A 132,024-nucleotide genomic window follows, 5' to 3' on the forward strand; every position below is an offset into this window, starting at 1 on the left:
TGTTTGCCATACCGTAAAGCACTTTGAACTTCATATTATGCATGGAAAGTGCACTTCAATTTATTTGTTTTACTTTTAATGTTTTGTTTTGTTCTTGTTCTCATTTGTAGCTTCTTTTTTCTCAATGGTGAATACATTTACACTGTTTTGGATTTTTTTTTTCACTGTCTTCCATATTCATATGAATAAAACTTTGTTACTGAAGTTTGGAAAAGTGTCTATACAAAACGTGTATTATCATATTGTCTTGTGAATACTAAAAACAATGATCTGAATGAAGTCCACCATCTTTTTGAACTTTTTGTCATAAGAAAACAAAAAGGTAAGGGAACCACAGCCATGGGCTAATTCATTAAGGCCTCAACTTTTGTTTATTATATATTCACCAATATTGTACACACATAGTTAAAAACCATTGTTTGTGACCTCCTGTCTAGTTCCACTAAACCACCTCAAAGCCATGCCTCGAGGCTACCTGTTTCATAAAATGATTAAGTAAGCAGGCCTTACTAGCTGTCCAAAGTAAGCTTTGAAAACTGGCAAACTCACAGTTAAAATAACATGAATCTTTACTTTTCATTTAACTGTCATGATAGGAGTGAAATATTATGGGCCATTTGAAATGAAAACCAATTATGCAACATGAATTATTATATTTAAATTGAAGGAATCCCAATATCCTACCAGTCACATATTTCCACAAATAGACCTGTGTGCTGTCACTCAGCAGACTAAACCAAACACAAAGCAACCTATGTAGCCACATCAAATGTCAGGTGCACTGAGTCCATATGCAAAGACGGGTTTTCACACATTGTAGCTCCAAAACCCAGTTGGGATATCACTGTGTACTCTTGAGCGAGCTACTTTACCAGTGTAAATATTTAGCCAGCTGTATAAATGGGTGTTGTATAAAACCTGCAAACTGAACTGGCACTGCAGAGGTAGAGCCAAACAGAAAAGGCTTCGCCAAACATATCGAGTAGTGAAAAATACACAGAGGATTGTTTTACCTTTAACTGAGAGCATGATGGCAAAAATGTATTCACGTATAAAGAAAGAAAAGAAACTCAATACCAGAGACCGACTGTAACCTGTGTGTTGGCTCCCTCTTATGGTGTGTAAAATAGCCCTGCTCTTTATAAAAACACACACACAGTCAACATGTTTGGAAAACAATACTGAGCCCCTCCCTGCTTCACCTTCATTACCCAATTACACTAATACACTCATCCTGCTTGTAATGAGTGTGTGGTCTGAATGATAGCCAGCCTTGTTGTGTCTTCACTTACCCCACATAAACACACACAGCCCACACAAACACACACATACATCTGTTTGTTTTCTGATGGGTGGATTTTCCTGCTTATGAATTACAAGGGGAGACGATGTCTCAGTGTTCAGCAGAAAGGGAGTAGAGAATGTCTGAGGCTGAAACATGACACTTTAATGATCTGGAGAGCATCCAAAAACAGTACAACCCCACACCTTTAAAAAAAAAAATCTATTGCGAAACTTTGTCTGCAATCAGCCCTGCAGAAAAGACTTGTTTGTGCTTCAGAACAGTAGGGACTTGGCTGGAAAACACCATCAAGCTGACAGCCAGAGGCAGTCTTAGGGGGAGGTGGAGCCCACAGTTGGTGGACACCCACATGAGACATTCCTTGGAGACGGAGAGAGCTGTAAACAAACATGTTTTGGCCCAGGGTTTCCCAAACTTCTCTATATTTTTGTATCAGTGACCTGCAAGATTAACTATAGATTCACAAAGAACAGTCAAGTGTTTCTGCTTGCAGGGGAGCTCATGGCACCTCAAGGTCACAGGGCCCCTTTGTTGGAAACTTGGGCTGATTTTACTCTGCAGGTAAAGAACAGCCCATCTTTGGATTTCCGCCCGAAGAACTGACACATATGCCTTTTCTACATTATGAATTCTGAAATATATTTTGGTTTAACACAATGTTAGTGGTATTCATAGAGTGACATAAAAGTAATACATAATTAATGTTCGGGACTCCAGAGCAATAAGCTGGAACTCAAGTGCAATTGTTCTATTTTTCTAGGACATTTCAACAGGAAAAGCAAAAGTTCCAGCTCCAGTTTCATGGTGCAGATCAATGTGGCATCAATGTCAGTCCTATAATGAGAGACAAAACTAACTCAAGTATTTAGACAAATACGTCTCAACTAAATGTCCAAATTCCGATCCTGGTCTTCCTCAAGCGATGTTGTTGCTTATTTGTCTTCTCGTATATTTGCATATTAGCATGTTGGATGTTAGGTTTTCAGTCTTCTTTATAAAGGGATAGTGTGGATGCTTTCTAGTGATGGTTGCTCGATAGCTTCTAGTTTGCAGAAACAGACTGGACTACTTGCACAGAAGATCTGAATTGATGAGGAAGTAGGACAAAGAGGATGCTGAAGATCTGGATTTGGTGTGGAAATGGGATGAAGAAGAGGTGTGATGAGGTGTGGTCTTTGGATTAGCTTGGATGATGACAGGGGGTAGATGGGGTGGAGGCGGGCCACAGCATAAACACCTGAAATCACAGCTGACTGCAGGAGAGAGGAGAACAATTTTGACTGCAGCACAATGATTGGCTGCTGGATATTGTGTTGAAATGTAATTGGTCAAGAGAGAACACCCAGGATGAGCTGATTATATGCAGCTGTGGAGTGAATTAACGTATACCCAGTCTTCCTGCTTGAACTTAAGCCGAGCTATCAGTCTAAATTTATGCTATATTTAGAAAACAGCAAACTGAAGACATTATCTATGCTTCTTCAAAAGCCACCAGGCTACATTGACAAAAACAATTATAATTTTACCAGGCAGAAAACAGAAGTTGCTGGTTCACTGCTACATGGATTTTTTGTGTGTGTTATTGTGGAACTTGATTCATTTTGGATGAATCTAAATTAAAGAGTGCATTCATGGACATGGCAGCTAACAGGAAGAAAGGGGATACAAGAAAGTGGTATAATATATAAAAGTAATATAAAAACATGTAAATAGTAAATATACGAGGGTAAATGACAAGATAGTCCAAACACTTACAGTTCATACAAAAACAAAGTCAGAGTGCCAATAAGTTTATTTCAATTCTGTCAATATTCTACCACATCATGTTGTAAAGAAATGGTCTCTGCAGAGAGAAAAACAGGTAAGGCAAAGAGGAGATGATTTGAATTAAAATCCAAGTAAGCAAGAAATTAGCTTGTTCCCTTCAAAATTCAGATGCAATGTATAAAATGTACACATTGAATTGCGAGCGACCAAAACAAATATTTACAATTCTTTTTTTAAATCAAATTTGTTTAATAACAAATGTATGAAAAAACATGGCAAATGAGAGAAAACAAAACATGTTTTTGCTTTATCTGCATTAAAGCACTTTCGGAGCTACTGTATCATAGCATACATTCACTACCACAGAGATCTACACACATGGAGAAAGGTATTTGTTTCATTGCTACACTCCTCGTTTGACTTAAATATGTTTTGTGTCGCCTTTTACTGACTGCACATTAGTGTCCTTCATTCTTTATGCTATGAAGAAGGAAACAGCAGGTGTGTGGTTTCTTTTTTAACATAGCCAGAGTCATTGCATCCACAGTGAGACCAGTATAATGTGCCCTTTTTGCTCCTCCGTGTGTAATTCAAATTACAGCTACAGTCATAACTTCTTTGCTTCGCAAGAGAATAGGAGTCAAAGAGCTTTGCTATGTCTGGACATCTACACCTTAGATATCTATAAGCTACATGTGGTTGATTATTTCTTCACCTCAGGTTAGAGTTATCTCGATTCCTGCAGCAGGTACAGGATATTCCCTCCAATTCACCAGAGCTGAGCTACAAGACTTCTGCCAATTTGAGGAAATGAAGAAATCAGAGCATGGATACCAGGTAGCTTTACCTGCAATTATCTTTGATTTATTTAAAGCCGATCAACATTAAAATAAAGCGTCTCACTTGATATGTCAACCACTCCGGTTTGGATTTGCTTCTACTTGAGTAAAAAAAAAAAACACTGAAGCTTCAACACTGTTTACAATGCTTCTTAATAAGCCAAAAGAAAGGGGAAAAAACTGCTTCTCAGTGTTCATCTTAAAGCAATCCTAGAAAGAGCTATTTCAATATTAAACAGACAACAGGAAATTAACAACAGCTTGAGACCTACTCCCTGCACCAGAGGGAAGGTCAGCTTGAAGGTCACTTATCAGGGACATGTTGATAAGCGCTGATACACAGGTCTGGCTGCTTCTCAAGTCGCCGAGCAACATTCATCAGCAGTTGAAAAACAAAAGTAAATTAAGGATGGAACAACCGTGGCCTTTTGCTGAATCAACTAAAAAGTAGGTCTTCGTAAAAATCGGAGAGGAAAAAAAAAAAGAACGGTTCATGCATTGGGCTTCGCTTTTGAGAGAAGAAAAAGAAGTCCAAAGTTTTTTCTTTCTCGTGAATGAGCACATCAGTCCCGGGGTGGAGGGGTGTGAGAGAGAAGGGGAGGTTAAGGGGTGACGGATGGATGGATGGACGCAGGAGCTTATTTGACCAGCCTCTTGGCTACGTCTCCGTAGGCTATCTCGATCTCTTTGTCGCTGGGGCAGGTGTTGGTGAACTCTTCGCATGTGTAGGCGATGTTCAGGTACTTCCAGATGCAGGTCATCTCTTTGGGGATTTCAAAGCCTCTGTACTTCTTGGCCACCACCTGAGAGGAAGATATCAGGAGTTAGAAATCCAAACACAATCCACTGGGCAACAAACTCTTCATAAACTAAAAGAACAATGCAAAGATTAACCGTCAAGAAATAACATTATTTTTTATTATTATATCTATCTATCTATATATATATATATATATAGAGAGAGAGAGAGAAATTCAATTAATGTGGCCCCATATACCAATAGTGGAGCAGTTATGGGTTACTATTTCATCATTAAATTGTGCTATGCTGCCCACAAGGTGCCACATTTGTAAAGCTGAAACTTCATGGTCATTCATCGATCAACGTAAAATTCCTCAATAATTATTTAATTAATTAGTTGATAATACTTGTTTTCAAGATGAAATTCATCATGGTTGCAGCTCAACAGAGTTGTCGCAACATCCTTGCAACAACAGAAATTCTGCCAGGTCGTAAAAGTTATTGGTTTGGAAAAAATATAAAAAACACACAACCCAATACCTCTGAAATTACAAATATGTCACCCCTCATAGAAATAAGGTCCCACATACTCATTGTTCACGCTTAGTCTGCCTAAATGAACTGCTTGTTGGGAGCATGTTATCTCGACTGGTATCTCTCCAACCCTCTCATTAGTGTTGTTAATGTTTTTGGATGTTCTCCAGATCACTGAAGTGTCACACCAACAGTTTTTGGTTCATGGAGTTCAGTGACCTCATGAATTTAAAAATGATCCATTGGCTGTCTTTATCGGGGGACTGTTTAAAATGTCATACAAACATTCTTGCAGCAGCCAATTAAAGCTCCTGCTATGAGTAGGAACCAACGTTTGTTTATTCAGAGATTGACTGAAAGGTAAACAGTTGTTGACCACACACATGGATACACACACAAAAGCTGAGGTAACGTCTCGCACCTGAAGCTTAGTGGTTGTTTGTTAATGTCATTTTCTGTACGTCGATCGGAAAGCTGATTAAAGAGTGTTCAAATGGAAACTTTCGTATCAGACTTCTTATTCATCAGACAAGATAATCAGTACATCAATTATGTCAACAAAGTACCATCTCAGTGGCTTAGCCCTCACAATACTATTTTTACTAAGTATAAGACAACTGAGAACGTAGTGTGTTAAAACTGCGTTGTATGTTCAGTTTGAGTATGTGAGAATAGCCTGGATGTATACTAAGTTATCAATAATTCCTGAGTATGCGATGTGAGCTTACTAGACATTCTTACTGGCAAACCATCATGAATTTTATGGCAATTTCAAACACATTGCTCTGGCTGACCACTGGTGAGGTTTAAGCAGGTTGAAGCTCTGTTTAGTATTACATAAGGTCACCGATCTCAATGTAGCAATAGTTTGTTCTAGCCTGGAACGGCCACACCACAACTACTATGTCTGGGTGACGTTTAAAAGTCCCCCTTGCTCACCTTGACTATATGCAGCTTTGGCAGCAGGTTGCAGTCAGCCAGGGTCATTTCATCCCCGTCCAGGAACTTGCGGCTGGAGACCTTGATGTCCTCGATGCTGTTGTGGTCGATCTCGTCGGGCAGCGGCGAGCGAAGATACTCGTCCAGCTTCTGAAGCGTCTTCAGGAGGCCGCGCTCCAGACCTGCAAAAGATATTATACAAAAAGCTAGAATATAAGTTCAACTCTTATTTAAAGTAAATAATATCGGTGTGCTACTCCCAGTGATCAACCACATGGGGGCAGCATTTCATCAGGATAGTGGGCATGAACACTACTGATGCTGGAAAGACACATCATGAACACCAGTACAATCTAAAACACTAGCATGTGATCCATTGCTGTACTGCTGTAACAAATATGTTGTATGTTTATCACCCACCACACGTTTAAATGGATCGCACATACAATTTGTCCTTACCCTGTATCCCTCTGTCTATTGATCAATCATTAACAATTCATTTTATTGCTGGAAATTATGACATGAGTATTTCAACGTTACTCGGGACCTGTTTCTTTGGAGAGCACTTATAATTGAACCATGAGATTCAGTCCCAAACTCTGTTGACACAGCGTTGGATTTCACCAACAGCTCACCATGGCTCACTATTTTCCCAGGGTGGAGAGAGAGCAGTCAACTAAAACATGATACAATATCTTGGAATTTTAAGCAGACCATAAAAACCCTTCACGGTCCACAAGTTGTTTCACCCAGGATGAACCAGATTCTATGGAAATTCACATTTGTCATAAATCCAATTATTTTATCTGGGAAGTTTGTAGGCGGTGGGGGGGGGGGTGTTCCAGTTCATTTTCAGGATAGCTGCAGTGTGGTTTTCCAGAGAGCTCCAGCAGGTGAGACGGGGAGGGTGAGGACATGAGGAACAAAAGCTCTGTGTTCCTGAGTGAGGCTGAAAACCACCAATCGGGGCAGGGCTACCACTGTCGCCTGGCAACCAGAGGGCTCTCCAAACACAACTGGACGGTTTATGATCTCTTCTTTTAACCAATCGCACGCGCGTGCGTGCGGCTGCGTGTGTGTCAAATACAGATAACTCACCCTCATTTGCATCTGGTTTGGAGTTCTTAATGAAGGCTGAAAACTTGGCGAAGATGTCCATCCCAGCTGTGTTTGACTCGGGGTGTCTGGCACCAAGCTTAATGTACCTGCACACAAGAACACACAGTCAGGTAAATACAGAACTGTATGTACATATGAGGAGGTTAAAGTGGAATTTTAACAACATTTATATTAATAAACATAAATTAATCCTATTAACAATTGTTGTTTGTAAAGACAACCACAGCATATTTCTCTGTACTGCAAACATTAAATGTCCAAAAATGACAACAACAAAAAGTCCAGCTCTTCAGGCTGATTAATCAACTTAAATATTTTTCCTTGTCATATCCAATATAGTCTTTGGACACAATCAAAATCAGAATCGGTTTTATTACCAAGTAGGTTAACACATACGAGGAATTTGCTTTGTTGTAAATAGTGCATACACAGACACAGAAAGAAAAATATGTTTATATATTATTTTATTTTTTTAAATGTCCCCTTTTAAAAAAAAAGGAGCCAAATGGGTTAGGTAAAACGTCTGTCTCACTTTAAATCTATACAGCCTTTAGCTATGAATACTTGCTAACAGAGCAATTAAAGCTGAGTGTCCTCATGACAGTGTGCAGAGATTACAGTAGGTGAGTAAAGCTTTGCCGGAGGATTGAGACATCACTCACTTGGGTGGGGAGAGGACATCCTCAAGGAACTCCTCGATCTTGTTGACGTCAGTTTTGACCTCGCCGTTGAAGGTGATGAAGGGTGGGTGTGTGCCAGGGGCCAGGTTCTGGAGGTCGGCTGGCTTCCTGGAAGAGAGATGAAGCACATTTTAGTAGATTTAAGAAAAACGGAAGAAATGCAACCGATAAATCAGATATATAAATGAATATGTGTAAATATATTCACTGTATATATTTCAAGCTAATTAAACATTGGGAGTGATGCTTGTGTTTTCCTCTGTCCCCATGAGTGTGTTTGCGTCTCCCTTTCTCTCTGTGGCCTCCAAACTAGCACATTTTGTACCAGATGTCTTTGGTAGGCTGATGACACCGACACACACGTAAATACAAATGAGCATGCGTTGAATGAGGAGTGTGAACACAACTCCCTTGTGAAACCCATAGCCCAGATGCTCAAATCCCTTCAGCTTAAAGGCAGCAAAACAAACAGCGGTGTCTTTTTGAACCTAACAGATTGGTATTAGCCAGCAGACAGCGTGAATCCTCTTTGATGTTCTGTTACTAGCAACAACATGTATCCATAAAGAATCTCATACGCTCCAGTGGTGGCTGTGTTTTGAGACAAGACATCTGAGGGCACAGAGAAATAGGAAATTACCTCAACTCTTTGGAATGCAAAGGGGAAGTGGCACCCTCACCAAATAATATCCCAGATGATCTGGTAAAAAGACTCAAATGCTTTTATCACAGAAACAAATCTTAACATGATAACCTTGACCCAAGAGAAGTCTTAAACATATGACATACATGTCCTTCTACAGGTGTAACAGCGGGCACTGCTCTCCCATATAAACACTCTAATAAAAAACAGCCATAAACATGGCAGGCACCTTCTGTTGCAATACACATGCACTTTATGTTTACTCAAGGTTACCAATAATAAAAACATTGAGTCTGGATCTCTTGTTCCCCTGGAGAGGAGTAAAAAACAAAAGTCCCTCCTGCTGAACAAAGGGGTTGTTTGACGTGTGATGGGTAAACAGACACGGCTAAGTAGGCGGACATCCTACATTGCCCTTACAGCATATCAGCCAGCTCTGTGCTGTGCTACTGGCCCTCTGCTAGGGAAAGTCAATGCAAATGAATATGTGCAGTCATCCAGATTGTGCATGCATGTGTGAAGAAACCCAGATGACTAGTCAAAGACTCAGCTTTCCTGCTCTGCTGGAAAAATATGAATCCAGTACATTTCTGTTGGGTTGTTGTGAGACGCCAGAGCTTCCAAGCGGATGAAACACATTTTGAAACATTACTGCAGAAGTCTCAAATCTCTGAGTCAATACACACATGACGCAGAAAGGCCTTATAAACCACATGATCTGACTACAGTATGTCTGAAAATAATCTTGCATTTGCCTGTCCCGCCTTAGCGAGTGGAAAAACATTTAGGGTGTATTTAGATGAATCACCAAGGAGAAAGTAAAGGGTTTGGTAGAAGTTCTGCTACATGAGTCCTTATGTGAAAGCATGTTACCAGAATTGCAGAGGATCAATGTTGTCTGATGCCTGCAGTGAAAAATAATATGTTCCAAAAGACAATCTGGACAGGAAGTTAATGGAACCTTAAAAACCTTAAATAGTCTCTCCAGAGTCCGTATGTTTATTTTCTCCGGCCTGAGAAAGGGTCATGGGAAAACCAAATAAGCAGTGGGGAAGCAGCGAGTGTGTCGGGCTGGGGCTGGATCAAAACGCTACCGAGCGGGCTAGGCCTTTGTGGAAACATCCAGAAGAGAAAAAAAGAGCGAAAGATGGGGAAAGAGAGCAAGACTCACCTCTTGAGGTCCACTGTGGTGACATTGAAGACGACTCCTTTAAGCCACAGGATCATGAAGAGCCTCTGGGAGAAGGGGCAGTTACCGATGCTCTCGCCATCACTTCCTGCCTGAAATAGACACAGATAGCAGAGTTAGAGTAGGAGTAAATTAGCTATCAGCAAAATGTTACAGATATTGTTCCTCAAGACTGAGCACACAAACGATGGCAGAGGATTCTATCATATGGAGAACATTAGAAGGAAAAGTATGGATTGTACTGCCAAGCAATGTGCTGCTCTGGGTGTTGGCAGCAGAATAATGTTAGCTACCGAAAACAAGACTCCCCTAAAATCATTCATAACACTTACTGTGTACACTTTATTCTGTATATTTCATATGCATTTCATTTTCTTGCAATCAAGTAGCCCTTTTAGACTGGGAGCTGAATCTGGTCTATACTCGCTTCAAAGCCATCGTTCTTTTTTGGCAAAAATAGCCTATTTATTAAGCTGAACTTGTTACTCTACGGCAGTTTTTTTGTGTGATGATTTAACTTTGGTGTTAAAAAGGGGTATTTCAGATAAACCAAAGTCACACAATGAGACAAACCAATTAACCCATGGCTGTAGGATAGAATTCTGCAACATACATTTTTCGATTGCGTCATAAAAGTGTACACTTTTTTGTAGGTAGCTAAAAACGTTTGCTCCTGACCCCATCTACATCAGTACATTGCTTCTGTGCCAGTAAGCCTACATACTTCTTCAAATTGGGAATGTGCAGACCGTCCTCCAATATTATGGATGAGTACCTCATTCCAACCGACTTCCAACAGTACAAACTATCCCTTTCGGGACTGGGAGGAAACATCCCAGATTGTAAATATGGCAAGCATGACATAAAGATCAAGAACGCACATGTAACAGGTTTCAGCCCCTGATAACACTTGGGCTTAATGCAGAGGTCAAAACAACCCTAACAACCTTGTTAGAGATCGCATCTCTGTTTCACAACTTTATGGCCCGGGCGTTTCACTGCACTCACCCAGAGAGGGCCCGTCTCAGACAATGACTCTTTCATACACATTACAGGCTGCCCTCGAAAAGATTTAAGTAGGAGGGAAAGAGTGGAGAGAGTCGACCCCCCTTGTCTTAAATACTTCAGCACACTTCCCCTCTATTAAAGTGCACAACAACTGTCCAAGAGTAAGAGGAAACTTCTGGAGTGATTAAGACCAGGGGCCACCTCTTGTTTCCTCTTTTGCTAGATTGCACAAACACAAGACTGAGAAGTTGCTCAGGGAAGTGTATCAATGGATGCGGCACATGTCCTTAAAATGATTGACCCCGTCTCATCGCTTAGCAGCAGACAAAAACAGGACTATATTTCTGAGAAGGCATTTCTAACACTAAAAACACAACCTGCACGTTTAAAAAATAAATAACAATACTAATAGAAAAGTCCGATAGCTTCATAGAGGACAGGAAAACGCAACATAGCAGTGATTTCTGTCTCACTATCACACACAGCAGTTAAGGCAACGGGAGGATGCTGAAAGCTGTCAGATATCTCTGCTCTTCCAAACAAATGATTAGAGACTCACGGCCATGTATGGAGAGAGAAAGCTGTAGCGCAGGACAAATATGGATTGGATTCTACATCAAAGGCAGAATAAGAGATTCTTTTGATTCACTGAGCTTTGAGCAGTGACTTAATAAAACCTGCAATGCTGACAGGGTAATGCCTGTTTCGAAATATAGATTTTTAGTTAAAAAAGATATCTAATCTTTATTTTACCTTGTTTACACACCAGCACACATATTTAACAACCGTTAGCCATAGAGTCAGGGCATTGTGGCTCTGTGAGTACCAAGCCTCTTGAGGTATGCCATTATCCAGACAAGGCAGGCCAATAGAGAATGCACCTTATTCATCTATTCACAAGGACAAGCATGGAGGTCATGTAAGCCCCTTCGTTCAGTGTAATATCGTAGCAGAGCCTTAGCCAAAACAGCTGAATATCGTTTGTCTTTAGTCTGCCTCTTGTGTCAACTCCTGCAAATGTGATATGCAAAGGGTGTCTGTACGAGTGATGCAAAAGCCTTACACAAATCACCTGGACTGAAAAAGAGCACCGAATAAAAAAGAAGATTCAAATTTAAACCACTAGCTTAACAGAGTATTTTTTTAACATCAGATTTGCATGTTCTGCAGTGTCTTTAATAGTGGACTTTGTTCTGGAGTGGTCAGGGAGTCTTGCAGTTCTTTGCTGGTGCGGACAGGCTGTCTGCTGTTGTCCTCTGTGTGATGCCCAGTGGGATGGCTCTGTTTGATCTGCCTGCTGGCTCCTATTGTACTGCGGCTGCCCCCCCCCTCCCTTCCCCTCCCTCACTCTGAATTCAATATTTGCAAAGCTTGGATTAGGTTGTTGCCTTTGTCCAGCAAATTAAGTTCCCCTTTTCACCTTACATGATTTGATTCTGATAGAAAGCGTCGGCCATGAAGTGTACCACGGTTCTTGGCCTTCACTATGCTAGCATTACCTGATCCTTAGCGGATCAGAGACACATCAATGGGATGATAACAACTCCATTTTCCCCAGAGCGCTTACACCTACAGAGCACCATTCAGTTCTGGATCAAGGGAGCACAGCAACGGTTCCCATGACAATGGCCAGGGACATTATGACATGCACACAGCATAAAAGGGATCACAAAATCACAGGTCAGCTCTTTTCTGTAGGGGTTGAAAATTCAGACGCAATGTTCTTTTTAAATTAAAAAGATGTTTTCTGTTCTAACACAATGAGATGCTTTTAAGCTCCAGTTCTGCATCTCAAGTTGCCCAGAAGAAGGCCACAGCAGCTGAGGAAGACAGTTCACACGTTCCTTAATCTTTCAGTCTGTACTCGGAGTCATGGCAATCCTCCTGCCCTCTGCAGCAGAGCAGACTGCAGCTCTGTTAAAGACCCTGCAGAGAGAGGGGTAAACAGCTAGAGAGAGATATAATAATAAATAGGGAGGGAACTAGGTGTCCCAGACATGATAAGCAATGCTTTTAGTGGGAGGAAAAGATGTCAAGCTTCAGAGGCCGTGTGCTGCTTCTCCTTCTTCTTCCTTCCCCCTTTATCCCTCTTCCCCTTATCCTGGGCCCCTCTGTCGAGTCAGAGGGGGGTTGGGCATTTAAGGAGGAGACGGAAACTATTCCAGAAATGTCCTGTTACTCCCGCCGAAGAGGGGGCTTTGTTTAGTTAAAGTGATGATGCTGGTGGGGCTGCATTTCCGCTGCCTGGGACATATAAACGGCTGGCTGTTAAGGATGGGTGTAAGGAAATATTGATATATAGCTTACATGCAAAGATTGTGCTCCAAATACAATGAAAAATGTCCTAATAGTATAATTTTATTTAATGGCAAAACATTGCCCTGATTACAGTATCGTCTACAATAAAAGAAAGCCCTACATTTGAATATGCATTCAAGTAAGGTAGGCTTTATATGTGTTATAATAATAATAATAATAATAATAATAATAATAATAATAATAATAATTAATAATAATAATAGTGCTGAATAAGATTTCAAAGTAGCACCTTAGAGAACAACCATAGAGGATAGTTTAAAATAAAAACAGTTCAATTTAATATATTTTTTAAAACAGCTTTGTGAAGATTATTATTAAATATCATTATTTTATCAGACATTGGTCCGGGGGCCTGACAGAAGGGCTACTCCCTGGTTTAGGACACCCTTCATAACCTTGTCCATGCTCCACCCTACCAACAGTTTCCAGAGTACCAGTATTATAGCTGGACATTCAGAAAAGAGGCCTTCTGGAGAACCTTCCATACAGCAGCATCACAAAGCGCTTTCTGTTTGTGGAGTTTTAGGCACGTCAGTAGTTAGAAAGTGTGTGTGCGTGTGTGTGGGGGGGGGGGGGGGGGGGGAATTGCCCTCATAAAAACACACATGCAAAGCGAGAAAGAACCTCAAGTGGGCCCTTTTATGGTTAGGAACATCAGTTTAAAAATACCCCTTTTTCCAAGAAAAGGAGATTTGATTCCAAATACAAGCAGCGCACACAGGAACACTCCGCAGCGCTCGGTGTGGAGCCTGGTATTTTCTTTCGTCCTGTGTAAAAAATGACTCACAACTAGCAGACGGTTACACCATCCTTCACAGAGATTTGTACAGAGATTTCCTCTAATAAGACGCAGCTAAAAAAACGGCTGGTGTGCAGAAGCAGCTGACTTCTTGGTAACAGACTCTGGAGCTTTATTTAGGCTCCATGGATGGACCGCGAATCAACAGATGCTTGTTTATTTAATGCCGAACACACACAGCTGCTGAGTGGAGGGTGAGTCATGCTCAAGTCGGATGTTATCAAGGAGTCTGTGTCCAGAACAGCGTGGCCCCGCAGCAGAACAATGAGGCCTCAGTCAGCAAGGGGCCAATTGTGTCTTTAAAGCCATTTTCACAGTGTGGTCATACCTCTATATCACTTCCCTTATGACTGTGCTCATGTTATGACCAACGTAACGCTTCTCAGGAAGAATGAAGCTGATGCTAGGCTTTAACAAATAAGCTCAAACATAACTCGGAGTTAAAACATTTTTCACAAGTGCATAACACATTTACTTTTGCTAGGCTAATTTTCCTGGCCCTGGCTAATACAAATAGTTTTTTATCAAAAGAACAAAAATTGAAGTTGATTGTTTTATCTCATTCAGTAAAATATATCGGATCACCGGCTACGTGTCATTGATGTCACGTAGCAAACATTCTTGCATCACAGAAATGGTATGACAATCGCCTCTCCTTCTCACTAATCATGGACTAGTTAACTGAGTGAGTGAGTTATATTACAGGCCATAGCAGATGTTTAATTCTTTTTAACCACTTGCGATTGGCCAAGTGGGGTTGCTGTATTTAGTGGCCTGACGTGGCGTTCTACTCGCCTAGGGCAATCCTTATTGTTGAGCCATGTGTCTGTCCTTGAAAGTGCACTTTCAAGAGGGACAAAAAGGGATCTCCTTCACGAGTACATTCCTATAAAATGTTACATGCAAGCCCAGAAAACCCAACCTAAACCTCCTTCATATTCCAACTTTCTCCAGTGTTACATACAGCTCTGGAACTCCACTCCAAATGTTTCTTAAATCTTTACCTCTGCATGTTTGGCAGCCATTCCAGTGTCTGTTGAATTCCAACAAAGAGACAAATTGTCAGTTTATAAAATACAATAAAAAAAGAAAAATAATGCAACTCAAAGACATGTCTATAAATAATAAAACAGGAGAAAATGATAATGCTGAAGTGGTCTCTTGATTTTTTTTGGGGCCGTATATGTCTTCTAACACATTTCTACCAATTTTCTCCAACAGTTCTAAGACTGGACTGATGATGTGAGACCTCAGTTACAGTCGCCAGCATTCAGGGACAATGGGTCCTGTTCAGGCCAGTCACAGTCCTCCCAGTCTCTGCTCACTGCCTAATTTTAGTAACATGTCTGACGTGCCTTCCCCTCCCAAAAACACTTCATGTTCTAAATTGGGTGGGCTGCTCAGCAAGTTCAAGCCACACTTTGACCGAATAAGGAACTGACGCTGTAACAAGGCCCTCCGCTCCCCTTCTCCTGCTCTGACACACAGCAGGAATGTCCGTTTGAGCGTGGGCAGCCATGAAAATGTCATGGCAATGCCTCTTCCTGTTTGCTGGACAAGTAAAATACATCTTGGATGATGCTAGATTTTTAAGATTCAAACTTCTCCTTTTTGTTAAGCATTGAGAATAGGGCTGAGACACATAGTAAATTAATCAATCAAAAATAAATCATTTAAACTATTGTGGGACTCAAAGAGTGGTGCAGGAATGAGTCCTAAGAGCCGTAAAGAGTTAGCATTTTGGCACTTCCGATCGCACGTTCAAGTCAACAACTTTTTGAATGGGTTTCTGGCTAAAACACAAAAATAAGTTAAAACAAGCCAAAACGTTTTCACAGATTGTTTGGAGACATAAAATACTTCAATAAATATGTAAATAATAATACACAATAATAGTTTTTGGGTAGGCCTAAAAATATACATACCTCCGCCTCACATCTTGATATCTTACTATCTAGGAATACAACCATATTTTTTCAACTAAACCCTATTTCTCATTTCATAAAAGCCATATTTCTCAAATATACCACCAAGCTGCCTTTCAGGAAATGTTCACTAAACAAAATAAAGTCTACAACTGCCCAAATTCCTATTTCCAGAGACCGTATGATCCAACAATAAAGTACAAACAACAAGGCCACCTTTTGGTACTCAACAGTCTTCAATAGTGCTATGGGCAGATTTGCCCCATCACCAAAAGTTATTTAGTCTCCATGTATGAATGTGGAGGTCTGGTCTGGGTGGGGCTGAGACTCTGTGTTACTGTCAATCACGCTCAGAGAGAGGAGTGTACAGAGGACTCTGATCCTGCAGGAATAGAAACACCATCACATTCTTGGTGTGGCTCTGACTCAGGCTGACATCACCCGGTGGAAACCTCGAGACTTCCAGTCAGACACAGGCCTACTGTGCTGGAGCGCAGGACAACTGTAAGAACCAACCGTTGCTGTGGAAAGTTGGATGGATGTGTCCTGCGTAACCATGCTACTGCAATGAAGTTTGCCAAGTTAATGATATTGTAACTGCTGCATTAAGCCTCAGTGAAGAACAGATAAAGACAAATAGCAGTTCAGGTTTCTAGAAGCACATGACTGGTGTTTGAGGAAGAGGATCCAAATGAGGGAAAAACAAACAGACAGCACTGTGGGAGATCAGCATGAACTAGCAATCACCCTCGCTCTGACCGCTGTTTCAAGTGTCTAATACAAACAATGAGCTGCAAGCTGAGGTCTGCTCCAACTCCACCTATTCACAGACAGTTTACAAATTCATAGACCCCAAGTTGATGACTAGGGAAGACTCACGCATTCACACTCACGTATAGAAAACTCACAGTTTTGCTTACATTTTCAAAAAGGAAATTAAATAGAAATCTAGCCTCTATCAGAAAGTTTTCAAAAACAGATTCTCCTTACAGGTTTGAATTCATTTATTTTGAACTGAGATGAATCTTAGTGATTCCTTGATTACACATATCTTGTCTAGACAGCTGTGAACCACCCATTGGCACAGATGCTGTTACCACACATGCAAGATATCCACTGCAGTAAAGCCTACCCTGCACCCTGGCCACATCCACACTGGCCTCGTCAGTGATTCTGAGCAGACAGTGTGTCTCTCTCTGGACACTCCGGGTCACATCCACTCTGACCTGCAATCGAGGTGGCTTTCAGTACCAGTCTGCTGCCTTGCTCGTTTCACATCATAGAAACCAAACATGCAAATTAAGAAACCGCTTGTGCAAAAATAAAAAAGGGAAAGACCGCTCTCTCCAAATTAAAAATTACACATGTTCCTCCACCTGTAGCGCCATTACCAATAGTTTAGGCATGAGTTGGTGTTTGTTGTAGGTAATGGCAGTAGAGATTTCTACTAAGTCTCAAATGACAGAATTATCTTTTACTTTTTTCTATTCTTATCTATGGACATGATTCTAGCCATCCTAGTATAATAAATCATCAATATTTGCCTTTACGTAGCAGCCGGGATTGGGATGTCATTATTGTTCTTCCACTTCGCAAAGGAAAAGAAAGCCTACATACGGTAGATATTTATGGCACTTTGCTTTGCACCATGATGGAATGATGATGAGTCAAGGAAGATAGCCATGTCATCCTATCCTCCACTTTCAGGTACTTCACTTCGGGTTATACACACTTCCGAAGACTCTGCTATGAGAAGGTGAAACACAAGCAGACTGGATCATGTTGAGAATGATTGAGTTACTTGTGTAGCGCGGAGGAGGGAAGATTCTCCTCATTTAAGGGGTCAGCTCTCTCCGGACAGTGTGGTTGATGTAACAGAGGCAGCGGTAGCACCTTTCCCCTCTGCATCCTGATCTGGTAGGTTATAATTGCAGCAGTAATCTGTACAGGCTATTAGTTAACAAGTAAAACACACCAACCCATAAATTACCCAAGTCTCTTTGTCTCAGATGCATGTTGTTATAGGGCACCATCACTTCCTGTACTTGGGCGGCAGTGGCTCAGTCAGGGCGGCAGTGGCTCAGTCAGTAGGGACTTGGTCTTGGGACCGAAGGGTCGCCGGTTCACGTCCCGATCGGACCAAAAAAAATATATATGGAGTGAGCTGGTAGCTGGAGAGGTGCCAGTTCTCCTAGGCCACTGCCGAGGTGCCCTTGAGCAAGGCACCTAACCTCTATCTGCTCCCTTGGCGCCGGGTACCTGGCTGCCTCTCTGCTCTGTCACCTCTCCTCTGCATGTGGTTGTGTGTGCATGTATTTCCTCTGTGTTTGTGCATGTATATCCTCTGTGTGTTTAATGTGTGTCAACACAACAGAGTAGAGAAAAGCAATTTCCCTGTAAGGGATTAATAAAAGTATGTCGTCTTCTTCTTCTTCTTGAGCTCATAGGAAAAATACTTTATTAGCGAATGGCTTCCTGGGCAGGGCAGGCAGCACAAATGAGACAAGCACTTCCTCGATTTCCTTAGAAATATTGGCACAGCAGAACACTTTAGTCACACAACCAGGAACAACAAGGCCTCTGTTTTACTGAAAACAACATGAAATGGGACTTTTGAGTATCCCATAAAAATGCAAACACTGATCTGAGAGCTCCCCTTTCAAACTGGTGTAATAACACACTGCCAGGTCGATGTTGGCCAGTGTTCAGAGTCAGTCAACCTGACAGTCACAAGGAAGAAGCAGTGACAGAGCAGGTGCTGCAAAAGCAAAAATCACAGAGCAGAAGCAACAAGCTATTAATCTTTGTCCCCTAACTCATGACGCTGACTGCAGCTTTGCTATACGCTTAGGATACTTTAACTGCTCTAATGATTTTCCCATAAAAAACACATTGCGGAAAAAAGGTCATTGTGTTTCCATAAAACAGCACATCACAAGGCATAGGTCTGATTGTCACCAGTTGCAACTGATAGCATGATATATGAGCGTGAAGCTTTTCCCTAGGCTGTTATAATACACTTTAAAGAACAGAATTTACTGTCAACCAAGAGTTCAAGGTGTAACACATGAACCCTAACACTTGTTCTCATGTGCAGGTAGGACATAAATCTTAGTTTGATGTGTTGTTGAGCGCTAATTCCTTCATGCAGACCCTAGCCATGCCAAAAAAAAAGTGCTGCTTTGTTGGGACCTTGTTGCAGGCTACCATCTCCTTGGTTCCCATGGAACTGTGCTGAAGGACACACACAAACACAGATAGCCTCTTATGCAAGCCAGACTTAAAAGCACTTCTCCAACTTGTGTACTGGCTCTGTTGTTACCGCTGGCAGCAAGACGATTGAAGTCTGGAGGCAGTGGAAGGTTTTGTAGCGTGACTTTGGCACACTTGTAGCTAGCAGATGCATACACAAGTACAGCTTGTCTGTTTCTCTTGACTCATCTATATTCTGCCCGTACTGTCAGGTCATATGCTTGCGGAAAATGACTTATTACTTTGTAAAACTGTGAGAAACTGAATGAAAACAGAAGAAAAATTGTAGTGATTTAATGATGAGAATCATGCACATTGAGGACAATGAATCGCCTTCACCATTGTGACCAAGTAACACAAGACAGTTAGGCCTACCTCAGTTATGTGAGAGGATCCCTGAATCAATCAGACTGTGCAGCAATCAATATGGATGGAACTCAGTTTATGAGAGGATAGATTTTCAATAGGGCTGAAAATAACTATCATTCATTGGCGATGAATCAGTTGTTTATTTTCTTGATTAATTGCGTTGTTATTTGGCCTATATATTGTTAGAAATACGGTGAAAAATGTCAGTGGTCGCTTCCTAAAAACCAAAATGAGGTTATCACATGTCTATTTTTTTCCCGGACTTGTGGAAAAACGTAGTTAACTGTCAATAGGATAAAGAAACAGAGTTGGAGTCGCAAGGCTTGTAAAAAAGTACTCAAACCGATAAATCTTTAATCAAAATAGTGTGCAATTACTTTAATAGTCATAAAAAAAAAAAATTATCTTCAGAATTCTTAGTTCAAATACTAAAAACAATGACTCCCTTCATGGCAGAGTAGTACATTTCCAGCCATCACAGCACTTTAGTACATCAGATTTAGGGTTTCATATTACCCCTTCAGCCATGTGATGTGTGGAAGTGAAACAGACAGGGGTGGATGCTGGGAAGTTGGAGTAGCTATTGCTCATGTGTGCAAAAACAATATCTAATCTGCTGCACCTTGATGAGGGTCAAAGGTCGATCCTCCCTCTCAAAGTCATTATATGATGCTTATTTGCAATCGAAAGCAATAAAAACTGACAGGGACAAACGTCACGCCCTCATAGATGAGCACAACGTGAAGTGTTCCCATAGCAATGTGAGAACCGTAGCTATAACCACCACAGGTAGAAAAGTTGCAAGATCATCAAAGTACTCTAAGCTGGGACAGTCAGCTACTTTTAATGAGTAAACAGTGTTGTCATTTTACAAACACAGCATCAACTCATGATCTGGAAGCACAATTAGTCAGCTTTCATATGGCAGCACCCTAACAGATCTGACACCGCAGTGTGTGGATAGCACACACAGTTCGTTATCAGCTGTTCCCAGAGGCCCTGCTCGAAGAAGTGCGTCTATGGCAACCTACATGCCTGCCATTGTCTCCCATGACTGTGTTTAACGCAGCACAGTGAGAACAACATCCTCAATAATAGATGTGGACACGCAACACAGTGCCATGCAAGGGACGAAAGAGATAGACTTTCTTACACACTATAAAAAGAAACTCCAGGCTACACAGGCCAAGGAGGGGGAAGAATTTGCCACATGTGTAAACCATTCAGGCCTGGGGATGATGTAACCTCTCCTAGGTTGAGGGGTAGTTTGGAGAAATGGTGCTGGGCCAGTTGGAGTCCATTTATTCTACAGCTTCACCAAAGGGCCTGCAAAGCTACTCAGCCTCATCAATGCCTCACTACAAAGCCTAGCATTTAAGAGGGCACTAGAAACAAAACAAGTGAGTTTTTCCTTGGATTTTTACTGACTAACAAAACTAGATGGCTTATTTAAGGCAAATGCAACCAAAGTGCAAACTTGTTACCCAGACAGTGTTTGCACCAGATAAGAAATGCCTGTTTTCATTTATTTTAAATCTGTAGATAATTATATTTTAAAATAAGGCTTCCTACTCCTCTTCTCATCTGTGGCTTCCACAAGTGTTTTAGTAATTGTCAACCGTCACCATTAAGGGTTCACGCTCTGGGTCAGTGACATCCCGCTGCAACACTCCCTCACCCTGCCAAGACCCCATGCTCCCCCTTTTTCCTTCCCTCTGCCATTTTCCCGCCCTGCAATGCTGAGCTGAAGAAAAGGAAAAACAGCCAATCACAACCCTCCACCATCCATCACCAGTAAATGCAGATGTATTAGCCATGGCAAAGGTGTGGTTAAGTTAATTAAAATTACTGATAGTTTCATACAAATTGTTTATTATGTTGTTGTGATGTTGCATGGAAAATCCCCTTTGGAGTTTTGAGGCATTTCTCATTCCCTGGCAAATTATGGAACATGTAAATGTGATACAATATTTGTAAATGAGGAAACAAATAAATCAAGTTCTATCAGAAGAAAATCCATCAAGCGTCTTAATCATATCGCAATGTAAAAGCAGCATTAACAGTTATGACATTAAATTACAACCAGATGACACATGCCTGCAACCTAGGCAACAGTGGAAATAGCATACAGTTATCTTTCATTCTGTTGCCTAAATCGTGAAAAAAACATGGATAACTTTGAATAACCAAACCAGTATATCTTACACAGCTCTTTGATGGCAGACAGAAAAAACAAATCCACATTGAAATGACCCTAGTATCCATGAATAGAACAATTTTATACAAGTCCAACACAATCCATCACTATAATATTCAACGTGTTAAGCGTGCATTTCAACTGCAGTGGGCGAGCACATGTAACAGTGTCGAAACTGCATTATGGTCCACTACTAAGGAGCTTTTGTGAACGAATTAACGCCGTGTTGTCAGCATGGCAGCATTTGTATCCCCACGATGGGAGGAAGGCTGCATCCGCCCTGCCTGTGACACCGCAGGCTCCACATGGCCACGAAGGGGTTGTGGATAAATACAAAAACTTAACGCGACGTATTCTTCTAGCGTTAGTGTCACATGTAGAACATCCAGTAAGTTAATTAGCAACGTTTAACTTGCTTAAGGTGATTTAGCTACTTAAAACCAGTGTTTTAAGAAATAGTGCGCAGAAATGCATTAGTGTTCATCACAATGCACTGATGTGTGTTTATCCAAGTCCCGCAAAAATGAAAAGCTTCTCCAAAGAAACGTTAGCCGCGGTCTTACCTTCACAAAGAGCTCGATAACGGGCTCATCGTCCGACTTTACTCCGTTCTGCGGTACCGACAGAGACATTATGGTGCTTCTTTCTGAAGTTTTCGCAAACAAAGATGAGTTTTTTCAAGCTACCACGCCCGATTTAGCTCAGTCCTGCTGTCCACCTCTCTTCTTTTTTCCCGCACTGGTGCCCAAGTATGCGCGTTTTCTCCCCCAGAAGGACCCGGTGCTGGGAACACAAACGTCTGTTTAGCCAAACGGACGTGGAGGCAGCGCAGTGGGCCAGATATACAACAGTTTTTATAATTGCTGTATGACTTTAATCACGCTGTGCTACACACACATATCGTAGAAGCGTGCAGCTCTTTATGCTGGGTTGATGGTGAAGACGGGAGGGAAGAAGCAACGGGAATATTTAAAGCCGTGATGTCATCCGAGGCTCACACTCAGAAAAGTGGGAGGGTCTGAGGAGAATTCTTGTTGGGAGGAGGGTGAGATGTAGAGCAGATATACAGCTCTGGAAAAAATTGCAAAACTTATCTGGTTTTACTATTTATAGGTATGTGTTTGGGTAAAATGATTTGTATTTTATTCTATGAACTACTTACAACATTTCTGAATTCAACAGACACTGGAATGGAATGGCTGCCATTCCACTGTATGCTGTCTTTTGTCAAGAAATAAAAACATTTTTAATTTCCCAGTAGATTTTTCATTTAAGTTACTTATTGGAATGGTTCTAATGCAAAACAAATGTGTTTATTTATTTTCCTTCCTGCTCTCCAGGGAATTCACTTTAAACTGCTGTTTGGTTATTTTAGTAGTTCAGCTGTTTTTTTCATTGTATACATTTATTTAAACATGTGTTTATGTCTATTACTTCTTTTACTACTCTTTGCATTTTTACTTGCATCCTATTCGTACCTTACTTGTTTATATATTTCCACAATGTCACAAGCTATTTGCCATTAAAATTTAACAAGTCAGATCTCAATGTTCACTGATAAGAACAAATATAAAGAAACTATTTAGGTTGGCTGTGGGATTTTCATACTTTGTATAAACTAGGGTGACACATTTTAGTTTAAATAGTCAGTCTTGGTTGGTTGGTTTTTGACTTTTGTTAATTTATCTCAATAAAAGCTGTCAGTTTTCGAAGGTTCCATCCAAAACAGAACTGACAAAAAAAATCTCAAAATTATGGAAAGCACACGTCCTATAAAAAGGTTTTAATTCTGAAAGGATGACAAGATGACAAGAGCCAGGGTACTAAATACAAATCATAGAGCAGTCCCACAGAGAGAGAGCGTGTTGGAAGGGTGTCAACATAACATTGCATATCAATTATTTTAGAAAAATTAAAGCATACTCCATGTCACATTAGATTGTTGTAGTCTTAAAACAAGACACTTTCATAGTCAGAAAAAAAAGCAGGTTAAACAATGCTAAACACTTCCTTTAAATTACTAAATGGGACAAGACATTCAGTTACGGCCTCTGATGGTTCACACAGCTGTGCAACTGTTCCACTAATAAGAGGCATTGGTAACAGCATGTTACTGTAGGTTGGTTTTTCTCTACACTCCATAAGCTCAGTGGTTCATGCACATCAGAGACGATCACTGCACATGCAATCATTTCTCATATGGAATCTATTGTGTGCTGCGGTAAACATCCTAAACCGGCAAAACCTTAAACCGTTACCCTGCTCAACAATTTAAAATTATGGACAACACAGGCTTCTTCACAGTTAAGATAATACACTAACTGACAAATCAAGCTCTTAATGAAACACACTCTTCAGAATGTACCAAACCAGTAAAAAGAAAACAAAACAAAAGAAAAGACTCGAGATTTAACAATTTGTACATTCTAAAGCTGAACCAGGTTGATGACAAACATCAAGAGTGAGTGGAAAAATTCATAAGTGGGAAAGCCAGTTGTTCTCAGGACATCTGGGATGGAGACAGCTGGGCCTTCCTCATGGATCGCAGGGCCTTCTCTCTTAGGTGCTTCTCCAGGTCGTCCAAGCTGTCCTCTACTTCACTATCTGATTCCTAAACGGAAAACAGCATGAAATACACGCAACTCCACTAGCCACTTGGACACAAATACAGGATGTTGGTCATATCTTCCCCGTTGACTAGTAGGGCCTTTTAAGCTAAAAAACAAAGAAACTAGACATCACCTTTCTTGACTCTCCATCCACCTCCGCGCCGTGGTTTTCATGTACATCTCCGGTCACAGCGCTAGCACTCTTCTCCTTCTTGTGCTTCTTGTGCTTCTTGTGTTTCTTCTCTTTCTTGTGTTTCTTTTCCTTCTTCTTTTTCTTCTTCTTTCCACTGTCATCGACATCAGAGTTCTGCAATGATTCAGATTTTTTATGAGGACAAGGTGCTACTAAAAACCCCACAAATGACAAGAAAGAGATAATGAGGGCTAATATAACCACGGTAAGACATGTTTTACTTGCTGCATGCCAATAACAAGTGTAAGGTTTCTGCATACGTAATGATAGTTCAACCTTCTCCAATAAGACCAAAAGCACATTTTACAGTTTTGTTTTTTCAAAATACAATTTTCCTTATGCAAACTCAGAAAACAATACCCATAATATTCAACACTGAAGTTCTAAATGAAAAATACATGTATATGTATAGCAGATTATAGACAACCATAAAATAAAATAAGCTAAAATATCAAACCTTGGTTGGGGATTGGCTGCCGGAACCACTGCTGGCTTTCTTGGCTGGTGGTGGAGACCCACTGGCAGAGCGGGAGGGTGAGGGGGAGGCAGATGCAGGGACAGGACGTTTCTGAGCTGCTGGTTGAGGGGAAACAGATCTGGATCTGGAAGATGCTCTCCTCATGGGCTGGGGGCTTGGAGAGGGTCTGGGGAGAAAGAAAAGGTAAGATTTAAAAGGTTGCAGGGACATGCACAATAGATGCTATATAGTACAAAGAGATAGATCAGCAGTATTAAAATAAGTTCAATTCAATGTTACCTCTTGTTGTTGCGTGGCTCTGGGGTGCGGGACACTCGGCGGATGGGTTTGCCACTGTGTGTCGGGGACTGCTGCCTCCGCGGGTTAGATGGAGATGCACTGGAGTTTTCAAAACGTCCTTGAGGACTGGTGGAACCCCTGACAGCACGGCCACGGTTTGCAGGGGACGGGGAGATGCGGCTGGCTGCTGCTACAGGGGATCGTGTGTCCCTGCTTTGTCTGGCAGAAGGCAACATGGGGCTCCTCCTGTGTCTGGGTGGAGATGAGGACACACGTCTCCTTTGAGGAGGAGAATTTCTACGCTTGGGGGACCTGGAGGGGCGTCGCTTGACCCCTGGAGAAGAGCGCTTTGGGGGAGAGCTAGAGATTTTCCGCTTCTGTGGAGGCAAAGGTGAGGGGCTGTAGCGACGCTGGATAGGTGGAGAATATCGTCTAGGTGATGGTGAACGACGGCGGGGAGGCGGGGAAGGAGACCTGGGTAGCAAAAAATCTAACTGTCAGAAAAGTATTTTTTAAATCGTCAAAGATAATTTGACAAATTAAAGCTCTAGATATGATATAATATAAAGCTGCATATACCTTCGTCTAGGAAGAGAGGGAGATATGCGGCGTCGCGGGGGAGACGGGGAGCGCCGTCTGCGTGGAGGAGATGGAGAGCGTCTTTTCCTGAAGGTGTACAAAAACAAACAAAAATGTTAAACATGTGGTCAACACAACATGGGCAACTTCAAATATTTGATTTAACCAAAAAAATGTACAAGTACGATGCTAACCTTGGAGAGGCATCTCTGTGTCGCCTCCGTGGTGACGGTGTTCGGCTGCGTCTCCTCCTCACATCCCCGTTTCTGGCACCCGGCCCTGCTGTTGGCCTCTTGGGCCCCTCGTTTTCAGAGGAGGAAGATCCTGTATCTAAAACCAAACAGAAAAAGAACATCAACAACTGTTTAATTGTAGCCTTAACTTTATGAGGTGAGGGGGAAAAAAACACCAAGGTTGGGGTTAGGGGCACAGCTTCAAAAGTCCATGAGACGATGAGTGCAAGATGACATGGACAGAGACTTTGTTAGAGAGGTGTGGGGTATGGGAGAGGAACGGGGATAAAAACGCTTTTAACCTGAAGATGTCTGTCGGTTCTGCCTGCGATACTGACGTCGCTGCTGCACCGAATCTGCTGTTGCGTCTTTGTCATTTTTATCCTCCTCTGAAATGTAGAGCATTGAGTGTCTCATCAGTGTCAGAGAACCAGTTAAAAAAACTGCCATGGAGACTTAAAATAATATAGAAAAAGATGTATATCCCTGTGGCTTGAGTTGAGGGTTTTATATGGCATAGTGCAATTTAACTATAAACTACTATTGTCCTTAATGTTTACATAAATCATAGGTTTTGTTCCCTTTGTTTGTTCATACTGTAAGTGGGATCCTAATTATCAAAGCAGCTTAATAAATGTGAACACTGTAATTAGGACCTTCCTCATCGCTGTGTGACATTGTGCCCCTTACTGCTGAAAACCGGGGGCAAGTGTACTGAGCCAAAAAAGAATGTGTCATTTTCTGACACACAAAAATGACTGAGAGCTCCAGACAAACAGTCCTCAAAAAAAGTTTTTGGCATGACGCAAAACGCTCATGCAGTCCCTTAAACAAACATCATCTAATGCTTACCTGACTCAGAGCCTTCAGAAGGTCTGGGCTTAGCGTTATCAGACGGAGAATCATTCCTCCCCCTTTGTTTTTGCTTTAAACCTAAAAAAAAAACAAGACACCAACAATTATACATGCAATTCTGATATCCATTCCTAAAGCCATGAACACTTCAAATGCACAATATTTATTTGTCTCTGTACCCTCATTTCCAAAAGTAATCTTATCATCAAAACATTTTAAATAATGAGGAAAATGTATTATTAAACAGAAATATTCAGGGAACCGAAAGAGTCATGGGGTTGGCAGTATTAGACAAAGATTTAATAATTATGGAGAGGAAAGAACCAACGGTGAAAGATCATACCAGATCTGGCTGGTGACGCAGAGCCTCGGCCTCTCCTGGCCCGAGGAGATGGCGATCGTCTGTCCTTCCCAGCGGGGCTGATGGCTTTGTCAGGATGATGGATCCCCTTTCTGGGTGGTGAGTTGGATATTCTCTTCATTGCTTTTTTAGGAGAGCGAGATTTGGAGGAGCTGCTGCCAGAAGATGAAGCAGAGCGTGAGCGCCTCCTGCAGGACACAAACATTAGCATATTGATAATGTGTTCACAACCGAGGAAGGATGATCCAACATCATCCGTATGGTCACTTGTAGCAACCAGTTTAATAATAAAAAATGTTTTCGTGAGATTATTAAGTATTTTAAAAGATGTGGCGCTGACCTGCGGAGTGGGGAGCGTCTATGTCTGTTTCGGTTGCCAGGGGGGCCACGTCTGGGGGGGCTCCTACGACGAGGAGACATCCTCCTCCTGGGACTTGGTCTTCTACGTGGGGAGTAGGATCTGCAGTTGGGTAGGGAGGAAGATAAGCTTAAAACATTTTCTATTTTAAATAACTTTTGAAAAAACAGAAAAAAATGGAGTGTCTGGAATTACCTAGAGCGGGAGCGTCGCCTGCGGTTGCGGGAATGAGAACGAGAGCGGTGGTGAGGTCTTTCCCTCCTGGTGTCCTTCTCCCTTTCCCGGGACTTGGGCCTTTCCTCTTTCTTGTGAAGCTTCTCTGGCGAAGGGTCTTTGACTTCAGTATCTGGGTCTGGTTTCACCAACTCCACAACTGTGTCACTAAAAGTCAGAGAAAAAAGTTAACCTTTTGAATGTTATCGTCCAGGTTAGCTGACCTGTTGTCAAGCTAAACTAAAATACCTGAAATAAATGCAGATACAGATCATTGCTTCAAAAAAGTATAATGAAAACAGTAGGACTTAAAACATGAAAAACAAGAAAATCAACAAAGACAATATTCAAAATGAAAGTGGATTCGAACCTAAGAACTTAATTTTCAAATTTTAAAAAAATGGTACATTTAAGCAAAGACGTTTTCTACAAACCATGTGGAAGGAGTTTCTTGGATGACTGGCTCTGGCAGGGTTCCTTCTAATGCATCCGGCTCCACAAGCTGCTCCACAGGTTTGGCTGGCAGCTGCATCAGGGGTGGAGGGGGGGAGCTGCTAGCTACTGGACTGGGTTTGCGTCTCGGCGAGCGAGAAGCACTACGTTTCCTTTCACGCTTCACTGGCGACCTTCGTCGTGGTGACGGGGACCTGGATTTCCTCCTGGACAGAGACGATGCAAATATGAATACGTTGTTTGTTCTGTGATAAATATACTAGAGCACCCACTGACCCCCATTTGAAACATTTTTGTTCTTACCTTCTTGGGCTTTTTGACTGGGCTCTCTCTCTGAGGTCCTTTTCCTTCTTATCATCATCGATCTTCTTCAGAGAAGCTAGCTTCTCTTGTTCAATCTGCCAAAAAATGTGACCATGGGGGAAACAATCGCATCAATTTCTCCAAAAGTATAAGTGTGTGTCCATCCTGCAAGTTTATAAACTGACACCAGAGAACCAAATCATTTCTTTATGTTGTCTCAGACTATGAGATATACATACGTTTTTAAAAGATATATCAATACCAATGATTATAGCATTTAACAAAAATGTTTTCGGGATATAGTTTAGGCGGTTTTTACCAATAACAAGAATTTTTTTGACCGACAAGAGATATGACCTTTTGACAGCTAACATTTAGTCAAATTTACCTCGGGGAAGCTTACCTGTCTCTGTTTAATTTCCTCCTTCTTCTGTTCCAGAAAAGCAGAGGGGATGCCAGCAATGTTCTCCTGAGCACTCAGCAGCAGGGGCCACAGGTCCCTCATGAACTCCCGGGCATTCTTCCCATTCAGAAACCCTGTCAGGTTGATCTGCATCATCTTGCTGTCCGGATTCTGTAACACACACACGAAGGGAGGAGAGAGAAAAAACATATGGCCATTTAAATAATGGAAGGCAACATATCAAGGATGGGGGTAGGATCCCACAAGGGGGAATACCTACCTACTAGTCCTCACTAAACTACTCCTGTGACTATATTATTACCATTACTGTATTGCTCAAATCATGACTATAGAAATAAATGGGACTAATTTAAATCATACTCACAAACTCATTGAACTGAGAATGTGAGCTAGCTGAGGGGAGACGTGTCTAGTGATATAGAAACGGCATGCAATGTTGCTGTTAAACCAATTCCTGATTGTTGTTACCCAGATAAACAATCAATAATACAAGAAAACATTTTGCCATTATTTGATTTCCTCAGAATTATCCCCTTTACTTTACCTTTCTGTGTCCCTACCCACCCCTTGCCCTCTGGTCTCCCCACAGTCTACACTTCAGGAGTTAAACAAATAGCCACAATACAGAGTGCATTAAAACCCAACACTGCAAGTACAGTTCCGGTGTCTTCAGTGAGTCCCGTGGGATCAGTGGGCACGGAGCTCCCATGGCTTGCTTCCGCCTCCCTACTGCTTGAGACTCAACCACCTTGAGCTTAATGTTATATCACTAAATTGCAAGAGACGAACAAGCAATAATGAGTACATTGTTACACAAAAATTGAGTTTTATTTCAACAACTGATAGAATTATTCTGAGGCCGTAATTTCAATTCAATTTCCTTGTCTTACCATTACGCAACACCCTTTACAGTTAGCTTTCAAGCCCAACCCACCCCCCAAAAGCTATGACAAGCAAAATATCAAATAAAAGGATAAAATTGTGCAGTGATGGTGTCATATATAAATAAATGTGTTTTTTTAGCATCTTGTTAGAATAAAAGTCACTAATGTGGGTTATTTGCAATTACACTTACATTTGCAATTAAGTATACTTTGAGATGAAATCCAAGTAATAGACTAATGAAACATACTTTATGTAAATTACTTGGGTTATATCCCCCCAATTAACCTGGGAAAAACTCATTACCGAGGCATCTTAAGTGGTTATTCAGTGGGCTTAACATTATGATTAAATAAAGAAAACTCTCAAAGTCTACTTTAGTAAAGTAGCAAAAGCCTACGAAATAAGGAAGAAGCACAGTTTAGTATTAAAAAACAAAATACCTAACATAAGTGGGGCTTAGCATTCCAGCTCTACTGGCAAACAAGATTGTGCTAAGGTCCAATAAATGACCATAACAGATATCTCAATAGTCTATCAGTTTAAAGAGTAACTTAATACCAAACAAAAAAAGTGTTGTTTCTTATGGTTGCAAATCTGAAGTCTTTTACACATCTGATGACACACAACCCATATGATGGGTGCTATCAGAGGTTTAACACACAAACAGATTAACATCTTGTTTTTGTTGACCTCCTGTCATTGAGGTTGTCCATCTCCTACATTGATGTAGAGATACACCTGGGGTGTGTTCAAAAATCACTGTAGGGTGTGGTTACAAGTATAATAGCAAAAAGTTTTGACCACACCCAACAGAGGTGCAACGTGAAACTTTGAGGTGGTCAGTGAGACAAATACTTTTCACCTTGGTGTCAAAGTACTCAAGTTACTCTTTAAAGAATGTAAAGGATATTACTTTCTCTATTCTGCAAAATGGTAGACCCTCCCTGAATTTAAACTTTATTTCCAGTTACATCTGGGCAATTGAATGATGCACTACAAATTCCTACGCAATATGATTATGGCATTGTTCAGGTGTTTTTTTCACTAACATAATATAGGTAATCCCTGCATATAACTCACCTCAAACCACACACTGCATCATGAAGGGAGAGTTGGGCTCAGTGACTTTGGGCTCAGGAGAGAGCTAATTAGGTGTTGGTGCTATACTTCAGATGCAAGGTATAACATCCATATTGGTTCAGGCCTTTTAAATCATAAATCACATCATCATTAGAAGACTGCTGAATGAAGGCACTTTGTCACATAACATCAAAACATAGTTATGTCATTATTAATCAGATTTACACCAATTGTAACTTTACCCATTCAATTTCAAATAGACTAAAATGTGCAATGGTTTGCTTGTATTCCTTCTTACTAACTAAACATTGCCCTCAAATTCATGACAGTTTTGAAGAAAGAAAACAAACACATTTAAGACATTACCTTCTCCTCAAGCAGGTTAAATATTAACTCTATGACGACGTCATCCTCGAATCCCAGAATTTCTGTCACTCGCTGAGTTATCCAAGGTTTGATGACTTCCAGGTTCACTTTGGTCATGTCCACCTATGGGTGAAACAAGAAACAACATTACACAATTAGTAAGACAATCAATTAATAAATGACTCAAGATTACAGTGACTATGTTTCAGTTTTATTTATCAAAAATGTATATTTTTAAACAACATTGACTGACACAAACACATTCCAACCCTAAAAATACGTTACATTTGATTAAGACAACACTTCATTTGGGAAATAAATCTGACACAAAAGTAAAATAAAAAGTGATGATGATATTTACCTTCTTGTCCAGACATTCTGCAAACTTCAGCTGCTTCAGCAGTTTCTTCTGCTTGTTGCTGAATCGGTTGTCTTGCTCCGCACTTGTACCCTAAAGAAAAATCAACAATCAAAAAGTTGGCTGGTGTACGTTGAGAATCATAATCACATCTACAGGCATGTGCTTAACACATCTTGCATTTTGTTTTAGTTCATTTTAAAAACAACTTCCGAATAATTTTGTTAGCGTAAATTAAACGTGACGGCACTTTAACAAGGTAGGGATGCTGACATCCAAACCTAAACACTGAGTTTAAGTTAAGTTAGCATACATTTGAGTACATGTGCTCACACAACACGTTATGATAGCATCCTAAATATTAATAAATATAATTTATGAAATAGTTAAAGTTATGCCGTCAAACTGAGTCGGATATGACATTGATACGATTAAGCTAACGCTAGCAAAGCTAATCGTTAGCTTGCTTAATCCTCCAAGGGAAACTGACATGGTAGTATTAGCCACTTCCTGGGGAATATTTTGGAAAACAGCGCTTATATGGAGCGAAAACCATAAGTCACATTAGTTTTGCAATTCGGGTAATATGTACGTCTATTTATTATAGCCAACATTAGTGGCCGTGACTATCCCTTAGAGACAGAAACGATGAACCGCCCGGACGCCATCTTTAGCCAAAGCTAACACATTATCATTAACTAGAAAGCTAGCAAGGCTGGATCGACTATTTCCTGCAAATGTGTAAAACTGCAAATTAAAGTCTAAAATAGGGTGTAGGTGATACACAATTACATGCTGCTTTAGGGTAACGAGCATTAATTTCCCAAATGCACGTAAACCCTGGAACTAGCCCAGTTGTAACATGGCTGTTGACGAAATCCAACATGGTTCGTTATCAGGTGATAGACGTAGCCCTGACCATAACGTTACAGTCTCACTGTATGGTCCTACGCCTATTTACAGAATATTACTCTTCTAAATAAGAAATACACTTCCATGGAACTTTGCAGTAAGACAAAAACAGGTCAGAAATCATTTTTCAAGCACTTACGCGGAAGAATCCCGCGTCCATTATCGGAGAAAATGGATATTAGCAGACGCAGTTGAGAAAGACGTGCGTGGCTCCGGTGAGATACTTTACAGGCGAGCCGGATGAAGGAGCGCCTCTACGGGAAGGAAGGAGCACTACATCTACTGAAATGACTGGCGAGGGGTAAGCTACATCCTGAGCTCTTAAGTTAAATTAACATATACAATTCTGAAAAGATCTGCACATTTGAACTTTAGTTGCATTTGAAGGCCTATCACCATTAAGTGTATACACATTAAATATGCACGTCACCTTCTGGCTTATTATGGTATCTTATCTTTATCTTTAAATTGTTTATGCATTACTTTAAATAGTCTATGCATTACTGTTTGAGCAACGTTTTTTAATGTAGCTTTTCTTATCGGAGGCCACTTTTATATATTATCATATTACATTTGTTTATCAAAGTAACTAGTATTTATGGTGAACTAAATGTAAGGGTGCGTAAAATATAAATATCTCTGAAAAGTTAAATAGCAGAGTATAAGAACACATACCTTTAAAAATGTACCTTTTTACCACCATAATCAGAACTACTGTTATCAGCGTCATCCTAAATGTCATCATGGCCCACTCAGTTATAATTACTATCTACATTTAGATATATGAAGTTCAACCATTCGCAAAAATCACAGCTGTTTGGGTAAATACAGTGGTATGCAAAAGTTTGGGCACCCCTTAGGAAAACCACTGCATCAGTTTGTCACTTGCTGAGCTTTTGAAGCAGCAACTTCATTTTAACATATGTTATACCTTATGGTAACAGAAACATCTCAGTAGTGAAATAACTTTTATTGGTCAAACAGAAACATGTTTATGTGCATTCAAACAAAAATAGGCATGTGCATAAATTTGGGCACCCCTAAGAAATAATTCCATTAATATTTAGTATTGCCTCCTTTTGCTGCAATAACGGCCTGTAGACGCCTCCTGTAGCCACAGACAAGTCCCTTAAGCCTGGCAGGTGGTATTTTGGCCCATTCTTCCACACAAAACGTCTCCAGTTCAGTCAGGTTTCTTGGCCTCCGTGCATGGACAGCCTTCTTCAAATAAATCCATACATTTTCAATGATGTTAAGGTCTGGGGACTGGGATGGCCATTCCAGAACATTGTACCTGTGCTTCTGCATGAATTCCTTGGTGGATTTTGATCGGTGCTTAGGATCATTGTCCTGCTGAAAAATCCAACCCCGGCGTAGCTTCAACTTTGTGACTGACTCTAGAACATTCTTGTCAAGAATCTCCTGGTACTGTAAGGAATTCATGTGGCCCTCAACTTTAACAAGTTTTCCAGTACCTGTGCTAGCCACACAGCCCCATAACATGATAGATCCTCCACCAAATTTTACAGTGGGCAACAAGTTCTTTTCATTGAATGCAGTGTGTTTTTTTCGCCATGCATACCTGTTCATGTTATGACCAAATAACTCAATCTTGGTCTCATCTGACCACAGTATTTTGTTCCAAAATGCTTCTGGCTTGTCCAGATGTGCTTTTGCATACCTCATGCGACTCTTCTTGTGATTAACACTCAGGAAAGGCTTTTTGCACATCACCCTTCCAATGAGCTCTTCCTGGTGCAAAGTACGCTGGATTGTGGAACGGTGAACAACTACACCATCAGCAGCCAGATGTTGTTGTAGTTCTCTGGAGGTGGTCTGTGGCTTCTCTGTGACCATTTTCACCATCCTTCGCCTGTGCCTTTCCCCTATTTTTGTCGGCCTACCACATCTTTCCTTCACACGGACTGTTCCTGTGGCCTTCCATTTCACAACTACGTTTCTGACTGTGGAGACAGACAGTTTAAACCTGTCAGATAATTTTTTGTACCCTTCTCCTAATTTATAATGTTGGATTATCTTAGCTTTCAGGTCAGTGGAGAGTTGTTTTGAGGTCCCCATCTTGCCACTCCCTAAGAAAGAACCTAGGCCAGGCACAGCCAGCTATTACCTATGTTAAATAGCCTTTTTCATGATTGGTTCCACCTGTCTTTGTAATTGAAGGTCTAATGAGCTAATCAAAGCAATTTTGTGCAGCAACCTGTCAGCTATAAATCCGTACAGGTGTTGAAATGAATGCTATTTATAAGGGTGCCCAAACTTTTGCACATCCCATTTTTTGCATTTTATTTTATTATAATAAAACTATGTAATGCTACCCTAAGAATTTTGGTCTGGAAAACACTAAAACGTCTACATCTTTGTAGGAAAACAAATGTTGTTGCTGTGATCTTCTATTATAAAGGAAAAGCAAATTGTCATGAAATCTCAGAGGGGTGCCCAAACTTTTGCATACCACTGTATCATGTTTATTATTCAAGATCTTAATTCAAAGTACATTGCTTTCCAAAGTAATCCACAGTTAACAAGGCTTCTTTTGTTATTGCTGCTCATTCATAACTAAAATCACACTGTTGGCGAAAAGGCAAAATAAAGGCTTCTTGTTAGATGCCACAGTAAGGGTAGGGGGATTGCATAGTGTGTGATGTTTATTATAAAAGATTGCATTTTAAAACAGCCAGAATTGTTCCATTACAGTCCAGAGGTGACTGAGCAAGCCATTCCAGATGATCCTGGAATCAAAGTGTACAACAGATTTGTTACTCTAAATGTGCAACTCCATATAGTATAAGACAGTTTCATAGAAATGGTAACAGACTTTTGTGTCCATTGATGTGATAAGCATGACAGTTGGACATCTCTAAAGTCTTTTTCTGTTCCGTCCGAAGTAACAAATGTAAACTGATGCTGATGCCATTATTACAATTAAAAACAACATGGATGAAAGGATGTTTGGACAGTATATTATTCCCTGAAAAAGGCTGTGTGTGTTTGAGTGTGTAACATGTGATGTCTCACTGTCCACTGTACACTGAGAGCATCTGACTGAGAGTTCAACTTTCATTTACAAAGTTCCTGGCTCATTGCTGTAATGTTCCACAGTAACAGAGGATACTGGTTGACAATTTGTGAAAAGAAAAGTCGTATATGCAGGCTGAAGAAAAGTCAAACATAAGTCATTGGTTAGCCTTTGTGTAGCATGTATCGCTAGCTGTCTGGCAAACCCTCGTTTGTCCTCTTCTCTCGAATGGATCTCAGCATGTCTGACACCAGCTCCTCAAGTGTGTAATCTGGTGCCCAGCCCCAATCTCTCCTGGCATTGGTGTCGTCAAACCTCACGGGCCAGCTGTCTGCTGCAGAGCGACAAGCAAAATACCCAATTAATAATTCCCCAAAGGTAGCAGAAAGAGACACATACATCCTTTAAAGATAACACTTCAAATAGTAGTTTGTTTGATTTAAGCTAAAAACACATTTCCTGCTCTGTGATGTGGCACATCATATAAGGCTTGTTGACTACCACCCAGGGGTGGATTGTTTTATTAGGGCGATTTGTGCGACGTGCTACCAACGGGAAAACGAGGGATTTTTTTTCCTAACACAGCAGCAGTCGTAATCAGTGTTCAAGACGTTAGATCTGTCAAAAACGTCATTGTCCAATCAGACTAAAGCCGTGCTTCACATAGTCCCGCCTGTTTAGGTGCGACTTCAGTCTGGTTGAAAATCGCCCCAGGGGTCTCTCACAGACTCTTATGTAAAATGCATTTTTTTTTTCAAATATCAGAGCTTTCAATGCAATCTTGGGTTCCGGGAGGGTTTACACTTACGCGCTTTCGTCATACGTAACTGAGAAAAAAAGCGGGCAGTTTCTTCCATCAAGTCACTTACTACTCTCACTGTGTGTTGCCATCTAGTGGACACAAGTGGGATCTCGGTCTGAGCTCATCACCTAACAACAAATTGATATGGGTTTGCTTAATGTACCTATTGAATGGGTCACCTTACTCCTAATCAGAAAAAAATGCCCCCCCCCCCCGAGATTTTTTTTTGCCACTGCTGCCACCCCTAGCCCCTCATATGGTACGTGTGTGCAGAATTGGTCAGTTCCACACTCCTTGGTAATTCTCAGTGTAATTAGACCTGCATTGCATTCTGGTAGCGGGTCACTGTAGATACAATGCATTGCAACGTGGTGCTATCCATGGAAGAGGACCTGCTGCCTTCATACTTAATCTAAAAGGCTTATTTTAACCTAACAAAAACACAATTCTTAGTTTCTCGTGATTATACACTAATTAAAACATAACTATGAATGACATGTAAGATCAGTCACTTTGCAGTTTTTGGCATTAAAGTAAATACTTGTGACATCTAATGTTCTATAATCTGCAACCACAGCTATTTTTTTTTGGCTGATTGGATCATGTTTTAACTGACTAAAAAACGATTTATAATTTGACAGAGCTTTTATGTGTAGGTATGTGTACCATGTCCTACCGATGGTCTGGCGGACAGAGTCAGGATTGTAGGTGACTTTGAGGTGAGGGAGATGTTTGCGGATCTCCTCGGCCACTTCCTCTGGAGTGAAGCTCATGGCAGCAATGTTGTAGGTACGCAGAGACAGCTGGCAATCTGGTGCCTGCATGAACTCTATTGTGGCACGGTGGCAGTCAGAGATATGCATCATGGGAAGGCGGGTGTCGGGACGCAAGTAGCACTCATGGTGCCCTGTGCTGAGAGCATCGTGGAAGATTTGAACGGCATAGTCTGTGAAGAAAGAAACCCAGAGCGCTCAGTCTACAAAATCAATCTGAATATCTGAATATCGGTGGCAGATAGAAAGTCATGCATTACCTGTAGTTCCTCCCCCGGGGGGTGTGTTGACTGATATCACACCTGGGTAACGTAGGCAGCGGAAGTCCAAACCATATTTATGATGGAGATACTAAAGAAAAACACAAATATTATTTAACTCTGATCAAAACTACAAATCTTTCCTGTTACCTGCAGTGTTAGTTATCAAGCTAGATGTTAGTGATAAATGGCGCTTCATAATAAAAAATTGTGTTTTGGGACAAACTGGTTATCTATTATTGCCACACCTCCCCCATCAGTTCTCCATGAACTTTGGACACGCCATAGATAGTTCGAGGTCTTTGGACACAGAGGTCAGGGGCAGGGTCACGTGGAGAAGAGGGGCCAAACGCTCCAATGGTGCTGGGGACAAAGAGGCGCAGGCAGTTCTCTAGTGCCAAGTCCAGCACGTTATGAAGCCCTAAATGGACAGCAGAAAGCAGAGTTTAATTATAAATAGTCTATTAATTTTTTTTAACTTTTAAATGGTCTATGTGTTCAGCTCACCTGTGATGTTGATCTTGCGTGCTAAAGCCACATTGGCTTCCCCTACAGCACTAAGCAGAGCGCTGTAGTGGACCAGCCAAGTGATGCGATTATTTACAATCAGTTCTCTGAGATGTTTGTAGTCCAAGACATCAGCGTATAAAAACGGACCTAATAGGAAAAGAGCAGGTGAATAGATCAATTAAAATATAATAACGAATGATTACAGCAACATGGAAATAAGACAACAAAGAAGGTTTTACATACCACTCTCCACAACATCAGGTTGAGGCTTCTTAATGTCTGACAGGATCACATTGTCCTTTCCGTAATGTTTTCTAGACATAATAAAGATATGATATCATTCAAATTTCAAACATTTTGGAAAGATTTCATATATCGGAAGTCCACGTATCTCACCTCAGTATCTGTGCCAGTCCCGTACCTAACTGCCCAAGACCACCTGCCCACAGAGACAACGTTTATGTTATATATTTTATTCCGAGGAAACACACACATATTTGGTGGTTACATGCTTGGTATGAAATAGCAACCAATGTTTTTTGTGAGCACCACATTTCAGCTTTTTTGTTGTTTGTATCAAAGCTTTATCCTGGGACAAAAAGTGACAGCCAGCTATTATTCACCCCACTCATTGGCTCTTTTATGTCCCCAGCGCTGTCTCTACACATGCTTTTGTTAAGAATCAAAATGAGGTCCTGCTGCCCTTGCACAGTAAAACAACAACTCGAACAGAAGAAAATAACAGCACGTGTCCAGTATTCGCCTCATGCCATTGATGCCACAGTATGAGTCATACCTGTTTTAGTTTAATGATGGTTATGTTTGATAGAATGCTCTCTTATCATCATTAATATGTACCGTTGGCCACTCAACAGGACAAAACAGTGGCTGCACAGTGACAGTGGCAGAAAACAATGGCAGCTTCAAAGGCTCAGTGTTTGTGTAGATGTGAAAAAGTCTGTCATCAGCTATCATGTGGCAGAAAATACAATTCTATTACCTGTGATGAGGATACGGGGGTTATCCTGTGAAGGTAGGGGGCTGCTGGAGTCCCGGGTGTTCCACCTGCTCATCTGCCTGTGCAAACCACTGAGGCTGAGTCTGGGCAAACTCCGTGCCCTGCTGAGACAATCTCGGCAAAACGGGCCCAGCGCAGCCGCAGTGGGCACAAAGACCCCCGGTTGCATGTCTGGCGGCAGTCCTTGGAAAAAGTTAGATTGTGATGATACAGAACATCTATAACTTAGGAATGATTATTAAGGCAAATACAAGTTGTGTTAAAATAACATTTAAACACAAATTCAACTGAATAGTACACAGAAGAGTGTATTACCTGACCAAACAGAAATCCGAGGCAGATGAATCTTGTTGCGAAGCCAGCCGATTCAACTGCGTAAAACTATTACTGTTAACTAAATTATTAGTTAAGCTGACCCTACAGTCAAAATTAAAATATAAAAATCCGATAGGTCACCGTTCCAGTTCACCAAGTAACCTGGATAAATATCCAGGTGTGGAAAGACAACAAGGCTCGTGGCTCTTTACTGTACTGGACTACAGTCTCCAGCTTGCACAGCTGCGTGTGTGAAAACATGCTGACTTGCAGTGCACAGGGATTTGTATTGTGAAGAGTGTTTAGCTGAGCTTAACAGGACTGGGAGGTGTGTCTGTTATGCAGTCTTATTCTGTTCATAATAGCTAATTGTAAATAAATGTTATAAAATCACAAAAAAAACATTTGACCAGAATTTAAAACACAATGTTAATATATAATGGGACTCAAAAAACATACACATTACATTTTCTTATACTTTTTTACTGAAAAAAGAAACAATACTGGACATTTAAAAAAGTAAGTTGTCAACATAACAAGTCAAAAGGCATTGCACATTGGTAACATGTTCTACATGTTCTGAACATCTTCACTTCTTCATGGACTGACAGGACATCAGCTGAGAGCCAGCTTCCCCCACTCAATGACCATGTTCCTGATTTCCTCTTGAGCTTCTTCTAAGTGATGAGTCTGTGGGGTCCACCTCAGAAAAAAGCCTTAGGATGAGACATAGACATAGCGTTGATAAAATCCTAGTTGAAAAGTAGTAAAGTAGTAGGGTTACGACTATAAATAATAAAAGCACAGTGGGATATTATATTCAATGAGTATCACTACTGGAACAAACCACAGGTAAAACAAATCAGATCATGTTTCAATACTTTAGGAATGCACCTTATGAACAGGGCAGATTGATTGGTGGATGAAAATGGGAATTTGGTAAAATAATGTAGTTTTCTGTAAAAAAAGAGAAACCCGCTCATTTATTGGCCATAATGGAAAGCTCAATTGCTTTCACTTCAATTGACTTTACAAGCACAGCACCTACATATCCAGTATTATATAGTGGCTGCATTCACTTTGCAGCATCCTCTTTGCAATACAACATTTTTAATTATTTAAGAAAAAGCTAAAAATACCTTAAAAAAGACAGTTTCTTTATTTTTGCTGTTAACATTAGTGATGTCACTGAGATGTGGTTACGTCAAAGCTATGGAATATTAAATTATGCATCTCTGCTCACTACAGTTTATCCTTTCTTACCCTAAATTTGCATTATGAGGATATGAAAGTCTCTTAAAAAATATTTCTTTTCAGTATCGGCAGTCAAATGTAACCATCCGTAGAATACACCAAGGCTCACCTCTCCAAAGATGCAGCGACTGAGGGTGGACTGAAGGCCAGATGGCCAGCTCGGTGTGCTCGTACAGTGGGTTAGAGTAGCAGTCCCTCTCCCCGGGCCTCAGCAGAGCCTGGAACAAACAGTGAGTGTTCTCCTTCACTCCCAGAGCACACCTGAGAGGGAGGAGTAGAGGTCACTGTCACTTTGGGTGTTAACATAGTTTGAAAGAAAGAATTTACATTTTATTCGTAAATCCCTGTTGCACTGACCTCTCCTGCTGGTTGTTACACAGGAAGGTGCCGTAGTCAGACACGTAGGCTTCGGTGGACAGCCGGAGGAGCAGCGTTTCAGAGAAGCCTAGCGCCAGGGGGAACTGCTGCCACAGCTGCCACACACAGTCCAGCAGCAGCAGGAAGACCGGGGACTCCTGCTGGAGGCGGGCGTGGGAGTAAGCCGAGTGGGCACAACGCTTCTGAAACGGGTGACCTGCCTTCAGGGAAGAACACTAATGTCCATAAATTCATACATATAGTAAAGAATATAGTCATAGAGTGTCAATTCCAACTTATTGAGGAGAGACACCTCAAGTGAATAGGGTAAAACATTAACTAATAGATATCAGCATTAAACTTATCTACTGCTAAAGTGGAGATTTCTGAGCATGTGAAATACATTTTGAATGTGGGTAAATATGTTAACTATATTGATTGATACCAACATAAAACTTCTCAAAAGTATTCAAATTATTTGTGTTACAAGTTAAAATATGCAAATGAGTCATTATCTAATGCTTGGTCTCTGTTAGCTTTGAAAAATAATCTACAGACACACTATGAAAGCTTACAACCAATTAAAATAGTTAAGTATGATGTTGAAACATTCAGAAAAAAATAGTTTCCATAAAAGGTTGATAAATGTTTCACTGGAGGTAGAATTGTTGGAAAAAAGTCCCCACGGTCAAAAGGTGAAGAGAAGCAAGTGTTTCTGCCAAATGCAGCACACTAAAAGTAATTTCCTTTTAAGGGTAGAATGTGGAGCAATTTCCTTTTTAGCAAGAGATTTAGTCATAACCACTGCTCTGCAGCAAAACTGCAAATGTGGAAAGTAAAACAATCCAATCTGCTCTTATTTTGGGTGTGACTCGCATGCTTGATTGTAGCTGTCTTGAAAATGTTAACCTGGGACTTTGCTTTATTTAAGCTGTGTTTTCTTTTTACCCAAAAATTGATTTCAGACTCAAATCCCCAAATCGGGACAAAAACCACTGAAAATGCTCACTTATTTAATATGAAGTGATCCTGTGCTATTGATGCTATGTCCACTTGCCTTTATGTTATTGAGGATTTGTGTTTTTTTCAATGACCAACAGAGTTACCTATAGTTATTCCCACCACCCTTTGCTAATGTAAATCAGTGTTTTCCAAGTCTTTTACACAAACACACACACTCACCTGTATCCACTCCCTCTCCAGCAGAGTCAGGAAGCCCTCCAGTGTGCGGCAGCCCGGGTCCATGATTAGCTGAGCCAGAGTGCTGATGAGCAAAGTGGAGTCTGTCCCCTCAGAGCCGTGCACCAGGACTGAATGACCGTCCCTGGAAAAAACATATCCATATACAGTCATGTTCCTCTGCATAGGATGTAAGTAAGTTTAAGAAAAAACACACATGCCTTTATTTACTTATTAGCAGTTAGAGAAACCCCTGTATGATGATCGTTATTATTATTATAATATTCTAGAGGTGTTTTTTTTTTAAAGGGTTCAAAGCAGTAAAGCACTGAAGGTGGGGGAGAAATTCCACCCACTACTCTAATGAACCTAAGCGACCTCAAGGTGGTGCTGTAAAAATCAAGTTTCTGCAATTATCTCAAAAAGGGATTGGATTAGAATCAGATTCCTTCATCATGTAATGTCTTAATTGATCTGCATTTCTACACCAATCTGAATTTAAAATGACACATTTTGCAACTTTTGTCTTTTATCTGATAGACAACACGCCAGAAACCAATTGTCCCGAAACGTATTTAGCTGATCTAGGATTACCAAAGACATTTCAACAGACTGTCCCTTTAAACACAAATACGATTTAAAGGTCTCTTATTATGCTCTTTTATGGCATATATTATAGGTCTCAAATATATATAAAAAAACATGTCTCTGACGTTTTTTTGCTGAAAATACCAAACAGATCATTGATTTTAGCATGTCCGCTATCATTCTGTTTCAGCCCCGTTTTCGAAAGTGATTCTGACAGTCGATTTAAATCTGTGCTGAGCTGAAGCCTGCCACGCCCCCTGGAGGGTCATGATCTCTCTGTCTGAAGAGAGAAGTTTCTAACAGAGAAACTCAGCTAAACGCTGCCGTGATTAAATGCCATATTATGTTCAAAACCACATCCAGCATTATTTCTGAAACACTTCTCAGTGTTTACCACTAGAACAGTGACATTATATGTATCACATATACAACAACTCTGAGTCCCTCCTGCACAGAGACAGAGAGGTGCTGCACAGGGGATTCAGCTTGCGACTGTATATTTCGGATGATAGGTTGAGACGTGTCACATGGGTGGGACGTTGCCAGGAGTTCAACGTTTAGCCAGCCCACATTTCCAATATGACGTCATATCGGCAAGAGATCTGGATCAGCTCGTTTGTACCCCCATGTGGGTAAGCAGGAAAAGAGAGAGGGTTGTATTTTCTGACACTTTGTGAGTCTCCTTACACACCAGGGACACATATTTATGTATAAAAGACAGCAAAAGGTGCATTTTGCAGAAAAGGGGACCTTTAAGACAAGGAAACACCTTCTGTACACGTACCACAGTCATACACCACCAATGTAGTTCCTACCTCTCCACACACTCTGCCACCAGGCCAGCCGTTGACAGAGCAGTTTGGACGTGAGACAGCCACTTTGAATTTTCAAGCTTACTGAGCCAACGGTCCATATTATTGGACTCGTCTCCGCAGGCCTCCACCAGTTTAATCAGACTCTCCTGCAGTGCTTTACCCCTGCATATGAAGACAACGAGGTGAAGGGGGTAAGTTTGAAGGGACATATAAGTGTATGACACACACACAGACACACACAGACACACACACACACACACACACACACACACACACACACACACACACACACACACACACACACACACACACACACACACACACACACACACACACACAAACCTCTCCATCTGTCTCTGCAGTCTCTTCCAGCTGCTATAACACGATTTGGACTCAAATCCTCCACCTGTCATTTGGGCCTGCAACGCCTGCTGGCTTGAGCGTGTGTCGATAATGTAACCTTTATCTGAGCCGTCAATCACAGCCAGGAGGAGCTGCTCATCTTCCCTGCAGCGCTTCCTATTGGCTCCCATTAACGGCTGACTGCTGCGCATGATTACCTAAAAAGTTGGATTACATTGTTTTGGTTGCATATATTAATTGTAGACAAGCCGTGGAACTGATGAAAGCCTCTCACCATGCCATTTTTCTTGTGGTAGTAGCAGAGCACAGGGAAGCGCCCTCCCTGTCTGAATTTTGCCACCTTCTCCAGCATGTCATCGTCTGTACTCTTAGGGACAATAACAGCTTGAGGGTAAGAGGGACACACTGAGAAGTCTCTGTTCACGGTGCTCAGTCTCCAGCGATCATGCTGCAAACAGAGGAGAGAGAAACTGTATTTGAAGTTCATTACACGTAACATGGACATCTGTAACGGCTTTTATGTAAAAGGCAGCAAATCAACTTTGTGTTTCACCTGATATTCATTTGTACATAAATGAAAGTGTAGAAGAGGCCAAGATTAAGAGCAAAACTAAATTGCTTACCCAAATTGAGAAAGTACAGCACAAAAAGAACAACAACACTTGTTATAACGCTACAATTAAATACATCTAGAGTAAGTAGGACATTTCCTTTACTTAGCATAAGGACTGGAAACAACAGAACATAGCTAACCAGGCTCTTTCAAAAAGTGAAGAAATCTGCCTGCCAGCAAAAAAAAGTAAAAACTAAAGCCTACTGTTTAATATGTGACATTGCATTTGTTTATCCACTTCAAAACTCTAAAACGCGTTGCTCCAGGCCTACAGCTAGCTTGTCACATTTAAGAAAACACACGTTTTAAAGACTTTACTTTTTGGTCTGATTAAATATCTTTAGATGCCATATAATATCATTGAAAAATAAAAGGTAAATTAACTTTGAAGGGGATGGTAAGCAGATGTTCTTTACTTATTGGACAGATTCAAGCTAGCTGTTTCCAGTGTTTATGCTCAGCTAAGCTAACCGTTTTCTGGTTGCACCTTCATGTTAAACATATGATTATGATGTTGTCAACTAACTAATGGCAAGAAAGTAATAAGCGTATTTCCCAAAATGTTGAACTATTCCTTTAAAATTACTTTTAAAAATATGTTATCCCCAAATAGTTGTATAATGTATGAATCATCTCTTTTCCTTTCTGAGATGAATGTATTTGTATGCATGATCCTTGTTGAAATAATTACATAAATGAATTATTGGTAGGAATCTGCTGTGCAGTTGGGTGTGACCATGCAAGTTCTGACCAGAAATACAGTCACCGGTCTAGCCTGATGAAAACTTAAGATATACAGCATATTTTGGGAACATTGTTTGAGTAAAACAAACGCAACAATGCTGCTCTGAGGGTCAACCCCTCACCATGGCAACATGATATTCCTAGAGGAAGACGTCCCTCTATTAAAGCACAAATTCAAGCTGAGTGCAGCACATTCTAAAGTTAAAGGAAAACAAATGAAAGCTAAGCAACGGGGATATCCTGAATCTTGACCCCTGTATTGAGATTCCCTGGCATTATCCTGTCATATGGATGTTGGATCACTGCTGGGATGAGGTGCTTACAAGTTCCTTCATTTGACTGTAGTGCCTTTCAGGGGACGAGAGACCACACTGGTCCCGCAGACTGGCATTTGAAGGTCTGTAAAAGAAAGGATACATCTCCGACACTATATCCAGACAGGACAGTGTCTGGAGAACGAGGGTTGTTGTTGTTAAAAAGGGCGTTATCAGATGTAAAGCACAGATGAGGGCTACAGCGGAAATAGTGAGTAATGCTGTATTCAAAGCAAGGATGTTAGATCCTATCATTCGACAGAAATGGCTGATATCCTAATTCATGTGTCAGGGCTTGGTATGATTATCAGATTACTGTATTTCTTATACCTCAATAGAGCGTGCAATGTTGAGACACTCCTCCATGCCTGGGATGTCAAGCTGGAACACACGAAGATCTTTACACTTGATGGTAATTGTCCCTGAAGATCCAGATAACCTTCACACAAACACACACACACACACACACACACACACACACACACACACACACACACACACACACACACACACACACACACACACACACACACACACACACACACACACACACACAACGCTATGATTATTTTGCAAAAACATTTCCCTGCGTGTGTCAACTCCCACCTGAACACCACATGTTTTGACTGTAGCAGACTTGCAGCAAGAAAAGAAAGGTGAATGAACATTGTCAGTATATATAGTCGTTATATGGCCAATAAGTGAGCAAGCCCTACCTACCAAAATATATCTAGTGGTTTCATAAAGCTGAAGAAAAACTGTTAGTAGCAAGCAACGCACGGCATGTTGTGTGTGTGTGTGTGTGTGTGTGTGTGTGTGTGTGTGTGTGTGTGTGTGTGTGTGTGTGTGTGTGTGTGTGTGTGTGTGTGTGTGTGTGTGTTTGGAAGCTGATAGAGAAAAAAGTAGAGTTGCTGTAATGCTGTTTGCAAATTTCCTCTTTAGGCACTGTGGGCAAATAAGAGCAGCAGACACATGGAAACACACATTATGCCCAACCTTTGACTGAGGCCTGCGTTAGAGAAGAGGCTGGAGTAGGTCAAAAGGTTTTCCACACTGGTTAAAAAACATTTGAGGAATAATGGAATTAGACATTAATTAGACATTTTTGGAAAGCTTTGGTGATGATTAGTTTTGTTGATCAGTTAGAGTATTTTCTTGACCAAGTTATTGCTGCAATGATCCATAAACCCTTATTATCAAAAGGAATACAACCTAAATCCATCTTTTGATTCCCTTGAAGTCTGTACCTGACCCATTGATGAGGAATAGAGACTGATTTTGTGGACTGATTAGTATAATCCATGTAAATGTTAAATATTATAGAATTTAGGCATGATAGCAGCACTATAGCATGATAGTTACATGAATTACAATATAAAAAAGCAGCTTATCAATTTTGAGCTTTAGACACAATGTCATATGATTATTAACATGTTCTGTACATGCTCCTTTATGTACCTTAAAGTTACAAATTCACATATGTCAGTTATTTTCAATAGTGTAGATAAGTAAATGCTGTCAATTCAAATGACACAGAAAATCAAACCATATATTCAGAACAGTACCCTGGCTGATTTCAGTGTTATTACAGTACATATTATCCAAATGATTGCCAATGAAGCAGTTTTATAATGTATATTTGATGACATCACATTTAGACTCGTTTCTCAATTACACAAAGTAAAGTTTCAGCCCCTCTATTTTTTTTTATTTGGGAATTGATCCTTTTCACTTTTATTGTTTAACTGTCTTAAATAGTAGTAATAACTGGTATGAGTTTGTAAATGTAAATGGGCGTTGTTCTCATTTAAGTGATGTAATTGGTATTTTCAAGCACACTAATTACATTATTAAGGCTGTTAAGTTAAAATATGTTGTCTTGATTTTGGCACTTTTTGGAAACAAATGGAACCGAATGGCTGTAGGCTATACTGCACAATAATTTCATGCTGACATTCTCGACATAACTTGCCCCCTCACCTTTTCTCTATGGCATCGATGTTTCTGAGTAACAGCAGAACCTGCCGGCAGCTCCCCTCCTCCCTGTCCGAAAACAGCAGGTGGTGTCCGGTGATGCACAGGGTGCCTCTGCCCGGTGGATGGAGAGGCTGCCGGAGCACAACATCCTCCACATTGGCGGTCTTGATGTGTTCAGAAAACTCCATCACAAAGTGAACCTCTTCGCTGCTGCTAAACTTCTGACTGCACTAGTAAATCACTTCCTCGCCTCACTGTGAGAAAATGAAAGCTCCCTCCTCTCAGCACTCAAGGGGCTGGGTAACACAGCAGTTGCTCTCTGTTTGTTCGACGATAACGGGCCTATTAATAGATGTTTGTTTTCAGAATAGCCAGGCCTTAATGTTAATACACCTCTTACACATGTGGCTGCTGAGCACGAGACTGTGTAGCTCGAGGCCACAGAAGACGGAAGTGCACGTTTCCTGAGAAACAGCAGCAAGATGTGACTGTAGGATGTGACACATGGTGCAGTAAAAGTTCTGCACATGGAAAGAAAGAAAAAGTGAAATCGTTAAATAGGCCACGTATTATATACTTTATTGCAATGTGCTATTTTTTTTTTTTACTATGACCTAACTTTAATTTAAACCACTTTTTAAAATATGTATTTGTTATATCCTTTTACAGCAACTGTTAACTTCAACTTAAGTTTGTATACATGTTTTAAAGATTATCTTTTATTTTTATTTAAGCCATCCAAAATTGAGCATTTAAACTTTAAAATAAAGTATAAAGATTCAGATATGCATGTTATATCATAAATGTCCAGTAGGTGGCATCACACTCAAACTGTTAAAGCTTACATCGCGACAGGGTGAAGAAGGCTTTGAATATTTTCATTTAGCTTAGTTTTTTAATACTACAAAAAAACAAAACTGTATATCCAATAGTGTTTGCATTGTCTGCATTATTAATTTCCGTATCAAATGCATTATTCATTTTTTTATTTTACTTATTTATCTTACTTCAATTGCAATTGTATTAGGAATTAGTGTACATAAAACGTATTATGCACTTTATTTCCCTACTGTTTTTATTTTGCTGTAATTTTAAGCACTTGATCTCTGGCTCAAGAATTTCCGGACTGAGAAAGTACAGCATCTTAATTTTTAAAGGTAAAAGACCTCATGTGCAGAATTTCCCATTTGGAAGGCATTAAACAGTATAATGGCTGTTTTATGATGTTAGAGGAGCTACATTAAACTAGTTTGCACCCTTTTGGTCATTTCATTTCGCATCAGATTTTGTAAGTTGAACAGTTGCATCTGCAAAAATACTAGAGCACCTAGATTGATGTAGCTCCTGAAAAAAACTAGTATTTAATATATCCAAGCAAAATACTTTCCTTTAAAATGTAGCAAAACAATGGTGATTGTAACATAGAACACGTACATACAAAACATGAAGTGTTGAAGTACTATACTTAATTGTTGCGATGTTGCTTTCACTTAAAGCAACTGGGAATTTTGGCACAGCAGGGGAATTAGAAATAGGCTATAAAGCACCATTAATCTGTAGTGTACTTATTCACTATACTGAACAAATGCAGGGGGGAAAGGAGGGGTAAGACTTAACTCTAAATCCCCAAGGTATTGCATTCGTTTGAAATGATAAATGAACAGTTATAACTAGCGACACTAAGGTCTTGAGGAAGTTTATGGAGATCAGTGCTCCTTACAATAATGATCCAGCCTCCCTGTCCTGTGCGGGATGGGCGGTCACTGCCTCTTATTTCCCTATAAAGGAGGTAAAGACCTGTTGCACTTTAATCGCCAAGCTGCTTACCCAGAGTGCAAACTGCACGTGAATTCCTAAAGTCTGCATTCGTCACTGAGCTGATGGATTTCAAAGAGTTTGGAGCTGAGTCGGAGGGAGACACGGAGGATCTGGACAGCGTGAAAGCACTCGCACAGAAGCTGAAGCTGCAGACCCGCAGACCGTCCTATCTTGAGTGGCAGGAGCGGGTACAGAGTGGACCGTGGAAGGAGAGTCACCCTGCAGCAGAAGGCCCGTGCTCTGGAGGAACAGAAGTCTCCGCGCCGGCAATCCTGAGGAATGAGAACTCAGAGCTGGTTGTGCGCAACATCTGTGGCTTTGACACCATTGATGATGCTTTGGAGTTTCTAAGGAAAGAGCTGGTGAGTGACTGCCTATTTTATCCAAATATATGTTGTACTGAAACTGAATCAGCTTGCCAAAGTTAGAAAGATTTTGGGGTATTTGAAATTGACTGATCAACTTATGAACAACACACGACATGTCTTAACAACCACAGTAAAATGGACAACGATTGGGATTGTAATTATTGTTATTAGCTAACTAAACTAGCTAAAACAATGTTTGTTTTGTAACATATAATGTTGCAAAGAGTTGATAACTTTGTCAAACCAAAATGAGTTTCAAAGTGACCTATGCATAAGGATTACACAGATGTCTGTCTTTCTAATTCACCTTTTAGGAACATACAATAGTAATCTGTTCATGTGTCAGAAATATGCTGCATGCAGCATGATTGCCTGACTTAACCCTTAAGCCTGTGGCTGTGTTAATGCATATCGCATAGATTTTAGTACAAGGTTTTCTTTTCTTTTTGAACATTGGAGGTTCAACCTTAGTTTCCATAATAAATAAAACAAACAGACACTAAAGGGCAAAAATGTCCCTCCAGTTAAAACCACACATTTTATGGCAATTAAAACATCGGGCTATTACATTTACAGCTGGCTTCAATATTGTCACTTCACAGCCATTTGTTTATATGCAATTTGTGAAGCACGCACAACGCTTGAATTCAGTGCTAACATGACTGACTTAATGCAGTCATCACAGCCTGAGCAAACAGTTTGTGAAGCAATACGATGTGTGTTTTCTCACAGGCTCCAGCCTGTAAACTCTACATTCCAGTGATTTACACATGTTGATATTGAGATAAATGATAAGAGCTATCCAAATCACAGCTTCCACATTCCCATACATTACTGATGATCAATTAAACCTCTCCTCCTTCCCCATTCTACCTCATCACTCAGAGGGAGATGCAGGTTCAGGACAATCTCCTGGCCCGTCAGCTGATCCGTCTGCGTGTGGAGATCCACCGACTGAAAGTGGAGCAAGTGTGCGGGCGCCATAAGGAGATGCTGGACGATGCCACGTACGAGCTGGAGGAGTGTGGCGAGGAGTCGGACCTGCTGTGTGACATCCCCATGAAGGCAGCCTTTGCCCTATCGACCCCGCTCAAACACCTTGGCCTTACCAAGATGAACATCAACTCCAGACGTTTCTCACTCTGTTAAAAACCCCCATTTGTGTTTCTGAGGATGTTCCCATGGCCTCCTCTGTGTTTGTGTTGACTAGATATTAGGCTTTTTTCCTCCTACTGGTGGGTGGGAGTGAACATGACTTTGCACCTTGGCTTGACATGAGAAAGCCTCAGTGTGGAGACCTGTAGGGGCACACCCCCTTAATACAGACACGCCTTCCTGTTGGACAGAGCTTGAGCTGCTCTACTGTTCACTATTGTTTGCACGTCATGTTAATCAGAGCAGATATAAGAAGAAGGCTTAGACTGAAATGTAAAGTTAGATATGGAATGGGAATAATTAACCCAATGATTCAGTGGTGTAAGGGCAAAACAGCTACAGGGAGAGATGCTGATAGAAGAGCAATCTCCCTTCAGAAAAGAAGCTTCATGGTCCCAGTAGACAGGGCAGATTACTTGACATCAGTGGTTCCCAACATAGGGGTCTGGCCAAAACAGGGGTACCACAATTTTGTGAGAGATTGTGAGATAATTAACTGGATCGGAAACACAAAAACCTTTTCCTCTTGTCATGTTTCATTACTGAATAATTTCACATATTGTTTCCTCTGATTTAACTGATTATATTCGTGTTTAAAAAGCTTTGAGCAAATAACCCGTTGCATAAAGTGTAGTTTTGTGGCACTATAGGCTATACTTAATGCATGGCTATTGTACGCCCATAAACAGAGGGGAAGAAGTAGAGGTTACGATCTGGTCTTGGCCTTTTAACCAATTTATTTGAGAAAAATGGGGAAAGATCAAGGTTAGCTAGTATCGCCATGTTTCAGGATGTTTGGAGATAAAGAAAATGAAGTGCAATGGTTCTAATGCACAAGGAATATCAAGATGCCAAGAGCCAAATAGCTAATAATGTAAATTTGCAGATTTTTTTTTTTCATATCTTATCAACTCTTTCATGACAAAGGCAAAAAGAAGCTCAATAGAGCCCAAAATGTTGAGAAGTCTTTGGATTACTGGTAAAAAAAAATGTGTTGAGTAGACTGAAATAAAAAAGCAATGGTAATGGTTAGCATCGCTTATATAAAAATAGTACTATAATCCAGCAATTTATTCCAGCTGGTAAAGCCTTCGTACGGCTACTGTCCTCACTATGTCCCCAAAGGAAGTTGGAGGTCACTCTTCAGCATTTTTACGCCTCTTCTTCATAATCCAAATATGTCTCCATAGCCTCACCACTGCAGTGACAGGATGCAGGAGGTTGTGCCTAAAGCATTTTGTTTTCCATTACTATATATGGCTGTTAAATGGTGCATTATAGCTTAATATTATTTGTGAGCAAGGAGGACAGCCTTTTGTTTAGTGATATTTTACATTGGTTTTAACTTTGTTGAATGTAAAAAAAAAGAAAGAAACTATGCATTATTGTAAAAACATCTACTGTAATATAAATGTATGTATGTGATAAATGAGTATAAAAAGAAATGCCTTAAAATGTAACTGTCTTGCACAAACAACGAACATTAAAAAAGACTTTAAAAAATGTCCCTTGTAGATTGGATTGTATTGGCATTAAATGTGAAAATGTGAATTATTACATGACTTTGAGCTGGTTCCGTGCATCTGCCTATGCACAATATATCCATCTTATCCAGCCTAACTGCTGCTACATCCTCCATGGGATCTATCCTTCATCCTAAAGCCATCCTGCACAAAAGTCTCTTGTTTCCTGCCATGAGACACTCATGCCCTGCTGTAATTTACAAACAGTGTGTGTGGCCCAAGAGGGATGAGCAGAAACACAGGCAGTTTTGGACATAATTAGTCGAACAAGAAACCAAATATGCTTTGCTAAAGTGTGACATGATTTCAAAGCGGCATACTTTTACCTCAGGACACGGATGACCTCCTGTTTGACAAAAGACCGCAAAAAAGTAGAAATGATGAAAGATGATTATATGAAAGATGCACAAAGGCCGAGGTTTGCCTTGAGGCTTTATTCTTTAGTGAATGCTTTATCAACAAAGCTCTGCAGAGTTGTGTTTCTCATGCCCCTCAGCTCTGCCCTGCAGATAGTTTCACTTGACCTCTTAACCGTATCATACCACATATGAACATATTTTGAAGAAGCTGGAATTAGAGACGAAACAAACTCAAGAATGTATGTTTTATGAATTGGTTAAGACTGACTGACTGAGTAGGCAGCAAAAAAGGGGGCAGCACCTGCACAGTGAAGTATGTCAGTAAGAGTGTTGGAAAAACATTTGGCATATTGATAGTATCTCAATTTGATTGCGTAACAGAATGTGATTTCCAACCACATTTAAAAGTAGCAACAGCTGTGGTCGAAGGGGAAACTAGGAATACCTTTTAAGCCTCATAAGGCCCACTAAAAACTGATCTCTAAATTTGGTGCCAGTATTCATCATAAAAGTGGTGAATTTGTGCCTGGTAAGATTCTGCATTCAGAAACAGATAATAACACTCAGCTCAGTAAAAGAATTACATTCTCACAGGTTTGTGCTTTAATGGAAAAAGAGTGAGCTCAGGTGGTTTCGTCTTAATCTATGTTGTGGCAGTCTTCTACGCAGATGCCTGTGCGCTTCCTGTAAGGTTTGGACCGACTTCCTGCCAGCGCGAGCTCTGTTGCAGCAGCAGCTCACCACAAGAGAAGAGAAGCGGCCTGCAGCAGAGAAAGATTTAGAACTTTACATGCAGGGCTGAATGTGATCATTCTCCCAGGAACATTGGTTAAATATGATGATTCGTCTTTGTTTCTTTGCCCCTCTACGAGCAAAATGTTGTTGATTATTTTCATATTTGGTTGTCATTGAAAACAAAGGTCAAAGTGTATTTTTAAAATGGTTCACTGGCCACAGTGTACACAGACACAAACCGCAAGTGTAATTGACAAAAATAGACATGTTTTCTTAACACCTAACCTGTCGTCTGATACCACAACACAGGAATGACAACTGCCCCTATCACAAAATTGGTGTTTTAGGTGTTGCATTATTTATTATGACTATTTTTAATCAATCTGATGCTGTTTGTACATTATTATATCGTGTATATTTTTAATTACAGTCTTTCATGGCTTTTGAATAACCCTGCATCCCTTCACCTTAAAGGTCACAGATCTACGGATGATACACACAAAAGTAAAATACATCATTTTCACTGAACCACTGTCTCACATAGCCTCCTTTTTTTAAACTGTGTTGGAAACATCTTTGGGAAAGCTGCTGTCCTGACCCCTTTACCATGGAGCCTTTAACTGCTCACACACAGCTGCATGTTGAAGCACCTGCTATAGAAGACGCCTGCAGAGCAACCCTCAACCTTTCAAACGACAGGAAACTCTGCTGTCGCTCTCCTCCGCTCCCCCAAATTATGTTCGCACATTTAGTTAGTGATTATAAGAGAAGCGGATGATGACATCTTCACACCTGTAGTGAAAAACTGCCTTTCTACTAAACACATTTTTAATTTTAAAAAGAGAAGTATTTAAAAGATATCTTTATGGAGGCACGTGATATCTGATATTGCACATTTGAGGAGACAATTCATATTTCAAGAGGTAAGTTTCACAGTTATGATTCTATCGTTGTCGCATAGTAAACATTATAATTTTCCTTTAGTTATCATATGTGTTACATGACAGATGCTACATAAATCAGAGATAATGTTTAGAGTTTATACATTAGTTTGTCTTTAATGTAAGGAAAAATAGAGGTGAATAATGTCCAAGCGCGAATTATGTCCCTTTAGCTACCATTACTATTTTGTTGTTTCCTGGTTCCAAATTAATGTCTATAAGAAAATATTTAAAGATACTATAGTCTCATTAGCACTGTTGATGAAAATGTGTTTAAAAAAAGGACAACATACAAACAAAAGTTGCCTCCTCATTAAAATGAATTACGCATGCAGTTTAATATTAAAGTTAAATGTTCTTCAGACGTGTTTGTAAGCTGTCACACAAATATGTTCTTAAGAGAGACACAAATGTATGTGATGATGACTAGATATGAAGTACAAAAAACTAATAAAATGACTAGTGAAATGTTGAAATTGGAACAGAGCTGCATCAACTAAAACATTAACATAAAATCAAATTTGTGTTGATATTTTGTTGCATTTCTAATTCTAGTTTATTTATTTATGGTGTTCATAATGTTTTTTTTGTAAGGTGGGTTTAATATCCTACAAGCTTCAATTACAATGTCAACATGTATCAGGTCATTCTTCAGACTTACAGAACATCTTCATAATACTCTGCAAGCAATAACAATCAGTATTTATTTGTCAAGGTCTTCAGGTCGTAAAAAAGAGGGTAGCCCCTGAATGGAAAATGCTGACTTTGTTTGTGTGACTCTGTGAGTACTGGCCATAATGCGTAGGAGTGCTGATAATTCTGAAAGAAATCAAGAAAAACTCTTCATAGAGTTCTGTGACTGCTCCTCTGGGTCTCAGTACAGTATTGGGTTGTTATTGTCAGGTCAGGGTTCTCCATATTGTTCTCACGGCTCCGAGCCTTTGGGACAGACGACCATTGCGATTAGCCCACTGACCCTGTTCCATGAGCGGCCCGCTGGGAGCTAAGTGAGCTTAAGAAAGCCAGCTCATACAGTGTACCAGTGTAAAACAAAATACAGAGCACACCATGATGGATTATACAAGATTAGTATCTTTTAGAATTTCATAGGGCTCGAGGTAGAATTGGAACATGTCCACTCCTGCGATTTGCATTAGTGGAAGTAACAATGTAGCAGTTTGTCACAGGGCTGGATGTGATTTTACTCTCAGGTTTATAGTGTTGAAAGAGTGCCTACAGATAAAGCTTTCACATGAGTTAGGCCCTTTGTTTCCAGCCCCGTTCACCACTAAGTCTCCATTTTGAGGCGAGGCCCTCATCACAGTATTACAGTATGACAGTTTTCGGAAACATTTATTTTTTCCTGCCCTCCGCCATAAATCAATTTTAGTTTGTTTTTTTGCCAACAGTATTTGACATCCTTATTAAGAATGCAGTGCAAACTGAAGGCATTCCTTAAGTGATATCAAAGCTATCTCAGATGCTGCACAAATATACTTACACCCGCCCTCGAAAAAATCAATAAACATTATTTTATGAACACTAATGCCCATTATGCTTTAATTAAACCTCTCAATTGCAGAAAAATGGGCTGCAACTGCAGTTCGGACAATTCAGAGAGTGACTGGATGGAGAACTTGGATGAAATCTGTGAACACTGCAACTGCGCCATACCCCCCCAGTCATGCAACCCAGTAAGTGCCAATGCACATATTGTATGTACAGGCGTGTGTTTGTGTCAGTTCATCATACATTGTGAATGTGAATGACCCCCTCTGCACATAAATTCACTGCAGTACATGTGGGGATGTGTGAACCTTTATTAGGCTACCACAATTCAATTCATGGCGTGTAAATTATGTAAACGTTTCCAAGAAAAATACAGCAATCTGGTTTTGTGTTTTGTATCCGTAATGGTTTATAACCTACTTGACTGTGAGGGAAGTTCTCTTTTGTGTTTGTGATTAAATTACAGTGTAATCATTCCCTCGGTGTTGTTTGTTTCCTCTGCGTTAGGAAGATATCCCGTTAGATTAGAAATGAAGTAGAAAGCCACCTGTGTGTGGCACATTATGTTGAGACATTTTGTCTGGGAGAAAAACCCAAACTGTTAGTGATAACATCGGCCTAATAATCAGAAATGTCTTTTACCATGAATGTGATAGTGACTTGTTGTTTCCACCGGAATCTTTCTACTGTTCTCTGGAAAGTCTGATATTTTTTTGTTTTTTCTTCTCCAGTACACAGACCAGCTGATTCATTATCCATCACAGTATTCACCTCCTACATCTCCTTTACCAGGTGAAAAAATACAACAAAATGTTCTATATCTGCAAGCAGTAAAGTGAATATCACACAAGTGATAAAATATGATTGAACGTGTAAATACATTTAAAAGCTTAGATTTTTTTTTTTTCCTTTATTCCAAACTCAACACTTGTAACATTTCCCATTTCCCTCCTTGTTTAAGTATTGTGTCTTAAATGCTTAAAGATATGACGTTAATATTTCCTTTCCTCACTTACAAAAATGCAAAAATGTAGCGACATTTGCTGCCAATGTGGCTTCACCTCTCTCCGTTTCAATATATTGCTCCTTTTTTTCCGGCAGACATTACCTTTAGCCATATTATCAATAATGCGCAACCATCACACATCAGCACTATGCAGAAGACTAAGCTTTGCCACTGTCTCCACTCAACATCGTCATCGAGTCTTTACCAGCAGCCAATCGTCAAAATGTCAATATCAAAAACAACTAAAGCATTTAATATATTCTAATAGTTAGTTTTGGGAGTGAAATCTGTCTGTATGTGTTAAACCTATATTGCATTTAACAAAAATGTACAATCCTCCTTGCAGACAACCTTGTGCTGGCCATATACAGTTATGAGCCAACCCATGATGGAGACTTGGGCTTTCAGAAGGGAGACAAACTCAAGATCATCAACAAGTAAGCTGCTCATTACCATAAAGTAAAGATAGGGAAATATATCTTAGAATATTTAGACACCAGACAACAATTCATATACTGTTCTCTTGACTCAACATTTCCTGAAGCTTCGTTTACGTTATACACTGAAAAAACTGAAACATTGACTTTTATTAAATGTATTATGTCCATACATTTCAAGTGTATTAGGTTAATTGAAAGCAATAATATTAAGTTTAGATAGAAAATATTAGGTTCAACTTAATATAGTTGCTTTCAACAAAGCTAATACAGCTACGTGAAATTTGTTGACATAATACATTTAATTAAAGTCAAGGTTTAGATTTTTCAGTGTAGGCCTATTCTGTATATATGAATAAACAGGAAATAAGGGATTGTTTGAATTAATTGAATGTTTGTTTGTTTAATGCATTTTTTTTTAGATAATACCATTTAATAATGTGAAAAACTATCAAGACAAAAATGTAATTGAACTTTTTAAATTAAAAATGAAATATGTGTTCCTTTTTGATTTCTGCTTTTAACACTCAGAAGATACAGCCCAGTGTTTGGTTGGGCTCTATTTCGTGTTATGCATTTCACGTTTAAGAATCTATACAGTGTCGGGAATTTTGTTGTATTGAACATCTCTACTGTCTCTTTTGTAAAGCAAGACATTTAAACGCCTCATACAATAAGCAGCATGCGATTCATTTCATGCACTGATCATTACCAATGCAGAGAACCCCTATTTCTGTGAGGGAGCCAACTGAAACTTCTTTCTGAAGGTGTACTCCTTCTCTCAGAAAGTCTAGATGGCTGTGTTTCATCACAGATTTGTAAACTCACTCTTTTGCCCTCAGGGAAGATCCAGAGTGGTATTTGGCGGAATCCCTCACCACAGGCCAGCAGGGCTACATCCCATACAACTTTGTTGCAATGACCACCATGGAGACTGAATCGTATGTCACACTGGAAACAAAATCATACAGCTCTCAACGCCATGTCACTCAACCTCAACCTCAACACCATGTCATATCATGCATGCTGTGTCCCTGAGGGAAGGGAAGTGGTTTGCTCAAAGTGTGAAGCATATCTTGTATTTGTGCTGCAGGTGGTTCTTTAAGAACATTTCGAGAAACGAAGCCACGCGTCTCCTCCTCTCGCCTGGGAATACACTGGGCTCCTTCTTGATTCGAGAGAGTGAAACAACCCAAGGTGATCTTTCTGTCATCATGGCATTGACTTGTGTATTTCAAAAGGCAGCATATTGGAGTATGGCCTTTAAATGTTATTTTGCTTAAAGGTCCTACCTACTGAATATTAAGACAAAGGGTGCGATTTTCCCTGTAAGGCTTTGTCTTGTTATTGCTGGCAGGTTTTCTTAAATATGACCCATTTCCCACAACCCTATCCCTGCTTCCCAACTCGTTTCACATGTTTGATTTCAGTTTTACTTTACTACTCTGAAATACTAACCCCACTAGATGTATCATAAATCAATATATTGTACGGTAATCTGATCATGAAAAATCTTTTTACACTAATACACTTAAACCTAGTTTAAAACATCACATTCCATTATGTTTCTTCTCTGTTTCAGGCTCATTCTCCTTATCAATCAGGGACTTGGACCACAACACTGGTGAAGTAGTCAAGCACTACAGAATCCGCAACATGGACGATGGTGGCTTCTACATCACAGCCAAGATATCATTTAGCTCGCTGAAGGAGATGGTCCAGCATCACACACGTGCGTGCAGTCTGTTGAAAGGGTTAAACCAGATTGCTGCGGGGTCTCTATCTAAATTATTCCAAATCTGTTGTGTCTCTGTATCATTCAGGTGAGGCAGATGGGCTGTGCACAAAGTTGGTGAAGCCGTGTCAGTCGAGGGCACCACAGAAACCCTGGTGGCAGGATGAGTGGGAGATTCCCAGAGAGACCCTGAAGCTGGAGCAAAAGCTGGGAGCAGGACAGTTTGGAGAAGTCTGGATGGGTAAGTGACAGAGAACACAATATGGGGGAAATGATTGATCCAATTAATTTATTTAATGTAATGTATTTATTTTTTTGTACAGAATGGTTTGCACAGTTTTGCACAGATCCATCACATGTACAGTTGTCAAGTTGTGGGCAGCTAAAGCCTTTAGCCTGGGTTTTTCCGCAGTGTATGCAGAACAGTTTCCTAAACACAGTCTTAATTGTATGAGCTGGTTCACTGAATAATGATGAGAGGTATTATCCCTGTTATGTCCACCACTCAAACAACATAAATCCAAAAGAGTTCATGAATCGTATGAATAGTATCTTAACAATTCTTACATAAACAAGATTGTTGAGTATTAAGTCAGACATGAAAATGTCCTGATCACAAGGGTATCAGTTTTAATTATCTGTGCCACAACATCCTTATTATTCAATTGAATGGGTAATTCCCTTCTTATTTCCATCTTCAATTGCCAGCACAGTGCAACATGCCAAACAAACCCCTGTATTAGAGATAAACATTGCCAACCATGGAACTTGTCCTCATTGCACAGTCACTCTCTATTTACGATATCTTCTTGCAGTCTGGGCACTGTATTTGTTTCTCTATTCGCATCCAAAGATTGGGGACATTCGAGGACATGCTTGAATAATGGGAGTGGTTTCCATTTGCTATTGAAGGTTTATTTTATTTTCATTTTGTTCCCAATGCTACGCTTTATGCACAGTGTGAGATGCTAAGCATTCCATGAGCATGGCTGTGGGTTTGAGTGACATATTTTAATGTACCAGATCTGGAATGAAGTCCTGTTTGCATGACAGTCATGTGGAACTATTGTTAGTTAGGCACATATTTGATTAAAACTCATGTCATAACAACTCTATTCATCACCGCATGACTCGTGTCATTCCCTGAGATTTATTCTAGCACCAAAATGAGGTCCACTTTTTGGATTTCGAGTGAATAGTTGAATAAAGATTACAATGGCTACAAACATGCATGTTCCTAACAGATTGAATGCCAATGAGTTTAGGCGCCATCTAACTTTTTCTTTTGCGCCATGATAAGAAGATTTTAATTACTTCAATGCTTAATGACCAAACACCTGCTAAACACGTTTGCTAGCAAACAAAACTGGTGGATAATATTATACCTGCTTAACATGAGCATGTTAACATCGTGATTGTTAGCATATTAGCATACTGATCAAGCACTGCTGTACCTGCTGGCATGGCTGTAGATTCTTTGTCTTGTTTTAAACAATGCCCTTTAGAAACCGACTGATGTCCAATGTATATTTTCAGGTGTCTACAATAATGACAGGAGGGTGGCAATTAAAAACCTGAAAATAGGCACAATGTCTGTGGAAGCCTTCCTGGCAGAGGCCAACATGATGAAGAACTTGCAGCATGCTCGTCTGGTCCGCCTCTTCGCCGTTGTCACGCAGGAGCCAATCTATATTGTCACGGAGTACATGGAGAACGGTGGGTAGAGTTGCCTTTGTGACGCATTTTACGGGAATTCCAGTTATCTGTTTTAACATGAAAAGAGGTCACTTAGTCACATGGAGTATGTCTAAGCCTGCCTGAAACGATCATTTCCTTAATCTCAGGCCCTGTTGCCCTAAAACCAAATGCGGTGTCATAAGCATAATGTCTGGGCCAGGGGAAAAAATAAATCAAAGGCAGCAGCATAGACGTTCAGGATCAAACATGTTGATCTGGAATTAGAAAAAATGATTGATTAGAGCGCTTGCTTTAACACAAGACTGGGCCGCCCAAAGCGGTTCATCCTTTTCATGAGTCATCATATTTAAAGACTTCAGTGATTTTGTTGAATTAGCTTTTGAACACACAGCTGTCTTGCTAGGTTTGATGAAAGATATAAACATTACTGAAATAATACTGTATAATCACAACCCCTGCATGGACATGAATGCAGCTGGGAGAGCAAACCTAAATAAGGGAGCTCGGTCATGAGCATTGCCTCTCAAAGCATGCTGCTCTGCTGAAGTGGCCTGCCTTCTGATAGGCTATTTTCAGCTTCTCCTCGCCAACGGTTCTGTATTTGCCGCTCTGTGCTAAAATGTTTCAAAGCAAACATGAACTTTCACTTCTTTTCCAGGCCCCTCCAGACAGGTTACTGGTGTTTACTCATGGAGGGGAAGTCTCTCCTGGCCCATCTGAGACAAGAGGGTGTTAAAATAGGAGAGGGTGATTCATCAGGTTATTGTTCACAAGACCCCTTGATGATACTTGGCTACTTTCCAGAGTCTGCATTACGCACATGCATTCACAGACACTCACAAGCACACGTGGGAAACTACATTGAACCACAAAATCAAGAAATAAAAAGAGACAATCGTGAGTGATGCAAACAACTTTCCACATTACAAGCTTTATGTCCTGTGATAGTTTAACACGCACAAATGCACAAGCCATTTCTTAGTGAAGCAGTATCTGTTTACCTTTAGTCTCAAAATGTATTTTTAGTTCTTCTTCACTGGGAGGAAAAACAACAGTATGCATAGAGAGATGCTGTCACAAACACAGCTTCACCCTTGCAGCTGAATTGAATGGAGTGCCTTTGTATGGTCTTGTATGAGTTGCCTGTAAACCACCAGCAGTTGCTCTACATGAGGCTGCCTCTTTGTCTGGGATCCACTTGTGGACAGGACACAATTGTCGCCTCTGTGTTCAAGAGAAAGGATGGCTCGTAGTTCCCGTCTTTTCAGTTTTTATTATGGAAGACAACAAAGATGGAAAATAACAGGCGTGCCAACCCTGCTTCCTTTTGTGACCTTGACAAAAAGCGTTCCTCCAGACTTCAAAAGCAGTCTTCCTGACTTTAAGCAGAGGAGCAAAGGCCTCCTCTTTCCTGGCACAGTCATTCCTCTTATTTCCTTTGGTTTGACTTGTTTGGCTTGTGTGCAGAGTTATTGTTCTATGCTTATCAAGCTCAACACAAAGTCTGCTGTCACAAACTATATGCATCAACTTGACTGATGCTTGTGCACTTCCTCAAAATGTTATGTTTTCTAATTTAAACTGCTATTATGGTCCAACTGTCTATTTTTGTCCATGAGCAATTGTGAGGTTTTTGACCAAGGAAAATAGAATCTTTAGTAACAGACTTGGCTTTACTTTTGTTGTCCAACTCAATTACACCGTGTTCTGTACTATTTAGTGTGTACTTGTGGTGGTAACCTACTTTATAGATATATCTGATTTCAGAAATAGGTTGCTGGAGTCCATCTATTTAGGCTGACGTGGTTTTTTGTTACAAAATGTTTTTTGTCTGAAAAGATACCAATTAAATGTCATTTTTACAGGAAGCCTAGTGGATTACTTGAAAACAACGGAGGGAAGCAGTTTGCCCACAAACGTTCTGATAGACATGGCGGCTCAGGCAAGACAACTCTTGTTTTTACTGTCAATGAATATGTGCTTTTATCTACATTCTCCATTTACCACACTCTGTTGCATTTATTCTTTCACATCCTATTCTCTCAGCATGATCCGCATAGACAGGAAACTGACCACTGTTTTAATGACACTTACACTCAATGCTATATCATGACAGAGCTGGGTGTGTGCGTGTGTTTGCAGAGGTGCATTTGGTCTAGACATGTTGGCACAAATAAAAGTGGTTACAACCAAAGAGCCAGAATAAGGGAGAAATTCACATTTTTTATTGACCCATATGGGAGTTCTTGTTGTGATTTTAAGCCTGACAAAAAATCGGATAAGTTGGACAGATGTTTAAACATGGATTAACGATGACTACAGGTTTAAAAGGTAGAACAACATTTTTGGAGTACACTTATTATGTCTTCTGTATCGAGGGCTTTATTAGAATATGATACCACTCTCATATCCTTCTGTTAAATATGAAGCTACAGCCAGGAGACGCTTAGCTTAGCCTAGTACAAATACTGGAAACAGCTAGCCTGGCTCTAAAAGTTAACTAAATCTGCCTACCAGCACATCTACAGCTCACTTAGCAGCACATTATATCTGGTTTAAAAACCTTAAGAATAGCTTCTTTTTTTAAAATTATGTTTTAATATTGGACAGTTCCAGCCTAGCTGTTGTTGAGCCATGTTTCCAATCTTTAAACTAGAGTAGGTTTAGCTAAGCTACTGTTTCTAGCTTAACTTTAAGCGTATAGATAAGAACAGTATCAATCTTCTTATTGAGAACTCAGCAACATAAAATGATGTAAGAACTTCAGAGAAATATCAAACTGTTATATTTCCTGCATCTACTTCTTTAAATGTTAGATGCTAATAAAGGAACTTTTGGGCGTGGGTGTGGGAAACCCAACCACCAGAAGACAGAATGATCCTTCATAGTCTAACGAGATTCTTCAGTTGAGAATAAGTTCAAACATAACTTTGTGGTGAACATAGTTCTAAGAAAGATGCATTCTAGCGTGTCTTAGTGCACTGATAGCATTTGTGGTAAAAACCCTAGCAAGGAACTCTAAAATCAGAGTGATTAATGACCTTGCTCAGCCACAATAGCCCATTAGACTGTCCACATACTTAAACATGTTGCTTAAAATGTGTATACATGAATGGAATCAGAACAGCTCGAGATTTTACTGGAATATCAGCTATAGGAGAGTAAGGGAGATACCTATCATTTACTGAATTCAAAGTGATGCTTTACAGTTTCTGATTGAATCATACCACAATCAAATAGAGAGTGAAGAGGCGTTAAGTTGCCTGAATTGGAAGTCATGACGATGGTAGAAGTTTATGAAATACAGAGACATACGTACATCTCACGTTCCTGACAAGCCCCCCCAGGGCCAGTTGCACCTATATAATACATTCTTGTGTCTGATATATACACCACTGACCCAGCAAACTGTTGGGAGTTAGAAACACTAACACAAACAAATAATCGACATTTAATCTTATTAAGATAACATCAATTGCTTTGTGCATTAGCATCACTTTAAATCATAGGTGTGCTTATCTAGAAACGACTAAAGACTGAATCAGAAACAGTCACTGAAATATTCATCGATTCTGCTGTTAGGTGAAGGCAAGACAGCAGTTTTTAGTATCAGGAAGTAGAGCAGTCACAGCTGGGTGTACCTGGGTCAAGTACAGAGTTAAAGGGTATAAGGAACTGACCTGGGGAAGTGGGAAACTCCCTGATTTGGGAGTGAACCAACCAGTCCATCTACCCAACACAAACAAATATTACACAATACTAAACCATACACAGGTCACCTACACTCACACTTTAACACACAGTGATGAGGCTTGTCTGATGATGTGCTGCCTCCTGCAGGTGGCGGATGGCATGGCTTTTATTGAGGAGAAGAATTACATCCATCGAGATGTGAGAGCAGCCAATATTCTGGTGTCCTGTGAGCTCATCTGTAAGATTGCAGACTTCGGACTGGCAAGGCTGATTGAGGACAATGAATACACAGCAAGAGAAGGTAAAACATCTTCGAAACACATCACCCACACTCCTAAAATTGACCACTGAATGAACACAATTATGTCTTTGTTGTTTGTCTCGAAGTGATTAAAAAATGTAAGTATTATACACATCTCTGCAGAAGATAAAGTTTCTTCCTGTGTTCATAGGTGCAAAGTTCCCCATCAAATGGACGGCTCCAGAGGCTATTAACTTTGGCACCTTTTCCATAAAGTCCGATGTGTGGTCATTTGGGATCCTCCTCACAGAGATAGTGACATATGGACGCATACCATACCCTGGTAAATACTAATTCATTCGCATACTAGTCCCTCCGAAAATCATTTTTTAAACACCTAAGTAAAGGTAAAATATAAACTTAAATGGTTTTAAACCATTGACAATTGAACTGTTTTTCAGGTATGTCCAACCCAGAGGTTATCCAGAATCTGGAACGGGGCTACAGAATGCCAAGGCCAGAAAACTGTCCAGAGGGGCTTTATAACGTCATGTGTCTGTGCTGGGGGGAAAACCCAGAGGACAGGCCCACCTTCGAGTACCTGAGGAGCGTTCTGGAGGATTTCTTCACGGCCACAGAGAGGCAGTACCAGGAATAGCTCTGATGAAGCAGAAAAACATACAGACTTACATTAAATGTATCAAACTAAAGGCATGGCTTGTGAAGATGGATGCTGGATTTTGTTTTATTTGTAGGTTACATGAGTAATTTGCTTCTACATTCATTTTATTTGATTGGCCTCTGATGATACAATCACATGTGGAACTGTAAACCAGGAAGCTCTTGTACAGCTGCAGAGGGAAGTGATATGCATGCTGCTTGAATTGACATGGAAACTGTAGCTGAGAAATTAGCAGCTTTCCTGGTGCTCATTATTAAGATGTAAATACCCTCAAAGTGCTCAGCTGTGTTTTACCTAGAAACATTTATATATTTTTTCCTTATGGTTTTACTTACAGTTAAAAGTTTAACATGGATGTTGTTTTGGCGTTACCTTAAATAATGCAGAACCAATCACAACCCATTTCACCAATGAGCCCCCATCAGATTATACTAGGTAATATACTGTATGGTTCATACGCAAAAATAATCAAATGTTTTAATCATGTTTTTATGAATATAAATACATGTATTAAAAAAATGTTTAAATTAAGTGCTTTTTGGACACTGTTTTAATCTTGGGTTATGAAATTCTGGAATTATACAAAAAACATTTTCAGACACTCTGTTAGTGTCTGTGATCATGGAAAATATTTTCTTGATGTGATGATTTGTAATAAAATGATACCAGTGGCTTCAGTTGCATTACTGCATTAGTTCATTAGGAAAACATTATTATTTACATACATTTTTTGCCCACATTATTATTTACATACATTTGTTTTTACATATTTTTGTTGTTGAATAAACTTTTATGTGGAAAAACTCATCATTATCAAATTTGTAAAAAATATTAATTTTGTTGCCTTGGCTTTTGAAGGACATAAACAGCACATTTTCCTATACTATTGTAAAGATAAATTAATGACAGATCTGAGAAGGGATTAAAAACTACGAACACGTCACAGAGTGGGACGGGCTATACCTCTATCGCCCCCTGTTGAAAGCAGCTATCATTACCTCCCATTGATTCGCCTTGATACAAACCAAACTATCCGCCTCTCGTCGCTGTTGTCTCTTGTGGTGTGCGGGGAAAGCCAGCAAAAGGCAGTAAAATGGCGCTTAGTTCTCAAGGAACAAAGAAAAAAGTTTGCTACTACTATGACGGTGAGTACTGTTGTGTTTGTTCAGTACAACCCGGTCGTGCGGACGATTGAACTCTTGCACTTGGTGCCAACAAAGGTTGCAGTTTTTTTTATTCAGCCCCTTGTGCTAACCTGGCACGTTAGCTAAGCTAGCTAGCTTGAGTCACAGGCGGCTCATCATCTCAGTGTAACGCAGAGCTGCTAAGTCCACACACAATATTTATGCCCTAATAGTATCTAATCGGTTCGCCTTGATGCAATGCTTTCGATTAAAACACACTTGTTTGCGTTTATCCACCAAATACCTTTATTTAAAACCAGATTAGTGGCCGTTACTAGCTACGGAGCTAACAATGGGTAAATGAGTACTTCATTGTCGCCTCAATTAACGCCCGCATCAAGCTAGCCTTACCACGGCTCGTCGTGCTACCCTCAAAGACCCGGTAGTCCGGCGTTAGATACTGTTTTGGTCTCGATGTATTGATCCGTGTAATATGGCGCCACTTTGTATATGTAGCTGGGTACTTTGTATAGTTTCATAGACATGATTTTACTCCAGGATGTAGTATAAAGAGATCGATTACAGGATCTCAAATACATTTTTGTTGAATTCCTCGACGATCGTTTCAGTGCACATACCAGGAAGTTGTAATGTTATGTTCCTCTTACTTTGTGTATACATTTGTTTAACTTTTACATGTGAAATGGACCAAAATAAATTCCAACATGGTGTGTTTATTTCCTTGCATTTCAGGTGACGTTGGAAACTACTACTATGGACAGGGGCACCCCATGAAACCCCACCGAATTCGCATGACACACAACTTGTTGCTCAACTATGGACTCTACAGAAAGATGGAGATATATGTATGTTTAATTACATTAACAGTGAAAATAATCTGCCACACCAGCTTGCCTTGCGTGTCTCAGGAACTAAGTTGTCCTCTGTGTTTCAGCGTCCACACAAAGCCAGCGGAGAAGAGATGACCAAGTATCACAGTGATGATTACATCAAGTTCCTGCGTTCAATTCGACCGGACAACATGTCGGAGTACAGCAAACAGATGCAGAGATGTAGGTTTAATCACAGATGTCCTTTGCATCAGTAAAGACATTGTTTTTGTGCTCCTCAAACTAACTCTGCAGATTCTGAAATGAGCAATGGCCATAATGTGTTTATTTGTCTGCTGCTGCTTTGCAGTTAATGTCGGAGAGGACTGTCCAGTGTTCGATGGTTTATTTGAGTTCTGCCAGCTCTCAGGAGGGGGCTCTGTTGGTAAGTGGTTTTGTTTTTTCATTCAGCTCAGAACAACATTTTATTTTAAGCTATTTTCATGCCATCGTTGCCCCAATAATTTGTTAAATTCAGTATTAGCAGGTGGTTAACTGTTGTCTGTTCTCCAGCTGGTGCGGTGAAGTTGAACAAACAGCAAACAGACATCGCCATCAACTGGGCTGGAGGCCTGCATCACGCCAAGAAGTCTGAGGCCTCCGGCTTTTGCTATGTCAACGACATTGTTCTGGCTATTCTTGAGTTACTGAAGTGAGTAAAAAAAGACCTATCGTAGTCACTCAAGTGGTGGTTGTTTTGCGTAAGTGGGTAATAATTGTGATATTTTGGGGAAAATGTGTATTGTTTAAGGTCCTGTTTTTCCCGTATTCAGGCACATTTCAGAAAGCCTTACAAATAAGCAATTTGCAATTTTCGATTTTTCATAAGCTTAATCCAAAGTTTTATCACCTAAAGGATGGTTTTGCTCTTTTCAGATACCATCAGAGAGTTCTGTACATTGATATTGACATCCATCATGGAGACGGTGTGGAGGAGGCTTTCTACACCACCGACCGTGTCATGACTGTGTCCTTCCACAAGTACGGAGAGTACTTCCCTGGGACAGGTGACCTGAGGGTGAGCTACGAAATTAGTTGGCAGATGGAAGAAATATTGTCTTAGTTATAAAGTTTGCTGACATCTTTCTTTTTCTCTGCAGGACATCGGCGCTGGGAAGGGTAAATATTACGCTGTAAATTACCCGCTGAGGGATGGGATTGACGATGAGTCCTATGAAGCCATATTCAAACCTGTAAGTAAACAAAGACTTAACTTTAATGTTTAGGTAGTTGTGATCTCACTGATGGGCAAGCATTTTAAAAGTTGATTCATGTTTTTTGTCTAGATCATGGCCAAGGTGATGGAGATGTACCAACCCAGCGCAGTGGTTCTGCAGTGTGGTGCTGACTCTCTTTCAGGAGACAGGCTTGGTTGCTTTAATCTCACCATTAAAGGTAAATTAACAAAACATCACCTTATTAAGATGCTGCAAGCACAGCTGTCTTCAACTGCCTTGAATAAATTCTCTCTGTCCAACTAAATAATCTTCTCCATTTTTTCCCATTCTGTGTTTTCAGGCCATGCAAAGTGTGTGGAGTACATGAAGAGCTTCAACCTGCCACTGCTAATGCTGGGAGGAGGAGGCTACACCATCCGCAATGTGGCACGCTGCTGGACTTATGAGACGGCTGTTGCCCTTGATACCTCCATCCCCAACGGTGTGCCTTTTATGCCCATATTGCAGGAAATATAACTAAGTCTGGTTAACATTTGAGTCATTTTGGTGAACAACAAACAAAACATTTTAGAATGTCTAAGAAATAATTTAATCTATTAATAAGACTGTTGTCAGATCCATTGTTTAAACAGCAGTTAAAATAGTTTTCCAGCAAATGAAAAGAGACATAGACTAAAACATTTTGAGTATCCTTATACAAACAATCAAATAACTTCATTAACTAATGAACAACATTTTTTAATTTGGCAGAGCTCCCATACAATGACTACTTTGAGTACTTTGGACCGGACTTCAAGCTGCACATCAGCCCATCCAACATGACCAACCAGAACACCAATGACTACCTGGAGAAGATCAAGTATGTGCATCAAATTGGAATTATGTGACCTTTTTTTCACAATTGTATTTTAAACAAAATCTAGATATTTTTGGTTTTGGTACTTTGAAAAGTGTTAAAATTGTACTTTTAAATAGCTGTTTCAACCCTGAAAATGTAAGAATTTGGCCATATATTGGGTACCGGTTTTTGTCTCTGGTTATTTAGTGTTCAGTATGTTCAACCTCCATTCTGTTCTACAGGCAGCGCTTGTTTGAGAACTTGCGCATGCTGCCCCACGCCCCTGGAGTCCAGATGCAGGCCATCCCTGAGGACGCTGTGCAGGAGGACAGTGGAGATGAGGAGGAGGATGACCCCAATAAACGCATCTCCAGTAAGACCCTCTCCGTAGACATAACTTTCTTATACTTTCACATCCTGTATCCATACATCAGGGAGATTTCTTTTTCAGCTAACCCTTTGAAAAGTGTTGAGTTCCACGCTGTAATTAAACCCTTTCCCCTGTTCACTTCAGTCCGTGCTCATGACAAGAGGATAGCATGTGAGGAGGAGTTCTCTGATTCAGAGGATGAAGGCGAAGGAGGCCGAAGAAACGCAACCAGCTTCAAGAAAGCCAAGCGAGCCAAGACGGAAGGAGAAAAAGAGGGAGAAGAAAAGGAGAAAAAGACTGAGGAGGAAACAAAAGGTATCCATTTGAAATAATTAACATATTTATTTTTAACTCTTCTGTCAGATCATTCTTTATAATTCATAAGCTGTTTTTAATATGATCAATCAAAATGTGTTTGTTTTTTCCTTTTACAGAAGTAAAAGAGGAAGAGAAGGTGCCAGAGGAGGAGAAAATGGACACATCAAAGTGAGAAAAACACTTCACACACTTATTGACTGTATTTTACAGGGAGTGGCTATCGTGTGGTGCTAATCCTTTCCTTTCTTTGTCCTTTAGGCCGAAGGAAGAGTCCAAGACACCTTGAGGTCCTCAGCAGCTAATGGTGCCAATTCAGTAGAAAAGAACAAGTTTTTTTTGGATACATCATCTTTCCAGGCTGCTGCTGTGGAAATCATTGAAGAAATATACCTTTGTAATGAGACCCTACTTCCTCAAAACGGGATAGGGATCTTAATATTTTCTAGGACACCTTTTCAACCTTACCTGATTTATGAACTGAGGTCAAACTGCGTGTTTGAGTATTGTTTTTGTATTCTTTATCATTTATTTTGTATTCTTAATCTTTTTATTCTATGACACTTACTTTTCCCTTGTAATGCAACTGTGTAAAAATGGCTAGTACATGTATGCTTTTATATATCTGAACGATTTATTTAAATCATAGATATTTTGGCTACTGTTTTGTCTTTCAGTCCCAATTGTCATGTATCTTTGAAAATGTAGTTGAAGCATGTTGATACAATAGATCCTTCTCTGTAATACATTTGTGTCTCTGGTCTTGCCTGCTAAAGTCACAGGGATTGGTTAAAAGGGTTGTGAATACCTGAAAACCTTTTCATATGGCACAGTCAAAGTCAGTTACACTCTTATTTTAGTGTGTGCCCTTTATACATTGACATCTTCAGTTTCCTGGGACTCCTGCTACACAATATTGATAATGTTCTGAGTCTTGTCACATGAGGTCAGGGCTTAAATTCCACAACAATTTGGACTTGAAAATCCAGAGTTAAGTACTTAAATGGGAAGAAAGACAAATGCCAGAATTCATTTGTTGTATATATTTGTATTCTGAAATCTGACAGACCATGTGTGCAAACACACTTTTAACACCAATAAAAAACTACCCTTAAACATGTAGCTGTGCTGTTATTAAACTGTTAAGTTGGATGAATAATAGACAAAAACACATTTAAAAAAACATTTTAATGTCAACAAACAGGAGACCTCACTCTGTATTTTAAAGACAACACTCAAAACACACAAATCTGATAACTTAAAACCATCCAACAGCAGTATTTAATCACAGGGAAAAATAATGCCTTCGCTGGCTAAAGTCCCACAAATGTATTTTTCAGACATTTGATCTGTAACAGAAGCACTCCACACAGTAACTTCACAAAGTGTTTCATTTTATCCAGGTTAGCCAGGCAGTTGGCAACCTATGTCATTAGGTTTAGGAGCTTCAGAGCCACGCGCTCTGCGCCACTGTGGTGTCATTCAGCAGCTCCTCCTGCTCGGCGGGCTCCTCAGGGTCCGCCTCAGCATCGCTATCTGGATCTGGTGCTGGAGAAAGCGATGGCGTTTCAACAGGTCTCTGGATACGCACCTGAAACATAACATCAATATAGTTTAAGAAAAGGCATAACACACAAATATTATTAGCAAAGGTAACCAGAAAATGACTTCTAAAATACAGACTGATCTTTGGTGCTACTGCTAAGCTGCCATTTCAATGCGTATCATTAGCCATAACTCATGAATAGCAATTTGTCTATTTAATACGACATGTTCATTTAAGTTATTTGAAAGTTAAAATGTCTGAGCACACATGTCTGCATATCGAAATGGCAGGGCTGGTAATACATGTCAGCCCAAAAGTAAAGTTAATTTAATTTATGTTGAATAATGTACTGTATGTATTTGTGACAACACACGTATGTCCAATGATGGTAATCAAACTGAGCCACTGTCATGATTTATTTGGTTTATTTCCAGCCCCCCGTCAGCCACTGATCCAACCAAGTGATGATGCACTGAGACCACCCCGCTCTCATCAGTTCAGTTTGCCTTGTCAGCAGGTCCACTATCTTTCATTTGTTTGTATTAAATTCAATGTCACTGCTTTTTGTGGATAGACTGAAGCCAGGCCAGGTCACTTTTAAAAGGTTCACTTCATTTAATGCTTTTTTATTGCTGCTGTGATAAGGTTTTTTTTGTTGTTGTTACCTCCACCAAGGGAGTTATAGTTTCAGGTTGTTTTGTCAGCAGTATTACAGAAAAATTACTGACCATATTTCCATGAACCTTAATGGAATGGTGTCACATGGGCCAGTGAAGAACCCATTAAATGTTGAAGTCGGTTTGAATCACCCAGTATATAGAGTTCTTTACATGCAGTCAGTAACGACTGTATGTAAAGTCTATATACTGTAAAACAGCCCCACAAAGGCTAAATGTAAATATCATAGCCACATTTACATTAATGTAGTAAATCTATACATATATACAGAAAACAATGTTCTGACTAAAATGACTTAACATGACAATCAGCACCAACACTTACCCGGAATGAATAATGCGGGCCTAGACTAGATATGATCTAACAACATGGAGGTTGTGATATGGTAAGTGATGTACTTCTGTGAACATACCAGACTGTTGTGTAGCTCTTCAATTAATTGCCTTTACTCACTTAGTTATTATATTTACATTACTGAGGATAATTCATCAAAAACGTCATTTGGCCTATTTTGTGAAACCATCATTGATTAACCCTAGGATATAATTATGATATCGACATATTTGCTGAAAGATAAAATAATATTTTATTATCTCCATATTGCTAAGCCCAAGATGTAGGTCCAACACTGGTATCTGACAGCAGCTCACCCTCCTGGCCTGGGTCGGCCTCTTCCTGCACGGACACAGGTAAAGGAATGAAGTGCAGGCAGCGAAGCAGCGGAAGGAAAACACTGTTTCCACCACAGACATTAAGATGAGAGGCACCCACAGAATGATTGTTGTCCCCTGGACAAAAGAAAAAAGACGGCACATAATTATGATAAATGAAATGTTCTTTGTTCAAGTAAATATAAAAACTACTGATGGATGTATGTCAACAATCAACTTACATAGATACGTGTGGGGTCGAAGGGGCATTCATATGTGATGCTGGAGGAGCCGACACCAGGATCAGAAAACGTACAGTGTGTAAGCAGGCCCCATCCTTTGTTGCTTATCGCTTTTACCATAGAAACTAATAAGGCCACGGTGGAGGCGACTGCCAGGAGGCCTGCCAGGAAGCTCAACACCAACAAGACCCACTGCTGCAAAGACAACAAGAAGGTATAAGAAAGTGCCCCTCGTAGAAAGACATTTTAATCACAGAAGATAAAAGGGTTTTCAATGTCTATGAAATGTAAAGCATAGGCTCTACGAACATGGAATACAATGCAAGGCAAATTAGGGAAAGACATCAAATATTAAAATATAATCTATATTCACATGGACCTGAATGTTAGCTATTCAAATAATAAGATATCATCTTGCGCATGTTTACACGCATGCACTCCCTCAAAAACAGAGGGCAAGTTCTAACAGGAGCCAGCAAATGATACATGACTGCTGAATGGAGCGAGGGAGAAGCGGTGGCAGACAGAGGGGAAGAGTATTTACCAAGATCCTGTTTCGCTTGTTTTTGGACAGGACAATGGCAGTTATTCCAACAGTAATTCCCTAAGGGGGCACAAGAGATAAAAGCATATATCATTCATAAAAGGTAGGCAGGATTATGATCAAACATTCAAGCATTTTAGTAAATCATGTTCTAGTTTGGTGAGGAAAAACACATTTTAAAACCACCAAATATCAATTGGATTTTAAGTTATTCATACACATAATGAGTTTTTGAACACACTTACAACCAGGCCTGCCACAATAGCGATCACATTAGAGATGGCGTACACCATGGTCCGGGCCTGAGTGTGCACGTTGATGTGTCTGAGCACAGCACCATGCACCAGAGCGCCAAGAAGAAAGTTGACGTGGCCCACCAGCACCAGCCCCAACCCCATCTTCATCAGGGCTTTGTTGTCCTTGAGGTTGGCACAGCATACTCCTAGAGGAAGGAGAAATAAGATTTTGACTTGGGCTGGAACCAATGATTATTTCCATTATTGGTTATTCTGCCAAAAAGAAAATAGTGAAAAAGGTCATTCCCTGTTTCTCTAAGTCTAAGGGGATGTCCTTAAATGTTTTGACAGTACAACACAAAGATATTAAATTAATATGAAACAGAAAATCAGATATCTCCATGTTTGTAGAGACAGCAACATTGTGAACCAATTTGAATGAATTATTATTCTATCGAACGATTTATCACTGCAGCTCTTCCTGATCCTGATAATCATTTATCTTTAAAGCACTGTGACATCCGCCAACATCTATAAGATAAACACATTTTTACTTGTGTGCACGACAGTCAGTATTGTCAGACTAAGCATGTCACTCTAATGCCCTTTGAGATTAAGTAAATAGTAGCCATGTGTGCATCATTTTGGTAGTTAGGCACCAACATAAGATCAATTTACACAAGATGATGCGCTTTGACTGCAGTAAATCAGAGATTCTGGTTTCATCGAAGCAAAAAAAAACCCTACAACAACGGGCCAGTGTTTAACACACCGTGACAACGCTTTAGAATAAGGCAGTCACCACCCTTATCCCCGACCCCTGCAGACTCAGAGACAGTTAAAGAGCTAACCCACTGCATGCTGCAAAATGCTGCAGAGGGGATTCTGATGCACTATTTTGTTCCTTCCTCTGAGGAAAGTTAAAGCACCCCCACCCATTAAGGACAATGTTAGCCCCTCCTGAACCAAACAGGACAAAGCTTTGGGTGGAGTGTTCAAACATTAACCACCATTTACCTGGCCTGAGGGGCCAGGCAGACATACATTCTGGCTGTCTCATTCCAGCCTTTAGGAGCTGCAGAAAAAAACAGTGTGTTTTTGGTCATAATATTGTTGGTGTAATGATTGCTGCCAGTCAAGTTAACATAATCACATATTGTTACCTGTTATGTACAGACCCTAACTAAATACATATTATATTATTCATAGTATTTTGATATTCATGCAGTGATAACCCTGATCACACCTTATACACTTTATCTTATAATGCAATATGATATTACATTTTTATAGTACATGACACATATTACCCAAACAATAGTAAATTCTGTCTCATTATGTAACTTTCTTTGTGTCCAGTTATAATGATAATATGTATAGTTCTATAGTCTACTATGGGTCTTTATTGTGACCTATCAACATCCTCTATCATGGGACTATGCAACAGCAACCCAAAGTTTCACTTTTTATATCAATAAATACACTTCTCATTGACATTAAATAAACGCATATCACTTTTGCGCCGACATCCAAACACCATAAACAATGTAGCTACGTTTGCTCACGGACCGAGCAGACCACACCTAAAAACTTTAGTGCGCAACACACACAAATATTCAGTCACGTTAGTAAAACACGCATTAAAAGTGAATTTACCTAAGTTCGGCATGGTGGCTTTTATGTCCCCTCAGATCATATTAGTGTACAAGTTGTATTAAGTCATTTCTGACAGCTTTGGTTCGTTGACTTCCTCAACTGCCGCTTACCTGCGGGACACACAGGCGTAACCTTCCGCCTACCTGAGCAGAGGCTCCGCCCCCATGCTGGCTCACTGTTCAAGAAAAAAGGCAAACATTATTTTTCAGTTCAGCACACATATAACTGTTAAAGTGGCTATCTATACTTGAAAAAAATGCGATATTTCAACATTTTAGCAATAATTATGTTATCAAAAGAAAATAATACCACATCATAATGTATTGGATCTTCATGAGTAAACATTAAGTAAACAGTGGTTTGTGACTATTGTTTGTCGAATGCAGGTATATTATTAAAAGTTATTTCAAGCAGGGCATTAGTAACCCAGTAATTTTCGTGACTTTTTTAATTTCACAAGACATTAGAATTCTACTCCACTACATTGATCTAACAACATTAGCTACTTGTCAATTGTTGATTTACATTGTTTAAACAACACATAAATTAACTAATAAATGATGAGCTCTTGTAACGGTTTAGGTTACCGAGCAGTACAGGCTACTTAAAATGAGTCCCACATGAAAACAAGCCACAACACTAAAGTTATGTACACCTCATTGCAGTACTGTAAAATAATATAATATACACATGGTTCTAAAATTCTGCATAATAGTGGTACTTTAGGTTAATTTGATGCCCATACATATTTCAAGTACAGGACTTCCTTCTAAGCAACAATTCATTCACATTTGTATTAATACTTTTACTAAAATGTCTTTATACTTGCAACATGTTCATAGTCATAGCCATTATGATTCCCTAGACTGTTGATTGTTTGAATGTGACTTGGTCCCCAAATAAATAAAATGTACAAAAAAAATATGTTTAAGAATTATAATACCAGCACAATTCCACAAAATATATTTAAAATGATGGCAAAATGTGATATCTATGTAGCCCATGTAAAAGTCCTGATATTATTGAGTAGTAAAATACAGTTTTTTCTTCAGATGCCAGGAACTACCAAATACAAAGTGTGGAATAAAAGCAATGAGATACACAATTACCATGACTGATTTATTTTCCTTTTTATGTATCCCATCTGCTAAATACCTCCTGTCTCACAATGAAACCCACTAATAGCAAAGAAGCATGACTGGGAAAACTCGTGTTGAATGCTGCATAATAGCCTCGTTAGCTTGATTGCTTGCACCTGTCCCTCCTGCCTGCACCTTATTAAAGACACATCTGTGGTGGGAGGCTTATCAGAGTTGTTATCCCACTGCAGGTTTGCAATGGGGAGTATACAGATATTTCTCTGTGTTTCTCTTGCACATTTAATTGCTGCTCAACTAGTAATAAAAAAGCAGGATGCCACATTTTTCCAGGATGTTGAACAACTGGTTGACAACATCAGGCCTTTTCCATTTGAAAGCAATTTTGATTTCACCCCGTATGACACCATCTTCAGCTCGTGGCGGACTCTGCACCCTGACTTTCACAAGCTGGCTGAATTACCTCCCACCATGATAGTTCCAAGAGTTGAGGTATTTTGCGATGACTCAAAGCTAACTCTGCTGGTTGATAAGAGTTCCAATGGTGTCATACTGACCAGAGAGGAGCTACAGCTTGGTGGTGGGTGCTATAGCAACAGACAGCTACCAAACCAATTTGTCTTTGCCTACAGTTTAGATGAGTGTGGAACCACACCTGTGGTAAGTAGAAAACATGTTTTAATAGTTATTTATATCCACAGCTTTTTTAAGTATTGTCTGATATTCTCTTACAGATGCAGAATGGCTTGGTGATGTTTAGCAACTCTCTCCACTTGAATCTCAAAAAACATCTCCCCACAGGGGGGCAAACTCCCTCCACTGTGCGCATCTCATGCATTCCTAAGAGGTGCATCCTTTGAGTTGCCAAAATGGTTGTAAATCTTTCACAAATGATCATACTAATGGAGAATGCATGTCCCTACAGGTCATATACAAACTTATTTGACTCCACGGCATTTCCTGAGACTGGCAAAAACTTTAACATCAAAGCTATGAATCGTGAGTGCAAAATATCCCGTTAGACTTTTTTTCCTTCTTTTGCAATAACAAGTGTATAATTGTTTCTGCAGCAACTTGGACCGGGATTGCAGAAACTAATATCTACAAGAGAGGGCAGGTTGTCAACCTCCAGGTTTCTGCCAAAGTCAGTTCTGAACAGAAGCAGCTTTTCATCCCTTCCTGTTTTGTCTCTGCGTCCCCTGAACCTCAGACTAAACCCAGGCATGCAGTCATAATGAATAAAGGGTAAGCTGCCAGTCAGGGGTTAATGTAATCTATGTCAATGTTGTTATAATCACCTGTGATACTCTGCAGGTGCGCTGCCCCGTTGGGTTCTCCTCATGCTGTCGTACAATTTGTGGCCTCTGGCAGAGCAGATGTGGTTAATCTTGTTCTGAACACATCTTATCTTATTTCTGAGGTAAGTTTAGATAAATGATTTTTTTTTTGTCTTGTTCAATTATGTAACCTTTTTTTTTTTCCTCTGGCAGCTGTACATCCACTGCAGTGTCCTCAAATCAGACCAAGGTGTCAACACTGGCTCTAAATCCTGCAACTATAACATGATGCAGTCAAGGTACATGTACATGCATAAAATTTATTTTGTCAACTTTCATTACTTGATAAGATTGTTTTTTTTTTTTAGATGGGAGGACCTGAGAGGAAATGCAGAGGTGTGTGAGTGCTGCAGCTCAAAGTGTAGAGGCCTGTCAGTCAAGCACCTGTCTGAAGGTCAGTGTTCTGCAAAAGGTGCCTTTTAAAAAAATAAATAATGAACTCTTTTACTGGCCTGTAACTCCAGCCTGTCTTTTCAGATGCTAAATCTGTCATCAGCACCGGCCCTTTGCTTATTGTGGACAAACATGTAGAGATGAGTCCTCAGCCTGCTGTTCCTCAAATGCAAGAGCCCAACAGTGCTCCGCATGCACATTCCATGCAGTCTGATGGTGCCGCAATTGTTTCTGGTGCTTCCTTATCAAGACTCCCTCAGGGTGTGGTGGTTGTCAGTCAGGACCCAGTTGCCAGGCTGACACTTTGGCTACCTGAACAAGTCCAGGATCCTGAACATGACGAGAGTAATGGTTCTAACCCTGAAGACCATTTGAAAGTTAAGTTGCACGCAAGAGACACTACATCAAAATATCTTCCTGAGCAGCCACCTTTAACCTCATATCGGGAGCCTCTTCTGAATACACCCACAAACAAGTTCAGAGCTCATGGTGCATATGAACTAAATGATGGTCATATTCTGAATCTTCTTACACTAGTTAATGAATTGGCAGTTCATCCACAGATGGAAAAAGGAGCTTTTGCACATGAATCTCAAATAAAAGAGCATTTTGGAAGACCTGGAATGTTTGAAGCTCAACAAGAGATTGACACCCCTCTTATAGCGGAGCTGACTTTAAATATCCTTAACCCACATGATCTTCACCAAATGAGAGATGAGCTGGCAGAAGAAGCTGTGATGCCCAGGGAAGATGTGACGGATTCAATAATTCACTCAAAAGTTCAGTTTTCCAAAGGCATGGATGGATCCCAAACCTTGAGTTATGAGGAAGAAGTGATGAGGGAGCAAGAGGGAAAAGGTGTCAGCAGTAGATTTTGGATGGATGGGAATAAAATTAAACAGGAGCCCAAACGGAGAGGTCTGCGCTCGGTTTTCCTGGACTTGCTAAGGTAACTAATCTTGTAGCGTCAGTTTAAAAAAATAAATAAAAAGGTTTAAATGACTGTGAATATGACTAATTGTATTTCTGCATCTTATCCCCAGGAGGATGGACAAGGCAGAATAACTGTTTTAAGAATAATCTAAAATGACACTTTAACTGAATAAAATCTATTGAGCAATGATCCAGTTGTTTTGTCATGCATTTGAATAAAGCCAAGGACATCTTGAATCTCAAGTCTCTATACGGCTGATTCATACTGTATATGTAGGTTCATACATACAAATACAAACTCAAGGGGGAAACAGCCAATTTAGCACTTGTTTAATTACTTATACTGAAATATATATATATAAGAGTCATAATGATTGTCAAGCCTGACCACATTGACCAAACAGGGTTTTTATTAATGTTGTTTTTTTTAAACAAGGGGGACCTTCTGACCATATCACCAGTGTTACTTTCAAAGCAGGTGACGTTACGAACGAATTTGACAATTGGACGGTTCAATTAATGAAACCTTGTAAAGATGAATGTAGGTTTTAAGAAATTACCTAATCCGATTTGATGGAAACATGACCTGTGACTTTAAAAAAAAAACTGCTCTCGCTTTGTATTCAATCATACAGTTTTGTGTTTTTTTCCCCCCAACACTAAGAATTGCTGACCGAACCTGGCAATAAACTTGATTCTGATATGGTTGTAAGAATTGTTTCACCAGTTCTGGTATAGATGGGGTGATGCTTTAGGTATTGAAGGAAAGCACTCTTTCGTTTGTTTAGGGTTGTGGTATTTAAGCACTGAGAGAACTGGTCACATTCAGAGATGGGAAGTAACTGATTACAATTACTCAAGAACTTTACTTGAGTACTTTTTTTTAGGTACTTTCCTTGAGTATTTCAATTTTATTCTACTTTGTTATTTTAGCCTAAAATTCAGAAGGTAAATTGTGTACATTTACTCCACTACATTCATTTAATACCTTTAGTGACTTTACAGATTTGGAATAATGTGAAATATAATTTACTCTTAAATAAGACTTTAGTTCCTCCTGGAGTAAATTCACAAACTACCCTGCTGTATACAAAGTCATTAAAACTAGCTGCACCTTTATCAGCTTTGAGAACACTTTAATGCATCAATAATTATAATAAAACATATCATATAACATATTCTGAAATGGACTAATCTGCATAATGAGTACTTTTACTTTTGATACTTAACTATATTTTGATGCCACTACTTTTGTACTTTTACTTGAGTAACTTTTTGAATGCAGACTTCTACTTTAAACTCAAGTACTAGATCTGAGTTCTTCTGCCGCCTCTAGTCAATTAGTACAGGTGAAAAATTACTAATTGGTATAAGAGGCATTCTTTTTTTCTTTTCTTTTTTCTTCTGCAATATCATTAAATCAAGCTTGAAACGGTGTCCATGGTTGTTGTAATAGCCACCCAGATGTCGCTGTGGGGAGCTGGGCTCTGTAGTTAGCACAGTACAGTGTGAGCTCTCTTTTACACCGCATGCTCAGTGTTATTTTTTTTTCTCCCATCCCATGTTTGACCCTGGCCACTAGTTCCTCCTCACACCCACTCTATAAAGTGCCCATGCTTTTCCTCACGCAGTCTCTTTCCTCGGCCACAAAACAAGCGTGAGTGTCTAACTCACCGTTCTTGAAAAACTTAAAAAAATATAAAAAATATAAAATCCACAAAATCTTAATAAAAACAAGGATACTTAAAGAAATACAAACGTTTAAAAAAAATAGCAAAAAAATAATAATTTACAAAAATACGAGAAACAAAAGGCCCTGGGCTTTACCCGAAGTTCGCGTCTTTTAAAGGAAGAAACACTTCAGAAGAGATCATTTTATATCGTGATTTTTCAGGCTTTTTTTCACCAAGCTGGACCACAGAGCCAGCTGTCTTTTTGAGTTGAAGTGCACATCGGACCCGGAATAGAGCTCACACAACCCGGCTTTTCTCTGGCGTTTCTGAGGGGAGCCCTGAATTCATTTTTATTGTGAATTCCAAGTTATGAACAACACAGCGACGGGGAGTTATCCGATGGCTTCTCTCTACGTTGGCGACCTGCACCCCGACATCACGGAGGCTATGCTGTATGAGAAATTCAGCCCAGCCGGACCGGTGCTCTCCATTCGGGTCTGCCGTGACATGATCACCCGGCGATCCCTCGGATACGCCTATGTGAACTTCTCTCAACCCGCTGACGGTAAGACACAGTTGAAGTGATCACTGCAGTTTGAGCATATGTTACCTGCATGCAGCTTTAAAATGCACACATCATGCAGCCTTTAAATATTGACAATGTCACCATATGATTTCAATGTCACCAGTTAACCTGTCTGCATGATGCATGCAAAATCAAGGACACACTGGCGATGCAAACACATTATTTGCGTCTAATTAATCCTAAAAATGTGGTGCCTTATACTGGTTAGTGCTGTCATTTTGACCCATATAAGCATGCCCCAGTTGTTGAGAATACTCCTGCCAGAGTTAAAGCCCTCACACCCATGCAGTTTGATCTGTACTTTAAACTGAATAGAAGCATCTCTTTAAGGCCCATCAATTGCGAATATAAAAGCCTTTGCAATCTCACTTATTCTGCCCAAATGACCTATTTCTGCTCCTATTTAGGGCTACTTGGTGCAACCAATTCCCATTGCCCTCTGTTGCTATGTTCAATAGGGACAAGCACAGCTGAACAATGACTCCCACAATACCCACTTCACATGTCTCGTTTGTATTGTCTGGCACATGCAGTAATATTAAAGGCTCAATCCTGTTGGCATTAAATCCTTTATTCATTTGTTGGTGTTATCTGAACCATAATTGATTTATCTGTAATAACGTAACCACCTGAGATGCTGGTCGGTTGTCAATCTATTAGAACAGTGTGCCTCCAGTCAAAGCATTGAGCAATAGTAGCAGGTGCTGTGGTGGTCTCCTGCGGCCTGCTGACACTGTTTACATTGTGTGGGCTTTTTTGCCTCCTGTATCAACGATAAACACCTGTCACAATTTATCTGTGCTCGAGTTGGTCATCAAAAGCTGTAGTAACGATATGTCACAACTTCCAGGGAGATAGTGTCACTCACTTGAGAAGAGCCACAAGTTAGAAGACACCATTTGTTATTGGAAGTGTAGACATGGGGGGGATGGTAGCTGTTGGGTATTTAGCACGTGCTGGTGGAGCAATAGCTTGGTGTCAGTAAATAAATACAGCCTGTCTGTATATGTGTTTTCATTCAGAGTAACGCAACAGTCATGCACTCTCTGTTGATTTCTTGATGTCTCACACTCACAAGGTGTAGTGTTGCTCATTTGAGCATTCTTTTTGAGTGTCTCTTCCCCATCAATGGTAGAGAATGCTCTACTCACACTCTATGCCAGCACATACCTCCCAGGACCCCTCTCTAAATATAGAACATCTTTCTGAGCAGCACTTAATTTGCCTGGCAGAAATTATTTTAAGTTTTTAGCTTGACAGAAATGGTTAACAAACAACTAATAATTAAACACAACAACATTTTATCACTCTGTGTCACTACTATTCATGATTATTAAAATGTATATGAGTCATTATTTCATAGATCAAGCTGGCCTTTTAAAAAATACCATTCCCTATCTGAACCTTCCAGAAGGCCACATGTTTGCGGTAACACACCTTCTCTGAGCACACAGGCTATGAAGTACAATTGTGAGCCAAACTGCTGATGCCAGCAGACACAAGGCAGCTCCGTTTTGTTTACCAGACACTTTTAGCTGGAAAGCCTGGCCTGTGTGTGTGTGTGTGTGTGTGTGTGTGTGTGTGTGTGTGTGTGTGTGTGTGTGTGTGTGTGTGTGTGTGTGTGTGTGTGTGTGTGTGTGTGTGTGTGTGTGTGTGTGTGTGTGTGTGTGTGTGTGTGTGTGTGTCACTGTGGACTGAACAAAAGGATGTTTTTGTGTGGATCATGCATGGACATGAGCGCCTTTATGAGAGTTGGAGCAATGGATTGAGAGACACGTTTTTTAAATTGAACCTGATCTTTGAATCTTTCAAATCAGATTTAAAAGAGACATAATGGAGTGAGCAGATAATACATTTTAAACCCACAATAAGCATATTTTTATGGTCTTTTGGCCTGCTGCACTGATACTGCAAGGAGGGACGTGGCCCAGCAGCATGTGGTGAGTTGGAGAAGGGGGACATGTGCTCCGAGCTCACCCACTGCAGCTGCCCCTGACACATGTCCCAGCTGCTCATCCACCACATGGTCTACTGCAGTCCTTAGCCATGTTACATTTACCTTGTTAATGGGCTGGAAGCTAAGACTAGTGTAATACTCATACACTACACTGTACATTTTAGGTTCATCTTATTTCTCTTGGGACGTTATTAAAAGAATATTTCACACCATAAATGATCATTTGTATACCAATTATTCACTTTGTGTTACCTTTGAATACTCGAAGGAAACCTTGTGTATCTTCCATGCTTTCATGATAACATAAAAAAAAAAAAAGAAATTTAAAACTATGAAAAATCTTGCTACATTGTAATAAATGAAGGCTGTGTTTCACGACAGAAAAACTATATCCAATTATGTTAAACAATAGGTTCTAGGCTCATCTAGTATGAATACTAGTATATAAATAAGACTTGGATAAATTGAACAATTTGCATGGGATTATTCAATGATGTTTGTTGTTTGATGCGGCCCCCCATTTACTTCAATCATCAACAATTCTGTGTTTTAGCATTCTTTGTGTTACCGTGAAGGCATGTATCTTTCTTCAAACAACACAGGTGATTAATTGATATACAAATGATCATTTTGTGTGTAAAAATGTCTCTAAAGGCCCTGCTGTGTTTTTGGTTTAAATGTATGGTAGCGTCATAACAATCGGTATTGTTGAAATAGAAAATCCTTGTGTTCATGTATTGTCCATGATGGATAGAAACATGTTGGTTACATACATACATACACTAATGACAGATATTTTTTCAGACTTGTGGCTCCATGTAAACAACCACCCCTGACCTTTCCCTTCATCTCTCTGCCCCTCCTCCTCACAGCTGAGAGAGCCCTGGACACCATGAACTTTGACGTGGTGAAAGGGAAGCCAATCAGAATCATGTGGTCCCAAAGAGACCCATCCCTCAGGAAGTCTGGAGTGGGCAACGTGTTCATCAAGAACCTTGACAAGTCCATTGACAACAAAGCCCTGTACGACACCTTCTCTGCCTTTGGCAACATCCTCTCCTGCAAGGTACAATAGTCAGATTTCAGAATTTTACATTAGGTCACACATTTTGATAATATGCTTATACACATAAAACGTTATCTCATAAATGCAAACACCATCCTGCACCTAGTTCCATCACAAAACCAATCACATTTTAGCATCACTGCCGACAGTTGAATACAAAGCTACAGCTAGCAGCTCGCTAACTTAGCTTATACTGGAAATAGCTAGCCTGGCTGTGTCCAAAGGCAACACAAATCACCCAACAGCCTGATGCTTACTAATGTACAGTTATTTAAATATTGTTGGAGTGACACCTTAAGTTTTAGACTGGCAAATAACCCATGTAAAACATCAAATTGACACGTTTTTGTACAGGTTAAGCAAACAAGAAACTACGTTTGACAGATCCAGGCTAGCTGTTTCTGGTCTTTATGATAAGCAAGGCTAACTTTCTGCAGTTTCATATTGAGAGGAAAGAGTTGAGAGTGTTATCAATGTTCTTATCCAACTCTGAGCAAGACAGCAATGAAGCGCTCTTCTAAACATATTTAACTATTGCTTTCAAGTTAAATTGCATGCATATAACGTATAATGCCTCTTTATCTGATACAATTTGTTTCTCTGCTGTAGGTGGTGTGTGATGAAAATGGTTCCAAGGGCTACGCTTTTGTCCACTTCGAGACCCAAGATGCTGCTGATCGTGCCATCGAGAAGATGAACGGCATGCTTCTGAATGACCGCAAGGTGTGAGTGTCTGATCATTTAGGAACTTGGGACAAAGGGTTGGTTAAGGTTGTCAGGTTTTTTTAAAAAGAAGCTTTTAAAACAATTCAGCTTAAAATGTAAAGATAGTCTTGAAAGTAGAAAAATACTGATGCTGTTAAAAGTCCAGTTGTAGAGGTTGCAGTTCTCATAGAGCTTATGGTGACAATAGCTTTAGCTTACATGTACCGGTGTAATAAGGGAGTTATATTTTGTGTAAACCTGACTTGTTTGTTCTGCACATGTGTTGAGTGAACTGACTTTTCGTGTCTTTTCGGAGTTTGAGTTTGTGTGTGAATAATCTGACTAATAAAGCTCATCTCCCACTACCGGCAGTAAGAAGATACCCTCTGAACTGATTAGATAACAAACTAAACGCTCTTACCTACTTATCCTCCTACCAGAAGCATTTATGTTGCCTCATTTGTCCACCCACTGGTCACCCGTCTTGGAGTGTTTGTATGTGTGTGTGTGTATGACCACGCTTGTGTGTTTTAGTGATGGATCGAATGCAGGAATACAATACTGGATGGCGGAAGGGGAGAGGTCGTCATAGCAAGGTATATAAGATCATTTGGTCTTCCACAGCTTTTCTTTGTACTGTGAGACTCTGTTCCTCCATCCCTCTCCATCCACCTCCTCATCAAGTTTGGGACCAAGAATTAAGATGGTTGCCTCTGTGATGTCTAGCATGCCAACCTATCTGCCTGCCTCTGGTGATATTAACAGCAGTCGGATGTTTTACCCCAGGAATGATGAGTCACATGATGAAATGTACCTGTGATTTTGTTTTGTGGGTTTTGTTTTGTAAAAGAAAGTATTCTATTTTAGTTACCTTGCTTGTGTGGTCAGGTCATCCTCTCCCGGGATCAAGAGTATTTTTAGATCGGAAAAAGGAAGTCAGAACATATGGATCCTGGTTTGTTTTCTCACCACTGTCAGGACTGTTTTACAAGAGTGTGTTTCGCTGCTCCCCTTCCTCTCTTCAGGTTTGTGGGTCGTTTCAAATCTCGCAAAGAACGGGAGGCTGAACTTGGTGCCAAGGCCAAAGAGTTTACCAATGTGTACATCAAGAACTTTGGGGATGATATGGAGGATGAACGGCTGAAAGAGCTTTTCGATAAATATGGTAAAACGGAACAAGATTTATCCGCCAAACTTGATTGTGGTCTGCTATCTTAGATCCACTTATTTGACCTTTAATCTCTGCAGGTAAAATTCTCAGCGTGAAGGTGATGACAGATCCCACCGGCAAATGCAGAGGCTTTGGATTTGTTAGTTTTGAAAAACATGAAGATGCTAACAAGGTAATTTGGCCTCATAGTGTGCCCTAATTGATTGGTCTTTTTTGGACATTGCTGCTAATAATAATGATTTTGTACAAAGGCTGTAGAGGACATGAACGGCACTGAATATAATGGCAAGACAGTGTTTGTTGGCCGGGCTCAGAAAAAGATGGAGCGGCAGGCGGAGCTCAAGAGGAAGTTTGAGCTACTGAAACAAGAGAGGATCAGTCGTTACCAGGTGTGAAGAGACTAATCCCTTAATTAATAAATCAATCCTATTCAGCCTGTTAATGTTGAAGAAGCTGCTACGTATGAATCCTGACTTGATTTGTCTTTGGTTTCAGGGCGTTAATCTTTACATTAAGAACCTGGATGACACCATAGACGATGAGAAACTGCGTAAAGAGTTCTCTCCATTCGGGTCCATCACAAGTGCTAAGGTGAGAACGATTAAACTGAAGTCGCAATTTCATCACCATTAGAGAAAAGATGATGCAACAGTGTTGACAATATTGTGTGTTTGAAGTTACTCAGTCACAACGTGTCTCTACATTAGGTGATGCTAGAGGAGGGTCGCTCCAAGGGCTTCGGCTTTGTCTGCTTCTCCTCCCCTGAAGAGGCCACCAAGGCCGTGACTGAGATGAACGGACGCATCGTTGGATCCAAACCCCTCTACGTTGCTCTGGCTCAGCGCAAAGAGGAGCGCAAAGCCCACCTCACCAACCAGTACATGCAGCGTATTGCTGGTATGAGGGCCATGCCGGCTAATGCTATCATTAATCAGTTCCAGCCCACCAGTGGCTACTTCATGCCAGCTGTGCCACAGGTGGGAAAATCATTTATATTAAAAATACTGTTGAACGTGATAGGGGGGTTGCTCCTAGTTACAAAGCTATTGATAATTATCATCTGACTCTACATTTCACCACAGCTATATGAAGCTTTTTTGATGTTAGCTCATTTTGTTTGACAAATGTATAAAACCTTATGTGGATTACCAGCTCCTCATATAACTGCTGACTAGAGAATGTAACAACTAACAGCAGTTAACAGTTTGAAGCCAGATATTTCCTGCAGGAGTAGGAGGACACCAAGGACAGACCTAATAAAAGGAGTGCATATTGGATTTTTCTTTGCCCAGTAGATAAAAAACTAATTCAAATGTATGCAATACCAACTTTACATTTTATTATAAATATTGATGTCATATGTCAAATTCCTACCACCTTTAAGTGAAGTGTTTGCATTGTTTACCCAGGAGTCACCAGGCAAAACACTTGACGTTTTATTTCAGTGAAATGCCACAGATTACAAAGAGAGGCACATCAGCGGTTTGAGTTGTGCATGACTTGAATGCCATACAATGATACATTTCATTTACTTGTACCCACCAGGCCCAGAATAGGACAACGTACTATGCACCAAATCAGCTGGCCCAAATGCGACCCAACCCCAGGTGGCAGCAGCAAGGTGGTAGAGGTCAAGGTGAGCATATGTGGCACTTAACGACAGTGCTTTCTATTTTGGAAAAGCTTTCAGGGACACTGTAATATATAGCTATACTGCAACATACCTATTTAAAATCTATACAATTAAATCCAAAACTGTTTTGTTATTCATCTTTTTGTCTCTGCTTCTCATCCTAGGAGGTTTCCAGGGGATTCCTAACTCGCTACGTCAGCCAGGACCCCGTGCTAACTTGAGACACATGAGTCCAGGCGGTGGCGCACAGGGCCCACGAGGTCTGTTTAATCAAACTTTATCAACCAAAATGATCACCGTCATCAACATTGACTCTTGCTTAGGCATTTTATTGAGGTATTGTACAGTAGAGGTTGTCAGGACTCTAAATTTAGCTCCATTTCCCCTCCTCTCTGCTAGCCTCTGGCCAGGCCATGGCTCCTCGTCCCTCGATGGGAGTCCCAGGACCTCGCGCCATGCCTCCTTACAAATATGCCACTGGTGTCCGTAACCCCAACCCCCAGGTGGTGCAACCTATTGCTTTACAGCAGGTATGAGCAAAAAACAACATCATGTCATGTTCCTATCATATCCCCCAAATCTATGTATAATTTTCATTCCTATGCCCGTCATCTGTCCAGGCTCAGCCGGCTGTGCACGTTCAGGGCCAGGAGCCTCTCACGGCCTCCATGTTGGCTGCTGCACCCCCACAGGAGCAGAAACAGATGCTAGGTAAGAATATTTTATCATGATAAAGGAACTATTATGTTTTTTGTTTTCCTCAATAGGCTGAGTTATCCTTTTTATTATTATTATGTTGATCTCTTCTTTTTTTTTTCAAATAGGTGAGCGTCTTTTCCCACTGATTCAGTCCATGCATGCCAACCTGGCAGGAAAGATCACTGGCATGCTGCTGGAGATCGACAACTCTGAACTGCTGCATATGCTGGAGTCTCATGAATCTCTGCGCTCAAAGGTACTTGACTACCTTGATCCTTGCCATAAAGTGGCACTATAATGTCTGTTCTCCATAGTACGCTGTGTCATTCATGCTTGATGCTTTGTTTGTACAGGTGGAAGAAGCTGTTGCTGTGCTGCAAGCACACCAGGCAAAGAAGGATGCCACTCAGAAAGTGGGCAGCATGGCTACTACTGCTGCTGCGGCCACATCCTAAAGACTGCGTGCTGTACTGAAGTGGTATGTATCATTACCAGTCAGTCTTTTCTTACATAATTCCAGGTTTTTGGTATTAATGAAATGTCATTGTTTTTCAGGGCACAGAAAAAGAGCAGATGTGGGGGAGACTCCAAACACCTGCCTCCTCTGAAGAAAATTATGCAAAAAATGAAGGAAAAAATAGTAAAATTTAATTACAAAAAATACTTGAACATTTTGAAAAATATAACAGTTCATAGTTTTCTAGTTCTGCAAAACTTTAAAACCAAAAGCAGATATGCAAACAAATCTTGAATGAAGGTTCTTCACCTTGTGGCGAAGGAAAGAAACCTTTTTTTCTAAAAAAGGGAAACGAGCCTTGTTCTTTTTCTTTGCTTGAAAGTTTTATGTTTGATTTGAACTGATGAACTCCCCCATCCTATCATGTTATCATGGGTGCGTGGTATTCTCAATAAAAGGATGAATTATCAAGATTTCTACTGTTGTGTGACTTTAATGTCTACATGAAGCTTTATTTATTCAGTTTCAAGTGTGTATCTGCCACAAGCTTACCTGTCAGTAGTACACAGCGAAGGCCAAATTATACACAACAGAATAGTAAAAGCATTGGAGGAGTAGAGCGAACAATATAATGCTATCATATGGTATTGGTATCATATGTTTTGTCTGGGTGTTCATTCGGATAGATGATTGATTTAAGCTACATTGGACCCTTGAAAATGTCAGGGAAAGGTTTTGCCTGAAACTAATTAGAGAAATGAACACTATTTTTGCATAGAACCAACATTCAAGATCATTGTCATGACTTCTCTGCCATAACGTTTCAGCAAAAATAATTACTCATTCAATGCAAGTAAAAAGGTGTTACCATCAGAGGTGGAAGAAGTACTCAGATATTTTACTTCAGTAAACGTAGAAGTACCAGAGTGTAGGAATACTGTATTTCAAGAAAAGTCCTGCAGTTAAAATGTTATTCAAGTTAAAGTGCAAAGTTATTGGCATTTAAATTAACTTAAAGTACCAAAAGTACTCATTATGCAGATTTCCCCATTTCAGAAATATATTGTTTTGGTTATAATTGTTGATGTATTGCTGTGTTTATCAGAGCTGGTAAAACTAGAACTAATTGTAATTACTTTATTTACTGCTGGATAGAATGTGAACTCAATCCAGGTGTATCTTGTGTTATTTTAAGTGTTGATCGTTTATAATTTAGCTATATCTGCAAAGTAACTAAAGGTACTACATAAATGTTGTAGAGTAAAAGTACAATATTTACCTCTGAATTGAGTAGTACAGTAATTAGCATAAATACCCCTCAAAATGTTACTTAAGAACAGCACTTGAGTAAATTTATTTACTTACCACCACCGCACCTCAGTATATTTCCACACATCTTAACAAACATTAATGTAAGAGAGTAGACAGAACAATTTGAGGTTTTAAAATGAACACTTTGAGAAAAAACAATAAAGAAAACAAAGAAACAAGGTTAAAAACAATAACAATAAAATGAAATCTGTAAGATCTTGATTTGAAGCTGCTGATTTTAGCAGACGGACCAGTTTAACAGTTCATTCAGCAGGGAATGCTGGGGGCCATGGCTCCTGGAGGCGATGTAAGCTGCGTGTTGAGCCTCTGCTTCCAGTCGGTGCTTCTCATGTTTCTTCTGGTGGTTCTGATGGTACACTCAAACCCAGTGTCCAACTGACAGTCTGTCCTTCTGCATGGACTGCAGGGTCTCTTTGACCTCTGCTGTTTTAGCTATATAAGATAAAAGAAGATACAAGTTTTCTTACTGAATAATAATGCAGTCTATGCTTTTTGGTTAATGTATTAAGCTTAAACAGCATTCGTAAACTATTACTGTCTACATTTTTTTATATGAAACATCTTGGTTTCTTCTTGTCGAAGGTTTCATTGTTAAGTAAAAAACATCTCATTGTTGTTTATTTTTTCTCTTGTTTTTATTTGCATCACACATTACTTTTATATTTTGATACTCAGATTAAGTTACTGATTACAATTGTTGATGTGTAACTAGTCAATGTAACGGATTACATTTCTAAAATAACCCTCCCAACCCTGATGATCCATACCATCAGACTTTGGGTTTGGTTTTGCAGGAAAGAGGAGGTAGTTAAAGTCATTAGTGACAGTCTCAGTCAACATTTCTTCCTCTACAAGCCAGTTGTTGAAGACACTTTTCTTTTTCAACACTTTTTTACTAAAGAAAAAATAATGAAGAGACAAGGTAAGTTACATTAACAATAAATGAAATCTCTTTGATCTGAATTTGAAGCTGTTGTTTTTAGAACACGAACCAATCCGGCAGTTCATCGTGCAGGGAATGCTGGGGGCCATGGCTCTTAGAGGCGATGTATTTTCTCATTTTGACCTTTTTCCTGGTTGCTAAATGTCCCTTTGAGCAGAGGTGTGAGAAGATGTTGTACTTGAGTAAAGGTAGAAGTACCAGAGTGTAGGAATAGTCCTGGATTCAAAATGTTAATCATGTAAAAGTACAAAAGTATTGGCATCAAAATATACTTACAGTACCAAGCTAAAAACATGCCTATCAGCACAATGGTCAGGGCCGGGGCTGATTGTAGTGGAGTAGAAGTAAAAAGTAGCATAACATGGAAATACTCAAGTAAAGTACAAATATCTCAAAAGTGTAAGTACAGTTAAGTACAGTACCTGAGTAAATGTACTTAGATACCTACCACTTCTGTCACTTTCATCATGTCATTTTTAAGTCACCGTCCATTAGCTTGCATAGGATTTATGAAACATGCATTTATTAAATGACACTTCTCATTCTTCGAAAGAATGATCCTGACGACAGAAGCATGTGCATCAAGTACTGACAATGGGTGAGTTATAAAACATATTTTTGCTTAAAAGTTTAATACCTTTTTATATCTTAGTCAAACTAAATAAAAAATATCTATTTTTCACAAGCTCGTTACCCAACAGTTGAAAAAATGTAGATCTTACCCATCTCACTTCCCTTCTTTATATCCAAATATACAGCATTTAGTTTTCTTCTATAGTTTGGACCTTCCCAGATATAGAAGGATTGTGGTGATAGTCTGCTGAATATAAAACTTTTAATATAATGTAACCTGGTATAAAAAAGTGAATATGTAGTCGTGCCCGTTTCCTCCAACAGATGGCGCCTCAGAAAACGTGGTCATTGGGAGGCGGGCTTTAGTCTCACTGAACCAATCACAAGCTGCGGGGTCAAAGTTGAGGGGTTACATCCAATATGGCGGCTAACAAACGAGTGTTGTATGTTGGTAAGTTAATGTTTATTTTCTTAAAAACTGTTTAAACTACCTCCTTTTACTTAATCTAGCAAACATATTAAGAGCATTTCTGTATGCAAATTTGAAATAAACACAACTAAATGTATATAGTGCTAGAAAACCTCCGTAACGGAAGGTTTTAGTCGGTAAAAGTTGAAAACGTCACCAGAAAACATGGCAACTTCGCTGATTTTTACTTCGTACAGACGCCATGAGAAAGTTGTTGAAGAATTTTGAATGAATTAAATAAAATATAAATAAAAGCTTTAGCTTCGGCAACTCGGGACTCCTATAGACATATGTTTCTTGGACGCAGCACGGTAATCTGTCCCATATGCTCTTCCAATAAGATGCTAATCTGCAGTATCATCATCTCAGTATCATTTTGGTGTGTTTCTGTCAGGTGGCCTAGCAGAGGAGGTGGATGAGAAGGTGTTACATGCTGCTTTTATTCCGTTTGGAGACATTACAGACATCCAGATACCATTAGACTATGAAACAGGTAAGACTAGTAACTGCTCTGTACCTGCAACACATTATCACTGTGAGCAAGATAAAGTGTAATAATGTGTCCGATGATCTGTTTTCAGAAAAGCACAGAGGATTCGCGTTCATTGAGTTTGAACTGGGAGAGGTATGTACTGTTACTTCTCTATACACTAAAAGTAATAATATTCTGATATGTGCATGATCAAGACAATACATAGGCCTATATGTATTCAGATTAGCCAAAATCAGTGTGAAGTTGAGATATTGTGAAATAGTTGAGCATGTACAAACCTTAACATTATCTGAGTTTAAAAAAAAGTTTGCAACACATAGTAATCTATGCTTAGGATTGTAATGTACTGTTATGGACATCCTTGAAAAATGCCGCTCCCAGTTTTTAATATGGCTTCGGTAATGCATATAAATATGAATGGACTAAATATATTATTATGATTTGCACTTCTGTCTGATTTAGGACATTGTGTATGTTTGCCTGACTGTTGAATTCAGTGTAAACATGGATGTTAACACATAATAAGGATTTCAATGGTACATCTATGCTCATGAAACATTGATGGCCTTTTCTTCTGTAGGATGCTGCAGCAGCTATTGATAACATGGTAAGTGCATCACTGTGTTGCACAATCATGTCAGTGAGGATTCAGTTCTGTTTCTGAGACATAGCCGTTGTGAGTGTACCCAAAAGGTAAAACGAACTAGCTTTCTGTTTCAATGTTGATGATCTTGCTCTTTCTGCTAGAATGAGTCTGAGCTTTTCGGAAGGACCATCCGAGTGAACACTGCCAAGCCCATGAGAATCAAAGAAGGATCTTCTCGACCAGGTGATTTAAAAAAAACAAACAAGTGTATAGAGTTCTTAGGTTCAAGTGCATTAAATATTTTGTTCCTAATTTAAATCTGCTTTTCTGCCAGTGTGGTCGGATGATGACTGGCTGAAGAAGTTCTCGGGGAAGACCGCAGAGGAAGCTGATGGGGAGGCAGCAGCTGGAGAAACAACCAACACGGCAACAGATGAAGTGAGGCGACTTTCTCTCTTAAAATAAGTTGGTGACTCTGACTCTTTGTCAAGATAGTTACATTTGTCTGATTTGTTTCTTGTCAGGCTGAGCCCCCGGCTAAAAAGGGTAGAGTTAATCCTCAGGTCTACATGGACATCAAGATTGGAAACAAGGCAGCGGGGAGACTACGATTCCTTCTTCGGGCCGACATTGTTCCCATGACAGCAGGTGTGTGTTCTGTAGGGCTTTCAACACCGTATATTTGTCAAAATGATACACAGAGCTGCACAGAGTTACATTTGCTTGCATAAAGAATTGGCCTGAATACTACAGTAGTCGATCAAAGAAAAAAATCAGCAAAAAGTGACCTCTGCATCTTTTCTTCCATTGTGTACAGAGAATTTCCGCTGCCTGTGCACGCATGAGAAGGGCTTTGGATTTAAGGGCAGCTGCTTTCATCGCATCATCCCACAGTTCATGTGCCAGGGAGGAGACTTCACAAACCACAATGGCACTGGGGGCAAGTCAATCTACGGCCGGAAGTTTGATGATGAAAACTTTGTCCTCAAGCACACAGCGCCAGGTAAGGAGTTTTGTGTGGAGTTTGTGTTGGAGGTGCTTGTGTGAATCAGCATCATGGTTTATGTTTACAGATTCTGTGGATAACTGGTCACAAAGTTGTTTTTTGTGCTCACAGGTCAGCTCTCCATGGCCAACTCTGGAGCTAACACTAACGGCTCTCAGTTCTTCATCACCACTGACAAAACAGACTGGCTGGATGGCAAACATGTGGTGTTTGGAGATATGGTGGAGGGGATGGATGTGCTCCGTGCAATGGAGGTAAGGGATAAAATGGTTTGCTGAGACTGCAAAATGTATATATATTTTTTAATACAACTGATGTTTTTTTTCAATGCAGTGAACATAATGAGCTAAATAACAAAATAGCACTCTGATTAAAATGCTCTCATTTTGAACCTAATTTATTTCAAAATAGAAATCACTATTTGGTTCGCACTGTTGCTACGTGCGAATAAAGTGTTCTGTTCATCAGGATGAATTTAGGGATGGAATGGCTGTTTTCTTTATAATTGTGTGTTTCTTTTTGCAGGCTCAGGGAAATAAAGACGGCAAGCCGAAGCAGAAAGTAATCATCTCGGACTGTGGAGAATATGTGTGAACAAAAAGACTGTGTGCTTGCTTGTATGTGTCTGTGGAGGCAGTGTATGTCTGACAGTGTGAGTGTGTTCATGGTATTTTGTTCTTTGAGCCCACATCATCTGCCATGTAAATATTTCAATAAACACCTTTTTTTTTTATAAAGAAACTACAGCTTGAGTTCTATTTCTTGCTATAAAAGGGTGGAAATTATATGCCGATGCTATTACCACTGTATAACAAATCAAGCTTTCTAAACTAACAGTCAGACACTTTTCTTTCAGCTTTCACCCCACTTTTGAAAATGGTTTTGTTTGTTGGCTTCATAAGGATGTTTGTCTCTTGAAAAATATTAAGAAAGTCATTTTATAATGTGTTGAAAATATGACAAAAAGCCAACGGGTATTATGTCAAAGAATAAGAAAAAGTCATACTATATCGAAAATAACATGATGAAATAGTATAGTTTGTCGAATTATATGAAAGAAAATCATAGTTTGGTAAGTTAACAAATCCTAAAATGTGTAGAGTAGAGTAAAGTTTGTGGAGCATTTCTGAAAAAAATGTCAATAAAATCAGAGTAGTAGTCTGTTGTAAATGTGGAAAGATCAAAGTATAGTAAGTCGAAAAATAAGATAATTCGATGAAAATATTTCATTATAGGCTACTTAGATGCAATCGAAATAATATAAGCTATTGTAAATAATAACAAATGTCCATTTCTACCATGCGTGGAATCAACGGAAATAGTTACCTGTAACATGGTGAGTAAGATTATGTCCTTATAAACCACCCTTTATAGTTGAAGATATGCAGTGCATGTAAAAAAAAGAAAAGAAAAGATGAACAATAGTTATTTAACATGATTATATTGTTTTGTTGAATTGTGTGTTTGTTCTGCATAGAATAATCAACTAATCTTACATCTGACAATCTTAAATGACTAAAAGTTTGTCAAAGGATTTAATAGGTTTCATGTAAATAATGAATCGATCACTTGTAGGACGCGTGTCCATCCAATCCAAATTTGTGAAGCCTAAATAAAAGGTACGGTACATTAAACGTCTCCCACTTCACTTTATCGCATAAACAAGTTTGCTTCAGTGTGGCTGCCACACCTGAGCATGTTGAATGGAGAGAAGAAGACATGGCAGGCAAACAACTCCACCCCCTTCGCTCCCGTCCTGTTGAGAAATCTCCTGAGATATTCATCCGAGAGCTTCATCCAAAGCTGCTCCTCCGCTCCGACACCGAAGCGCAACAACAGCGGTTCAACTGTAAGTATTCAAATCAATATGTTAAGTACGGAATAGGATAATATCACGAACAATTTTGGATTTACCCGATTTAGTAGCATTTAGACTTGGATATTGTGGATATGTGCTGTGAAAAGTTTACCGTAGTCATTTGGACGTAAAAAGCTGATTAAGTAATAGTTTGACTCTGTTTCGGCACAAAATGAATTATACAAAGTGTTTTGCTTGTACAGTATGATAGGAAACCTTCTTATATAATAACACTTTTGGTATTCATTGCGCTGTTTTTGTTCTTGTATGTTGTATAGTGCGCGTAAAACATATGTTAACACGTGAATAACATGTTAAGAGCACAGTTTTGCCCGAACTGGTTTCTTAGTTGTTTTAGCACTCCTCTATATGTGTGACTGTGATTAGTTTTGTCTTAGGCTGCTGGATACCTTGTTTTCTCAGTGCCTGTTCGGCTAAAAAGAGTTTCCTCTGTCTTCCATCAGCAGGAAGAGAAGACAGACTGTGAACATACGTCGTCATGAACTGGGCATTCCTCCAGGGCCTCCTCAGTGGGGTGAACAAATACTCCACAGCCTTCGGCAGAGTGTGGCTCTCTATCGTGTTCCTCTTCAGGGTCATGGTTTTTGTGGTGGCAGCAGAGAAGGTGTGGGGTGATGAACAGAAAGACTTCAAATGCAACACGGTTCAACCTGGGTGCCACAACGTGTGCTACGACCACTTCTTCCCCGTGTCCCACGTGCGGCTGTGGGCCCTGCAGCTTATCTTTGTCACCTGCCCCTCTCTCCTGGTGGTGATGCATGTGGCCTACAGGGACGATAGGGAGCGGAAACACCGGCTCAAGTATGGCGAGAACTGCCGCAGCCTCTACCTGAACACGGGCAAGAAGCGTGGAGGCCTGTGGTGGACCTATGTCCTCACATTGGTCTTCAAAATAGCTGTGGACACCACTTTTGTCTACCTCCTCTTCCACATCTATGAGGGTTACGACTTCCCCTCTCTCATCAAGTGCGAACAGAAGCCCTGCCCCAACAAGGTGGACTGCTTCATCGCTCGACCCACCGAGAAACGGATCTTCACCATCTTCATGGTGGTCACCAGCCTGGCCTGCATTCTCCTCTCCATTTTCGAAATTGTCTACCTGGTTGGCAAGCGCTGCCGTGAATGTTTTTCATCGATTCACAACTCTCGCCGCAGCACGAACCGCAGATCAATTGAGTCAAATGGCATAATGATTCCTGGGAAAGGCACCCCTGAGACGCCTGCTCCTTCATACAGCCTTGTCACATCCTGAGATACATGAGATTAAAGGGAAAGACTTAATGACTGTGGTGGGAAAGGAAACAAGTCCCTCCTCCCTCTACAGGCACTTCCTTAAAAGACTTGTCAGCAGACATTTTGTGCTCAGAGACTGAACTACGATTCATATAGTTCTTTACTGTTTTTGTATCAACTGTCAAAGACTTAAAAAACGTGTGCTCACTGTTGTGTGTTTTGGGTCAGAGTATTTTTTTTACAGATGAAGCTCAGCCTTGCAAAGAAAATCAAGTTAGTGTGATTCAGATGTAGCCTACAGTCCAATAACATGAGTCACTCCATGGTTTTGGCGATGGTTTTACAAACACATGTGGTTTTCTGTGTAAAGTTTTCCCTCTGCTCAGAACTCAACCCAGAACTGTTTAGTTCAAGCTGTACTGTGTCTCTTTCCCCTTCACTCACACGATCATTTCTGATCCTTTGGGAGTGTCTTACATAATTTATCATAGGGTTTGACAAACAGACCTGACTTGTTTTTAAACTGCTTCCTATACACAGGCAAAATAGTGCAATAAGGTTGAAATGCAGGGTTGTAAACACATATATCAGGATGTGTTGCTGCAAAGTTGTTAATAATATTTTTCAATAAAGATAATAATGTTTCACATATGAGTTTTCTTTCCATGTTTTCAAAATGTCTTTATTCCTCTATAAGATCAAGAACTCCAATTTAGAGAGGATCATATGCAGTAGTTCTGTAATAGTTATACAATATATCTTAACAAATGAAATGCACTGATTTAATCTAGCCACAGGAATTGTCGATTCTTTCCAAGTTGTGTTCCAAATTGCTGTGTTGCTAGGCGCAGCGCCCTCATTGTTTAGATAGATTGGTACATTGAGAAGGCCATAGGAGTGGTCTCCCACCCCTCGGTTTGAATCACCCGTGCTGACGGGTGTGGATCCACCCCTTGCAGGAATTTGTCGGTCTATACAACCTCTGACTGGATGTTTCCACTGCTGAAACTCCATGTGTGATAGAAGCGATATAGTGAGAGAAAAAAACCTGTTTTCTTACTCTCTCTTTTTCATAGTACGCCAGTCAAAAAATTTGCTCTGCTATTCCCTCTCTCTAAAACTGCCAACTCAATACCACAGAAGAGAATAATTATAATTGGTGCTGCTCAGAGCAATAAAGAATGACATTTAAAAGAGTCAAACATGTGTCTTTCCATAAACATCCAAAGGATCATCTGCAGACTACTGTCCACAGATTTCATTGGAAACAAACATCTTTTTCAGTAGACAGTATTTCCGATCAACCTTTTTAACAAAAGAGGTCTGTGGATTATCATGGTTCCTAGGGCAATGTTTCTTGAAAATACTTTTAACACCTCTACTTTAAAAGGTCGGCAGCAGAAATGTCACAGATGAGTATCTAAATCGACAAGAAGAAAGTGGCTAAATGGTTTTTTTGGGTGATTTTCTAAACTTTCTAGGGGGCCAGTGGTGCTACAATTATGTTAAGCGACAAAGTCTGAGTTAATCATCAATTCCGTATTATCCATACAGGATCTAAAGTGTAAGATCAAGTGTCACAAGCTCTGATACAAGCAAACATAATTCGAAATTCTCTTTGTCCCTTTTCTGCTTGCCCAGCCTGACTAAGTGGTTCTGTAAATGAAGTGGAGAGTCCCTCCCATCAAAGGACCCTCCCAGCTCTTCTCGGGTGTAATTTTTCTTGCCCCGGCCTTCCCTCTGCCCTGGTATATTTCCTTCCTTTTACAGCCCAAGCAGTGAAAAGTGTTTATCCCATGTTGTGTTGGTGTTGTCTTGTCGAGACTTGCTGCTGGCAGAGGTTGGGGTGCATTCCTCCAGGTGTGTCACGGTAGACTGCCTGGACCAGTTCTTCATCTGGAGCCAAGAAACAACTTTTCTTTACCCTCCCCCTCAGCTCTAGTTCAATTGTTGTAGGACAAACTGCTGAAATGCTTTACAGGAGTAAGTACAGATGTTGTTGCAAGTTTAATGCCACAGATTGATTTTCCTCGAAAGCACATTCGCAGATGATGTTCAGATGGGTGCAAGTCTTTGAGATGAAATGTTTGCTTTAGACAAGCGCAATTATAACATTCTATTTATGTTGTAACCTTTTACACTATTCAGCTTTGTATATTGCAGAAATCGTTTGAACACAGATAAAATATGAGAAAACAACTTGCTCTAAACTTGGATGTAAAAAAGATGTCCACGTCTAATTTAATTACTTGGGGTTTTTAAGCCAGACAAAATTATGTCTACATGTCAGTTTCACTTCTCATTTTTTCCAGACATTTCAACAAAGTGAAAGAAAACCCCAATTTTGTTGGATCAGAAGGTTATTTATGTTCGCAAACTAAGTATGTGGTATCGCAACTGCACTTATATCAACTGTAAATTACAGATGTATTTTGTGTTGTTTTTAGAAAAGTATTTTAGAGTCCACTTCCTCTACTATTTGTGAGCCATTATCATTGTGAGCCTGAAAAAAGAAAAGCCCATTGAAACATAGCACGCGATTTAACAGAGCAATGCAAATGCAGTCAATGACTTGACTTGAGAGTGGTGAAACATGAGCAAGTATATTATCCTTTTATATAAAGTCAACACAGGATTTAATAACTCTGAATGCAGGCCCTGGTCTGCAAGAGCTGGCATGCTCTGGCATAGCTATGGCATGCTAATGTTTGATTTTCTTTTACAGCTTCTGAGGACTGCAAACACTGCTTATGATGGGATGGTTTGCCCTACAGAACAGAGAGACAAAAAAACTGTTTAGTAGGGACATCTTATCTGTTAAGTCTAACAAAAAACAAGGTTTGGTCGTGAAAAGCATGGTGAATTGGAGACAATAGATCTTAAGATGAGCCTTAAAGCATGTATTGCGACAGTGTTATTTGAGAAGAGCTCCGCCTGTACAAGAATAAAGGAAACACAATATGGCTCTGTTGTTAAAGTTATGGAAAAAGATGGAATAAATTAAAAGAGCAGTAAATGAACGAGGAAAGACAAAGAGGAACAAGAAACAATCTTGTTACATGACTACACATTCCCCCTGTATAATGATGATTTCCTTTATGACTTCCATCCCCACAGTAAATTAATCTACCCCCACTTAAGAATGTTGACTAACACTCGTCATACTTTTAGAAGCTTGTAGCAAGTCAAGAACATGAAACAACTAAACAATAACAAAAAAATGCATTCGCCTTAAGGTGTGTCTGCCTCCTGCGCACACTGTATGAAGTACTCAGAAATACTGTCAAACAGGGAGACGGTGCTTCCTGGAAAAAAAGGTAAGGTAAAGAACAATGGATCTAAATCTGTCACCTCTTCTTAACTTTTGAATGAGCACAAAACAACCCTAATACGAGGATGCTTTGCCGTATGTAACCCTGTCTGGGAGGACTTTATGGTCACCATGTCGCTAATCCTTGACTTGAACCATGTGAGCTCTAATTGGTTTATCTGGTACCAAATTTGTTGGTGCATGTGTAGTTATATCCCTGAAACCCATATGAAGTACCTGGAAATAGTTTCCTTGAACCGTGATACCTGTTGGGCAAAAATATTTGATTTGCCACCTAACAGTGGGGTGTGAGACCGAGTTAAGAAGGCAGACAGAGAGGGAGGAAGGGAGGGAGACAGAGGGAGGGGGAGAGAGGAACATCTGGGGAAGCTCCAGTCTCTCTTCTGTAACCACACCCACAGGCGCATTTCTCAACTCTGCGCTCCGCTACCTGTCGACTGGAAACGAATCTGTGCGTTAAAGGACTAAAACGACATTAAAGCGGCAAGGAACCCCCACAGAAGTAGGTATTATCGGGTGGCTTCCAACATATAATGGAGTAAGATTTCTTTTGGAAAGTGAAAAACTCGACGAAATGAACTTATGCGTTCCAGCCATTTGGACAGGAGTTGATTCGTTGTGTTTTATACGGCAGTCGAGCCGTATAAAACACATTATCCCGGGTAATTATAGAAATCATACTGTCGGAAAAAGAGCTAATCATAATTAGACAATATGTTTAAATATCGCATAGAGTCTGTGCGTAAAAGGCCATTTTTAAGACTCATACACATTCAGATGGCTTAAGTGTATTTTATTATGTAAGCACAGCAGAAGGCTGATAGCATTTACTATGTTTATTACATACATATTTGCTTAGAAATCGAGTATTTAATCCATTGTGTTTTGTGAATTATATAAAACTCTTGATGTGTCACCGGTGGTTCAACTTGTTTCGTTCGTGAACGGTTTTGGCTCAAGGCCTACCCATAAATGTATTGTTGTTAGTGGCTGTTGATAACTGAAGCCTTTGGGAGTTGCTTTCATGTTGATTTAGATTTAGAAGATAAAGGAGTGTTTTAAATAGTCAGAATGAGTGTTTTGAATAGTCAGAATGAATGATTATGTATTATCCAAGGCAACTGGAGTCCAAAGAGTGAAAGCAGAGTACTCAGCAGACAATGAAAACATGTTCACCAATTCTTCATTCTTGTCCAGGTTTGAAGATATACTAAGACCAGCAAGAGAGGATTTCCAGAGAAGAGGTTTTGACAGCCAGCCAAGGACATGGACTGGAAGACCTTCCAAGCCCTCCTCAGTGGGGTTAATAAGTACTCTACAGCGTTCGGGCGGGTATGGCTATCTGTGGTGTTCGTGTTCAGGGTTATGGTGTACGTGGTGGCGGCTGAACGAGTGTGGGGTGATGAGCAGAAGGACTTTGACTGCAACACCAAGCAGCCCGGCTGTGCCAACGTCTGCTACGACCACTACTTCCCCATCTCCCACATCCGCCTGTGGGCCCTGCAGCTCATCTTCATCACCTGTCCATCTTTTATGGTGGTGATGCACGTGGCGTACCGTGATGACCGTGAGCGCAAATACAAGGCGAAGCATGGAGACAGCACCAAGCTTTACAACAACACGGGCAAGAAGCACGGCGGCTTGTGGTGGACCTATCTGATCAGCCTCTTCGTCAAGACGGGCATCGAGATTGCGTTCCTCTACATCCTCCACCACATCTACGACAGCTTCTACCTGCCGAGACTGGTTAAGTGCAGCGGGCCGCCTTGCCCCAACGTGGTGGACTGCTATATCGGGCACCCCACTGAGAAGAAGGTCTTCACCTACTTCATGGTCGGAGCTTCAGGCCTCTGCATCGTCCTGAACATCTGTGAGATCATCTATCTCATCTCCAAACGCATTGTGCGGATCGGCAACAAGCTGAAGAGGCGTCATCGCAACATGGCCGTGCAACAAGACGACTACAACAGCAAGGACCCCTTCAACAACTGTCATCTGGCTGTGCCGACTCTGGACCGGGAGGACAGGCCACCGTCCTTTAAGAGTGCATTCAAGTCCTCCCACGGGTTATCTATACTCAGAATGGAAGAGAAGATAAGGGCCTCTGCCCCTAATCTCTCCTCTTCATGAGATGACAGGAGGCTGAAATCAAGAGATCAGCAGGTTCAAACCAAAAAACAAACAAACTCAGAACAATGAGAGAAACATCAGTGTGTGTCGGACCCTGAAAGTCATGATCATCATTGCTGGATCCATCCTGTGGGCCCCTGTGTCCACATTCAAGACTCTTTGCGAGCTCATGAACTTTGGTTTCCAAGTCAACATCCACAATATGAACAAGTCAGCTCGAGCCAAATTGATTTGTTAATAATATGTTGGTTTTCTTCTTTTTGAACACAATACATGTCTGTGTGCCTTTTCAACTTCAGCGCTTCACCCATATTCGAACATTCCTGTGAGGTTTCTGTCTTTCATGTGATTCGAGTTTTGACGCAGGAGGGGAAGGCAATGCTCACACAAGGAAGGCAGGACACACCTGGCAAAGTTATTCACCCACCCACCCTCCCTGCCTGCCAGTGTATAGAGTGGTGTGTCAGGGCATTGATTGTTAGATGCACATTTCTTGATCTCTTTTATTTAACTGTACCTTCATCATGTGTTGACCTGTTGACATTTAAGATGGGTAAAAAACTGCATCGGGAGTGGGGACACTCCAAAGTCATAGAGTTATGGCTGAGTTTTACTTGAAGGTGTGCGAGCTGGCCAAAATAATCAGTTTTTACTACATGTGTGTTTCAGATAAGGAACGATGTGCATGTATTATTAGTGTATTTCTTTATCTTAAGCCTCAGCAGACTTAGGTTCATGCTGGACGGTCATACGCTGTTTTGCCTGTGTTTTGATATGCTTGTACACAAACAACCCTCATCCAAGACCACTGTTGATTTAAATAAGGCCAAAGGAATGCTGCTGTTTATCCCTGTGTTGGTAGAGCTGCAGCACAGAGGAGGAGGTGGGAGGAAGGTCGTACAAACGGATGTCTCATTGAACTATTAACACATTTTTGTGAGTTCCTAATCCTCCCCTGTGGACTTCAGCTGGAAATGTATATTATGCACTTGTTAAAAATGTAATTTTTAAAAAACTAAATATATAAAATGTATTGAATGTGTGTTTTGTATTTGGTGTTTTTAAGAGGGATGATATTTGATGTGCAGGTAATCTTTATTTTTGGATCAGGTTTCTATTAACACACATAGGACAAAGACAGTTTGCCTCCCACAAACTGTTTGATCTGTTTTAATCGTCATAATCATTATAATTTAAAGAGCTGTTATTTTCCATTGTTGTTGACTCATGAATAGTTTCTCACACAAACAATTAAAAGGCATGCATGGGAATTTGTCCATATGAACTAGCTGTGAGTCATATCATGAGATTTTCCTGTCTCCTACAGTATACTTATGAGGCAAATTTCTAAAGCACCGTGTGGAGGATAGAGGTAAGAATCTCAGTCTGCCTGTCAAACTTGTAAGTCAGGTTTTAAACAAGGTGTGGCAAAGAAAAAAAGTTTGTTTATTCCGATTCATTTCTGCAGCAAACTGCAACACTATGGATTTTATGTAATATTAAAACTGTGCCTAAAATGGTTAGTTATGAAATTGTACTTTACAAAGTCATAGATTTAATATTGACTGTAAGAGGCTTACATTTACTTTGCAGGGTTCTTGGTGAGTTACAATCTTTCTTTACACAGTTAAGCTAGTTCTATCACTTTGCTCTCAACATAAGATCAATGACACATTTCATGTATGAAATAAATTTATTTTTACATTTACAATTTACAGGTTGAATTTGAAAATAAAATAAATACACAGCACATAAACATTTGTCCCACAAACCAGTACAATGCCCACATTCATTAGAACTGAGATTTTTCATAGACTATATTAAGAATTCCTTTGAAGACAGAAATAACTGCATTTAGAGTATGATAAAAAAAAAAGATATTTTGTGACATCAACAGTGTTTTCATCGATACCTGGGAAAGCATCCCACTGGTTCATTCATTATCAGAAATTAAGTCTGTTTCACTTTGATTTCCCCACTGGCCAGAGAAGAATTTAAACACACTCTTCAAGAAACAGGTGAAGGCATGGCTTTTGATAAGGTGGGTCTGTGATTAGACTGACTGTACATAAGGCACTGTTCCAGTTATGCCATCATTTAGTTTAATTGGGTATTCTAAAACTAAAATAACTCGTACTTGGGGAGAATGAATCAAACTAAGGAGAGAATAAGCAGGTTACATGGTTGTGCTGCAGAGTACAGTCTGTGTTTTCACTTTTGTCTACAGCTTGCAGGTGGCCAGCGCTACTTTGGAGCTGGTCTTCCTGTTGAGGGTTCGGCAGATATAGGCTCCGGCATCCATCAGCTTTGAGAGATCCACTCCCTGAGGTGAGGACAGAAAGTCAAATGCTAAACTTGAGGGAGCTCACATCCTACAATATATTTCCATATTGCAAACCACAAATGTATGCCAAATTATAATAAAGACGAAGAAATGCAAACGCAAGAGCAGCATTTTGAAGCTCTACTATATAGGATATAAAAGAGGGATCAAAGAGAAACACAAGGTAATGGCTTACTGTTTGAATCCCAAGTCCATGGAGCATGTAGACTACATCTTCAGTAGCAACATTCCCAGAAGCCCCCTTGGCATAGGGACAGCCTCCCAGTCCTGCTACTGATGCGTCCACCACACTGATTCCCATCTGCAAAATAATGGTACTATAGATTATTAAAGATCTTCACTTTATGAATAAATGTTTGCTTATTTAGATTCCAAGAGGAGGAAGGTGGTTTGAATTTGATCTATGATCTGTCATTTTTAGTAGATTAAAAGTAGTATTTATTCTAAAGATAAAAAGGGAAAGTGCATGTACATGGCTATTTTTGTGCATGTATACGTGAAGATATATCCTTTAAGTGTGTGTGTATGAACATGTGTAAGTATCCTTTGACCTTGTGTAATAATCAACACAGCATAAACAATAGATCATCTAGGTGCAGTTTATCACAGTATCTGCGTTTTTCAAAGATAATGTTGAAATAACCATAGCAAGTTCTGACCTGTAAGGCTACGAGGATGTTAGCCAGGGCCTGGCCGTAGGTATCGTGGCAGTGCACTGCCAAGGCATTAACTGGCACCTCTTTGCTTACAGCCTCCAGCATTTCACTCATGCTCCCAGGAGTCCCCACTCCTGTAGTGTCACCCAGAGAGATCTCATAGCAGCCCATGGAGTACAGACGCTTAGCTACCTGCAAGATAAGAGTCCGAGTTTGATCTGGTTGCATCAGTGATAGTGTGCCAGTTTACGTCAAATAAACACATATATTAAATAAAACTCACATGTGCAACTTTTTCAGGTGCCACCTTGCCTTCATACGGACATCCAAGAACACATGACACGTAGCTGCGGTGACAGGAAACAGAGAGGAACGAAATTAAAACCCAATAACTCCAGTAATGTATACATATGTTAGGAGCGAGCCAGTAAACGTACCCTCTAACTGGTACACCGGCTTCTTTGGCTGCTTTCATAACCTCGTCAAAGCGCTGTAAACTCTCGTCCACTGAGCAGTTTATGTTCTTCTTACTGAAGAGCTCAGATGCAGCACCAAATATGGCTACCTCTGAAGCTCCAGCCTTCAACTGATGTTAGTAAGAGCAAGTAAAAGGCATTTTAATTGAAACATTGAGACATCACCTACAGTGTAAGAAGCTGGATACACTATCAGTGTAGCTATTAAGATGTGATGGTCGACACTTACAGCAGCCTGGAAACCCTTGAGGTTGGGGGTTAGGACGGGGTAAGACACCCCCGGTTTCCTACCAATCCCCTTCATCACCTCCACCTGGTCTGCCATCTGGACAAGGATGACAGAAACCAATTATTCCTGGAGAACAAGCCACCTCCATTCCTATACACTGCAGTTTCTGTACCTCCCTGCATTGAGTCTGTCAGCACTTTCCATATGAATGGCTGTGGGTGAACAAACTCACCTGTGGAACCCATTTTGGAGAGACAAAGCTGGTGGCCTCAATGACTGGTAGCCCTGTCGCTGACAACATGTCAATCAAGTGAATTTTTGTTTCTGTTGACACCATAGTCTGAGAGGAGAAGCAGCAAAGCAACACAGTTAGAAAAGACTGACAAAAAGGCATGCCTGAGATTCTTTCACCTGTTATGAAATCTGTAAACACCTGCTCTATCTCTCACTATACTCTCGGGTGTAAAGTTATTAAGTACATTTACTCAAGTACTGTACTTAAGTAAAATATTGGGGGACTTGAACTTTTCTTAAGTATTAAGCTACTTTGAAGTTCTACCCCACTAACATTGAGAGGTTAAAAGTGTACTTTTACTCAACTACCTTTACTCAATACTTTTAGTTACTTTGCAGATTAGGACTAATGAGGTGAAATAGAATCATCAATGAAATAACACTTTAATTACATCAGGAGTAAATTCACAAACTACCTTACAGTAAACATAGTAATTAAAATGAATTCGACCTTCACCAGCTTTGATAAATGTATCAATAATTATAATCAAAACATATCATATATAATATCCTGAAATGGTTAAATCTGCATAACGAGAACTTTAACTTTTGCTACTTTAAGTATATTTTGATGCAAACACTTCTGTACTTCTTGAGTAACATTTTGATGGCAGGACTTTTAGTTGTAACAGAGTATTTCTACACTCTGGTACTTCTGCTTTTACTTAAGCACAATATCTAGTTCTCCCACCCCTTACTATACTGATCGTGACACATATAGATGTATTAAAGTGTGTCTGATACACTTAATAGCTGCTATCTAATCAACTTATTCACGTCACACATTTTTCTATAACTTTACCTTTTCATTCTGAAGACCATCTCTGGGTCCCACCTCCACTATTTTCACCTTCTCTGGAAGAGCTTGGCCTGCTCTTACGCCAGCCTGCACACACAAACAACAACAAACATTAATACAGATGTAAAGCAGTGTTAGGTTAGAAATAGTTGATGGTAAACCTGACATACAGCTGCCTAGGTTACCAGCTAACAGTGTCTGTATGTTAGCTTAGCTTGACCGTGGAGGAAGCTAACAGTTAGTTCACAATCACTACAGTGCTGTCAGCCATTTAAACCTGAACAATATAACCTGCTAGAAGATAAAAGCATGATAAAACTTACTGCAGTGACCTTTGCTGATGAGCTGTACGCCACATACTTCTGACCCATTGCAGAACTTAGAATACTTCTGTTTACGAGCCTCATCACGGCCGCCATGTTGATCCAGCTTCCGGTCTGATGTCACTTCTTCCTCTGGACAGAGGAACAGAAAGCACCGCAAGGTCGCCATCTATGGGCCGCGGCTATGTATTGAAATCTAATTTCAGAAACGTTTAAATGTCCTTTATAATTTATGATATATATTTTACTTGAACTCCCATTACCATATCACGTTCAAAAAAGCTACATAACATATACAACCACCTTCCACATGTTGTTGGTGTCATTTTTAATCTAATTTTTAACGCTACAAACAATTTTTAAAGCCGTATATAATATTTCTTTGTTATAAAATAATCTAAATGACTGTTTTCTTTACATATTATACTTTGAAAACCGTCTTGAATCATCAGAGTATGCAATGAAATATTATAATTTAATTTCGAAGGAATATAATCTAGCTATATTTTATTGTATTTTCATATTTCATTATTTGTCCTTACTATAGTTTCATTTGATTACATTTTTCATCTACACAAACAAGAAGTGAAATTAAACAGAAAACAGAATTGTATAAAAATATCTTTAATGTGTCAACAAGTAAAAAGAAACAAACTAATAAATTATAATTGGTTTTATACCATAGTGCATATCATAATCAAAATGATCATATAAAAATGTGTTACATTGGGAGGGAAAGGAAAGTCTGCTCTTGACAGCAGTAGAGTCATGACTCTGTACACTTCGTGTTGTTCAAATGCCAGCATTTATCATAGCAGAAAGACTCGAAAAGTAGCAAAAGTGTTTTTCCATGCATAAAAAAACAAACAAAAACGATTGAAAGAGTTACTATTCAACAATAGCAAAAGGAAACAAAGGAGCAAAGGAACCACTGAAAATGCATGCTTTGGATACTGCATATACACTGCCTGGCCCAAAAAAAGGTCACACTAATATTTTGTTGGACCGCCTTTAGCTTTGATTACAGCACGCATTTACTGTGGCATCGTTTCCACAAGCTTCAGCAATGTCACAACATTTATTTCTGTCCAGAGTTGCATACATTTTCCGCCAAGATCTTGTGTTGATGACGGGAGATTCGGATCACTGCGCAAAGTCTTCTCCAGCACATCCCAAAGATTCTCTATCGGGTTCAGGTCTGGACTCTGTGGTGGCCAATCCATGTGTGAAAAGGATGTCTCATGCTCCCTGAGCCACTCTTTCACAATTTGAGCCAGATAGATCCTGGCATTGTCATCTTGGAACATGCCATGACATCAGGGAAGAAAAAATCCAATGATGGAATAACCTGGTCATTCAGTATTCAGGTAGTCAGCTGACCTCATTCTTTGGGCACATAACGTTGCTGAACCTAGATCATAGCAGCAACCCCAGATCATAGCACTGCCCCCAGGCTTGTACAGTAGGCACAAGGCATGATGGGTGCATAATTTCAGCCGCCTCTCTTCTTACCCTGATGCGCCCATCACTCTGGAACAGGGTCAATCTGGACTCATCAGACCACATGACCTTCTTCCATTGCTCCAGAGTTCAATCTTTATGCTCCCTAGCAAATTGAAGCCGTTTTTTTACAAGTGGTTTTTCTTACGGCTACACAGCTGTTTAGTCCCAATCCCTCGAGTTCCTTTCGTATTGTGAGTGTGGAAATGCTCTTACTTTCACTATTAAACATAGCCGTGAAAAACATCACCTCGATGATGATGTTTCCCCACTGTCCTTCCAGTTTTTTATAATGCGTTGGACAGTTCTTAACCCGATTTCAGTAGGTTCAGCAATCTCCTTAGATGTTTTCTCTGCTTGATGCTTGCCAATAATTTGACCATTCTGAAACAGATTAACATTTTTTCCACAAATGAGAAGCTATTCCCTGCATCAGTTAGGGTTAAATAACTTGTTGCCAGCTGAAACATAATCACCCATACAGTAATTATCCAATTAACCTATTTGCTTAGTTAAATCCAGGTGGTGACCTTTTTTGGGCCGGGCAGTGTATGTATGAAGTTTAACAAAAAGCATTCCATTTGTCACTAAGGGCAACGTCTCATTGAAAGTAACAACCAACCAGTTGCACTTAAATAATAGACACTAATATATCATAAATGTGTGTATTTACATTACTGTATCACATATGTTATGCATAAATTATCTTGCATGGCTTTCTCACACACACACACACACACACACACACACACACACACACACACACACACACACACACACACACACACACACACACACACACACACACACACACACACACACACACACACACACACACACACACACACACACACACACACACACACACACACACATTTTGGTTCTATTTCACTCCAGCTCCTCGTCACTGTCATCCACCTGCTGGATGATGAGGTCGGCCCCCGAATCTTCAGCCAAGTCATCGTCATCAGTTACCATCCAGCTCCTTTTGCTGTCCCCTTCCTCCTCCCCGTCAACCCCCAACAGTAGTGCCGGCTCCTCATTGGCGCCATCAAGACTGTCCATGGGGATGTCATCACAATCCACTTCCTGGATGCACGCGGTGCACATGCGGTATCTTCGTGTGCCCTCACACACCACATGCCCAGTGTCCTCCGTCACCTGACACTTACACTTCCTGCACACCAGCTTCCTGGCTTGATGGATCTGTGGAGTAACAAAAAAAGTTTTAAAAAGCTGTTGGTGTTTCTATGGGGACGAGTAAGTGGGTGTAAAAAATCTTTTGTTTTCAAACACTGTAGCACAGCCTGGAGTGTATGCTCACAATTTCTATGTTTCTAAAGCTGTTACACCAATACTGAATGTCTTTCGCCTCCAGGTTGTAAATAAACCCACCGTCTCAAAATGGCTCCGAAGGTGCTCCAGGCGAGTGAAGCGTTTATTGCAGGCCTGACAGGGGTACGGCCTCTCTCCAGTGTGGCAGCGCAGGTGTCGCTTCAGGTCTGCCTTCCTCTTCACTGTGTGTGTGCAGAAGGGACATTTGAAGCGCATAATGGCGTTGGAGTCTGCAAAGAGGAAGAAAAAGTGTTCAGACCTCTTGCTTTTCGGTTGATGCAGCAACCCGCAACAAAATCGCAAAACCCAATATTCTCTAGGATAATACATTTATTCGGATTCTTATTGATTGTGATAAATGTGAGAATTAATCTGATTCTTATAATGTTGAAAAAGTACAGAGGATGAACTCTCAGCCAACTCAGGTCATGCAAAAATTATTAGTAAAATGGTAAAAGGGTTAGGGACACAAAGTTGCTTGACATCTGACTGCCTTGCTGTTTCCTAATTCAGTTATATTATTTTGTTTTATATATAGAGCATATACTTTTAATCTGACATTTCTGTTTTATTATAATAGTGAGGAGACAGTAAAGGCATGGGATGAAATGCAGCAGTAAACCCATTACAAGATTTGTACCCAGGAAGCTGTAGCAAACTAGCTTCAGCTATAAAGGGAATAATCATTTCATCAAATAGCTGTTTTCAGTTTGTCCATATCTATTATATTTATGTCCGTATTTACTTTTCAATTAATTAATTAATAAATGATTCCCTCAATTTGAATAAACTGGCTTATTTTGAGCTTTACACTCATGCCAGTCTGACCATGTTTTTAATCTTCCCACTTCATTTAGAAGTGATTGTCTTTTCCTCTCATACAGCCCGACTCACCTTTATTGAAGTGTCCAATAACACCCACAATAGGTGGCAGAGTAGCATAAAGCTCCTCTGCCTTCTCAGCCTTTTGTGTCCTGGCCTCCTGCATGTCTAAGTCCTCAGGTTGGTTGGAGCGATTGCTGTTGGACCCTACTTTCCTCTTAGTCCCCCCTTTACCTCTCCGGCGCTCTGATCCAGGCAGGGTGTACAGAGGATCCTGAGGGTCATGCAGGTCTTCTGCCTCTGCATGGAGATCCTCAGCAGGGCTGCTCGGGTTAGTCTTCATCACAGAGGCCGATGACTCCTGGTCTAAGTCCTTCCCTATAAAGCTAGATTGTGATCTGGAGTTGTCCCGGGTCCAGAGCGCAGGTGGTGGGCTGACAGAGCTGGGGCCCTGCTGCTGCTGCTCTAACGTCTCATCCCCTGCTCCACTGGTGAAACTGCAGGTCTCAGAAACGCTGGGGCAGCGCTCACTCTCTTCATCCTTCACGCTGATGTCCAAGGAGGATTTTATGAAGTTCTTGCAGTAGTTGATGACATTGTTCATCTGCAAGTAGCTTGCTGCTGACATCACCTCGATCACATTGTGGCTGGAGAGGTCCAGCTGCCCGGAGTAGATGAAATCCAGGATGACGGTGAAGGTCTCGGGGCTGAAGACATCGAAAGTGGCGTCAACAGAGTCAGCTAGCCCGTCTGGCCCCTGGGACAACAGCATGCGGAAGTATCCACTGCTGGCAAACAGGACGTTGCGGTGGGCCCTGAAGAGCTGACCCTCCACTAGCAGGTTGCAGTCACAGAAGAGCTCCTGGCGGCGCTGCTGGTTGAGCTGCTTCAGCAGGCTGCTCTGGTGAGCCACTGTGATGTCGGCTGCGTTGAACCACCTCTGAGGCTGCCTGCAGGAGACAGCATAATAGCACTCTGGTTTTGCATGTGGAAAAGACTGTTCTGCAATAAATTAACAGATCATAAAGGCCTTGTGCAAACCAATAAATGGCAATGACACTTCAATCTTCATGATCCTGGACAAGCTAAGAGCCTATGCATACCTGACACAATTATTAGAATTCTAAATATAACAGTAGGAAACATGCACTTCTGGAGTGTGTTCGTTGAACATCCAACCTGGCCAGCTGACTTCGATAAATAGTTGTGCTAAATATTAACAGCAGGTCACACAGCATACACACCAATCACCCCCTATCGATGTAGCTGTCAGTTCTCCCCTGTCTTTGTTTCGGCACTGGACTATCTCCAGCTTCCAAAACATCCGCCTACCTGACTTCATTCGGCGCTGTGATTGGATGCACGATCTTTCAATCAAAATCTTCTTCTAATAGGCTACACCCGACTCAAGTCAGAGCATCGGGTGGTAAAACCCTGTTATCACCCCCGAGGGAAGGTAAAGCGGGCATGAAAAATATCTGACGTTTCAAACTCAACAGACTTAAGGGGAGAGACAATAATAAAGCATTGAACCTGGGCATGACATGCATAGATAGTAACAAAATGCTGCAATCTCATTTGCAGAATAGTTGTTTTTCTATTGTAACCTATTAAGCCTTCCTCGTGCAGACTCTAAATTACACGCATGCATTTTTAATTATGCGATGCTTTCTGACAGGCTCCACAGCACCCGATAACCCACGGTGCAACGCCCGCCTGCAACACTCTATACTGCTCCTCGTGTCACACGAAACCAAGTCGAGTATGGTAACAGAGATATTCTCCCTTAATTCAGGTACCAGTCGACCTATAAAACGAAATGAGAGTGCTGCAGTCCTGCGAGAGAAAAGCGGGCAGCGGCGCACCAGAGCAGCCCAGTCTGTCCTGGAGCGACGCCCACTTCAGGCTCCAGCCAGCACACAATGGAAAAATAAGACACAAATCTCCAGCAGCTGAGCATGCTGCAAACTAATAAACGAATATATTCACATAGGGAATCATATTTAGGATAAGACGCGCTAAAACGCCCGTTTTCATCCTCGGCGCCACCCCCACTTTCGCCGGAGGTCCGGAGCGCAGCGAGCAGCGGGGAGGATTTGCCTGCTGCCCAAACCCAGCGACTCTCTCCCAGGCGTGAGGTGTCGGCAGGACCCGCTTACGCCCCACGCCGTGATACCCCTGACAAAATCCATCGATACTCACTGGTGACTTGATTCACCCGGTGCCCGATAGAGTCTACTCGCCCCCAAGTCTTCCACCATTTCTGTTTTTAATTTCTTTTGCATTTTTTCGGTGCTCTTTTCTCCCTTCCAGGGTCCACAGTCAGGCACTTCCTGCTCAGCCCTAAAGACCGAAACCCGGTTAGAGCGACTGGAGCACTGCTGACGTGGGTGTTTATTAACTGGGTGCCCGAGGGTTCAAGGAGCCATTTAAAGCCCTAGTGCCCCGTTGAATGTGGTATATGGGCATTATATTAATATTGAACAGTGTCTTATAAAACTGTGCAATATTTCTACAATCGTTCTGTAGGGATTTATAGCCTGCCTGCCCATCTACTGACCTAAAATAGCTTTTATTTACTGTATACAGTCTGCTTTGGCATCCCTTTGATAATGTTACAGTGTGGCTCAATAGTGAGTTTTTCCAAATCATATTTGCAGATTAGTGTATCTTTTACTGGAATATTGTTATGGTATTGTTTTTTCCATAAACATTTTATCTCAAATTGTATTCAGCACTGAAATCTCCCTTAATAACATCTAATTTCACAATTATTTGAAACAGCTAATATTCATATTGGAGTGGAAATGAATGCATCTTAGTATGAAAATGTATTTATTCTTTCAGTGTTATGGCTCACAGATCATTACATACAGTATTATTGGAGAAAATACCCATGGTCAATCTGAGAAAAATAAACAGATGTTCATTAGTTAAAAGAGAACATAGAAAAAGGAATATGTCAAAGTATAAAGCAGCGGAATCACATGTTTATATGATATGTAATACAGAGGAAAATGATGGTTTGCTTAGGACCAATGATTCAGGAGAGGATTCAATAACAGCAAAAGTCTGAGTCGCATCAAGAAGCGGTGCTATCGGAAAATCCTTTGGGGTTCTTGGACTGCCAGCGCCACAGATCCTCACCTACACAGGTAGGAAAAATGAAATATATTATGGCGAAATATTTCACACAAAATAACTTTAAAATACACAAAACAAATGTATGTGTGGCTGTGCTTACACATTCGTTCCAGATCAAATTCGGCCTTCCAGCCCAGCTCCTTGTCAGCGAGACGAGGGTCGGCGTAGCACGATGCGATGTCTCCTTCCCTACGTGGTGCAATTTTGTATTTGATCTATGGAGAGGATGCATTTTAATTAAAAGTACAGGAGGGTGGTTTAGCCTCAAAAGGTGGGACCCTCTTAAATCAGAGGCTAACTTCACAGTCAAAGTCAGCTCTGCTATGCCTTCACCCTTTAAACAGGATAACATGTAGTCTTGTTACTGCGCCAAGTGACTTTAGTTACTCTCAGAAATCACAGTACAATCACCGAAGACAATATGCTTTGGAAAGATATCACTCACCTCTTTCCCTGATGCCTTCTCCATAGCCTTCACCATTTGGAGCACAGAGTAGCCTGTCCCTGTTCCCAGGTTGTAAACCTACAGACACAAAAATGCACGCATGCCAGCACTCCCATAAATACCTTCATGCTATATACAAGTGAATACACAATAGACAAGAACATGTGGTTTAGAATGCTTTTGTTTTTTTTCCTCAGATGTACCTTGCAGCCACAGCCATCCTTCAGCTTCTTCATAGCTGCTATGTGTCCTTTCGCCAGATCTACGACATGAATATAGTCTCGTACACCTAGAAAGAAAAAGAAAACCTTGAGCCCTCTGCCCAATTTGCAAACCACAATTAGATCTTTTAAATGTAGTTGTTTTCCATTACCTGTCCCGTCAAGTGTGTCATAATCATTCCCATACACACTGAGGCACTCTCGTCTCCCAACAGCAACCTATGAGGGGTATAGATTAAGCAATGCAAAACAAATGGAGTATGCTATCATGCTCTGATCTAGCTGTGTATTTGGCAAAGAGCTCATGTACCTGGGCAACATATGGCAGCAGGTTGTTAGGGATACCCTGAGGGTCCTCCCCGATCAGGCCGGAGGAATGAGCTCCAATTGGGTTGAAATAACGCAACAGCACTGCATTCCAGTCCTGCTGACACAAAGGCGATAATGAGACACCATGTGCACTGTGTATGTGTGGGTGTGCATGGGTTTTTGTCTTCAGATAAGTACCTTCTCAGCTTTACAGTGGTCCTTGATCATCTCCTCAATGAAGTACTTAGACTGGCCATAGGGGTTGGTGCAGCCTCCCACGGGGTGCTGTTCGTCGATGGGGAGGCGCTGAGGGTCTCCGTACACCGTGGCTGAGCTGCTGAAGACCAGATTGTGCACCTTGTGAGCCTGCATCACCTGGGACACGTGCAGATGCAAAACAAACATGACACACGCATACAGTCAGTCGCTAAAGCACACACACATACGGAATAAGTTTTGCCGGATACAGTGAGCTCCATGTTAAAAGTTCTGAAGGGTGCAGGGTTAGAATTAGTCGACTCAGTGTCAGATGAACACACGCTGTCAAGCACTCTGCAAACAAAGATGAGGTGCAAATAGAGATCAGTTCAGAAATGAAGAGGGAAGTGAAGGCTTAATGGAGGACAGACGTGTCAGACAAAAAGTTCAAACTGACCTCGAGCAGGTTCATGGAGGCGGTGAAGTTGACTCTGTAGTAACGTAGCGGCCGCTCCACCGACTCGCCAACAGCCTTCAGACCAGCAAAGTGCATCACTGCACTGAAAGAATGCTGCAACACACATCAATGTTTAGTCAGGTAGGACCAATGCGGACGGTCATCTTTTTCTAACTCATATGCCCAAGCATTATGTCCCACAACCGATTCTTAGTACTATTTGAGCATGTATGATGGCGACCAGGGACATTGTTTGATTAAAAAAAAAAAGCAGTCTAAGATAGGAATTGTAAAATAAACACTAAAGACAAAGTTTTCAAACACCACCTCAATAACATTTTGTGAGCTTATCTAAGAGCTGATTTATGAAAGGGAAAAGACCTGTACATGTAGTTAAATTTAGGCTGGAACTCACATTTTTTGTTGTTGATTAATCAGAAAAAAAAATATTTTAATCAACCGACAGTCAAACCCCTTATTTTCGGCATTTCTTGCATCAAAGAATTACTAAAACATGTTATGGCTTATCAAACTAGTTTCAGTTGAATCATCTGTCAATTGACCAAGCATTTAAAAAGGTATTTATTCAAGTTTGGATAAAATTAATTAGTCTACTTGAATAACTAACTGACCTTTTTAAATAGTTTCTCCAAGGCAGGTTGATCCAGAAGATCCAGTTCATGAAACTCAATGCTGGTGTCCAGGAACTTCTCTATCCTCCGTATGCTTTCTGGAACATCACCTTCTCCTCAATACACAACAGGATGTTACACACACACACACACACACACACACACACACACACACACACACACACACACACACACACACACACACACACACACACACACACACACACACACTTAGTTTTATATTATTACTTTGAACGAGGCACTAACTTCTTATCAGCCTGTGTTTTCATTAAGGGAATTTACCTCTGACAGCGTTACTGAAGTTATCCACCACGACTGGATGGTAACCTGCTTCAATGAGCTCCACCACACAGTGACTACCGATGTAGCCTCCTCCACCTGTGACCAGGACCTTTTGTGCCATTCTCTCACCTGTCAAATACAACAAACAATCATATACATAAACTCAACCATTTTAAACCCTGTTGTGATTAATTTTGTTAAAGCACAATGATGTCAGGGCAATCTCTAGACCTGCTCTGGAAGAAGAGGATATCCTTTAGCCTGAGTACCTTTGAGCGAATATTTTAGGCGTATGGAGCCCAGCCCACTGTCCCAAGGCGAGCCCAAACCTGTCTAGTCACATAAAACAAATATAGTGCCTTCGCCTTATGACGTCAGTAACTACTCACTGTTAGAATGTATTTTTATCATTTGAGTGACCTTAAATACACTCTACTTTACTACTACGTTGCTTAATAAAAGTTGTATGAATTAATTTAAATAACAACCGTTGCAATTATACAAAGTACAGGCTCCTAATGAGTGCTGAGTTTGCTATAACATACACTCATAGACATTTAACTTCATTCCATCCAGGCCTAATCCCTAACACTATTTCTCCTCAATGGTGATCCAGGCCAAATCCTAATCAAAATGTTTCCTGGTACACTTATTTATTCTGTTTCCCCCTTTGAGCCAGACTAGCTGGATGGATTATTGTCTGTAAGATTAGGCATGTCAAAGAATAAACATGATGTTATTGTCTATCCAATGCATCTATGACAGTTCTCATAAGGATTAAAACACTTAAATTTAGTCCAACCCATTGAGCAAAGAAATCAATTTGTTTGACAAACTGTCAGAAAGAGAGCACACAGAGAACTGAAGATGTCAGCGAAAAGACTTACCTAATTTCCCGTTAAGAGAGTAAATAGTAGTTACCGAAAGAGTCTCTTGATAACACGGGGCCGGAGAAGAAGGAAAAGTGTCTGTAGTGACAGAAATAAGTTCTATCTGTCAGTTCATTTACTGAAGGGTCTCCACTCTCCTGTAGCCATATATTTACTTCCTGTAAAACGTGCAACAGCGTTAAGTTCATGAGTAGCGCACAACTTCCTATATATGTACTTTCAAAATAAAGGCATATGCATTCCTACATTAGCACCACAGAGCACTGAATTCACTTTAACTAAAACTGCGATATTAAGTTATCAATATGTGCTATACTACCATATAGGAGGACAGCGACAACATTAACAAAAACATGTTATAATATCGGCAAAACTATATTTACAGCTTTTATTCTGAAATATTAAACGGATTCACCATACTGCTCACGTCACCTTCAGAGTATTTAATCGCTTTGCAGTTGTACGTACGAGGCTCACATGCCGTGACGTCAGAACCACCCTAATAAAGCTACGCCCTCGCCCATTGAAACAGAGAGGTGACTGTGCTGTGTACAGTCTGATACAGGATGGGAAGGGAAAAGTGCCACGTAACTAAACAAATTCAGTCCAGCACATTTACAAATAGTAAGGCCAGGGGTGTCCAAACTTTTTTCCCCGAGGACCAAATACAGAAAATAAACAAAGGTCTGGGCCCCTTACTAGAGGTGAGGTATATTGCCTCATAAGTTAGGTTATAAGTAGCAAAATCAACCAAATGTAGGTAACTTATGCTTGCTACTTCAATATGCTTTAGGAAAAAACAGCCTACATCGCAGCTCTCCGTAGGGCTCGCTCAGAGTGCTTATAATAAGGGGAAATATGAAGGGTATATTTCAAGCTTGTTATGTAAATTAGTTATTGGGCTTTTTTTCATCAACTTAGATTTGTTAGAAAATGTTTTCAATGTTAATTGACTGAATTTATTTGAAAAGTGGGCTCATTAACTCATGGAAACGGTGTTATAGCCTATATGTTTACATATTGTCTTGTGCTTGACTTATATTTAGGTACAATATACGGCAAGCACAAGTTTCATTAGTGGGCCATATGACATTATCCTTTTGATTTAGCTGAGGGCCAATTAAAAATAGGCCACGGGCCGCATTTGACCCCCGGCCATAGTTTGGACACCCCTGGCTTAGGCAGTTATGTAAGTGCAGTTTATTTAAAAGAGCTACCGACACTTAAATTTATACGCACAAAAACATTTTGAAAACATACAGTCGGCTATATTCTATGTCATTATATTTATACATTTAAAAAGGATCAATATGTATATATGTAAACAATTTCCATTTTTTAAACGTAATTTTCCAAACTCAAGTAAAAGTAAACTAACAAAAAGACAGAGAAAATATGAGTGTGCTTGAATTCCTTAATCTGTAAAGTTTAGGTTTGAAGACAAAGGCTTATGTAGCCGTTTTAACAGTGTATTTATCACTGATTATCAGACCTTTTCCTTTATTTCCTGCTATATAATGACATTTGAATTGATGCAGTTGCATTTTCTATTGCCTTCAGATCCCAATGTGTAAATCATGCATGTTAATAGGTGTTGGCATTCTTATGTTTATAGGCAGCTTTTCTACTTTAAGTCTGGATAAAGTTCAGATTTAGCAGGAGTCTTTTAAATGCTGTCATTTCTGCCGCCTACTTGTCAGTCATGCCCTGTCCAGAGACACTGGCATATTAAGAAAGGCGGCCAAATTGTGAGCAAAGAAAAACGGGACGAGTTGGATACCTTAGAGATGAAGGTTCCTCTCTCCATTCATAATGCAGTGTCTTTGTTATAGAAAGGTCTTAGAGCAGATGAAGAAATCTGAAATGGGAAAACAAAAAGGAAAATAAATCAACAGTGGTACAGAGTTATGAACAGGAATACCAATCCAACCATTCAGAAGAGGACACAGAAGGAAACATAAAAAACTTAGAGGAGGGACAACATTCTGACTGTCAGAAAACAGCATGTAATCAGAATCTCTTATATACATTTGGTTCAGTTTTGAAACCACTCTTGAGTTTTATTTTGGGTCAGCTGTGTGTTATAAAATGTTTATGTCAGAAATAATTATGCATCTTACAAACTACATAAAAAGGCAACCAGCAACAGCAACTTTCCCCCAGTCCTGGTCTACTGTGGACAGTCTTCTTGTGGATTGGCAGCAGTGTGACCCAAATGGGGCTCAGATGGCAGCTGTGAAGAGGGCCTGGTCTCCAAGACGAAATGCAAATGAGGGGACACAGGGCTGAGCCATAACCTACATGTGTTTGTCAGGAAACTGGTCCAGTGACTCAGATGGGTGGACCTACCCAAATGTTTGCCAGATTACTGTGGTTACTGCATTATTTTCTTGAACAAGTCATTAGTTTTTAATTGAAATTCATGTTAAGAGATGTCTTGTTAGTTAATTTGAGTGATCCTAGTTTTGAACCTTGAGGTACTGCTTTTTTTGCTTCATCCCTATGTAAAACTCGAAGAAGAGAAACCAGTTCAACATACACCAGGGAGGGCATGTTTGAGTTTGAGGCCTAAGCCTACCATCTATCAAACCTGAGCTGGGCAAACACAGGGAGTGACAATTTCCTGCTGGGAGTTGATCCACACATCTCTTTCCGGGTTTAATAAAAGCTGCTGTTATCATGGTTTACTAAAAGTTTGAGTAACAGTGTATGTGAGGCTGCAAAATCAAGCAGAAATAAAACAACTGAAAATTGCTGAGGCACCAGATACTGAATCGTATGCAGCGAATGATCCAATGTCCAGGCAGGAAAATTCATTTTGCAGTTTATTTATTTCAGTTCCAATAATCAAAAAGTACAAATTGTTTCACCTATTCTCGCCTTGCTCCCTTTATTTCCCCTAGTAAAAACAACATATGCTCTTTTTGGTGTACCAATCCAACCTCTACATATCTCCAGGAAATACCTAGTCAACCATCATTTGACATAAGTGATACAAACAGACACAATTCAACCTTAAAGTAAAGCCTCAATCACTTCTTACTGCTTTCACCTCTCCACCCAGAAAACATAGAGTACAGTACATTTGGTCACCGAGAAATAAAGGAGAAGGATTGAGCGAGGGAAGGTGGGACCATCCACAGGGTCTCCGTCTGATTCTCCTCATCTCTCTCCACCTGAGTGCCAGTTAATCCTCCCCTCATCCCCCGACTCCCAGTTGGATACACTGGCTCCTTCTGAATGGCAAGCTGCATTAACGCCGAGGAACTTTCCCCTGCTGTCTGTTAGTCAAAGCTGATTGGAGATTACAGGCCTGCAGCGAAAACACAGCCCTCCATCTCATCTCAAATCACTTTCCACCCCTTTATCTCTCCTTCTCTTCACTTCTCTATCTTTTAATCCCAGCTCTCTTCCTTTTCAATGTCATCAACTTTTGCTTGCCACCAAATTTTTGACTCTATTCAGTAATCTCTTTTTGACAGATGAATGACAAGAAGGATGAAGAGGAGGAAGATGGAGAAGAAGAAAAAAAAACTCCCCTCCTGAGTGGAGCCAGAATGATGTCATGGGGGCATTTGTCCTCCTGGTGTGGAGGCTTCCCTTCCCCTGCTAATTACCTTGTACAAACTCGAATCTGATACGGCGGATATGAGGCCCAAACACAATTATTGTGGGCTAACAAAGAGATATTGAGATTCAGGGAATGAGGGAGAGACTGCAAGTGAGATAGAAGGAAAACCACGTGCATGGCCATGCATGCACACACACATACAGTGACCACATGCATGCACATACACATACATACATACAGTGACCACATGCGTGCACACACACAAGCATACCCACCCCCATACACACACAACCACTTGTCCTTCCCCTCCATTCCCTCAGATAGGCTAATGTTATTACTGGGGTAATTATCCTCATTAGTGCCAGCAGCTGTAGAGAGCACATTGCTTGCTGTTCAAACTCCACCCTAAACCTTTCCATCTTCACATCCCTCTTTGTATTCCCTAGATCTTATTTAGAGAGTATGTCTCCATCCTTTGCATGCAGTTGTAAAAATAGAGCGCCATCAAATATCTAATAAACCCAAGTCACCCCTACTTGTTAGAGTCTGACTTGTAGATGTGGGTTACTATGTGTTCTGGCGTGCAACATTGATCCCTACAAGCTACATTAGAAGGCTAAGCAGTGTGCAAAAGTAGAAACATGGCTAAAGTGCATTTATAAAATAGTTAATAGTTAACTTAATTGGATGTCATAAAACAAGGATCTGATTCCACCTTCCAGGTTTTTGGAGTTGAACAATTGAACACAAGATGGCACTGTTTAGTCAAATAACCACTTCACTGCTCTCCAGTGACTGTGCTTTTACTTTGACAGCTATATCTATTTGCACTGCTCTCCATTTGCTTCAAGTATTCTCTTATTTACATCCCTCTAAAAAACAATTGTTATTTTTATTAGCTGTCAGTCTTTCCTTGTTGGATGCAATGACATTTCCCCGCTGACGACCAGCGAATAAAAGTATTTGCATAACTAAAGGTGTTGCCTGTTAAATTGTGATATTTATATGAAAGCCCTCTGAAAATGAATCCCTTATGCTTTTTACCCCTATGCGCTGTGTGCATCTTTACACACAAATTATGAGATCAACAGCTGAAACAGGCTGCTTTACACACAGCCTCCCCCCACGCTCTGTGAGATTGCCTTTTGTTTTATTGCCAAGGGCTGCTGCGGACAGTAGGTAACCTGTATGCCACTAAGCCCCGCATCAGGCGCTAAATGTCATGCATAGCCTGTTTTTATTGGGTGAAATGGCCTGTTATACCCTTCTACTTTTTCCTGGAAGCCATTGTTAAAGAGCTGGTTGTTAATGTGGCTGACCAGATGGGCTCCTTCTCCCGCAGCAGCTCTGACTGAGGGTGTTTACCATGCACTGGGCTGTGGATAACAGGTGAGACTGATGCTTTTCAACCAATCACTGAGCAGCAGATGTCTGGCCTCTGCCTGTAAACCTTTATTTGGCATTTGGGGCCTTATGGGAGTGAGTTTGATAATAACACAAAATCAAAGTGAATACTGGTTTATATGTTTTCCAAACAAGACTTTTATGTGAAATGGCCATGCAAGCTATGCCAATAAGTCCACATCAAACCTCCCTGAGCCCAATGTACTAAGTCCATTTTCTGTCAGAAACTTCAGATAGATAAAGATGAAGTATCTTTTGTGCATCAAATACTTCAAATGACAAACATCCCTGCTATTAATTTGCCCTTATTCAAGTTCAGACCTCATTTCAGAGATGTTCCGCGGTCCCTTGTGCGACAAAATGTTTCCAGCATTAACTGAGCAAACAGCAGACATTCCTTTCCCTTTTCCAATGCAGCCCATCTTGAATTACTGCAATTATTATGGCAACAACAGAAGGTAAGGCCAGGCCTGGGATGGTTGAGGAGTACTCTTCTAAAGCTCTGAATCAATCTGCCTTAATGGATGACCTATGTCGAGCATGCATGTATAGATTAGTTTGGCTGCAGCACCTGTCCCTGTTCTATCAACAGCAGATCAGGTTACTGGCCAAACATTCACCTGGCTGACACAACTTCCTGTGATTGACAATAAGCCGGCTTTTATGCACTGCTGCTCTGACAATACTGACATTGAATGTAAAATGATGAAACAGGTGATCTTGAAAAATACTTTGGATATACGGGTGGAGACTTTTTCTTGATCCAAAAACCAGATGAAGCTCTCAATTAAAAACAAAAAATTCCAGCTCACATCTGTTTTGCAATTTTAAGATCTGGCTCTTATGAAGCCTTTCAGGTTGATTGTGGAGTTAAGCTTCCAGAGCGACCCACTGAAGCGAGGCTGTAGCTAAGCTTAACATCCTCCCAAGGACAGCTTGTATCTGATCTGAACTGGGAGACAAAGAAGAGAATAGGAAGAGTCCTCTGAACTTTGCTCCTGAGTACTAAAATTTAAAGATTATTTTATCAACGATAAGCCTTTTTTTTCTAGTGACATTTATTATGCATATTTTAAGATATTTAAAAAAGAACTGGGGATTTGGAGCAGTGGACAGGATTCCAGATATATCTTCTACCCAAAATTGTTTGTTCTGCTAATCAGTTTCCCTGAGCACAATATGGGGAAACTCCCCCTAGATTTGTATCTATACACAAAGAAAAATGTTTGTTTTTGAATGATCAAACCAGCTTGGTGGTGCACTCATGTAATTATTAACCGATGTTCAAACAGACATCACCTATGTGCCTCCCGAGAGGTAAACTGCAAGGATCCATTTGAAGACCATTAATATTTGAGTCAGGAGTCCAGAATTGGAAATATCTACATATTTATTCCAGCTGGCGTAAAGCCCTCCTGCACGGCCTTGTACGCCTGGTGTGGCCTTGCTGCAAGCCAGAATTCACTGTCATCTCCATTATCTCGCTGATGATGAAATGATTAGCTAGCAACCGTTATGCTAACCACAAAGATGGGCGAGTGATGGATGGGCTAAGTGATAGACTCAGGCGGTTGGTTGGGGGGCTTTGTCCTGGATCTGTGACACCTTTTATCTTGTGATCCATGTAACCCCCCCATTGCCTACAAACAACCCCAAGTTCCCCCCACCAGCTGCCTCTGACCCCTCATCATAGCGCTGCCTGTGCTTGCCATGTGCTGGGAGTCAAAGGTTCCCACCTATCGCTCATCAGAATGGAACCCGTCTATCTCCTGCCCCACGCTCTAAATCACAATCAATCTCTTGGCAGACAGAGATGGATTGTCAAAAGGGTGGCTGTCACTGACAAATAATAGAGGTGATGCTAAAGGAGGAGTGAGCAGGTCAAGTCTGCCGGCCCTGGAAGGAAGTTATCACAAAGCAATGGGGAATTATTTTCTCTTCAGGAACAACAGGCCCAATGTCCAACAGCATGTCTGACCGAAGGACTCGTGGTGGAGAGAAGATTGGGAGATTTCATAATAAAAAGTAAATCCATCTAAATCTTATTCATTATTCAGTGGTTTGGCTAAATGTAAAGAGAGAATTCTGATACTCAACAAAAGTCTCTATCCAACAAAAAATGGATTGCCACAAACACGTTTAATGTTGGATTTACTTTTGTTTATGGGAGAGGAGAGCAAAAGAACTATACTTGCATTGTGCTATAATTACATTTTGGCTAACCTTGGGTGATAGCATGCCCTTTTATTATGAATAATGTCTTGCATTTCAACCGTCTCTGATTCTCAAGCATGAGATATTCAGTAAAAGATATATGCAAGAAAGGCAGCCCACACACTGGGGTTTGGTCCCCAATCGGCAGGCCAGGGTGTCGAATCTGGCTTGGGAGCATTGGCTGCATGTCATCCCCTCTGTCTCCCCATTTGATATCTATCACTGTAAAAAAAAGTCACAAGTTGCCCAAGATACTTTTTTAAAAAAAGGAATCAAACTATGCTCAATGCATTAGCTATAGATTAAATGTCAGCCCGTCCATCAAACTAACCCTTGAGCTAACCAGTAAGGCAAACTTACCACAGAAAAGCTTGTTTCAACCTTTACTTAATTTCAATTAACTAATTAAGTCTACATAGCAGTAACAATAATGCAGAAAAGTGCAGTCGTGTACTTTTCCATGACTGTCAAACAATGCTTAAAAACAATGACAAACTGAATGTTATTTACCTTAAAGAACTAATAAACATTAAGGTGTATCATATATTAACCAAGATGTACAACGTCCACTATAGAACCACTAAGAAAAGTGATCCATTCCATTTTAATGGTTCACATATACCTGTCTTTTGATCGTATTTATATACTGTATGTACTTTCACTAAGCTGCCTTCCTGCCAAAGCCTTTTGTCTCTGCATCCCTTTTGTCCTCTACCCTCAAAATAATACAATCTTGACATTCTGCCTCACATCATCATGTGTGTTTGAAGAGATGCCGTCTAGTGCTTCCTGATTTACTTCACAACAGACTGAGTGATTGCATCATTCACATGAGCATTGACAACAAATATCATTCAGACATGTAAAAGTCTCCACAATGCCATAACACGATGATTGGGACGTGAAAGATCTTATTCTTTATTCACTGCCAAGGGCTCGAGGAGGATCATTCACATGTAGATGTGTCCTTCTGCAAGTGCCTCAGCTATACAATTTCCATTTAGATAAGGTGTATACACAAATAAAGAAAGGGACATTGGGTTCTTCATTTGATTAACTAATCATAGTCTTTGTAATTCCACTCGGAGAAGGGCAGTGCCGGGCTGTACACCCTGATTAGCCTATACATGATTGCTGCTGCTGTGGCACAAATCAGTTCAAGTAACTCAACTCCATACACTACGCAGTGGCTGTGATTAAACAGGCGATTAATACGGAGAGAGTTTCTGTCTCTTTAATCCCTTTTCCCATTGTCTAGATAGCCACAGTGTAGTCCCTGATCAACAATAACTGAGCACCACAAGAATTGGAGTGAGAGGTGATTAGGTCTTTAAAGCTCCCTGGAGTGCGCATGCAGGTTGTTTGTGATTAGCTCGAATTTAGAGGTACATTCTGTTCTTATTGCCTCTTGCCGGAGCTGGGATTTCATTATCTGATGCTTAAGCTGAGGGGAGTAGAAGAAAAAACACAGAGAGCCCCCAGGACTGGTGTAATATCTTTAAGTGAGACTGGAATAATCCACGTTTGTGGCACTAAACATGCCAAGTGAGGATGCATCCGGTTCACAGCATGTTGACAAACCCAACAAAACACTCCTCAACCTCACGACTCAAGCCTCAAAGTGCTTTAACCCTCTTCCCACTTCTCTGCTAGCCCTCTTCATGATGTGCAGTGGTGTCTGTGTATCATCTGAAGGCTGTATAGAAACTCTACAGCCCCTCTCCATGACTGATCTCTTTTGATAGAGCTCATTATGCAAACTGCTCCCAACTCCCACCGCATAATTAGTGCTTAATTAATTTGAGTGAAATCTTTCATCTGTCTGTGTCCGGCCAGCTCCTTCCTTCCATTTACAACATGATATTAATTTCAGAGGGGGGAATGGTAGCCCAGCTGATGAAAAGGCTGATATAATTAATCAAGTACTGTATCTTTTTCCTTCATTTTTTTGCAGGAATAATAATAAGTGTGATGAGCAGAGTCTGATTAACCCTATTATGCTCCCTAATTAGGGTGATCATTTAATAATCAAAGAAGCAGCACAATTATAAGAGAATGCACATTATGCCATCTAATGAAGAGAGGGCCAATTCTGGGAATTCTTTGTTTGGAAAATGTGGCATTCCGAAGTCAAAGGCCAAGAAAAGTTTTTTTTCTTAATGTACACAATGTGTCAAGGATGTACTTACATACTTGAGCCCCACATTTTCTATGCATTTTTTGGTAAGTTTATTCCACAATGCCAACAGAAAGGAAATAACTGATTGCATTAAAAAAAAAAGCACAATAGTCACAATGCGTTTCCCTGCTAAGTTAAAATAGAAAAGCAAAACCAATGTTGTTTTCAGAACAGCAAATATGATGCAGGAGCTAGCAGCCAGTTAGTTTAGCTTAGCACACAAAAAGAAAACATGTTGAATATCCTGGCGAGTTTAAAGTCTGCCTTCAATGACCTCTAAAACTCACTTATTCAGCAGTGTCTTTGGCTTTGTTTAATCCATCTAACCCCTAATTTGTAAAAACATTGTGTTTTTAATTTCCTTATTATAGCACTGCTTAAAAACGTTAGCACAAAACTGCATGCATGGCACCTTAAGCCCTGGCGTGAGTGTGTGTAGAAGCACTTTGTCATTACATTCTGGCAAGATTAAAAAAATTGGCAACATTTTTTTAACCATATGATGCTTGTCTAACTGCATTTTGTTTTCAATTTTTTTTGCTTTTATAACAACAACATTTTTCTCCAAAGCACAATAAAGAAACTTTGAACCAACTTTGAAGCAACTTGCTGGATTCAGCCTCTATGAGTCCTCAACGTGACGTTACTTTTTGACAGACACAGTCACTGTTTCCAATCTTCATGCTTAAGCAAGATAACTAGCTAACGTAAGTGGCAGCATTTTAAAAAATGTATTGCGAATAAGAATTTTACCCCCAAATGGAAACATATTCTTTTAATTGAAAAAGGAAAACCATCAACATTATGTTTGAACAAACCAATTTCAAGGACACATTTCATGTAAGAGTCACAATGACAGTATCTCATCACTAGGGCCCTTAAAGCCACTCACAGGGTACCAACTTTTATTTCCCACTGGCCCTGTGTCTTTTATAGAGCCCGAGGCACTAAAAAGGGGCAGCTGCCACTGTAAACTCGAGGGCAGAAGTTCAGAACCATGGACAGCAACCAGCCTTCTCCAGAGAGATCACTTTCAGTAGACAACCTTCCACATTTAGAGCTAGTGTTTCAAATATAACATTGTGAATATTAATTCAGGAAACAGCACAATTATGCATTCAACAGCTTTGTAATGTATCTTATGTATGAATTAGTGAGATAAGCTGACTAATAGTTTAAGGCTATGGAGCAACACGACCACCGTGTAGCTCTATATGTCAATAGATAAAGGACATGGCCCATTAGGTCTGCCAGAATCCATCGTTCATGCTCCTAGATGATACAGCTGCTGTCTACACTTTCATCAAGATAATGGTGACCTCATATATGGAGTCCATGAGCAATGGCCCTGATTTCATTTTTCTCAAAGAATCCATTACCAATATCATTACATCTTCAGGGAGCCAGCGACCAACAGAGGATGGACCTTTTTTTTCTGTTGTGTACTTGTGTGAGAAATGTATTGGTTGCTAAGCCAAATGCCTGTCAGTAAAATCCTTTATATGCTGGCTCCTCTTGCTACAGCGTGTGTTTGCCTCCTCCACTCCATTGTATCTTTGCAGTGTGTGCGTGCTCTTGTGTGTGTCTACATGAATGTACCTCAATTTACTCCTCTTCACCCCCATAGTGCAGCTGCGCCTCAGAGGACTCTTGTGAAGTAATTGAATGAGCCGGGGCAGGGGGAAACCTGTGGCAGTGAATGTGGTGCCCGCTGGCCTTATTATCTGTAATACGGCAGCCGCTCTGCCTGCACTTTCTCATCCGCTCATGAATACAGAAATGAATGTGGTGGACGTCAGAGGTGAGCGCAGAGGGGAGAAGCAGGGCCCGAGTCGTTTTAATCAGCTCCCAGATAGAACAATCACTTTATCCACCTCCACAGCCCAGAGGTGAATTAGTGTTTTACATTCCAGGGCATGCTTTCTGACAGGGGACTCCACCCCAAACAACCAATGGACTGCAGAGGTTATTGAGAGACACTCTGATGTTTTTTGATGGGTAAATTAGAGCTAAACATGCCCCTGGGACTCCAAGCTACGGATATGCAGGAAGACCTTTGTCTAATAAGAGGCTCTTTATGAGAAAAGATAATCTGTTGTTGTGCCTTTGAAGCATTTGTTCACGTGTCTGTGCACACATTACGTTAGATACAACCAATACAAAAATCTATGGTTTCCCCAAGGTTATTAGCAACCTTTTGCACTTGTTGATTGGACATTTCATACTAATTCTGAAATGCATGATATAATGCAAAGAGAACATTATATTTGCAAGCCCCACAATACCGTTTCAGAAATGACATAAAAGCCATCAGCGTCATTGTCAAAATGACATCAGGGACATTCCCAGTCAACTCCAACGTCCATTAGTCATAAGCTCAGGGATACACCACTTTACGGGGCTTTTCATAGTAACCTGGTCTCGTGGGCATCTTTCTAAAGTACACTTTAAAGTCTAGACACTGTGTTGCGCTCATGGCCAAACAGGCAATTTCCCCCATTGATCTGCTCTACAGTCAGACCTCAATTCTAGAGGCTCGCTGTAAACCCTTCTCTTTTCTTGCTTTGTTGTGTTTTTACTGTTATCTGTTTTCTATACGACACCAGTGAGTGGAAGTCAAGACATTGTGACCCAAATGGTGGCACACAATTCAGTTGAAAAAATAAATACAAAGCAAGATAAAGCAGTAAACCATGAGGATGGATCATCATGACTCAGTTTCCATAACTTTATACTGACTGTACTCAAACTTTTCTTGTACATGGCAATGTATTAAAATGCCAAGCAGTGAGTTGTTCTGTTCAAAAACTAAAGAAATTCAAAAGGCACGCCAAGGTCTTTTCTCCGTAAGTTAAAAATACTGCTTGTATTCGCCCCCGGATCAGCTCCAAAATTGAATGTATTCTGCTCCGGGGTGGAAGAAGCACTCAGATTTGTTACTTAAGCAAAAGTAGCAATACTATCGGCATCTAAATATACTTTAAGTACCAAAAATAAAAGTGCTCGTAATGTCCCATTTCAGAATTGTACTTTTATTGAGTTACTGGGTTAGTATTATGATTATTGGTGTGTTTTTATCCCAACTGGTAAACGTAATTTGAATAACTTTATATACTGCTGCTGGATATCTTAACCTATAAATATGTCAAAGGGTGTTTCGAATTAGCTAATATTCTAAACCTAAAAAGTAATAAAAGTCAAATAACTGCAGTACAATTTTGTCTCTTAAAATGTAGTGGAGAAGAAGTATAAAGTAGTGTAATTTGAGAATACTCAGGTAAAGTACAAGTACCTCAACACACTTTTTACACAGTTTACAAGTACAGTACTTAGTTATAGAAGAATCGGAGGATGAAACCCTCTTTATTTGTCACATACACAGCAGAGCACACACAGTTCTGCCTTGTCCCCACCCATCCAGTTTTTTCCATAATCCTGCTGACAGACAGACAGACAGACAGACAGACAGACAGACAGACAGACAGACAGACAGACAGACAGACAGACAGACAGACAGACAGACAGACAGACAGACAGACAGACAGACAGACAGACAGACAGACAGACAGACAGACAGACAGACAGAACTAAATCCAACCCTAATCGAAATCATAACCTCCTTAGCAGAGGTAACAGACAATATATTATAGTTAACCCAAAGCAGAGATAAATATATAAGTATATGAAGATTCATCCACGATATCGAGAAATTGGAGTAATAAAGATAACTGCAACAGAGTAACTAAAGATAATAGAAGATAACTGCAGAACTGAGTCATCATCCCCCTGTAGAAATAGTTGAAATAATTTGTTTTGGACAAGCCCATTACAACTATATTTAAAAACCAATCACTTCATTAAACTCTGCCACTTTTGTTCTACTGTGTCATTGTTCTGTTGTTGTTGCCTGCCTGCTATCAGTTTCAGGGACAAAGGCTCGAGCCGAGGC

The 132,024-nt window shown here is 40.3% G+C and overlaps 16 protein-coding genes and 2 long non-coding RNA genes across 38 annotated transcripts; 8 read left to right on the forward strand and 10 right to left on the reverse strand.

The window, feature by feature from the left end:
- Positions 1-3,077: 3,077 nt before the first annotated feature.
- On the reverse strand, positions 3,078-22,576 carry clic4 (chloride intracellular channel 4). The gene is made up of 6 exons (XM_063909088.1): positions 22,187-22,576; positions 9,737-9,846; positions 7,905-8,030; positions 7,222-7,328; positions 6,124-6,305; positions 3,078-4,712 (listed from the first exon to the last, which is right to left on the reverse strand). Exons 1-6 carry the CDS (start codon positions 22,253-22,255, stop codon positions 4,548-4,550), a joined length of 759 nt encoding a protein of 252 aa, XP_063765158.1. The 5' UTR covers positions 22,256-22,576; the 3' UTR covers positions 3,078-4,547.
- An 815-nt stretch (positions 22,577-23,391) lies between these two features.
- srrm1 (serine/arginine repetitive matrix 1) lies at positions 23,392-32,816 on the reverse strand. Of its 5 annotated transcripts, none has more exons than XM_063909085.1 (17): positions 32,702-32,816; positions 31,654-31,743; positions 31,293-31,415; positions 28,941-29,111; positions 28,538-28,632; positions 28,216-28,440; positions 27,764-27,949; positions 27,551-27,670; positions 27,193-27,398; positions 26,847-26,927; positions 26,297-26,383; positions 25,956-26,091; positions 25,762-25,848; positions 25,183-25,656; positions 24,883-25,069; positions 24,366-24,539; positions 23,392-24,227 (listed from the first exon to the last, which is right to left on the reverse strand). In XM_063909085.1, the coding sequence occupies exons 1-17, from the start codon at positions 32,720-32,722 to the stop codon at positions 24,216-24,218; spliced, it is 2,475 nt and encodes an 824-aa protein (XP_063765155.1). In that variant the 5' UTR covers positions 32,723-32,816; the 3' UTR covers positions 23,392-24,215. The 5 variants fall into 5 exon arrangements, with proteins under 5 accessions (XP_063765155.1, XP_063765153.1, XP_063765154.1 ...); XM_063909083.1 differs by having other exon boundaries at positions 23,392-24,234; XM_063909084.1 differs by lacking the exon at positions 26,297-26,383 and having other exon boundaries at positions 23,392-24,234.
- A 590-nt stretch (positions 32,817-33,406) lies between these two features.
- On the reverse strand, positions 33,407-39,625 carry tdh2 (L-threonine dehydrogenase 2). Of its 2 annotated transcripts, none has more exons than XM_063908643.1 (9): positions 39,278-39,625; positions 38,945-39,145; positions 38,341-38,383; positions 38,188-38,258; positions 37,942-38,091; positions 37,683-37,855; positions 37,435-37,525; positions 37,068-37,347; positions 33,407-35,933 (listed from the first exon to the last, which is right to left on the reverse strand). In XM_063908643.1, exons 2-9 carry the CDS (start codon positions 39,129-39,131, stop codon positions 35,909-35,911), a joined length of 1,020 nt encoding a protein of 339 aa, XP_063764713.1. In that variant the 5' UTR covers positions 39,132-39,145; positions 39,278-39,625; the 3' UTR covers positions 33,407-35,908. The 2 variants fall into 2 exon arrangements, with proteins under 2 accessions (XP_063764713.1, XP_063764712.1); XM_063908642.1 differs by having other exon boundaries at positions 35,022-35,933; positions 37,078-37,347; positions 39,278-39,561.
- Positions 39,626-39,744: 119 nt separating this feature from the next.
- On the reverse strand, positions 39,745-47,930 carry zgc:154055 (uncharacterized protein LOC556036 homolog). 2 transcript variants are annotated; one of them, XM_063908640.1, is made up of 11 exons: positions 47,485-47,930; positions 46,501-46,557; positions 45,835-45,943; positions 45,514-45,639; positions 44,108-44,281; positions 43,813-44,030; positions 43,471-43,632; positions 42,071-42,212; positions 40,889-41,109; positions 40,641-40,792; positions 39,745-39,993 (listed from the first exon to the last, which is right to left on the reverse strand). In XM_063908640.1, the coding sequence occupies exons 1-11, from the start codon at positions 47,667-47,669 to the stop codon at positions 39,893-39,895; spliced, it is 1,647 nt and encodes a 548-aa protein (XP_063764710.1). In that variant the 5' UTR covers positions 47,670-47,930; the 3' UTR covers positions 39,745-39,892. The 2 variants fall into 2 exon arrangements, with proteins under 2 accessions (XP_063764710.1, XP_063764711.1); XM_063908641.1 differs by lacking the exon at positions 46,501-46,557.
- A 1,344-nt stretch (positions 47,931-49,274) lies between these two features.
- Positions 49,275-52,319, forward strand: fam167b (family with sequence similarity 167 member B). Its single transcript, XM_063908644.1, has 2 exons — positions 49,275-49,661; positions 50,553-52,319. Exons 1-2 carry the CDS (start codon positions 49,362-49,364, stop codon positions 50,814-50,816), a joined length of 564 nt encoding a protein of 187 aa, XP_063764714.1. The 5' UTR covers positions 49,275-49,361; the 3' UTR covers positions 50,817-52,319.
- Positions 52,320-54,113: 1,794 nt separating this feature from the next.
- On the forward strand, positions 54,114-66,054 carry lck (LCK proto-oncogene, Src family tyrosine kinase). The gene is made up of 13 exons (XM_063908859.1): positions 54,114-54,362; positions 55,963-56,074; positions 56,621-56,681; positions 57,242-57,332; positions 58,175-58,273; positions 58,426-58,529; positions 58,915-59,064; positions 59,156-59,308; positions 60,604-60,783; positions 62,631-62,707; positions 64,606-64,759; positions 64,911-65,042; positions 65,161-66,054. The coding sequence occupies exons 2-13, from the start codon at positions 55,967-55,969 to the stop codon at positions 65,355-65,357; spliced, it is 1,506 nt and encodes a 501-aa protein (XP_063764929.1). The 5' UTR covers positions 54,114-54,362; positions 55,963-55,966; the 3' UTR covers positions 65,358-66,054.
- A 315-nt stretch (positions 66,055-66,369) lies between these two features.
- LOC134881561 (probable histone deacetylase 1-B) lies at positions 66,370-71,212 on the forward strand. Its single transcript, XM_063908999.1, has 14 exons — positions 66,370-66,526; positions 67,259-67,371; positions 67,461-67,578; positions 67,706-67,780; positions 67,909-68,047; positions 68,272-68,413; positions 68,496-68,588; positions 68,682-68,790; positions 68,914-69,054; positions 69,324-69,432; positions 69,654-69,784; positions 69,926-70,096; positions 70,216-70,267; positions 70,358-71,212. The coding sequence occupies exons 1-14, from the start codon at positions 66,475-66,477 to the stop codon at positions 70,383-70,385; spliced, it is 1,473 nt and encodes a 490-aa protein (XP_063765069.1). The 5' UTR covers positions 66,370-66,474; the 3' UTR covers positions 70,386-71,212.
- Positions 71,213-71,265: 53 nt separating this feature from the next.
- tmem54a (transmembrane protein 54a) lies at positions 71,266-75,807 on the reverse strand. The gene is made up of 6 exons (XM_063909000.1): positions 75,649-75,807; positions 74,002-74,198; positions 73,757-73,816; positions 73,213-73,407; positions 72,971-73,108; positions 71,266-71,687 (listed from the first exon to the last, which is right to left on the reverse strand). Exons 1-6 carry the CDS (start codon positions 75,659-75,661, stop codon positions 71,544-71,546), a joined length of 747 nt encoding a protein of 248 aa, XP_063765070.1. The 5' UTR covers positions 75,662-75,807; the 3' UTR covers positions 71,266-71,543.
- Positions 75,808-76,946: 1,139 nt separating this feature from the next.
- On the forward strand, positions 76,947-79,598 carry zpcx (zona pellucida protein C). Its single transcript, XM_063908252.1, has 9 exons — positions 76,947-77,405; positions 77,480-77,592; positions 77,671-77,744; positions 77,816-77,990; positions 78,060-78,165; positions 78,236-78,321; positions 78,391-78,476; positions 78,560-79,424; positions 79,519-79,598. The coding sequence occupies exons 1-9, from the start codon at positions 76,986-76,988 to the stop codon at positions 79,538-79,540; spliced, it is 1,947 nt and encodes a 648-aa protein (XP_063764322.1). The 5' UTR covers positions 76,947-76,985; the 3' UTR covers positions 79,541-79,598.
- A 1,421-nt stretch (positions 79,599-81,019) lies between these two features.
- On the forward strand, positions 81,020-89,828 carry pabpc4 (poly(A) binding protein, cytoplasmic 4 (inducible form)). The gene is made up of 15 exons (XM_063908358.1): positions 81,020-81,646; positions 84,497-84,690; positions 85,300-85,415; positions 86,421-86,560; positions 86,644-86,738; positions 86,818-86,955; positions 87,062-87,157; positions 87,274-87,543; positions 88,112-88,202; positions 88,364-88,459; positions 88,599-88,729; positions 88,820-88,910; positions 89,024-89,154; positions 89,252-89,376; positions 89,454-89,828. Exons 1-14 carry the CDS (start codon positions 81,451-81,453, stop codon positions 89,351-89,353), a joined length of 1,887 nt encoding a protein of 628 aa, XP_063764428.1. The 5' UTR covers positions 81,020-81,450; the 3' UTR covers positions 89,354-89,376; positions 89,454-89,828.
- LOC134881201 (uncharacterized) lies at positions 89,525-94,634 on the reverse strand. Its single transcript, XR_010168018.1, has 2 exons — positions 91,455-94,634; positions 89,525-91,119 (listed from the first exon to the last, which is right to left on the reverse strand). It is a non-coding gene; the product is annotated as an uncharacterized LOC134881201 (long non-coding RNA).
- Positions 92,566-95,503, forward strand: ppie (peptidylprolyl isomerase E (cyclophilin E)). The gene is made up of 10 exons (XM_063908359.1): positions 92,566-92,654; positions 93,067-93,165; positions 93,254-93,297; positions 93,746-93,772; positions 93,913-93,994; positions 94,086-94,189; positions 94,276-94,399; positions 94,569-94,754; positions 94,869-95,011; positions 95,283-95,503. The coding sequence occupies exons 1-10, from the start codon at positions 92,624-92,626 to the stop codon at positions 95,349-95,351; spliced, it is 909 nt and encodes a 302-aa protein (XP_063764429.1). The 5' UTR covers positions 92,566-92,623; the 3' UTR covers positions 95,352-95,503.
- LOC134881200 (uncharacterized) lies at positions 95,043-97,871 on the reverse strand. Its single transcript, XR_010168017.1, has 2 exons — positions 97,026-97,871; positions 95,043-96,604 (listed from the first exon to the last, which is right to left on the reverse strand). It is a non-coding gene; the product is annotated as an uncharacterized LOC134881200 (long non-coding RNA).
- Positions 96,403-98,516, forward strand: LOC134881198 (gap junction beta-4 protein-like). Of its 2 annotated transcripts, none has more exons than XM_063908360.1 (2): positions 96,403-96,606; positions 97,080-98,516. In XM_063908360.1, exon 2 carries the CDS (start codon positions 97,115-97,117, stop codon positions 97,886-97,888), a length of 774 nt encoding a protein of 257 aa, XP_063764430.1. In that variant the 5' UTR covers positions 96,403-96,606; positions 97,080-97,114; the 3' UTR covers positions 97,889-98,516. The 2 variants fall into 2 exon arrangements, with proteins under 2 accessions (XP_063764430.1, XP_063764431.1); XM_063908361.1 differs by having other exon boundaries at positions 97,083-98,516.
- A 2,439-nt stretch (positions 98,517-100,955) lies between these two features.
- Positions 100,956-104,372, forward strand: gjb3 (gap junction protein beta 3). 3 transcript variants are annotated; one of them, XM_063908742.1, is made up of 2 exons: positions 100,956-101,186; positions 102,398-104,372. In XM_063908742.1, exon 2 carries the CDS (start codon positions 102,467-102,469, stop codon positions 103,328-103,330), a length of 864 nt encoding a protein of 287 aa, XP_063764812.1. In that variant the 5' UTR covers positions 100,956-101,186; positions 102,398-102,466; the 3' UTR covers positions 103,331-104,372. The 3 variants fall into 3 exon arrangements, with proteins under 3 accessions (XP_063764812.1, XP_063764811.1, XP_063764810.1); XM_063908741.1 differs by lacking the exon at positions 100,956-101,186 and adding an exon at positions 101,535-101,702; XM_063908740.1 differs by lacking the exon at positions 100,956-101,186 and adding an exon at positions 101,555-101,862.
- A 632-nt stretch (positions 104,373-105,004) lies between these two features.
- On the reverse strand, positions 105,005-108,595 carry hmgcl (3-hydroxy-3-methylglutaryl-CoA lyase). Of its 2 annotated transcripts, none has more exons than XM_063908738.1 (9): positions 108,452-108,595; positions 108,132-108,215; positions 107,268-107,375; positions 107,036-107,131; positions 106,768-106,916; positions 106,614-106,677; positions 106,334-106,522; positions 105,850-105,975; positions 105,005-105,653 (listed from the first exon to the last, which is right to left on the reverse strand). In XM_063908738.1, the coding sequence occupies exons 1-9, from the start codon at positions 108,545-108,547 to the stop codon at positions 105,552-105,554; spliced, it is 1,014 nt and encodes a 337-aa protein (XP_063764808.1). In that variant the 5' UTR covers positions 108,548-108,595; the 3' UTR covers positions 105,005-105,551. The 2 variants fall into 2 exon arrangements, with proteins under 2 accessions (XP_063764808.1, XP_063764809.1); XM_063908739.1 differs by having other exon boundaries at positions 108,461-108,592.
- A 2,075-nt stretch (positions 108,596-110,670) lies between these two features.
- zbtb8a (zinc finger and BTB domain containing 8A) lies at positions 110,671-114,451 on the reverse strand. Of its 2 annotated transcripts, none has more exons than XM_063908328.1 (4): positions 114,311-114,451; positions 112,181-113,058; positions 111,347-111,516; positions 110,671-111,157 (listed from the first exon to the last, which is right to left on the reverse strand). In XM_063908328.1, the coding sequence occupies exons 1-4, from the start codon at positions 114,391-114,393 to the stop codon at positions 110,840-110,842; spliced, it is 1,449 nt and encodes a 482-aa protein (XP_063764398.1). In that variant the 5' UTR covers positions 114,394-114,451; the 3' UTR covers positions 110,671-110,839. The 2 variants fall into 2 exon arrangements, with proteins under 2 accessions (XP_063764398.1, XP_063764399.1); XM_063908329.1 differs by having other exon boundaries at positions 112,181-113,048; positions 114,311-114,401.
- A 475-nt stretch (positions 114,452-114,926) lies between these two features.
- gale (UDP-galactose-4-epimerase) lies at positions 114,927-120,529 on the reverse strand. Of its 10 annotated transcripts, none has more exons than XM_063909623.1 (12): positions 120,488-120,529; positions 118,739-118,865; positions 117,818-117,946; positions 117,515-117,627; positions 116,883-116,996; positions 116,426-116,602; positions 116,229-116,342; positions 116,071-116,137; positions 115,901-115,986; positions 115,698-115,775; positions 115,353-115,467; positions 114,927-115,255 (listed from the first exon to the last, which is right to left on the reverse strand). In XM_063909623.1, the coding sequence occupies exons 1-12, from the start codon at positions 120,512-120,514 to the stop codon at positions 115,191-115,193; spliced, it is 1,212 nt and encodes a 403-aa protein (XP_063765693.1). In that variant the 5' UTR covers positions 120,515-120,529; the 3' UTR covers positions 114,927-115,190. The 10 variants fall into 10 exon arrangements, with proteins under 10 accessions (XP_063765693.1, XP_063765692.1, XP_063765700.1 ...); XM_063909622.1 differs by having other exon boundaries at positions 117,515-117,630; XM_063909630.1 differs by lacking the exon at positions 120,488-120,529 and adding an exon at positions 118,087-118,150 and having other exon boundaries at positions 118,705-118,857.
- Between the last annotated feature and the right edge of the window lie 11,495 nt (positions 120,530-132,024).

This window comes from Eleginops maclovinus, chromosome 19, assembly GCF_036324505.1.
Source record: "Eleginops maclovinus isolate JMC-PN-2008 ecotype Puerto Natales chromosome 19, JC_Emac_rtc_rv5, whole genome shotgun sequence".
Taxonomy (NCBI): Eukaryota; Metazoa; Chordata; class Actinopteri; order Perciformes; family Eleginopidae; genus Eleginops; species Eleginops maclovinus.

What these genes read in the sequence shown, in the direction of transcription:
- clic4 (XM_063909088.1), bottom strand. Translation starts at nt 22,255, where the DNA reads ATGTCTCTGTCGGTACCGCAGAACGGAGTAAAGTCGGACGATGAGCCC. An exon ending in TTATCGAGCTCTTTGTGAAG is followed by an intron (nt 9,847 to 22,186) that starts GTAAGACCGCGG and finishes TGTCTATTTCAG; the next exon opens with GCAGGAAGTGATGGCGAGAG. An exon ending in ACCACAGTGGACCTCAAGAG is followed by an intron (nt 8,031 to 9,736) that starts GTGAGTCTTGCT and finishes TCTCTCTTCCAG; the next exon opens with GAAGCCAGCCGACCTCCAGA.
- srrm1 (XM_063909083.1), bottom strand. Translation starts at nt 32,722, where the DNA reads ATGGACGCGGGATTCTTCCGC. An exon ending in CAGAATGTCTGGACAAGAAG is followed by an intron (nt 31,416 to 31,653) that starts GTAAATATCATC and finishes TTTCACCCATAG; the next exon opens with GTGGACATGACCAAAGTGAA. An exon ending in AGGAAATTAAACAGAGACAG is followed by an intron (nt 28,633 to 28,940) that starts GTAAGCTTCCCC and finishes ATTTTTTGGCAG; the next exon opens with ATTGAACAAGAGAAGCTAGC.
- tdh2 (XM_063908642.1), bottom strand. Translation starts at nt 39,131, where the DNA reads ATGCAACCGGGGGTCTTTGTGCCCACTGCGGCTGCGCTGGGCCCGTTT. An exon ending in CCCCCGTATCCTCATCACAG is followed by an intron (nt 38,384 to 38,944) that starts GTAATAGAATTG and finishes CTCTGTGGGCAG; the next exon opens with GTGGTCTTGGGCAGTTAGGT. An exon ending in CTCTGTCCGCCAGACCATCG is followed by an intron (nt 35,934 to 37,077) that starts GTAGGACATGGT and finishes GTCGCTCTGCAG; the next exon opens with CAGACAGCTGGCCCGTGAGG.
- zgc:154055 (XM_063908640.1), bottom strand. Translation starts at nt 47,669, where the DNA reads ATGGAGTTTTCTGAACACATCAAGACCGCCAATGTGGAGGATGTTGTG. An exon ending in ACAGTCAAATGAAGGAACTT is followed by an intron (nt 44,282 to 45,513) that starts GTAAGCACCTCA and finishes CTCTGTTTGCAG; the next exon opens with CATGATCGCTGGAGACTGAG. An exon ending in CTGCAGAGACAGATGGAGAG is followed by an intron (nt 43,633 to 43,812) that starts GTTTGTGTGTGT and finishes CTTCATATGCAG; the next exon opens with GGGTAAAGCACTGCAGGAGA.
- fam167b (XM_063908644.1), top strand. Translation starts at nt 49,362, where the DNA reads ATGGATTTCAAAGAGTTTGGAGCTGAGTCGGAGGGAGACACGGAGGAT. An exon ending in AGTTTCTAAGGAAAGAGCTG is followed by an intron (nt 49,662 to 50,552) that starts GTGAGTGACTGC and finishes CTCATCACTCAG; the next exon opens with AGGGAGATGCAGGTTCAGGA.
- lck (XM_063908859.1), top strand. Translation starts at nt 55,967, where the DNA reads ATGGGCTGCAACTGCAGTTCGGACAATTCAGAGAGTGACTGGATGGAG. An exon ending in GATGGTCCAGCATCACACAC is followed by an intron (nt 59,065 to 59,155) that starts GTGCGTGCAGTC and finishes TGTATCATTCAG; the next exon opens with GTGAGGCAGATGGGCTGTGC. An exon ending in TGAATACACAGCAAGAGAAG is followed by an intron (nt 64,760 to 64,910) that starts GTAAAACATCTT and finishes CTGTGTTCATAG; the next exon opens with GTGCAAAGTTCCCCATCAAA.
- LOC134881561 (XM_063908999.1), top strand. Translation starts at nt 66,475, where the DNA reads ATGGCGCTTAGTTCTCAAGGAACAAAGAAAAAAGTTTGCTACTACTAT. An exon ending in CTCAGGAGGGGGCTCTGTTG is followed by an intron (nt 67,781 to 67,908) that starts GTAAGTGGTTTT and finishes TCTGTTCTCCAG; the next exon opens with CTGGTGCGGTGAAGTTGAAC. An exon ending in CCCCAATAAACGCATCTCCA is followed by an intron (nt 69,785 to 69,925) that starts GTAAGACCCTCT and finishes TGTTCACTTCAG; the next exon opens with TCCGTGCTCATGACAAGAGG.
- tmem54a (XM_063909000.1), bottom strand. An exon ending in ACAAGCGAAACAGGATCTTG is followed by an intron (nt 73,408 to 73,756) that starts GTAAATACTCTT and finishes TTGTCTTTGCAG; the next exon opens with CAGTGGGTCTTGTTGGTGTT. An exon ending in TCGACCCCACACGTATCTAT is followed by an intron (nt 73,109 to 73,212) that starts GTAAGTTGATTG and finishes TCTTTTGTCCAG; the next exon opens with GGGACAACAATCATTCTGTG.
- zpcx (XM_063908252.1), top strand. Translation starts at nt 76,986, where the DNA reads ATGGGGAGTATACAGATATTTCTCTGTGTTTCTCTTGCACATTTAATT. An exon ending in AGTCAAGCACCTGTCTGAAG is followed by an intron (nt 78,477 to 78,559) that starts GTCAGTGTTCTG and finishes CTGTCTTTTCAG; the next exon opens with ATGCTAAATCTGTCATCAGC. An exon ending in GTTTTCCTGGACTTGCTAAG is followed by an intron (nt 79,425 to 79,518) that starts GTAACTAATCTT and finishes TCTTATCCCCAG; the next exon opens with GAGGATGGACAAGGCAGAAT.
- pabpc4 (XM_063908358.1), top strand. Translation starts at nt 81,451, where the DNA reads ATGAACAACACAGCGACGGGGAGTTATCCGATGGCTTCTCTCTACGTT. An exon ending in CTTCTCTCAACCCGCTGACG is followed by an intron (nt 81,647 to 84,496) that starts GTAAGACACAGT and finishes TCCTCCTCACAG; the next exon opens with CTGAGAGAGCCCTGGACACC. An exon ending in ATGAATCTCTGCGCTCAAAG is followed by an intron (nt 89,155 to 89,251) that starts GTACTTGACTAC and finishes TTGTTTGTACAG; the next exon opens with GTGGAAGAAGCTGTTGCTGT.
- ppie (XM_063908359.1), top strand. Translation starts at nt 92,624, where the DNA reads ATGGCGGCTAACAAACGAGTGTTGTATGTTG. An exon ending in CAAACGAGTGTTGTATGTTG is followed by an intron (nt 92,655 to 93,066) that starts GTAAGTTAATGT and finishes TGTTTCTGTCAG; the next exon opens with GTGGCCTAGCAGAGGAGGTG. An exon ending in CCTCAAGCACACAGCGCCAG is followed by an intron (nt 94,755 to 94,868) that starts GTAAGGAGTTTT and finishes TTGTGCTCACAG; the next exon opens with GTCAGCTCTCCATGGCCAAC.
- LOC134881198 (XM_063908360.1), top strand. Translation starts at nt 97,115, where the DNA reads ATGAACTGGGCATTCCTCCAGGGCCTCCTCAGTGGGGTGAACAAATAC.
- gjb3 (XM_063908742.1), top strand. Translation starts at nt 102,467, where the DNA reads ATGGACTGGAAGACCTTCCAAGCCCTCCTCAGTGGGGTTAATAAGTAC.
- hmgcl (XM_063908738.1), bottom strand. Translation starts at nt 108,547, where the DNA reads ATGGCGGCCGTGATGAGGCTCGTAAACAGAAGTATTCTAAGTTCTGCA. An exon ending in ATGGTCTTCAGAATGAAAAG is followed by an intron (nt 107,376 to 108,131) that starts GTAAAGTTATAG and finishes TTCTCCTCTCAG; the next exon opens with ACTATGGTGTCAACAGAAAC. An exon ending in GCCGGTGTACCAGTTAGAGG is followed by an intron (nt 106,678 to 106,767) that starts GTACGTTTACTG and finishes CTGTCACCGCAG; the next exon opens with CTACGTGTCATGTGTTCTTG.
- zbtb8a (XM_063908328.1), bottom strand. Translation starts at nt 114,393, where the DNA reads ATGCAAAAGAAATTAAAAACAGAAATGGTGGAAGACTTGGGGGCGAGT. An exon ending in TATTGGACACTTCAATAAAG is followed by an intron (nt 111,517 to 112,180) that starts GTGAGTCGGGCT and finishes TCCTCTTTGCAG; the next exon opens with ACTCCAACGCCATTATGCGC. An exon ending in TTCGGAGCCATTTTGAGACG is followed by an intron (nt 111,158 to 111,346) that starts GTGGGTTTATTT and finishes GTTACTCCACAG; the next exon opens with ATCCATCAAGCCAGGAAGCT.
- gale (XM_063909622.1), bottom strand. Translation starts at nt 120,514, where the DNA reads ATGGAGAGAGGAACCTTCATCTCTAAG. An exon ending in GTTATCAAGAGACTCTTTCG is followed by an intron (nt 117,947 to 118,738) that starts GTAACTACTATT and finishes TGTATTTGACAG; the next exon opens with GTGAGAGAATGGCACAAAAG. An exon ending in AGGATGGCTGTGGCTGCAAG is followed by an intron (nt 115,776 to 115,900) that starts GTACATCTGAGG and finishes TTGTGTCTGTAG; the next exon opens with GTTTACAACCTGGGAACAGG.